General features: G+C 42.6%; 4 protein-coding genes across 12 annotated transcripts in view; 3 read left to right on the plus strand and 1 right to left on the minus strand.

The window, feature by feature from the left end:
- The window catches only part of vkorc1 (vitamin K epoxide reductase complex, subunit 1), a 5,254-nt gene extending 4,306 nt beyond the window's left edge, over nucleotides 1–948 (minus strand). Inside the window, exon 1 of the mRNA XM_055902495.1 lies at nucleotides 640–948. Within this exon, the coding sequence (XP_055758470.1) occupies nucleotides 640–827 (188 nt within the window). The 5' untranslated portion in view covers nucleotides 828–948. The remainder of the gene's footprint in view (nucleotides 1–639) is intronic.
- A 2,609-nt stretch (nucleotides 949–3,557) lies between these two features.
- On the plus strand, nucleotides 3,558–37,300 carry LOC129836398 (pleckstrin homology domain-containing family A member 1-like). Of its 7 annotated transcripts, none has more exons than XM_055902496.1 (14): nucleotides 3,558–3,662; nucleotides 16,919–17,129; nucleotides 21,096–21,152; nucleotides 21,257–21,302; nucleotides 24,416–24,513; nucleotides 25,110–25,241; nucleotides 25,382–25,522; nucleotides 25,644–25,712; nucleotides 29,941–30,005; nucleotides 30,108–30,171; nucleotides 30,317–30,406; nucleotides 30,799–30,869; nucleotides 32,156–32,230; nucleotides 35,281–35,608. In XM_055902496.1, the coding sequence occupies exons 2-14, from the start codon at nucleotides 16,989–16,991 to the stop codon at nucleotides 35,504–35,506; spliced, it is 1,275 nt and encodes a 424-aa protein (XP_055758471.1). In that variant the 5' UTR covers nucleotides 3,558–3,662; nucleotides 16,919–16,988; the 3' UTR covers nucleotides 35,507–35,608. The 7 variants fall into 7 exon arrangements, with proteins under 7 accessions (XP_055758471.1, XP_055758472.1, XP_055758473.1 ...); XM_055902497.1 differs by lacking the exon at nucleotides 3,558–3,662 and adding an exon at nucleotides 16,195–16,281; XM_055902498.1 differs by lacking the exon at nucleotides 3,558–3,662 and having other exon boundaries at nucleotides 16,818–17,129; nucleotides 25,385–25,522.
- A 10,586-nt stretch (nucleotides 37,301–47,886) lies between these two features.
- On the plus strand, nucleotides 47,887–88,844 carry LOC129836399 (serine protease HTRA1A-like). Of its 2 annotated transcripts, none has more exons than XM_055902505.1 (9): nucleotides 47,887–48,174; nucleotides 58,197–58,296; nucleotides 58,968–59,172; nucleotides 78,884–79,078; nucleotides 79,168–79,200; nucleotides 79,434–79,548; nucleotides 79,798–79,855; nucleotides 80,118–80,213; nucleotides 88,205–88,844. In XM_055902505.1, the coding sequence occupies exons 3-9, from the start codon at nucleotides 58,969–58,971 to the stop codon at nucleotides 88,371–88,373; spliced, it is 870 nt and encodes a 289-aa protein (XP_055758480.1). In that variant the 5' UTR covers nucleotides 47,887–48,174; nucleotides 58,197–58,296; nucleotide 58,968; the 3' UTR covers nucleotides 88,374–88,844. The 2 variants fall into 2 exon arrangements, with proteins under 2 accessions (XP_055758480.1, XP_055758479.1); XM_055902504.1 differs by lacking the exon at nucleotides 47,887–48,174 and adding an exon at nucleotides 48,559–49,442.
- A 2,715-nt stretch (nucleotides 88,845–91,559) lies between these two features.
- On the plus strand, nucleotides 91,560–114,865 carry LOC129836400 (wings apart-like protein homolog). 2 transcript variants are annotated; one of them, XM_055902507.1, is made up of 20 exons: nucleotides 91,560–92,660; nucleotides 92,750–93,137; nucleotides 93,785–94,499; nucleotides 95,160–95,464; nucleotides 96,452–96,573; nucleotides 102,250–102,345; nucleotides 102,684–102,848; nucleotides 103,291–103,427; nucleotides 106,295–106,406; nucleotides 106,665–106,898; nucleotides 106,980–107,091; nucleotides 107,442–107,539; nucleotides 107,715–107,791; nucleotides 107,939–108,111; nucleotides 108,313–108,428; nucleotides 108,705–109,436; nucleotides 111,139–111,352; nucleotides 111,461–111,549; nucleotides 112,748–112,843; nucleotides 112,949–114,865. In XM_055902507.1, exons 2-20 carry the CDS (start codon nucleotides 92,774–92,776, stop codon nucleotides 113,012–113,014), a joined length of 4,023 nt encoding a protein of 1,340 aa, XP_055758482.1. In that variant the 5' UTR covers nucleotides 91,560–92,660; nucleotides 92,750–92,773; the 3' UTR covers nucleotides 113,015–114,865. The 2 variants fall into 2 exon arrangements, with proteins under 2 accessions (XP_055758482.1, XP_055758481.1); XM_055902506.1 differs by having other exon boundaries at nucleotides 91,560–91,972.
- Nucleotides 114,866–144,179: the final 29,314 nt, after the last annotated feature.

A 144,179-nucleotide genomic window follows, 5' to 3' on the forward strand; every position in this document is an offset into this window, starting at 1 on the left:
TGCCCAGATAAAAATGTAGGCTGTACGTGGCATTGAGACGTGGCATTGTAGATTCTAAAGGAAGAGGCGAAAGCGAGAGGTTTTACGAAAAATAACCACGAAGTGAGGAATTTTTTTATTTGGTAAACAACAGATGTAATTGCTAATTTGCTACGTGAGGCTTATTTGAGCGAATATAAGGTTCATAATGGTTCGGTTGGTACGAATGCACTGATAAGAAGACGCACGTGGCATTTCAGCAACTTAAAATAAACTACTTTATATCAGAGTTGTGCCCCTTGTTCACTCGCGTATCTGCCCTGTCATTGGCTAGAATGGTTCCACCTGGTCTCTCCCCCCGACTGCCTTCTATCTTTGAGGACATTTATTTCCATTGTTAGAGTGGTCACTCGACTATCTTTGAAATACAGTATAATAGATCATCTTTATCTAGGAATTCTAGGATCAACGTTGTCTATTGGTATGCTACGGAACTGCGATAATTGTGTTTAGCACGCTGGTTGAGTTATAGAAGTGCGTTCATTGCCCAACATCGCACACATATAGGCCTAGGCTACTAATAAATATGAAAACGGCTTCAAAACACACCAATAGACTATAGGCCTATGCACGAAGAAAATACATTCTCCACTATTTTACCTTGAGGTGAAAACTTTAGAGCAGCTCACAGAATCTCCCAGGTCACACATCGCCCGATACTCAGGGTCCCTCTCTCGCGAAATTTCAACGTGCAGAGCATAGAATGACAAAAACAAACCGATGATACAAAGACACAAACGTGTTTTTCTCTCCCATTTGGGAACTTCACTGTAACTATTCGATGCCATGTTCTATTGGCTTTCAATTAAGTTATTATAGCCTACTACGGACAACCTTTTCAATCCCGGCTGGTCGCTAGCAGAGAGTCTGTATGTCGTGAACGACAGTGTGAGCAACATTTTTGGAGTCAACTGTTCGCCTTCAAAATTAAAGTCCCCAATTGAAACTGATGCAAACGGTGAGAAGTTGTGGAATCATGCCACAGTTGGACTAGATAATGCTAAACAATGTTGGAATGTTGTTATATAAATTCAACACAACTGTAAACAATTCAAATTGCTCCAACAAGAGCTAATATTTGTGTAAACTATATACACTGAAAAAAATATAAACGCAACATGTAAAGTGTTGGTCCCATGTTTCATGTTTCATAGGCCCGTCATTGTAATTAATAATTTGTTCTTAACTGACTTGCGTAGTTAAATAAAGGTTAAATAAATAAGATAAATAAAGTATGCCCCCAATGCAAATCTGTGAGATTTCAACAGATTTTTACGTTTCGGGGGTCAAATTAACTAATAATTGTCTTGTTAAATGTATATAACATCTAGTCCAATTGTGGCATGATTCTACTGTTTTTATCCATTTGCATCAGTTTCAGTGGGGACTTTTATTTTGAAGATTTACCATCGATTCCACTATCGTTGCTCACGCTAATGCTGTTCACAACACACTGGTCAATTGGACGCCAATGCAGATGTTACGCCAGAGGTGGTACAGAATTCCACAAAGAAAATAAACATTCGCATGCCATTGCCTCCAGGGTGCGGACTTTGATAGCTGTAGCAGAGATGTGGGCCGTTTACACAGCCTACACTTCGTTTGCTTTTCACATGGGGGGAGTGGACACAGTGCAACCGACTCTTTTTTTTCAGGCACAAAATCATTGATTGGCTCTTTCGATTTACTGATTAAATGATTAGGCTTAGTTGTTTTCATGTGGACGATCACACTATTGAGTAAATACGCTTTACTCTACTTTGCCAATGCGCTGTTTATTGTGAGCCCCAGATAGCCGAGTGCGCATTTTGTGTTAGTGATGATGCTGACTCGGAGGTAGAAAGAGGGCTGTGCCTGTTGTACATGCCATAATACACTGTGTCTGTAGTTGACGCAGTAGCGGTGTATGGGTAAAATCACTGAAAAAGCCAAGCCAGGAATAAAAGCCTTATTACAACCCGTCTTGTGATAATTGCATTGTTTGCTCTATAACCTGTTACTTCATATGCCATGACACCGTGATATATAGGCCTAAGGCCGAGACAATAAGAAGACACACTGGCAGAATAAATTCAACCACAGCTTTGTTTCTTCACTAAACCGGAGAGCAACATCTGTCGGCGAAGTCCACAAAACATATTTAATGTAACAAACAGTTTACATGACCTACAGTGTGGCCAAGCAAGTTAATGTTTCCGAGATTTTCGGCCAACTAAACAACTATTGATTTAGAACCAGGGAGAGTTACTGTAAGTTGCAAAGAACTGGCACTGCCTCGAATATTCCTGCGCCATTTCAACTGCAACATCATCTAATCACCTATGCTTAGTTTAAAACAGTGACAACTAAAAGATACCAACAACTATTTAGTCCAAACAAAGCTAAATATGACGTGGCTGTCCATGGTACTGATTTCTGTATGCACAGGTAGTGTTGACTCACCCTACTTGTAGAGAAACGTCAATGCCATCCTCCTCTTTCATGTTGCCTAAAAGGTCTATGACTATGTCATACAGTACACACTTTTAGTTTTTGTTGTCCTAGGCTACCTGTCTAATATGCCAGGCCAGCTAGTATTTTTTTTATTTGTACCTTTATTTAACTAGGCAAGTCAGTTAAGAACAAATTCTTATTACAATGACTGCCTACCTTGGCCAAACCCTAACGATGCTGGGTCAATTAAGCACCACCCTATGGGACTCACATCCAGTTATGATACAGCCTGGAATCGAACCAGGGTCTGTAGTGACGCCTCTAGCACTGAGATGCAGTGCCTTAGACCGCTGTGCCGCTCGATAGTTAACATTAGCCTACTACATCTAGCTACATGTTGAACTTCAAGCCTTTCAGGCCAGGTGCACAATGTATGTATTTATGGTTGGATCCGAATTGCCATTATAATCATTGGCCAGTACAAATACTGAAGTCCAAATATCTATCTCCATCCACGGTTAATTTAGGAAAGGGACACCAAAAGACAACAACAAAAGGAGATGCAAAAATTCCATTTTTTTCTGTAAATTACTTTGGATTTTGGTGTGATGTGAATGGTGTGAAGCCAAATCCAAACGCTCTTCCCTTGACACTTTTTTTGGTGCTCCAGGACCATTCACAGTTGAGCTCGCTCAGTTTAGCTCAACACTGATTGGTTATTTTATTATTTTTTATCAAGGGAGGCCAAACGCTCACCGGCTTCCCTTTATTCAACGCTATGGGCGCCAGCAATACCATATCATTTTTCACCAGACAGCACCCTTTTAGCCTCTTGCGAATTGAAGGAAAATGATGAAGCACAGAGACGAAATATACATTATTTTGTTATTTTTCTTGGTAATTTGTTGGGGCCAGCCATGAATACACGCCACTTTAGTTGATGTGATGGCAATTAGATCAGGCAAAGGAGCTACGAGCGTACTTTAGCGGGAAATTATGCTGAATATAAAGTTTTCAGCAGTTCTGATTGTGGCCGCTAGATGGGGCATAAAATCCATGTTTAACACACACAGTAGCAGCCTAAAGTTAGTACGCTAGCTACGTTTTATACAGTGAGTGGGGAACTCATACAACCCAGCATAACAAGAGGATAGGCTGAATCAATGAGCTCCTGTGTGAAGACAACTTGAGTAAATTGCACTGGTTGCAAGCCGCCAAATATAAATGTAAACATTCATTCGAGACAAAGTATTGGTAGCTAGCTAGCTATAGTTAAAGCCTTGACGTGAAGCTGGCGAACATTTCAAGGGTGTTTTGAACGTCCCGTGCGTTGTTAGCTAACGTTAAACTTTCGAAAACCCTTCTGATCCGTAGCAGTTAGCGTCTATGAATGGGTTAACTAAAGTTATGCAAATTAGCTAACTAGGGCTAGTTGTCAGAACTCCTTCTGTGCCAGGCCAGTAACGTTAGCTAACTACGTTAGTGAAGGAGAAATAAATCAGTCCGCTGCATTCTGTGTTTAGCTAGTTAGGTAAAGCAGTAGTTTGCAAAGTAGAACTATCACTTAGCTATTTAGGTAAAGCAGTAGTTTGCAAAGTAGAACTATCACTACATGATAAGTGCGTTGTGTTTTTACCTGCTAACTAGCCTTATTCTAACTAAATAAAAGCCACAACAATACGTTATAACGGTTGTTTAGCCAAACGACTACTACTTCTTCGGTGGGATTTATCGGTGGTTGGCATCTAACGTTGTTTTTAATTTACCTTTATTTAACTAGGGAAGTCAGTTAATAACAAATTCTTATTTACAATGACTGCCTACACCGGCCAAACCCGGACGACGCTGGGCCAACTGTGCGCCGCTTATGGGACTCCCAATCACGGCCGGTTGTGATACATTCTGTATTCGAACCAGGGTGTCTGTAGTGACGCCTCAAGCACTGAGATGCAGTGCCTTAGACCGCTGCGCGTACTGGATTGTGGGCCAGAGACTGGGAGATACTAAATCCATCCAGCCAGCCCCATTCCTTTAAAAAATATTATAAATATTTGAAACTGTATCTAATGACATTCTATTTAGTAGGCTCCTTTATACAAGGCGTGGGTCTAATCCTGAATGCTGATTGGTTAAAACCGCATTCCACCTGGTGTCTATTCCACAAGTTACCACCTGCTAAATCTATGACATTAAAATGCCTATTTACTCTGTTCCATCTGACTGCGCAATCCACTGTCTCGTCAGCCCCACCCAGGCACTTTATAAACTTGATCCCCACTATAAAAAGCATCTAGACATTATCTTACATTTCTTTTATGATAACATTTAGTTTTCAACAGCGGAGATTTGTATAAAGCTTATTGGAGATTTGTATAAAGCTTATTGTCTGTCTCCTCGACGTTTGCAACATTGTTTAAATATTCAAATTCGATCTCCAGCTGTCCCATAGTAATGAACATATCAGGACAAGAAAGACGGGCAGCGTTTCTTAGCTAGTCGAAATCATGAATCAGCTGGCATCATTTTTATGGATATATATTCAATGAAATGTAATTTGAAAAAAGGTAAAATGAAACAGTGTAGCTAGTTTGCAGTCTTTCCAGCTTCAGTTTGAAGTGATTGTGTTAGCTGTGTTGTTGGCTAGTCCCTCTGAACAACAGTGTCCTGACGAGTGAGCACATTTTCTATACCAGGCGAAAATGCACCTCATTAGCGCCACACAAATCTCACTAGAAAACAGTTTATGCCAATGCAGCTAATCTGCTGTTATTCTGGCTGCACTTTATGACGTGACTGTAAATTAGCCGTAGTTGCCTAGCTAGAAAGCATGGAATAAGAACGTTGCCAGCCATCATGGGAATGGAACATTTAGAATGAATAACTGGGTCGCGTCTCTAGCAACCGAACCGATAGAACGAACGACCAGCCGGCCTAGGTAAAAACCCTAGATTTGGGTCGGGACTATATCTTGTGGAAGGATGAAATAGTATGAATAAATTCATAAAAATGTTCAATAATTATTTGAATATGTTGGTAAACCGTTGTATAAAAGGGATACTGCCCTCGAAGCCGTTGGTTGGAGGATATTTTGGCACAGTTTGCCGGTCCTACTATAATCACACTTTCCTGTTGGATGCTTTCCTACAGTATAACATTTATACATGCTCCACTGTCTCTGTTTCCTGGCAATAATCACACTTTCCTGTTGGATGTGTTCCTATAACATTTAAAGTCTTATTCAACCGGCTGTGTCCCACCCGTAGTCTTGTAAAAATAGCCTCCTCTCTTCCTGCCGTCCTCCCCTCCCTGACTTATCTCTGTATTTGGAATATATGTTTTCCTTAGTGTCCCTATTCCACTGCTCCTGCCATCTCTGCACCATCACTGTCCATATCAAGCTTTTTGTCTTGCTCATTGAAACTACAACATCCACATCCCCACTACTAAGTGCTTGTTTAGCCAGTACACCAGCTACCTCGTTCCCCTCCACCCCCACATGGGCTGGGACCCAAGAAAACTTGTCTGCATACCTATCTGTCTAACCCTGCCATGGGTTTGTAGTACCTAGCAGGTCTTGTCTGCTACATGAGCTAAAGGACTGCAGACTCATCAACACTGCACATGAGTCCGAGCAAGTAACCACTCTGTCTAGCTTGCCTTCTTCCACCCACTGCAAGGCCAACAGTACATCCATCAGCTCCACCATATATACAGCCAGGTGATCTGTAATAGGTTTCCTGACCGACACCCCACTTTCCTGCACTACAAATGCTGACCCAGTGTGTCCTGTCCTTGGATCTTTTGAACCATCAGTGTAAATGGCCACAAAATCCTGATATACAGTATCCAGACGTCTATTAAACAAATCAGATGGATCAAACCCCTCACCTATCTTTCCATAGTCTCTCCAACACTTCTAGATCAACTACTGGAGGTGGGAGTAGCCATAGTGGGTTCACAGGAATAGCTACCGTGAGGCTAAACTTCCTTCCATACAGTCCCATCTCCCTTCGCCTGAGTATTACCCATTCACCCAAAGCTCGTGTTCTGTCCTCGCTCATGTTCCCAGCATGCCTGTAGAATTCCTTTTGCAGGATGAGACACCCGATGTCCCTGTAGGTTGACCCAATAATTAATTGCCAGCTGCTGTCTCCTATTCTGCAATGGTATATCCCCATCTCCATCTGTAGTCCAGACACTAGCGAGGTCTGAAACGCCCCACTACATATTCTGAGTCCTTGCCCCTGTATGATATCTAGTCTTTCCAGTGAGATCTGGGCTGCTGAATTATACACTATACTGCAGCAATCATCAACTAAATTCAGTAGTATTATTTATTTATCTTCTTGAGTGGATTGTCGGGGGTCCGGATGATAATAATTACAAATAATTTGTATACAGAATAATATAATATACAGAATAAACGGAATAATTTCAAACCTTGCTGACATTTCTATATGATCACACGTTTCTCTTTATTATCCATGGGAATACTTGAACAGATTTCTTAAATTAAAATCACTTGGAGCTGATTTCTTGGTGTTTTTAGTCTGTTATATCCAACAACAAAAAATACAACTACAAAAAAATATAGCTACAATAGTCATTTACAACATTAATAATGTCTACACTGTATTTCTGATCAATTTTATGTTATTTTAATAGACCTTTTTTTTGCTTTTCTTTCAAAAACAAGGACATTTCTAAGTGACTCCTAACTTTTGAATGGTAGTGTGTCTGATACAGTTGAAGTCGAAGTTTACATACATCTTAGCCAAATACATTTAAACTCAGTTTTTCACAATTCCTGACATTTAATCCTAGCAAAAAATCCCTGTCTTAGGTCAGTTAAGATCACCACTTAATTTTAAGAATGTGAAATGTTAGAATAATAGTAGAGAGAATGATTTATTTCAGCTTTTATTTCTTTCATTGCATTCCCAGTGGGTCAGAAGTTTACATTAGAGGTCGACCGATTATGATTTTTCAACGCCGATACCGTTTATTGGAGGACCAAAAAAAGCAGATACCGATTAATCGGCCGATCAAAAAAATAAATAAATAATAATAATAAAAAATAAAAAATTACAACAATACTGAATTAACACTTATTTTAACTTCATATAATATATCAATAAAATCAATTTAGCCTCAAACATATTATGAAACATGTTCAATTTGGTTAAATGCAAAAACAAAGTGTTGGAGAAGAAAGTAAAAGTGCAATATGTGCCATGTAAGAAAGCTAACGCTTAAGTTCCTTGCTCAGAACATGAGAACATATGAAAGCCCCGTGTAGCTCAGTTGGTAGAGCATGGCGCTTGCAACGCCAGGGCTGTGGGTTCAATTCCCACGGGGGGCCAGTACAAAAAAAAAAAAAGTATGAATGTATGTACTTGTAAGTCGCTCTGGATAAGAGCGTCTGCTAAATGACTTAAATGTAATGTAAATGTAAAGCTGGTGGTTCCTTTTAACATGAGTCTTCAATATTTCCAGGTAAGAAGTTTTAGGTTGTAGTTATTATAGGAATTATAGGACAATTTCTCTCTATACGATTTGTATTTCATATACCTTTGACTATTGGATGTTCTTATAGGCACTTTAGTATTGCCAGTGTAACAGTACAGCTTCCATCCCTCTCCTCGCCGCTACCTGGGCTCGAACCAGGAACACATCGACAACAGCCACCCTCAAAGCAGCGTTACCCATGCAGAGCAAGGGGAACAACTACTCCAAGTCTCAGAGCGAGTGACGTTTGAAACGCTATTAGCGCGCACCCCGCTAACTAGCTAGCCATTTCACATCGGTTACACCAGCCTAATCTCGGGAGTTGATAGGCTTGAAGTCATAAACAGCGCAATGCTTGAAGCATTGCGAAGAGCTGCTGGCAAAACGCACGAAAGTGCTGTTTGAATGAATGCTTACGAGCCTGCTGGTGCCTACCATCGCTCAGTCAGACTGCTCTATAAAATCATAGACTTAGTTATACCATAATAACACACAGAAATACGAGCCGTAGTTCATTAATATGGTCGAATCCGGAAACTATAATCTCAAAAACAAAACGTTTATTCTTTCAGTGAAATACGGAACCGTTCTGTATTTTATCTAACGGGTGGCATCCATAAGTCTAAATATTCCTGTTACATTGCACAACCTTCAATATTATGTCATAATTACGTAAAATTCTGTCAAATTAGTTCGCAATGAGCCAGGCGGCCCAAACTGTTGCATATACCCTGACTCTGCGTGCAATGAATGCAAGAGAAGTGACATAATTTCACCTGGTTAATTTTGCCTGCTAACCTGGATTTCTTTTAGCTAAATATGCAGGTTTAAAAATATATACTTCTGTGTATTGATTTTAAGAAAGGCATTGATGTTTATGGTTAGGTACACGTTGGAGCAACGACAGTCCTTTTTCGCAAATGCGCACTGCATCGATTATATGATACGCAGGACATGCTAGATAAACTAGTAATATCATCAACCATGTGTAGTTATAACTAGTGATTATGATTGATTGTTTTTTCAATGCTAGCTAGCAACTTACCTTGCCTTCTTACTGCATTCGCGTAACAGGCGGGCACCTCATGAGGCAGGTGGTTAGAGCGTTGGACTAGTTAACCGTAAGGTTGCAAGATTGAATCCCTGAGCTGACAAGGTAAAAACCGTTCCACCCCTGAACAAGGCAGTTAACCCACCGTTCCTAGGCCGTCATTGAAAATAAGAATGTGTTCTTAACTGACTTGCCTAGTTAAATAAAATTACCGATTTCCAATTGTTATGAAAATTAGGGCCGATTTCAAGTTAATCGTCCATTCCGATTAATCGGTCGACCTCTAGTTTACATACACTCGATTAGTATTTGGTAGCATTGTCTTTAAATTCTTTAACTTGGGTCAAACGTTTCGGGTAGCCTTCCACAAGCTTCCCGCAATAAGCAGGGTGAATTTTGGCCAATTCCTCCTGGCAGAGCTGGTGTAACTGAATCTTGTTTATAGGCCTCCTTGCTCACACATGCTTTTTTCAGTTCTGCCCACAAATGTTCTATAGGATTGAGGTCAGGGCTTTGTGATGGCCACTCCAATACCTTGACTTTGTTGTCCTGAAGCCATTTTGCCACAACTTTGGAAGTATGCTTGGGGTCATTGTCCATCTGGAAGACCCATTTGCGACCAAGCTTTAACTTCCTGACTGATGTCTTGAGACGTTGCATCAATATATCCACATAATTTTCCTGCCTCATGATGCCATCTATTTTGTGAAGTGCACCAGTCCCTCCTGCAGCAAAGCACCCCCACAACATGATGCTGCCACCCCCGTGCTTCACGGTTGGGATGGCGTTCATTGGCTTGCAAGCCTCCCCCTTTTTCTTGGCTACATCCATCCTGGTCCCTCGGCGTCATTCAGGCACACCAGGTCTTTGATTTCTTTCAGATTTTCAGTCACTTGGCCATTTCACCACTAGCACCCCTCCTCTCAGCCACACCACCACCACTACCACATATTCCTGTTCAATACCCTTGCCCTAGCATCCTGTAATGAAGTTCTTGCTTTATGAAGGTGGCACAACCCCCTGCCCCTACGAACCACTGCACACAGTATATTCGCAAAGTATTTAGACCCCTTGACTTTTTCCACATTTTTAAACATTACAGCCTTATTCTAAGATTGATTAAATTGTTTTTGATCCTCATCAATCTGCAAACAATAGATTGAACAAAAACAAAAATGACAACCAATTAATTGCAGCATTACCACAAAAATGGAAGAGGCAAGTAGAAAGGGAAAAAAGTAAGGAACTTGTATGTCGGCCCTATATTAAAGAACATAAATGGTTAAAGAAAAGTGTGATAACTAAAAACATATACCAATTTCATTTAAGGACCAAAAAACTGAGAGCTGTGCCATATAAATTGCTAAATAGTTGGGAAGAGATTTTCGATGTATCCAGTCCATGGCACATGGTTTATGAATTGATACGCAAAACAACGCCGGATTCAAAACTTCACATTTTTCAATTTAAATTACTATATAAAATTCTTGCAACTAATAGAATCTTATATATATGGGGGATACAATCTTCCCAGCTCTGCATATTCTGCTGTGAGGAGGCAGAGTCATTAGATCATTTATTTTGGTATTGTCCATATGTAGCTCGTTTTTAGTCACAGGTCCAGGAATGGCTGAAGAATTGAAACATTTGCCTAGAACTAACGCTACAGATAGCAATACTGGGTGATTTGAAAAGCCATAGTCAATCAATCAATAATATAAATATTATTTTAGCTAAAATGTTTATTTTAAATTTACAATCTGTAGAAGCTATGAGATTAGGAAGGTTCAATTCTTTTGTGAAGCATCACAGCACAGTTGAAAAATATATGGCAAATAGAAATCCGAAATGGATGGTTTTGAGATAGATGGGAGGGGTTGAATGGAGCTGAAGGGTGGGACTAATAACAAGATAAACAAAGTAAAGCATACGGGATCTGTAAAATGTATATAGGTAAAAAAAAAATGTAAATAGCACAGTTACAAAAATAAATCAAACTGGATGCACATCAGAAATAGAGGAAGTACTAAGAACAAACAAGAGAGAACTATTGTAAAGTAGACTGTGTCTGTAAAATGTGTATAAGATGTATAAATGTAAGGTAAAAGCAGAAGTGTTTATTAGTTTACTCCAATTGGGGGATCGGTGGTAGGGTTTGCGGGGAATAATAATAAAGGTATATTATTTAAAAAAGTATGCATGTCTATATAGGTATGTGTATGTATATATGTGTATATGCATGCATACGTGTATGGATATATATATTTACCCAAAAAATATGGGGGATTGGAAATGATGCAGACAATTACATTGGAAGCAACATTCTTTCCGCAACATTAAGCTGATTCTCCCCTTTAAAAAAAAAACTGTACACTTTAACTTGACATTAGGCTTATGCAGTTTTACTACGCAATACATTTTTAAAGCCGCATTAGACAGGATTACCTAGATATACTGACCAGCTCAATCCAAACTCATCTCTCGGCATGTCCAGCCCACTTATCTCAGCCAATCATGGCTAGCGGAAAGTTTTGTCTTTTTCTGTGGCTAAACCAACTAGGCTCGTAATTTAACAATTTTAATCATATTTACAAATGGCATACAAGTTTGTAATTAAGGCACATAAGTTCACATGTTCGAGAAGGCATTTCTGCCAAAATAACACATTTTGATAAAAAATAAATAAACAAGTTTACGTTCAAACGGCTTTCCTGTGATGTAGTGACCCGCGACATGTCCCTACTTTCCTGAAACGGGTCACATTTAGCCAATTCTTTGAAAGCTAGCCAATGTTAGGATTGCTGCATCAGACGACCTGGCCTCCACATTCCCCCGACCTCAACCAAATTGAGATGGGTTGGATGAGTTGGATCGCAGAGTGAAGGAAAAGCAGCCAACAAGTACTCAGCATACGTGGGAAGTCCTTCAAGACGGTTGGAAAAGCATTCCAGTTGAAGCTGGTTGAGAGAATTCCAAGAGTGTGCAAAGCTGTCATCAAGGCAAAGGGTGGCTATTTGAAGAATCTGTATTTGTATGTTTCATACAGGGGTTGGCACCGAAATTATTTTTGATCAGTTCCACTGTTCCGACCAACATAATAAGGTTCTAAACAATTTCGGTTTATAGCGTTCCTTTTTATTTCTGCGTTTAGTTTTTTTACATTTAGCTTGACGTTAAATTACTTCAATCAGTGTGGATAGAGCAGCTTGCTGTGGAGCGAGTAAGCGATTTTTAAAGAAATATAATAATAATTTAAAAAAATATATGTATAGGAAAGTCGTTAACAGCAAATTGTATTTTGCCATAACAGCATGATTTAATCATAATAAAAGAGAAACAGGCAGTTTGCTGCCAGTCACAGTGTAGAGCACGAGATGCAACAAATGTTGAGGGTGAAGAGAGCGATATAAGCTTGCCTTGAAGCGCTGGGCATCTTCTGACATGCATTATCTGAATTATACCTACGGAGGAGAGGCTTCTATGTAGGAACTTTGAATGTCTTTGAACTTCAGAGTTGGTTTAACGTTGGACCAGAGCAAATGTTAGCTAGCTAACAAGCTTGTGTGTTCAGAGTAGGACTAGAATTAAAAACATTTCGTAATTGTAGTAAATAAATCTAAGGCGATGATACAGCCCGACCGGATGATGCTGTTGGTGATACAGCCTGACAGAATGCTCTCAATGGTGCATCTGTCAAAGTTTGTGAGGGTCTTAGGGTCCAAGACTAATTTCTTCAGTCTTCTGAAGTTAGACAGAAGCTGTTGGGCCTTCACTGCACTCTCTGTGTGGGTGGACCATTTCACATTGTCAGTGATGTTTATGCCAGGAACTTGAAGCTTTTCACCTCCACTGTGACCCTGTCCATGTGGATGGGGGCGTGCTCCTTCTGACTGGGCTTTCTAACATCCTATTACACTTGTGTTGTGTTGCCTAGTATTAAAAGAATACAATAGAACTTACGTTGATTTAGTGAGAATACTGCCTTTTCTGTTTCAATAGCTAACACTAACCAACCTGTTAGGCATGTGATGTAGCCTACTCTTGCATCATATGGTCTTGCATCAAGTACTGCCTAGTGTATATGATGGACCACATCATCTAATTTACAGTGAAACTGTGTATCAATTAGTGTGCAAAGCCCAGGCCTTTTGTAAAGCATGGCAAAAATAAAAAAAGCTAGCTGGCAAACAGAATTGAATTGACCTGTACATTTCATTAACACAGTGGAGTGCCAAGCCACGGATATTGCAGATGCAAATTGTCAACTCGGGATGTCAATTTTCCTGCTGACTTACCAACCCTCATTAACTGGTTAACAAACAGTTGAATTTGTTCCAAATAGTACAATTCTGACCAACAGAAAATACTATGCGTGCATACAAGAAACATACTTTTTTCATTTATAGAGCTTAATTGAAGCATGCAATAGCATCAAGCCAATTGTCTCACAGCTGAAAGGCGAAGTTATTGAAAGTACAACTACTGTAATTAAGCAGCCAATGTAAAACATAATTTCAAACATTTGGCAAAATGTAATTCTCTGTTCTACATGGGGCACCTGATGTGAACAATTCCATATGTGACAGAGATGAAAATCTCCTTTTAGAGACTTAAAGAGAGGGAGTAAAGATGCAACAACTAGAATGGGTTGCTAATATGATAAGGATTGTGCTTCTGGACAACTAAAGAAAGATGATATGGAAACCAATTGGAGAGAATAGTGGTTTCTATGGCTGGATTTGGCTAGGCTGGCTATTTTGATGCAATGTAAGACATGCCTCATAATATGAAGTAAAACGTCCAGGTTTCAAACAATGAAGTATCCTGTATGTTTTCAAAATGCATGCTGCCTCCAATTGCAAGGTGGTGGGTGACATGCCTGCCTACCGTATTGCCTATACACTAGAATCGCTAATGGATGACGGACTTCAATTAGGAGTTGAGAAACAAAAATGGTAGCTATATAAAGCTGGGTTCCTCTTGTTAACCATGGCTATGTTTTTAACATGCGATTGCATTTAGAATTGTTGTGCAATGACTCATCTTATCCAGCTGTTCTGTCTGACAGGTGATATTTTTCCACTCAAAGCCTCAGGAATTCACAAGTGCATACTGACACACACGCTATGGCAGTGTATTGCTGTTATAGTTTATTTTGAGACTGGCAGGCTATGGTTTTAACGATGTTTAGTGGGTGGACTGAAGCGCTTGACTTGGTTGTTGGTCGATTCCTGTGTGAAACCCCACCAAACTGCAGATAATGGTGCATGCCAGCAGGAGCTTGACCAGGCTTGTCAGTAGCATTGTCTTAACTGTCTGTTAGTTAATCTGTGGACCTTTGTCCTGACTTCACCAGGCGTGCTGAGACTTGTGAAGGAGCGGGGCAAATAAATATAAAAACATAAATATGGCCTAAAAGGCCTAGTCTGAGCAGACGCAGAGTGAGAGATTGGTTATGGGATCGTTCCATTTGATTTCAATCACTCTTTGACTGCACCCCTTTTGATTTGAATGAAACTTGCCGTACATATTTGCCCATGGTAGAAGTGGTCAGAAAAGGACTTTTTGTACCTGAATGCCAAAACATTCAAGAGCATGCTGTGTCAACTGATGGTGGGCACAACACACAAACACCTCAGATTATGTACATTGGGATCTAAGCTAAAATGTAGAATTCTTCTAGAAATTATCAAATAGTTTGACAACCCTGAATGTAAGCTTTTAAACGATATCAAACTCAACCATTTATCTTTTCCAGTGATGAAGTCATGGATGTCTCATTGTATGGTGGGATATGCAAAATGTGTGAACTTTCAGCACCTCTATCTAATGAATGTTTTGGCATTCAGGTTCAAAATGTCACTTTCAGGCCACTTCTACCATGGGCAAATATGTATGCAAAGTTTTGTTGAAATCAAAGTGGTACGGTCAAAAAGTATTGATATCGACAGTCAAACATTGAATAAGATTACTTCCCAAGCAAAGACCAATTTCTTTAACTCCTTGATTTTAGAAGGTCGTAGCTCATAGAGACAAACCAAAGATATTACAATGTGCATCAGTTGCGTCTTCATAGGGCATTTTATCTCTTGTTTCTAGCCTAAAGCACCATGGATTTATGTATTGTTTTAGGTCAGTATAAACATTTTTATTACATTTTTACCCCTCAAATCAAGGAAAGTCCCCCCCCAGTTGGACTAGTCTCTTCACTGATTGCTCTGCTAGAATGCAGAGTAGGTGCCTGGGACAAGATTCTTTACTCTTAATAAATATTAGGCTTAACTGCCACAATCTTAAACTCAAAGCAGAATCTTTTTGTGAGACTGGAATTCATTTGACCTACTCGAACTAGTGAAGAAGGTTTAGATGAAAGTCGCACAAAATTAACCTTCGCCCTCCCTTACTCACGATGACACAGTAGGTAGCCATTGTTCTTCATCACAAGCCCCATCCCACTTCACTCCCTTACTGTTTCCGTCGTTCTCCTGTCTCACTTCCCCAATGATCTCCTTCTTTTCTGTCACTTTCTCCCTCCCTCTACACCTCTCCTTTTGTTCTGTTTTATTTCCCGGCCTTTTGTTTCCAGTGGTGGACAAAGCCGTTCTCTCGCATTATACGAGGAATGAATGTGGACACTGATGTTTGAGTTGGGACCAAGCCCATAGTCCATGATCTGCTTCACCCCCCCCCCCCTCCTCCTTCTCACCTTCTCTTATTTGACCTTTCTAACATGGTGGTTCTGTAGTCTGTTGCTTGCCCCCCCTCTTCTCTGTTTTTGAGCTCTCTCTCCCTCTCTCCTCACACATGGAAAGCCTACTTTCTATGTTGCCTGACAGTCTAAGTGTCAGTTGGATTTAGAGGCCTCGCATGTTGCAATACTGTAGAAATCTCCCCCTGAAAATCTTATAGCACTCTTGTTTAAGTGTGGACGTACACATGCTCCAGTCACTGTTGACCAAGAAGCATCTCCAGCTAGTCTGAACCTCCCCTTCATACACTCTTTTTAAAATCAATGTTTAGGATCAGCCCTGACAGTGTTTCGTGAAGCGTCTGTGCGTGTGTCTACTGAATGACTCCAGGGGCTGCGGGGGCTAGCCCCGATGTCGTCAGCCCTTTACACAATGCACAACAAGCAGGCCTTTTGTCCCAGCTTTACCCCTATCCTCCCACACAATGCTCATAATGTCCCAGCCTCTTTATCTGAGGCAGAGGTAGGGAGAGAAAGAGGGTCCTTTATCGTGGACTCAAAGGTCTGTTAACTCCAATTCCTTCAATCAGAAATTACAGCAATGTATACAGTATTATGCCCCCACAATTTTTACTTTGAACTGCATGTCTTAATCTTTCCCTAGTCTTTGAGTTGGAGAGCTGATATCTGTAATACAATTTTATCCACCAGGAGATGTCAGTGAGTTAGTTGGCTGGCTGCTTAGTCTTTGGGTTAAATATTGCTCACTCCAGCTCCTCAGAGTATTTGATTGTTGTGTTGATGACTGAGCTCCTGGTCTGTACTGTAAATGAAATTGTGTTCTCAATCCGGTTACCTTCTAGGAAATGAATGAATAACTTAAGTAGACCTGGGCTAATAATTCTCAGCTCTGATTTTTGTGGAGGTAAAATAAGGAAAGGCTTGGGAAGACTGCAAAGGCTTACCAGATGTAAATGAAGAGCCGGAGGGAGGAGAAAAAAGGAGCGAGAGGGGGATGGTAGAATGGGTGACTGAGGGAAACCGATTAGGCTAGATGGAAAGGGATAAAGGAGGCGGGTTGAAGTTTGTCACATGATCCCGAGTGTAGCCAGTACCAGGGGGCAGAGTAGCAGAGAGGCAGACAAGGCTTTCTAGCACTACACTGCAACTCTTCAGTACCCCCTCTCTCCTCCCTCCAGGCTGTCCTTCATCTACCCTCTTCCCCTCCTTTCTCCCGGCCCCTGGGCCAGGGAATGTGCCAGCTGGGAGATGCCTTACGTGGATCGGCAGAACCGGATCTGTGGCTTCCTGGACATCGAGGAAAACGAGAGCAGTGGGAAGTTTCTGCGCCGCTACTTCATCCTAGACACCCAACCGGGCAGCCTGGTGTGGTACATGGACAACCCTCAGGTAACACAGTACGACTGATGGTTAGCATTAGCTGGGTCATTCTCACAAAACTGTCATTTTTCACTACTGAGATTAGCATATGTTCTTATCTATTTCATAATTACGTTTATTGTTCAGATAATATGCATTTGACCACAATTTCCACAACATTGTTATTACTGCAGCAGTCCAAAAAAGTATTCAAATATTTTTCAACATTGCTCCCCTAATGAAAAGGCCTGAGGTAAACATATAACCAAATAAAATAATAACATTATTATAACTTTAAATCAGACTTTTTCCCCAACTTGAGCTTCTTTGCCGTTTCCGTAATAAGAAGGCCAAGTGGGTTAAAGGAGGTGTTTTGAGCATAAGAACCTCATGCTGAAGGCAAATATGCGAATTAAATCACTTCTACTACTCCTCTAGATGATGCATCATAGGTGAATAAAACGTTAATTATTAACTGATTGGAGTTTTTACAGGAACTTGAAAAAGTGTTACATAATGAGAATCATGTCATCAGACAGTGTTTGTACCATTAGCCGGTAATAAAAATGAAAAGCCGATAGATAAAACTGCCACCGATCAATTGTCCGATATAAGGGGGGGGGGGGAAATCCCATTGCAAAATAATGCTTTGTAGCCTATTCATTGATGGAAATACCAGTCAATAGAAATACATTTGACCAGTCATGCTTATCTGTCTATACAGTGGGGCAAAAAGGTATTTAGTCAGCCACCAATTGTGCACGTTCTCCCACTTAAAAAGATGAGAGAGGCCTGTAATTTTCATCATAGGTACACGTCAACTATGACAGACAAAATGAGAGAAAAAAATCCAGAAAATCACATTGTAGGATTTTTAATGAATTTATTTGCAAATTATGGTGGAAAATAAGTATTTGGTCAATAACAAAAGTTTATCTCAATACTTTGTTATATACCCTTTGTTGGCAATGACAGAGGTCAAACGTTTTCTGTAAGTCTTCACAAGGTTTTCACACACTGTTGCTGGTATTTTGGCCCATTCCTCCATGCAGATCTCCTCTAGAGCAGTGATGTTTTGGGGCTGTTGCTGGGCAACACGGACTTTCAACTCCCTCCAAAGATTTTCTATGTGGTTGAGATCTGGAGACTGGCTAGGCCACTCCAGGACCTTGAAATGCTTCTTACGAAGCCACTCCTTCGTGGCCCGGGCGGTGTGTTTGGGATCATTGTCATGCTGAAAGACCCAGCCACGTTTCATCTTCAATGCCCTTGCTGATGGAAGGAGGTTTTCACTCAAAATCTCACGATACATGGCCCCATTCATTCTTTCCTTTACACGGATCAGTCGTCCTGGTCCCTTTGCAGAAAAACAGCCCCAAAGCATGATGTTTCCACCCCCATGCTTCACAGTAGGTATGGTGTTCTTTGGATGCAACTCGGCATTCTTTGTCCTCCAAACACGACGAGTTGAGTTTTTACCAAAAAGTTCTATTTTGGTTTCATCTGACCATATGACATTCTCCCAATCTTCGCCTGGATCATCCAAATGCTCTCTAGCAAACTTCAGACGGGCCTGGACATGTACTGGCTTAAGCAGGGGGACACGTCTGGCACTGCAGGATTTGAGTCCCTGGCGGCGTAGTGTGTTACTGATGGTAGGCTTTGTTACTTTGGTCCCAGCTCTCTGCAGGTCATTCACTAGGTCCCCCTGTGTGATTCTGGGATTTTTGCTCACCGTTCTTGTGATCATTTTGACCCCACGGGGTGAGATCTTGCGTGGAGCCCCAGATTGAGGGAGATTATCAGTGGTCTTGTATGTCTTCCATTTCCTAGTAATTGCTCCCACAGTTGATTTCTTCAAACCAAGCTGCTTACCTATTGCAGATTCAGTCTTCCCAGCCTGGTGCAGGTCTACAATTTTGTTTCTGGTGTCCTTTGACAGCTCTTTGGTCTTGGCCATAGTGGAGTTTGGAGTGTGACTGTTTGAGGTTGTGGACATGTGTCTTTTATACTGATAACAAGTACAAACAGGTGCCATTAATGCAGGTAACGAGTGGAGGACAGAGGAGCCTCTTAAAGGTGAGAGCCAGAAATCTTGCTTGTTTGTAGGTGACCAAATACTTATTTTCCACCATAATTTGCAAATAAATTCATAAAAAATCCTACAATGTGATTTTCTGGATTTTTTTCCTTCTCATTTTGTCTGTCATAGTTGAAGTGTACCTATGATGAAAATTACAGGCCTCATCTTTTTAAGTGTGAGAACTTGCACAATTGGTGTCTGACAAAATACTTTTTTGCCCCACTGTAGGTTAATCTCTGTCACATGAAACCGCTTGTATGTGCAGTGTGGTTTTGACTACAGTGTTTTCCCGCTAATTCATTATGGAATGAACATTCGTGTGTAGTTGCTGCCTTGTGTGCATTGCTGCGCTTATACCGTGAAGAAATAAGTTGATCAACATTTTCAGCAAAACGTTCTGATCGGTTGCATCAGCCTCATCTGCTTTTTAAAGTTTGTTTTTGATGTAGCCAAGGCCTACTGCTTGTATGAATATGGGATCTATTGTCCCAGAGTCTGTTTGGAATAGGCTATTTTCTTGCACAGATCGAGAAGGTACAATGCAATTAGCGGGGAAACACTGTTGTCAAAAGCGCACTGCACATACAAGCGGTTTCATGTGACAGAATAAAATATCTGTTAGAAATGTAGAAAGAGGGGAGCTCTAAACATGCAACAACTAGCATGGGTTGCTAATATAACTAGGATTGAGAAAAATAGGGTACTGGTTTCAACATGAGAATCACCCAGGTCTGTGGATGTTACTTGTAGGGATGGGCATTTGAAAGAATCTCTCTCTCTCAACTCTCTCTACTGAATAAAAATATAAATGCAACAATTTCAAAGATTTTACTGAGTTACAGTGCATATAAGGAAATCAGTGAATTAAAATGAATTCATTAGGCCTTAATCTATGGATTTCACATGACTAGGCAGGGGTGCAGCCATGAGTGGGCCTGGGAGGGCATAGGCCCACCCACTTGAGCCAGGCCCAGCCAATCAGAAATATTTTTTTTCTCCACAAAAGGAGTTTGAGAGAAATAGAGACAGAAATAGTCCTCCATTTAATCAGCTGTCCGGGTGGCTGGTCTCAGAAGATCCCGCAGGTGAAGAAACCGGATGTGGAAGTCCTAGGCTTGCGTGGTTGTGAGGCCGGTTGGATGTACTGCCAAATTCTCTAAAATTACGTTTGTGTTGTGTGAAAAAACTGCACATTTAGAGTGGCCTTTTATTGTCCCCAGGACAAGGTGCACCTGTGTAATGATTATGCTGTTTAATCAACTTCTTGATATGCCACACCTGTCAGGTGGATGGATTATCTTGGCAAAGGAGAAATGCTCACTTTATTTTATTTATTTTACCGTTATTTTACTTTATTTTACGTTATTTCACTAACAGGGATGTAAACAAAATTGGAGAGAAATAAGCTATTTGTGCGTATGGAACATTTCAGGTATCTTTGTTTCAGCTCATGAAACATGGGCCAACCTTTTACATGTTACGTTTTATTTTTGTTCCGTATACATATCATTTGGTTTATGCTTGTTGGTGTGAAACGGGGCTGAAGGCAAAAAAAGTTAGCAGTATGCCATTGTTCCAATTACTGCTGGTTCTGAAATGACTTAATATATTTCCACTGCACTGACAATCCACAAACAATAAACACATCTTAGAGTTTGAAATTCTGTTAGTGCTTATTACTGGCTAAAAAATGTTGTTCTTGTATTAGATTATTAACAAAATGGAATAACCTTGAATTGATTACTCAAGTTCTCACCCCCATCCAGTCCCCCCCAACCACCAAGTCACTCTTCTTTAGAGTGATCCAAATGCATAATATGAGATTACCCCACATATTATAAGGTTAGGGTTTTCTTCAATGGACAGTATTCAATAGTATCTAATAGTTCCTCACCCACATTTTTCCCTTATAGAACCTGCCCATCAGTGCGGACTGTGTTGGCTCACTCAAACTCACCTACATCTCCAAGGTAAGAGATTTGCTGAAGAATTTTCATATAATTGATTTTATAGGTGCTTGTTGAAAAAGGGATATTTAATTAATTGAGGTTTTTGTACTTCTCTTGCCTCGTAGGTCAGCGACGCCACTAAGCAGAGACCAAAGGCAGAGTTTTGCTTCGGTAAGATTGAGGACAACTATTCTCTTTCATCTCAGTTCCTCTGCTCAATTAATAGGGAAGTGGTTGTAACTTGGCTCAACTTTTCATGACCTTCAGTATCTTTAAACTCATACTAAACCACAGCTATAGATATACAGATTTCGGCAAACTTAGTTTCTAGATTTAGAATGTTATTGGACACCAAAAGCTCCGTTATTTATATGGCCATGGGCTCTTTTTTCCATTTGCATGAGTTGAAATGACTAATGATATGGGGGGGGTAGGTGAATCCATGTTTCTGTTCAGCAATAAATCCAGCTTTTTTTCAGGATTGACATGACAGTGACATCTCAAAGAGCCAGAATTTCTCAGTTCAAGGTCTGCCCTGACAGATGCCACCCATGTACACAAGGCTGGGTCGTTTAGATTGACTTGAACCTAAGGGAGGAATGCATCCTTCTTGCCCTTCTCTCACCTCTATCACCTCAGCTTGATTTTGCTGTGGCTTGTCTCCACGCTACGGACAACCCTGCATAGTTTCAGCTGTTTAGCCAAAAGAGACATGCAGGATAGCAGCTGATCAGGATACTGTACATCAGGGGTCATCGACTGGCGGCCCATGGACCAATTACATTTTTTCTGTTCCCAAGTACTCCCACGAACAAAAAAACAGACATAGGCCTATGTGATCATGTCTCAATATAATAAAAGGTTTGAAATTATTATTTTAAAATACAATCTCTTTTTGGCCTGTGTGTGTCAGCAATCCCCCCTTCGCCCTCAATAGAAGGAAACACTAGTGTGTGTGACAGAACTGCCCCCGTCATCACCACACCGTTGTGTGTGTGTGTGTTGGGGTTTTGACAGGATGCTGGCATCCGAATCGGAACCCATTCTCAAAAGTCTGGGGTATTTTTAAACCACTGTTTGCATGCCATGTTTTGTTGATTTCCACATTTATTACCATCGCACCCCTTCCTAACTTCCATGTCTTTTAAAAGTAGCTCTTAATTGGTGTTTTCAGGAAAAGTCATTTGGGAAAGGCTGTCATACTTCCAGATGGGCTTACAGTAAACCAAGGATCAGAGTGGCAAGCAATGATTCATGTCCGTGCGTGTGTGTGGCTCTGATGCTGCGGCCCGGCTGTGTGACTCAACAACACACATGTTTTGTGTGTGATCGCAGCTGTGAGTCAGATCTTAGATATCGCCCTCCCAGCTTATTATTCACTTCCTTTGAGAGCCCCCACCACCCTTGGTCTACACACCCCTTCAGCCAGACTCTTACAGTTTATAGTGGGGTAAATTGTACATGCTAATGTGGCATACACACCCATGTATGCCACATTGGTACGATTTTGGTTTCTTCTTGTTTAAATGCTGTCACTTTTGGATTGATTTATAGCCTCGTCTTTCTTTTTCCATGATCTCGTTGTCAGTATGTTTAACAAAATGCCCATGGCATGCCAGCCTCTTACTAATCATCTCCCACTCATTGAGCCACTCATTCATTCCACGCCATTAATGTTCAGTCAATGGTCATGATGTCTCCTTTCAGTTTCCATCACTGTGGTTTTTGTGTGGTCAGAACAAGTGGCACTTAGGGATGGGCATGGTTATTCAAATATCCAAATGGACGTTGGTATTCGAATAGTTACGAGAAGAAAAAATGGATTGAGTTTGAATAGAGTTGTAGACAAGGACGGGAAGTGCATCAAAATAGCCTCAATTCACCTTGGTAGCAAGCTAGCTAGCTGGCTAACATAGCTGGTAATCTTAGCTAGCTTCATTACAGCAGCATACCACCCTGCATACCACTACTGGCTTGCTTCTGAAGCTAAGCAGGGTTGGTCCTGGTCAGTCCCTGGATGGGAGACCAGATGCTGCTGGAAGTGGTGTTGGAGGGCCAGTAGGAGGCACTCTTTCCTCTGGTCTAAAAAATATCCCAATGCCCCAGGGCAGTGATTGGGGACACTGCCCTGTGTAGGGTGCCGTCTTTCGGATGGGACGTTAAACGGGTGTCCTGACTCTCTGAGGTCATTAAAGATCCCATGGCACTTATCGTAAGAGTAGGGGTGTTAACCCCGGTGTCCTGGCTAAATTCCCAATCTGGCCCTCAAACCATCATGGTCACCTAATAATCCCCAGTTTACAATTGGCTCATTCATCCCCCTCCTCTCCCCTGTAACTATTCCCCAGGTCGTTGCTGCAAATGAGAACGTGTTCTCAGTCAACTTACCTGGTAAAATAACGGTAAAATAAAAATAAATAAACATCGATTTGATGCGGTCAAGACCGGCACGACCAGATGGAATGATAACCTATGGCATGTACAAGTTTGACTAGCTAGTGTGAGTCTGTTTGGTCCCTGCAGTCACTGGCGCAAGCAACACATGTGCACACCCACGCTCATATAGAAATTTAAAAGAATGATGGCCGTTGTGTCACAAAGTTCTAGTGCTTAGAGCTATTCGCTGCACCATCACCCAGGCTATAATGCAATGTAATTTAACCCAATGATCTGAAAGGGAGAGCGGGAAAGTGAAGGGAGGGATGAAAGAATTAAGAGATAATGAAAGATGGCGACAGGATCAGTCTCTGTGCCAGAAGCACTGGTTCAGAGCTAATCAGGCTTCGACCTAAAACCCCCTTGTCATTGGTGTGTGTAATTTGTAATAGTCTTGAGCCCCTTTTGTTAACATATTGGTGGAAGGTCATTAGAATAGGCTGCTGATTGCCTTGATGCAATTCTCCACTCTCAGATAATGGACCCAATGCTTCTGCTATGCCCTGTCCTATTAGGAACAGCAGACAATCGAACCTGGTCAGAGCATTTTCTATTATTTTGCCTTAAGTAACCTGTCTTATGTAACCATACCAAATGGAAAATCTCATACTACTTTTAGTTTAGTCTAAGAGCAGGCTGGACAATCCACTCTATTTCCTCTCAACCAGCTGTAATTAAGCTACAGCCTTTTAACTTCTGTATTGTCACCAGTGACCCAATTTTATTTTTATATGTATATATATATTTGTGCTATTTTTTTTTCTTCTCTTTTGAATGTGTCACTCCCCATTAGGTCTATTTTTGATGTCTTCCATCTCTTTCTTGGTATTTCCCTTCCTCTTTCTCAGTAATCAACGCTGGCATGAGGAAATTCTTCCTCCAGGCCAATGATCAGCAGGACCTGGTGGACTGGGTGAACGCTCTTAACAAGGCCACCAAAATCACTGTGAGTCTCTCACTCTAAATGCTGCACTGTCTTTTATTGCTAAGGACTTGTGTCACACACAAGAAGACATAGCCTAGTCCTCTTTAGATAACTATGACTTCCTGTTAATGACTGAAGTCATTAACTCCTAGTAAAGTGAGTAAAATCTCAAGATTTCCCATGTGTGTGATAGTCAAGAGGGTGACTGGCAGGATAGTTATTGTTAGGAGAGACCTTTCTGGGCGGCAGGTAGCCTAACGGTTAGAACGTTGGGCAAGGAACCGAAAGGTCGCCGGTTCGAATACCCGAGCCGACAAGGTGAAATATCTGTCGCTGTGCCCTTGAGTAAGGCACTTAACCCTAATTTGCTCCAGGGGAAACAGTAAACAACACATTTCACTGCATGTGAAAATGTGGCAACAAAACATCTTATACATTTTTGCCCTTGGTTTAGGGGAGCTGTGAAGTACTCTCACTCAACTCTTGGGATCCCTCCTATCCCACACACTCCAACCTCAGAGCTAGAAACAGGAGTAATCAGTAAAAGTTGTAAAACAGGAGGAATCAAGGTATCCTGTACATGTTAGGAATGTTTTTCACACCATTTTCTCTTGCAGGTGCCAAAGTCCTATGATGGCCAACAGAATGTGGAGACCCAGAAAGCCCTTCTGGACAACCTGGGACCCAAGAAGCAGGTCTCCTACAGGACTGACATCATCGGGGGAGTTCCCATCATAACCCAGATGCAGGTAGGCAAGGCTAGCCCACTATCTATCCCTAACCCTAGCTAGTTAATTTTCAGTAGAGTTGCAGTTGATAGTTTGAGCATCTACAGACCATTTTTAGGGGACTACACAACTCAGGTGTACTCCCCCTCCCTTCCCAAAAGCAGGAAAGGGGAGAGGGCCAGGAGGGTTCCGAGCGAGAGTTGCTGCAGAGATCCCACAACCAGCTGCCATACTTCCTGGGCAGGCCGACCCAAGACAAGACGGTCATCAAGTCTGGCTATTGTGTGAAGCAGGGAGCTGTGGTGAGTGCAGGGGACTATAGTGGGTTACAGTAGGGGGGCTCTTAGTTTGAGGTCTGGAGTGTTACAGTAGGGGGGCAGTAGAATGAAGAAGGAATGTGTGTTTTTATGCTCTTTTCCCCAGATGAGGAATTGGAAAAGGAGATATTTCTTACTGGAGGAGAACTCAATGAGTTACTTCAAATCAGATCTGGTAAGTCCTTTTCATCAACACTGGAAAGCATACTAGAATGACTTATTACTCACATACACACTCGCTTGTCCTGGCATGCTCCACATCATGTTCCTGGAATCTTGTGCCTCTGCTACACATGTCCTAGCATGTCCCTGTCTATGTGCCCTACTACACGCACACTCCACGAAGAACTTCCATGCTTGCCCATATTTTTCTCCAGCATTTGTCTATTTATCATCAACAGTGCCCAAGGACAGTCTTTCTCCCTTGTCGTCTTTGTGTTCCAAATAATACTATCAATAATATCTTGAAAGTTGGTTTTGCTCAACAGAAAGGAGTCCAAAAGACCAGTGCATTAAAAAATTGAACTTTTTTTAATTGTCCAAGGCGCACTTTAAAGTGGCTAGAACAGTCCACATTTACTTTTTCTCTGCAAACAAAACAAGTAATGAATAGAAAAATAAGACAAACCCATTGTAAAATAGTTGATCTATTTACCTAGTCAGCTTGTGTGTTCAATGTGAGAGAAATATTCCTCTCGAGGAGCATTCAAGTTAAGTGCCATAGGGAGGGAATTCCCAGAATCTAATATACGATGCATTCGGAAAGTATTCAGACCCCTTCTCTTTTTCCCCATTTTGTTACGTTAAAACCTTATTCTAAAATGAATTAAATAACACATTTTCCTCATCAATCTACACACAGTGCCCCATAATGACAAAGCGAAAACAGGTTTTTAGAAATGTTTGCAAATGTATATAACAAAAAAAAACTTATTTACATAAGTATTCAGACCCTTTGCTATGTGACTTGAAATTCAGCTCAGGTGCATCCTGTTTCCATTGGTCATCCTTGAGATGTTTCTACAACTTGATTGGAGTCAACCTGTGGTAAATTCAATTGATTGGACATGATTTGGAAGGGCACACACCTGTCAATATAAGGTCCCACAGTAGACAGTGCACGACAGAGCAAAAACCAAGCCATGAGGTCAAAGGAATTGTCTGTAGCGCTCCGAGACAGGATTGTGTCAAGGCACAGATTTGTTATTTTATTTATTTATCTGTTATTTTGCCAGGTAAGTTGACTGAGAACACATTCTCATTTACAGCAACGACCTGGGGAATAGTTACAGGAATGGTACCAAAAAATGTCTGCAGCATTAAATGTCCCCAAGAACACAGTGGCCTCCATCATTCTTAAATGGAAGAAGTTTGGATCCACCAAGACTTCCTAGAGCTGGCCACCTGGCCAAACTGAGCAAATAGGGGAGAAGGGCCTTTGTCAGGGAGGTGCTCAAGAACCCGATGGTCCTCTGTGGAGATGGGAGAACCTTCCTGAAGGACAACCATCTCTGCAGCACTCCACCAATAAGGCCTTTATGGTAGAGTGGCCAGGCGGAAGCCGCTCCTCAGTAAAAAGGCACATGACAGCCTCTTGGAGTTTGCCAAAGGGCACCTAAAGGAATCAGACCATGAGAAACAAGATTCTCTGGTCTGATGAAACCAAGATTGAACTCTTTGGCCCAAGATTGAACTCTTTGGCCTGAATGTCCAGTGTCATGTCTGGAGGAGACCTGGCACCATCCCTATGGTGAAACGTGGTGGCGGCATCCTGCTGTGGGGATGTTTTTCAGCTGCAAGGACTAGGAGACTAGTCAGGATCGAGGCAAAGATGAACGGAGCAAAGTACAGAGGGATCCTTGATTAAAACCTTCTCAGGACCTGACTGGGGTGAGGGTTTAACTTCCAACAGGACAACGACCCTAAGCACACCGTCAAGACAACGGAGTGGCTTCGGGACAAGTCTCTGAATGTACTTCAGTGGCCCAGCCAGAGCCCGGACTTGAACCCGATCGAACATCTCTGGAGAGACCTGAAAATAGCTGTGCAGTGACACTCCCCATTCAACCTGACAGAGCTTGAGAGGATCTGCAGTGAAGAATGGGAGAAACTCCCCAAATACTGGTGTGCCAAGCTTGTAGTGTCATACCCAAGAAGACTCATGGCTGTAATCGCTGCCAATGGTTCTTCAACAAAGTACTGAGTAAAGGGTACTTATGTAAATGTGATATTTCAGATTTTAATTTGTAATACATTTTCAAAAATTTCAAATTAACTGTTTTTGCTTTGTTATTGTGTGTAATTTATTTTAGAATAATGCTTTAACTTAGCAAAATGTTGAAAGAGAAGCTAAATTGGTGTGTGTGGGGGGGGGGGTTGATTTGTCAAATCCATCTCCACGGTAACCCTGTAAATAGCAGGAATGGGCAGATGAGGTTAAAAGCCCAGTGTACTCAAATTCTTTTTTTTGTTTTATATATATATATATATATATATATATATATATATCAAAAATTTATATATTTCCACACTATGAATTTGGTATAATATTGTGAAAATTACAATAATGCCCTTTTAGTGTAAGAGCTGTCTGAAAAGACTGCTCCTGTTTTGGTGGGATGGAGTTTTGGCCTTCTTGGTGACATCACCAGGCAGTAAATGAGTTAATAGACCAAAAAGAAAGAGTTCCATATCTCTCTGCCAATAACAGCTAGTTTTCAGTTTTTCCACTGGACGAAAAGGGTCATTATCAGGGGATATACTAACCCTTAGTAAGGAGCTCAAAACGGGTCTTCAACTTGGAATCCTACGGGGGGAAAGGACAGCGAGGCGGTAAGAAGTCCATCCACTGTAAATCCACACAGAACGGTATGTCTCCCTCCCTGTCGCGAATGAATGTCGTGGTGTTGACCTCAGTGATTTAATAACGTTGCCCAAACGACCAGCCAGCCCACTCCACTCACCTGGCAATTTTGCTATTTTTAATACTCGTTCCCTGAACAACAACCCTGTTTTTTGAATGTAAGATACGGACCCGGTGATCCTCTATAGGAAGATAAAATGTTGCGCCGGTAATATGGGTCAGATCTTTTGACCTGGTTGGACTAGAAGTAGTCCGTTTTTTTTCTGTAGTAACGGTGCAACCATGCTAACAAATCCGTGCTTGTTTCTCTAGCGCACACGGAAGCAGGTCCAGCCTTAACGTTACAACGATTATTATCTGAGAATATTTTGAATAGTCGAACAGTGCGCACAAAATAAAACTCATGGTCGCACTGCAAATAATTTCGTTGCATATTCGGCCAAATTGATCGCATTTTAAAGCCCTGACCGCCGTTGTCCTTCCAAACTGGGTATTTTACTTGCGCAGCCCGTATCAAAATGCAGCCCATATCAAAATGTAACGCACAAATAAGGGACCGTTCTCGGTGTTGTGCCGAAAATCTCCCCCTGCCAAAATCCCCCCTTCCAATTCCCTTACTTTTGTGGCTAATCAAATACTTTCAATAGAACACACGTCACGTCACGATGAATCATTTAATGTATGTGTGTTATATTAAGTATAGAGGAGGGAGTAAAATGTTGGCAATCAATAAACAATTCAGAACAACTATGGCTGAATTATTATCCTTACACTTTCAAAAATACTAGTCGAATAAGACATTGGAGAGATGACGAATGTTGGCAAAGAGACTTATTTATAGACTAATACAAAACGCACGGGGTTTCCCCGGGTGCGGGCGCTGAAGGGGGGGTTCGCCCATACAAGCTAGAACCGCCACATACACTTGAAACAAATAGCCAAACCGAAAACTGCAGACAAAAATGCTTTCTCTACTAATATCAGTGAAATGTAGGCTAAACTGACAACGGGGTGAGGAGCAGGAATCTCAACTGGGGGGGGGGGGGTCGGCGCATTTAAAAAAAAAAATATATATATATATATATATATATATATGTGTGGGTCATTCACGGGAACATGGGTATCCGAACAGATGCAGGACTACTAATGATTAGCCCAATAGTGTAAATGCAGATAGGCAACCCCATGCTTCAGCCTATTTATTTATAGCCACTATGCTGCATTAGTGGGGCTACAGGTGATAATGCTTATTGCTAATAGCATACCTGATAATATTAATTTAAGGTTAGAGGGTAGAGGTTGGTCCACCTCCTATGTTTATAATATTTTTTTTACAAATACTTTAATGATATGTTCTTTAGCTCATTTCTGGAGGTGGACATTATATTTTAGATTGTCAGCATTTCAGTCATTTTGGAGTAGAATGTCCTTTTAAAAAGTCACCAGAACTGAGCTATAGCACACATTAAAACAGTTTATAAATTTGGGGTTCTTAAAATATGTCATTTCTTATCTTCCTCTTGACCCCCCCTCTCTCCAGGAGAAGGACCCTCTGAGAATTATTCCATTGAAGGAGGTCCACAAAGTTCAGGAGTGCAAACAGAGGTACTGCACAACTCAGCATTGTCATGGTTGAAGGAAGCCTCTACATCCACATATATTGCGTGTAACTTTGATTTTGATCACTGTTTATATTTGTATATCCAGTGACATCTTGATGAGGGATAATCTCTTTGAGGTTGTCACCACTTCTAGGACCTTTTACATTCAGGTGAAAAGAGATTAAACATATTTATTTTTTCTATGACATATGTCTAGATTAATATTAAGAAATATCCCACTCAGTATATGTATTTCTCTCACCTCTGACTTTCCCCCTTTTACAATTTGCCCCGTTGTCTCCTCTCTCCCTGCAGGCTGACAGTCCAGAGGAGATGCACAGCTGGATCAAGGCTGTCTCTGGGGCCATCGTAGCCCTGCGGGGACCTGGGAGATCTGCAGCCACCGTACGTAACCACCCATGTCACTGGGATTATAGGGCTACTGCATGCCCTCTGGCTCTTATGTTCAGTCTCCCGTCTGGTCCTTAGTAGAAACACAAATTGATCTGTTATCTATTTGTGTCATGTGTTCATTGCAGCCCAACACACACACACACACACAAACAGTGAGGATGCAGAGAGGAGTGTAAAGTATGTGTCGCTTTCTGTACTCACTACAGAGGGTAGAGGTTGGTCCCCCTCCTACTGTAGGTGTTAGCCCCCCTGGCATAGTATAGGCAGTGCAGTCTCCACGTCTCCTTTTTTCTCTTCCACTCACTCTCTTTTCCCCCTGTACTGTGGGCAAGCCTGGCCCTTCCCAACCTGCTCTAATCCAGCTGTCCACTGTGTTGTTGCAGATGCGGCAAGCCAGACGGCTGTCGAACCCCTGTATACAGAGGTATACGGCCCGAATCGGGGAGTGCAGCACGTATGTCAGCTCCTGTTCCCCAAAGCTCCTTCTCTGTACTGTTGTTTTTCACTAACCTTTGGTCTTTGATGTCATGGAGTCGACTGGAGGGTCAACACTCTGCCTCCCTAAAAACCAAACTGTAAATGACCTCCCTGTGTGGGCTCTAACCTCTCCACCCCGCTGCCCATTCTGTAACTCCAACTCAGACCTTCTCTCCTCTACCTCTGCTTCTTTGCTTTTCCTGTCATCCTGTTCATGCTCTACCTCAGCTCTGGGGTTAGTCCCATAAACTCATTCCCTTGACTAAATGTAGCTTAAAGGGATACTGCGAAACTCTGGAATTTAGAGTCCGATGAACTCGTTGATACATTTTTAGATCTCTGTGTGCTGTGTTAGGGACGTTAGTGGTAGTTTCGCACTGCTACCGTACCTGTAGACTTTGTCATTACACTAATGCTAGTTAGCATTGGCTCACAATACTACCGCTAACTTCCTTCATACAGCACGCAAAGACATAAACATGGTATCCAAGAGTTCATCTGACTCTTGAGTAAGTAGAACCACAATCTCCCAGTATCCCTTTAACTTCCCTGGACCTCTGCAGCTAGTCACTGCCTCCAATTCACTTCCACACCCACTCATCCCGCTCTTAACTGCAGGTAGCCTAGCGGTTAAGAGCATTGGGCCAGTAATCGAAAGGTTGCTAGGAGCCGACTAGGTGAAAAATTTGTCTGTGCTCTTGAGCAAAGCACCTTAACCCTAATTGTTTCTGTAAGTTGCTCTGGATAAGAGCGTCTACTAAATTCATAAAATGTAATTTGCTATTGTGGCTCTATTACCATTTGAAGATGACTAAACTTTTTAAACATCCCTCTGCAACTTTGAAAACCCTTACCACACACACATTTGAAATCTGTACTAACGCATCTCTGGTACAACCACAATTTACAAAAGGTATAAAATCACTGGTTTCCCCTTTTGATGGTCTTCGTATTGATTGTCCAATGGGTGTATAATGGAGCCAGACTGATTTGAATCTTACCTTAGTGTGCACTTGTTCACTTCCCCTGATGGATTTAAAAGTAAAGGACAATATGGTGGAAACACCAGATTATTTTTAAATGCGTCGTAGGGAGGGAGTGTATGAATGCACACTTCAGGAGAATTGGGACGCTACCTCTCTAAGATGTGCTGCAGTGTTGTGTAAAACAATGTTGTACAGACATGTTTCCTGTTTCTGTCTATATCACTTCATATGTGCTCTCACACTCCTTGTCTCTCTTTCTCTCTCTGTGTCTCTGCAGTCTCCTGCAGCTGTATACCTGTCTTAGACGTCTCACATCCTGCCTGTCACTAGTTCTACTTCCTGTCCACTGCCTGTATTTCTGTTTACTCTCTCACACCGTCGACTTGCATAACCCAGTTAACTTCAAACTTTATTTAGAAAATTAGAATAAACTTTATCTTTGGGAGCTAAACCACAATCATCTTCACATAAATAACTGTTTAGCTGTTTATGTTTGTGTTGTGTATGATGACTTCCTCTGTATATGTACACTCGGAAGCTCATGAACTAACTGACCTAGCATACCTGAAGAATCACCGTTATGGTGTAGTGTTTCTGTTGAATGGTCTGCTTCAAGTCATGTAACTAAACTGCTCTTTCAGTACCAGTCAAAAATTTGGACACACCTACTCATTCCAGGGGTTTTCTTTATTTTGACTATTTTCTACATTGTAGAATAATAGTGAAGACATCAATACTATGAAATAACACACATGGAATCATGTAGTAACCAACAAAGTGTTAATTAAATCAAAATCAATTTTATTTTTGAGATTCTTCAAAGTAGCAACCCTTTGCCTTGATGACAGCTTTGCACACTCTTGGCATTCTGTCAACCAGCTTCATGAGGTAGTCTCCTCGAGTGCATTTCAATTAACACGTGTGCCTTGTTAATTTATGGAATTTCTTTCCTTCTTAATGCGTTTGAGTCAATCAGTTGTGTTGTGACAAGGTAGGGGTGGTATACAGAAGACAGCACTATTTTGTAAAAGACCAAGTCCATATTATGGCACAAACAGCTCAAATAAGCAAAGAGAAACAACAGTCCATTACTTTTAGACATGAAGTTTAGTCAATCTGGAAAATTTTAAAGTGTAGTCGCAAAAATCATCAAGCACTATGATGAAACTGGCTCTCATGAGGACCACCACAGGAAAGGAAGACACAGAGTTACCTCTGCTGCAGGTAGGTACCTCTAAATGCTTAACAGAGTTCAAGTAACATACACATATCAACATCAACTGTTCAGAGGAGACTGTATGAATCAGTCCTTCATGGTCGAATTGTTGCAAAGAAACCACTACTAAAGGACACCAATAAGAAGAAGAGACTTGCTTGGGCCTAGAAACATGAGCAATGGATGTTAGACCGGTGGAAATCTGTCCTTTGGCGTGACAAGTCCAAATTTTTGGTTCCGACCGCTATCTCTTTGTGAGACACAGAGTAGGTGAACGGATGATCTCAGCATGTGTGGTTCCCACCATGAAGCATGGAGGAGGTGGTGTGATGGTGTCAGTGATTTATTTAGAATTCAAGGCACGCTTAACCGGCATGGTTACTACAGCATTCTGCAGCAATACGCCATCCCATCTGGTTTGGGCATAGTGGGACTATCATTTGTTTTTCAACAGGACAAGGACCCAACACACCTCCAGGCTGTGTAAGGGCTATTTGACCAAGAAGGAGAGTGATGGATTGCTGCATCAGATGACCTGGCCTCCACAATCACCCGACCTCAACCCAATTGAGATGGTTTGGGATGAGTTGGACTGCAGATTGAAGGAAAAGCAGCCAACAAGTGCTCAGCATATGTGGGAAGTCCTTCAAGATGGTTGGAAAAGCATTCCAGGTGAAGAGAGAATTCCAAGTGTGCAAATCTGTCATCAAGGCAAAGGGTAGCTTTGAAGAATATTATATATAAAATATATTTAGATTGTTTAACACTTTTTTTGGTTACTACATGATTCCATATGTGTTGTTTTGATGTCTTCACTATTATTCTACAATGTAGAAAATAGTAAAGGAAAACCCTGGAATGAGTAGGTGTGTCCAAACTTTCGGCTAGTACTGCACGTTTTTACATGTTCTCTGTCCGGCTGCATGTTTGAATTTATGGTACAGCATTATGATGACTTTGATGTTTTACATATCATTTTGAACTGAGTGGGGGGGGGGGGGGGGTACATTTTGAAATGCCAGCATGGGCAATCAGGCGTTCTTTTATTTATGGTCACAAACTGTTTTTACTGGGTGACTGGATTGAGTTAATTGCTCCCTCCTTAACAACTTCTTCGGGATCAGTGTCCCTTCCACGGGACGGTTGAGCTAATGTAGGCTAATGGAATTAGCATGAGGTTGTACATTTCCCAGGACATTGACATTTTATTTATTTATTTCACCTTTATTTAACCAGGTAGGCTAGTTGAGAACAAGTTCTCATTTGCAACTGCGACCTGGCCAAGATAAAGCATACCTATTTGGCACATACAACAATATGTGACATACCTGATATTGGCAGAAAGCTTAAATTCTTGTTAATCTAACTGCACTGTCCAATTTACAGTAGCTATTGCAGTGAAATAATACTATGCTATTGTTTGAGGAGAGTGCACAATTTTGAACATAAAGTTATTAATAAACAAATTAGGCACATTTGGGCAGTCTTGATACAACATTTTGAACAGAACAGAAATGGTTCATTGGATCAGTCTAGAATTTTTCACATACACTGCTGCCATCTAGTGGCCAAAATCTACATTGCACCCGGTCTGGAATAATACATTATGGCCTTTCTCTTGCATTTCAAAGATGATTATACAAAATGTTTTTTTTTTCCTTTGTTTTATCTTTTACCAGTTCTATTGTTATTCTCCTACATTCCTTTCATATTTCCACAAACTTCAGTGTTTCCTTTCAAATGGTACCAAGAATATGCATATCCCTGCTTCATGGCCTGACCTACAGGCAGTTAGATTTGGGTATGTCATTTTAGGTGAATTTTTATTTTTAAAAGGGGGCGGATCCGTAACAACACCACCAACTGGTCACTGACATGTTCTTTCTTACTTTCTTTATTCCTCGCCCCCTCTTGTTTTTACAGATAGTAAAATGACAGTGAAATACTAACTTTTAAAAAACAAGCACTACTGCTACTACTACTGCTGCTTGCACTACCACAGTCACAGCTTTACCAGCACTTCTACTGTCTGCTGCTACTACTACCACTGCTGCTGCATCAGCCGCTACACCACAAGTCTGCCACTGACTCTATTCACAACTGTTTTCCAAATTAGATTTTTGTCACCGCCCTTGGTCCCTGTCTGACTGTGATTCTGTGGGACACACCCCTCTGTCCTCTCTCAGCAGGAACACTGTGGCTGTTCCTCCCAATCCACATTCTACCGCAGCCACCCGGGGCCCCCCGTCCCTCGCTCGCCCTTATCTGCAGTGCCACCCTACCCAGGGTGCCCTGCTATCGCGGGCGGCGCACGCCCGGAGCCTGGCGTGGGACAGCGAACATTTCATGAGCCTCCTGCCACGACCCAGCCACGCCCGACTGTCACTACAGGAGACACGCCTGTCCAAGTGACCGCTGCCACCACCCTCGAGTCACCATGGAGACAGTGCAGCACCTTTGAGGGCTACCCACCAGAACCCCCCCTTGACTTGGACCCTACTGACCTGCCAGTCAGTGAAGTCTCACCCCTACCCACAAACTAGGAGATGATGTGTGGCAACAGTGATAATGGAGGAAATAAGAGGAGTGCTTTTGAATAACCGAGAGAAGCAGAACCAGGGGGCTGGTGTTCTCCTCCACCAAACTGACCGGAAGTCATCTGGATAGAAATGGCAGAAAGCAGGAACTGGACTCCATGCCAAAGTGAATGACTGTATAATATGTCTGACCTCTATCCATCTCATGTTACCTAACCCAACTAGTCAACTCTGGTCAGATATTAGAGTTGAAAGTCACTCAGGGACAGAGGGGTTGCGTTCTCTCCTGGTGTTTCATTGTTAGTCATCTGCTCAGTTGAAGTCGAGGCCTGTGGACACATACTTAAAGTCATGCAATCAGCTGTGTGCCTGTGTGTGTAGGGAGGGTGGGATTCATACTGAGCTCTACGCCAAAGATACACCATTTGTCATTTTCTCCCACCTTAGATCAAACGTTAATGTTTGCCTTCACATTTAGATTTAAAATGTAATGAAGCGTTTTACCTGCAACTCATGACTAGGCACAAAGATTAATTCAACAATTTGTGAGCTAGGGAGTGTATATTTTAAGGGAGCAAGCTATATTCTCTGAGGGAATAGGTGTCAAGCTACAGAAATAATCATGCCTGGTCATTTCATACATTCACTGTTGTTCTTATTGAACGTTGTCTTTATTTTTAATTTTAATGTATAGTGTATGACCCAAATGATTCTAACAGACATTTTCTTTATCTGATTTTAAAACCTACATACAATCCCACTCAAGATCCACAACAGAGTATTACAGGTAGAACGTTGTTGGCACACACTGTGGACTGGTACGAGAGGACTGTGCAGCTCCAAAGCAAGCCATGTGGGTCGTTCCACCAATTCGCTGCCTTTTTGAGAAATATAAATTGGTAGAAAAAACAAATTGATTTCACCTAATTTAGCATTCTGTCATAAAGAGCACATTTTCAACTTTAGCAAGTCTTTATTCAGATGCAAAAAAATCTGATTTATTGAATTCTTTGTGTGGTCTATATTAAAGGTTACTTAATTTAATTTAACAGACTTAAATGTGATGTTGGTGCACAATTTTTACTTAACATATCAAAGGGAAGCAAAAGGCACTCATTTCGTGCAACGATCCATGGATGTTTGCCTAATCCTGCAGTGTACTGTTTTGGGGTTATCTTTGGACTTGTACCAATAGGAGTTTAGTGGGGGAGTGAGGTGGCTTCAGTACAGGACCAAAGTCAACAGCAGTCACTACTAAGGAAGGGATGGCCAGAGTGTCTTGCAGAGATGATGTTGAAATAAATACTGTTCACCAAAGCTGCCTGACCTCTTCAGACCCGTATACTGTACAGTGGCTTCAACCATTTTAATGACTGCTGCCCTATCTGTTGAGTTATGACAATGACAGCTGCTGTTTTGTGTGTGTGAAAACATTGGTTTTCTTCAACAGTTTGTATGGGATGGTTTTATTTTGTTGTAAAATTATGTGGGAAGATGTATATTTCCGTTTGAACTTCCCTGTGCCTGTATTGCCAGGTAGTGGAGGTTAACCCAACAATACTACTCAAAGGTCTTATTTCAATAGCTCTCAGTAGTGGTTTTGCAAAACCATATAGCTGCTAAAGTGCCATAAATTCTATAAAAATAAATAAATGTTATTCTAACCCTTTTTGTCTTGTGTGCTAGATTTTAATTGTGTCGCTATTTATTACGTGGATGACTTGAACATTTTCAAAGTATTTCTTTCATGTGTTGATTTAATTATTACAAATCAGTTCAATCAAGATTAGCAGCTGCTCATACAACTCCCACTAGTCATTAATTAACACATTTTGAAATAAAATCAAGGACTAAATCCAGATAAAGCAGACTTCTTTGAATGCGTAAAAAACTGGAATAAACTGCGAAATACTAAGCAATGGTTCAACCGCTCTTACGTAGCCTCACACTTAATTGTATGACTACTCTGCCCCCTGGTGGTGAAATTTAAATGGTTAACTTTCTTCCCAGGTTAGAAATGCCACTACATTTGACTCACTAATTTACAGCCTGAACTTTGGTAATGATGGTCAGTCAGCATTATTTGTGTGTCCAATCATTGACCTGTCAAGTCTGAACAGGGTGTGGTGGTATGAATTGTGTTTAGTCAAATGGAGGCCCACAGTGACCAATGATGATGCCATACGGTTGCTTGTGGAAAACAAAAATGACTACATCTGGATTGACTCGGGGCCAGTAAGAAGTGGGTGAGGTAGCCCAGTCTGTCTATGCTTTTATTGGCCTGCAAGAGTGGCTTTTGTTGGGCTTCTGAGAGACTCCAATCGGAGTCCATGCTTCAACATTGTTTTGATCACATGGACTGGGATATGTTCCGGGTATCCTCAGAGAATAACATTGACGTTTACACGGACACGGTGACTTGGGTTCGTCAGGAAGTGTATAGGGGATGTTATTCCCACAGTGTCTATTAAAACCCACCCAAACCAGAAATGGTGGATAGGTGGCAGCATTTGCGCAAAACTGAAAGCGCGAACCACCACATTTAACCATGGCAAGATGACTGGGAATATGGTCGAATACAAACAGTGTAGTTATTCCCTCCGTAAGGCAATCAAACAGGCAAAACTTCAGTACAGAGATAAAGTGGAGTCGCAATTCAACGCCTCAGACAGGAGACGTATCTGGCAGGCAGTGGCGACCCGTCATTCAGGGCAGGTGGGGCTCCCCACTTTTTTTTTTTTATTATAAAAAAAATTGGGGGGCTTGCCTGTTTTTCATGTTATTTTGGCATTCATATGTGTCACATATCAGTTTGCAAATAATGTTTTTTTTTAAACCTTGAGTTAATAAATCTGCATACAGTAAACATGGTCTCTTTTTTTCGTTCTTGAGTAAGGCAGCTCCAAAATGCAGGTTTTTCAGCCTAGCCCAGTGCTTTCTGTGGTGGTGGGGCACCCAGTGGAAAATACGGAGCGTAGGGGTTGGTAATGTCTACTTGCGCCGTGATTGGCTCAGTGTTCTGTCACTCATGGGGACACTACGTCACCGCCGTGTCTAAGGGTAGAGCAAAAGAATTCAAGCCCCTTGGGTGCTGCCGAAGAGTTACATTAGAAGTGTCCATCCTAGAAGGCTCAAGGTAAGGTCATTGGCCACAGATAAAATTACGTAAAATCACGTTATATCTACTGTAGCTTTAATTGGACTGATCATGTCAACATAATACTTTCAAAATCTTAGCTAGCTGTCATCATCATGAATCAAGTCGACAATCTACTGGCAAATCCTTTTTAATCCTTGTCATATGAAGAGAAATTATAGATAAAACTTATCGGTGCTCATCAACCATTGGACATAAATATTACACAAGTTGGAAATCGCAAATTTGACACGAAGTGGTTTGGAAGGAATCAGTGTCTAACTGCAAGCATTGCAAAGCAATCAAATCAAATCAGACTATTTGTCACATGCGCCAAATACAACAAGTGTAGACTTCACTGTGAAATGCTTACTTACAAGCCCTTAACCAACAGTTCAGTTCAAGTAGAGCCTGCTATTCAGTGGAGTGGCTGTGTGGTCCAAGTCTGGGATTAAGGGTCTCTTTTCCAAGTTTAAAATGATAAACATTCAACATTGGCCATGCTGTCAATGAAGCATGATATGTACTGCGCTCAAAACAACTGTAAATTCGGAACTGGGAAATCTCAGACTTCAGTGAGTCAAAACAACTGGGAACTCGGGGGGAAAACTAGCTCAGACTGGGAAAATATGTTTTGAACAGTCATCCAACTCGGAATTGTAAATCGGGAACTCGGGCATCTTTCTACAGCTACGACCTGAAGATCAATGATGTCATCATGATTCAACCTTTTTTCAGTTCCCAGTTGTCTTGAAAGCACCATAAATCCATAGAATGCCAGACGTTGATGATAAAATGTACCCAGGATGGACCGCCACGCAGCCTTCCTGTTCAAGTGAGCACAGCACAACAAGGTGAGTCCAAAAATGTATTGTATGCTGCTGCATAAGCGATGTAATATGCCAGGGAGATAGTATTACTTTCTTAGCTACAGTATACATAAGTGTATGTTGTGTAGTAAGCTGTTATTAGCCCATGTGCTTCACCCTAATAACTTGGTCTATTTTCCCCTCTTAATTCCAAATCAAATCAAAGTTTATTTGTCACGTGCGTGAAATGGTTACTTACAGGCTCTAACCAATAGTGCGGAGAAAAAAAAGTGAATGTGTGTAGGTAAGTAAAGAAATAAAACAACAGTAAAAAGACATTTGAAAATAAGAGTAGCAAGGCTACATACAGACACCGGTTAGTCAGGCTTATTGAGGTAGTATGTACATGTGGGTATGGTTAAAGTGACTATGCATATATGATGAACAGAAAGTAGCAGTAGCGTAAAAAGAGGGGTTGGCGGCTGGTGGGACACAATGCAGATAGCCCGGTTAGCCAATGTGCAGGAGCACTGGTTGGTCGGGCCAATTGAGGTAGTATGTACATGAATGTATAGTTAAAGTGACTATGCATATAAGATAAACAGAGAGTAGCAGCAGCGTAAAAGAGGGGTTGGGGGGGGCACACAATGCAAATAGTCCGAGTAACCATTTGGTTACCTGTTCAGGAGTCTTATGGCTTGGGGGTAAAAACTGTTGAGAAGCCTTTTTGTCCTAGACTTGGCACTCCATTACCGCTTGCCATGTGGTAGTAGAGAGAACAGTCTGACTGGGGTGGCTGGGGTCTTTGACAATTTTCAGGGCCTTCCTCTGACACCGCCTGGTGTAGAGGTCCTGGATGGCAGGCAGCTTTGCCCCAGTGATGTACTGGGCCATACGCACTACCCTCTGAAGTGCCTTGCGGTCGGAGGCCGAGCAATTGCCGTACCAGGCAGTGATGCAACCGGTCAGGATGCTCGCGATGTTGCAGCTGTCGAACCTTTTGAGGATCTCAGGACCCATGCCAAATCTTTTTAGTTTCCTGAGGGGGAATAGGCTTTGTTGTGCCCTCTTCGCGACTGTCTTGGCGTGTTTGGACCATTCTAGTTTGTTGTTGATGTGGACACCAAGGAATTTGAAGCTCTCAACCTGCTCCACTACAGCCCCGTCAATGAGAATGGGGGCATGTTCGTTGCTCCTTTTCCTGTAATCCACAATCATCTCCTTAGTCTTGGTTACGTTGAGGGATAGGTTGTTATTCTGGCACCACCCGGCCAGGTCTCTGACCTCCTCCCTATAGGCTGTCTCGTTGTTGTCGGTGAGCTCCAGTGTTGAGGATCAGCGTGGCAGATGTGTTGCTACCTACCCTCACCACCTGGGGGCGGCCCGTCAGGAAGTCCAGGATCCAGTTGCAGAGGGAGGTGTTTAGTCCCAGGTTCCTTAGCTTAGTGATCAGCTTTGAGGGTACTATGGTGTTGAACGCTGAGCTGTAGTCAATGAATAGCATTCTCACATAGGTGTTCCTTTTGTCCAGGTGGGAAAGGGCAGTGTGGAGTGCAATAGAGATTGCATCATCTGTGGATCTGTTTGAGCGGTATGCAAATGTTTAAAGGTCTTACTCACGTCGGCTACGGAGAGCGTGATCACACAGTCGTCCGGAACAGCTGATGCTCTCATGCATGCCTCAGTGTTGCTCGCCTCGAAGCGAGCATAGAAGTGATTTAGCTCGTCTGGTAGGCTCGTGTCACTGGGCAGCTCGCGGCTGTGCTGCCCTTTGTAGTCTGTAATAGTTTGCAATCCCTGCCACATCCGACGAGCGTCGGAGCCGGTGTAGTATGATTCAATCTTAGCCCTGTATTGACGCTTTGCCTGTTTGATGGTTTGTCGCAGGGCATAGCAGGATTTCTTGTAAGCTTCCAGGTTAGAGTCCCGCACCTTGAAAGCGGCAGCTCTACCCTTTAGCTCAGTGCGAATGTTGCCTGTAATCCATGGCTTCTGGTTTGGGTATGTACGTACAGTCACTGTGGGGACGACGTCCTCAATGCACTTATTGATAAAGCCAGTGACTGATGTGGTGTATTCCTCAATGCCATCGGAGGAATCTCAGAACATGTTCCAGTCTGTGATAGTAAAACAGTCCTGTAGTTTAGCATCTGCTTCATCTGACCATTTCTTTTATAGACCGAGTCACTGGTGCTTCCTGCTTTAATTTTTGCTTGTAAGCAGGAATCAGGAGGATAGAGTTGTGGTCGGATTTACCAAATTGAGGGCGAGGGAGAGCTCTGTATGCATCTCTGTGTGTGGAGTACAGGTGATCTAGAATTTTTTTCCCTCTGGTTGCACATTTAACATGTTTATAGAGATTTGGTAGAACTGATTTAAGTTTCCCTGCATTAAAGGCTAATTTTGCCTGCTGTTCTGACTTGGTGGTGTACATGTAGCCTGTAACCTGTTTTAGAGAAATGTATTCATCAAATATTGTAAGAGCTTTCGTTGTCTGCTTATATGCCCCCTTTATTTATCCTATGGTTCTGACTTGGTGTACAGGGAGAACACCCATGTTCTGAATTCTGTCTCTGTGCATTTCAAAAGTGCTGAACAAATAGTTATATTGACTACGTCTGTCCTAACTTGCTCATTAATGTCTTAATCGAAATTACCGATTGCCTCTTATCCGCTTGTTGTCCCCGTATGCCATAGTTTGTACCTCTCAATTGTCAGTAGAAACCACATTTGTTTAAGCAAGTCAGCCAAATCAGCTATGTTTTTTTAAAAGGCAATAAATGAGGATGAATGAACTGTTTCGCTGCCAGACAAGACTCTGCTGAGAGCCAGGTGTAGCAGTGGTAAGGTGTTGGGACTGCTGTTGGGACAGCTTTACAGTTTGTGTGCACTGTTTGCCACCATTATAGTGCAATAATGTATTGTTTAGTGTTGTGTTGTGGCCTTGCATGCCACATATTTTATTTTTTCCCCCACCAAGATTTACATACTAAAATCGCCACTGTTGGCAGGGACAACAATTCACGGATAACAAAGGGGAAAAAACACCAACATCTTGCTCCCAGACAAGCTAAACGCCTTCACCCGCTTTGAAGATAACACAGTGCCACCGATGTGGCCCGCTCCCAAGGACTGTGGGCTCTCGTTCTCCGTGGCTGACGTGAGTAAGACATTTAAGCGTGTTAACCCTCGCAAGTTTGACGGCCCAGACAGCATCTCTAGCCGCGTCCTCAGAGCATGCGCAGACTAGCTGGCTGGAGTGTTTATGGACATTTTCAATCTCTCCGTATCCCATTCTGGTGTCCCCACTTGCTTCAAGATGTCCACCATTGTTCCGGTACCCAAGAAAGCAAAGGTAACGGAACTAAATGACTATCGCCCCATAGCACTCACTTCTGTCATCATGAAGTGCTTTGAGAGGGTAGTTAAGGATCATATCACCTCTACCTTACCTGACACCCATGACCCACTTCAATTTGCTTACCGCGCCAATAGATCCACAGACGATGCAATCGACATTGCACTGCACACTATCCCATCTGGACAAAAGGAATACCTATGTAAGAATGCTGTTCATTGACTATAGCTCAGTCTTCAACACTATAGTACCCTCCAAGCTCATTAAACTTGGGGCCCTTGGTCTGAACCCCGCCCTGTGCAACTGGGTCCTGTACTTCCTGACATGCCGCCCTCAAGTGGTGAAGTTAGGAAACAACACCTCCACTTCGCTGATCCTCAACACAGAGGCCCCACAAAGGTGTTTGCTCAGCCCCGTCCTGTACTCCCTGTTCACCCATGACTGCGTGGCCACGCACACCTCCAACTCAAGTTTGCAGACGACACAACAGTAGTATGCCTGATTACCAACAATGACGAGAAAGCCTACAGGGAAGAGGTAATGGCCCTGGAGGAGTGGTGCCAGGAAAATAACCTCAACCTCAACAAAACGAAGGAGCTGATCGTGGACTTCAGGTAACAGCAGAGGGAGCCTGCCCCTATCCACATCGACGACCGCAGTAGAGAAGGTAGAAAGCTTCAAGTTCCTCGGCGTACACATCACTAACGATCTGAAATGGTCCACCCACACAGACAGTGTGGTGAAGGCGCAACAGCGTCTCTTCAACTTCAGGAGGCTGAATAAATGTGGCTTGGCCCCTAAGACCCTCAGAAACTTTTACAGATGCACAATTGAGAGCATCCTGTCGAGCTGTATCACTGCCTGGTACGGCAACTGCACCGCCCGTAAACACAGGGCTCTCCAGAGGGTGGTACGGTCTGCCCAAAGCATCACCGTGGGCACACTGCCTGCCCTCCAGGACACCCACAGCACCCGATGTCACAGGAAGGCCAAAAAGATTATCAAGGACATCAACCACCCGAGCCACGGCCTGTTCACCCCGCTATCATCCAGAAGGTGAGGTCAGTACAAGTGCATCAAAGCGGGGCCTGAGAGACTGAAAAACAGCTTCTATCTCAAGGCCATCAGACTATGAAATAGCCATCACTAGCCGGCTCCCACCCGGTTACGCAACCCTGCACCTTAGAGGCTACTGCTCTATATACATAGACTTGGAATCACTGACCACTTTAATAATGGAACACTAGTCACTTAAATAATGTTTACATACTGCTTTACTCATCTCATATATATACACTATTCTATTCTACTGTATTTTAGTCAATGCACCTCCGACATTACTCGTCCTAATATTTATATATTTATTTTACTTTTAGATTATAACATCTGCTAAATATGTGCATGTGAACAATAAAATTGGATTTGACTAATATAGTGGCAGTTTGGCCCTAGAGAGACCTCTGCATTTGCTCATTCGGAATCATACAGCTCACATCAACAAGACAGATCTCGTGTTCTTTAACTTATCAGGGTGTAACCTAATGCATGTTGTTTTCATCTGAATATGTTTTAATGGGTTGATGTTGACCTTAAAGGTTGCCATGTCATTTTCACAACATGCCATTGTCCTCCAAAGCTACACATTCAAATGGGAAGAGTGTTAATAACACCAAACCTCATGAACTTTTGTCACTGTCACTTTTGTTCCACATACCCCCACCCTTTCAATGCAAGACAAAGTGAAAACCATTATGAAAACAGGACCCTCTCCATCCCTGTGCTTTCCTCACTAAGTACCCCTTTGGTTATGGGAGGAGCATGTTAGACAAACCCCATAGCACCACAAGGGGCCTTAGGCAACCTCCATCTCAATGCCTGGGCCCTGAGTATTGGTCCAACCACCTCATTAAACCATAGTCATTAAAATATCCCTGGCCCATAACCAATCATAGTTTATGGCAATGAGTCATTGGTCCACTGTTTACTGGATCTTTTACAGCCCACCACAGGCATCCAACTTGACAGAGATTTGTTGTTCGCTACACTACAATATATAAGCCACTAGCTATAACTTGCATGCTTTTCATGCTAGAAATTGGCCTATATTTCTTCTAATAAGAGCAATTTGTTTAGTCTTTAATTTGTACAACTTCAGAAAACAGTTTAAGCTTTCTGTTAGAATACCACAAAAAGAAGTTTGCTAATGATCTTATGAACAATGTTGGTTGAATGAAAAAGCTTTGAATGTTAGCTTTGCTTACAAAATTGGTAATGATTCATCATCACCCAAGTTCCCTCAAATATTGTTTTCTGTTGATTGATTCGTTTCTGACCGCACATGAAATTATTAATGAATGGGCAAACTGTGTACTTTTAAAAATAAGATTGAGTTAACTAATTATTTTATAAATGGCTTATAACCCACAGCAATCCTAGAACGCCTCACACCCTCCCTCTCTGTTATTTTTCTGAGTTGAGTAAGTTGCCAAGAGTGACTAAGTCATATAGGGAACAGTAAAAAACAGCATGTTTTGGGCTGTAAATCCAGAATCCAGAATTATACATGCTTCATGACCTCTCCTGTGATTTCTTTAAATGCAGGCAGTCTATATGTATAGCTTCCTATTGATTGGGGAATTATCATATTAGTTCATCATGAGCAATGTTATGATGGCACACACATACGTGAATGGATTATCTAAACAGCTACATTTAAATGTTTAGAGATATAATATAAAGGGAAATGTTTTAGGGACCACATTTGTAGTTGTTATTTTTTGTTGGGGGGGGGGGGGGGGGGGGTTACAGGTACATTATCCACTTCAAATGATAAGTTTATAAAACATGGACCTGTAGGCTGCCACTTTAAAATAAAAAATGTAAGAAATACATACAGAGTCTAACAGTTGACATCAATAAGGGATCATAGCTTTCACCTGATGAGTCTATGCCATGAAAAGAGCAGGTGTTCATAACGTTTTGTACACTCAGTGTATACTGTATATTTTTTTGGTATGTGATGTATGTGTTGGGCTTTAGCTGAGATTATTCTTTACAGAGTCAAGTATATTCGTCCAGGCCTCAATTGTTCCTTCACTAGCACCATTCATTCTCGCTGTCGATAATTCTAACGTTATAACTTCTAACAGTACCTGTATTCACTGGCGAATTGGGAGAGAGTGAGGTGATTGCCCTCTAAGAGCCAACATCATTTTTGTGGCTGTGCTGCATGCCAGCAGTAATCATCTCTGATTGTTTGAGATATTTAAAGAGCTAAAGTATCATTGTTAAGTAACATAATATATGCAAAGCATTGAATATTTATTTTGTAATTTGTCACCAGCCGCATTTAACTGCAGGGCACTCCCGCATCATATGGAGGAATGTGCCTACCTGATTTAGGAGACGCGGTGAATAGTTGGACGTTGGGGCCAATTTCATCGTAAAACATGTCCTTCGTATAAATAGAGTCTGTGAACAAACTTTAAATGTTTATGTTGATGGTTCGGACTACGGGATGCCAAGGTCATATTATTCCATATTCTGATCAAGTACTTTTTTCATGGCTTGCTCAGAATATCAACTTTCCAAAAGTATAAACGCAACATGCAACATGTGGAGGTCCTGGACTGGCGTGGTTACACGTAGTCTGTGGTTGTAAGGCCAACTGGACGTATTGCCAAATTCTATAAAACGACATTGGAGGCAGCTTATGGTAGAGAAATTAACATTCAATTATCTGGCAACAGCTCTGGTGGACATTCCTGCAGTCAGAATGCCAATGGCACACTCCCTCAAAACTTGAGACATCTGTGGCATTGTGTTGTGTGACAAAACTAAACATTTTAGAGTGGCCTTTATTTGTCTCCTGCACATGGTGTATCTGTGTAATGATCATGCTGTTTAATCAGCTTCTTGATATGCCACACCTGTCAGGTGCATAGATTATCTTGGTAAAGGATGAATGCTCACTAAACAGGGATGTAAACAAATTTGAGCACAAAATATGAGAGGAAAAACAAGCTTTTTGTGCATATGGAACATTTCTGGGATCTTTTATTTCATCTCATGAAACATGGGACCAACACTTTAAATGTTGTGTTTATATTTTTGTTCAGTGTATTATAGAGATCAGTCCTTTCGGGAGCCCAGATAATTTATTTCTAAATCCCATCATTGGATGGTTCGGTAGTTGGATTTCCCAAGGTGCTCTATTGGCCAGCATAGCTGACCTAAGTTGTAAATAAGTGTAAGTGTCTTTCAAATCTTGGAATGTTCTCAAACCATTACTGTCCATGATATTGGCAAGAGAAGGATTCAACATTTCGACCTTTGGGTTGATGCAAAAGGTCGCCCCCCAGATCTCAAGGCGTTATAGTGACATTTTGGAGTATGGGCATGCCATTTTGATTCCAAATTACCTGTACATTGCTTTTCAATTTTGCGCCAAATAGAAATTGTGTGAGCAATAATAGGATCAAAGCGTAGTTACATTGTTTAAGGTATATCAGCGAAGACCACCTCTTCCAGGGCAATAGGAGACACCATATGTATCTCTATACTCAGCCAGGGGGTGGACTAAATGCTAGTGCCTGGAAATACAATTTTAAGTTTGGTATGGATAGTCCTACGTCTTTCCCTCTTTGCAAGTTTGTTCATTTTATCTGGAATCACTTACCTTGTCATATACATTTTAAAACGGCACTATGGTTTTTATCCCAATAGCCAGAAGGGGGAGACAAGGGAAGCATTGAGCTACAGAAATTCAACCGTGGCAGTATATTCATTTTTACAATAGATATTCTGCCAGTTAAAGCAACTGGGATATTGAATTGATTTGAGTGTTCTGTTAAAGTTTCTGCCAATGATTTTAGGAAGGAAGGAAATACTGTATATCTATTTCCAGATATGTCAAATGGGAAACGATTGGGATTTCATAAGTAGAGATGGAGTCCTCATCCGGGTCTTGAGAGGCAGTAGGGCAGATTTGGTTAGATTTATTTTACAACTTGAAATGGAGTTGAATTTGTCCATGATCTTTAAAGATTTAAGGAGGGATTGCAGTACATTGTCTAGATAAAGTAAGATATTGTCGGTGTATAATGAGTTGACGTCATCCGTATAATTGAGAGATATTGGTCTAATTTCTTTTGATTTGTGCCATCGACAATAAAAGTAGCGAAGGTGAGATGAGATCACGTTACCTGCTACTTCGAAGGATTCTCAAAGGAACAGAGCAGGTATTGCCTGTTATTACTATGGCGAGGTATTGGTATATAGTATTTTAATAATCTGAATGAAATTGGAGTCAAGTCCCATATGTCCCATAGGTTGCAAATTCGAGTCTAATTCGTAACATATAATACGAAATGGGTGATGGACATCCTCAAATTAATGCATATCATATCATTCTAAATGAAGGGTCACGGATTTACGTACAGAATAATACGAAATGCTCTCAGACTAGGTTGAAAAGAGTAGTCACTACCTGGTCTGAAGAAAGTGTTTGCTTTTTGTGTCATTAACAACTTTTTCAATTCAGAGATATTTTTTAATTGTGATTTATTCAGCTTAAGATGCAAATGCAGTTGCATTGTTTTTTATAAAACATGTAATGGCTTCCCATAAAATCACATTTTGATCCATGATAGGCCTATTCCAAATGTGTAGCATATTCTAAGTTTCTTCTATTTCAAAATAGAATTCATTCAAATAGGCCTAATGAAAAAATGTATGAATACATACCAAAGCGCTTCCCTTTAGCACGTGACACACACACCAACCATAGACATGCGTATTGTTATTGCATAGAAAGTGTGCCGGGCCATGTGGAATTGAGTAGGCTTTTATATAAATGCAGTGCCAGCTAAAAAACTCAGTTGCTTATTGGTGCACAGTGGAAGTGGAGCTTCTCTTAATCCCTTACATCAACTGCTCTGCTTTACACTCCTCAGCTCACATGTACCAAAGTACTGCAAGTTTAGAGAAGCCCGGACACTTTTTGTTTACTTTCCCATATTTTGAAACTGTGTTTCACAGTAAACCACCATGTTTTGGTCAATATTGTGCGTAACGGTTTGCTTGGCATCCCTACTTGCTGAAGCACAGATCTCCAATAGGTACGTTATCAGCTGTCCCAGTCGTTGTCACAAGGCGATGTGTCCCCGTATGCCAGCGGAGTGCTTAGCAGGACAAGTCCTGGACCACTGCAACTGTTGCCCCGTGTGTGCCTCTGGAGACGGCGAAGCGTGCGGCGGCAATGGAAAGCTTGGAGACCCGGTGTGCGGAGAGGGGTTGGAGTGTTCGGTGTCCGGCGGAGTGGGGTACTCTGCCACCGTCAGAAGAAGAGGGAAGAGCGGCGTTTGCGCCTGCAAAACTACGGACCCTGTATGTGGTAGCGACGGTGTATCCTACCGTAACATCTGCGAGCTTAAGAGAGTCAGCAACCGGGCACTGAAACTTCAGCAGCCACCTGTTCTGTTCATTCAACGGGGAGCTTGTGGGAAAGGTAAAGGCTTTGAAGAATATTATACATACAATTCCCATTTCACCGTCTTGAATGTGCTGTTTGTGTGTATTTCATATTCATTATTTCTGGTGGTTTCCTAACTTTAAATCAGTGAGCATAACTCGATTATGCATAATTTTTCCATTCAATGGAAGATTTACGCGAAAATCCAATCTATATCAAATCAGATTTAGCCTTGATGATGCTTAGAGTCATGAATTCTCACCAGAAAGGAATCAGTGTGTGACAGTCTGGTGGGCAACAACATCCAGATATGGCGGCTGATTATGTATCCCACGCGCACAAACATCGTGTCCTTTGACAGTAAAACAAAGGCTACCATTGAAATGCGTTGGTTTTTGGTTTTCTTCATTCACTCATGAAAAGCAGTAATCCTTGCTTAGTTTTGCTTGTTTGAACTAAGTCACTAATTCTATTAACTTGTTATTAACGTATGGATTAGCTCTGGTATGCGTACAGTCACATGGGAATAACCCTCCAAATTAATTTATCTAAAGTAGCATAATTAATGCAATAGGTCATTGTTGCTGACTTCACCATGGATAATGTATTATTTAATTGTTTGGACTCAGTTTCAGCCAGTGCAGCTGACCTGCAAACGGAGACACTTGTTATCAGAGTCAGTGGGGCACAACATAAACCAGACCATCTATCCATCCCAGACATTTTTTTTCCTTATGAAATATCATAACATTAATAGATTTGTGGCAGCCTTTTAAGCGGTTTCTATTTCCCTCAACTTTCTAAATGCAAGTGCATTGTGTCATAGCATAGTGAATTCTGTTCTGAAATGTGAATGACACTGAGGATGGTACAAAGACAACCTTCACACTCACAACTCACCTACAGGTGGTAGAGAGATGAGCCATTGATCTTTAACTGTGTTTGTGTGTTTTATGTGCTCCAAGGGCCCGATTCTGACCCGAAATGGAATGGAATTCCCTTTCTAGTGTGCTATTCACCTGCTATTCATTGTGGGTAGAGATACTTTTATATATTTAATGTATGTGGACACCCCTTCAAATTAGTGGATTTGGCTATTTCAGCCACACCCATTGCTGACAGGTGTATAAAATCGAGCACACAGCCATGCGATCTCCATAGACAAACATTGACAGAAGAATGGCCTTACTGAAGAGCTCAGTGATTTTCAACATTGCACCGTCACAGGATCCCACCTTTCCAACAAGTCAGTTCGTCAAATTTCTGGCCTTCTAGAACTGCCCCGGTCAACTGTAAGTGCTGTTATTGTGAAGTGGAAACATCTAGGAGCATCAACGGCTCAGCTGCGAATTGGCAGGCCACACAAGCTCACAGAACGGGACAGCCGAGTGCTGAAGCGTGTGGCGTGAAATAATTGTCTGTCCTCGGTTGCAACACTCACTACCGAGTTCCAAAGTGTCTCTGGAAGCAACATCAGCACAATAACTGTTCGTCAGGACCTTCATGAAATGGGTTTCCTTGGCCGAGCAGCCGCACACAAGCCTAAGATCACCATGCGCAATGCCAAGTGTCGGCTGGAGTGGTGTAAAGCTCACCGCCATTGGACTCTATAGCAGTGGAAACGTATTCTCTGGAGTGATGAATCATACTTCACTATCTGGCAGTCCAACAGACAAATCTGGGTTTGGCGGATGCAAGGTGAACGTTACCTGCCCCAATGCATAGTGCCAACTGTAAAGTTTGGTGGAGGAGGAATAATGGTCTGGGGCTGTTTTTTATGGTTCGGGCTAGGCTCCTTAGTGCCAGTGAAGGGAAATCTTAATGCTACATCATACAATGACATTCTAGACGATGCTGTGCTTCCAACTTTGTGACAACAGTTTTTGGAAGGTCCTTTCCTGTTTCAACATGACAATGCCCCCGTGCAGGAAGCGAGGTCCATACAGAAATGGTTTGTCGAGATCGGTGTGGAAGAACTTGACTGGCCTGCACAGAGCCCTGACCTCAACCACATAGAACACATTTGGGATGAATTGGAACACCAACTACGAGCCAGCCCTAATTGCCTAACATCACTAATATTCTTTTGGCTGAATGGAAGCAAGTCCCTGCAGCAATGTTCCAACATCTAGTGGAAGGCCACAGAAGAGTGGAGGCTGTTATAGAGGCAAAGGGGGGGACCAACTCCATATTAATGCCCATGATTTTGGAATGATATGTTTGACGAGCAGGTGTCCACATACTCCTGGTCATGTAGTTTAGACTAAATGAAGGTGAGGCGGAGGTATGTCTACAAATATGCTGTATTCTGACCTCGACTTAATTCCACCACCTTTACACTCGAGGAAACCATGAATAAGGTCTAGCGAACCTACCGGTTCCAAGTGGAAAAAGCATCTACTTTCTTTTTTTCCTGATATAAATAATAACATTCTCCATGCAACTTGATAAGAACTTGATAAGAGCTAGGTCAATGACTAATCTGATTGACACTTGTTTCAGATAAATTTGAACTTAGAATTGCTGGAGTCAAATGTCAAATCAAATCAAATCTAAGTTTATTTGTCATGCGCGTCGAATACGACAGGTGTAGACCTTACAGTGAAATGCTTACTTACAGGCTCTAACCAATAGTGCGGAAAAAAAGGTGTGTGTGTGTGTGTGTGTGTGTGTGTGTGTGTGTGTGTGTGTGTGTGTGTGTGTGTGTGTGTGTGTGTGTGTGTGTGTGTGTGTGTGTGTGTGTGTGTGTGTGTGTGTGTAGGTAAGCAAAGAAATAAAACAACAGTAAAATTACATTTGAAAATAACAGTAGCAAGGCTATATACAGACACCGGTTAGTCAGGCTTATTGGGGTAGTATGTACATGTAGGTATGGTTAAATGACTATGCATATATGATGAACAGAGAGTAGCAGTAGTATAAAAAGAGGGGTTGGCGGCTGGTGGGACACAATGCAGATAGCCCGGTTAGCCAATGTGCAAGAGCACTGATTGGTCGGGCCAATTGAGGTAGTATGTACATGAATGTATAGTTAAAGTGACTATGCATATATGATAAACAGAGAGTAGCAGCAGTGTAAAAGAGGGGTTGGGGGGGGCACACAATGCAAATAGTCCGGGTAACCATTTGGTTACCTGTTCAGGAGTCTTATGGCTTGGGGGTAAAAACTGTTGAGAAGCCTTTTTGTCCTAGACTTGGTACTCCAGTACCACTTGCCATGCGGTAGTAGAGAGAACAGTCTATGATTGCAGTGGCTGGGGTCTTTGACAAATTTTAGGGCCTTCCTCTGACACCGCCTGGTGTAGAGGTCCTGGATGGCAGGCAGCTTTGCCCCAGTGATGTACTTGGCCGTACGCACTACCCTCTGAATTGCCTTGCGGTCAGAGGCCGAACAATTGTCGTACCAGGCAGTGATGCAACTGGTCAGGATGCTCTCGATGTTGCAGCCGTAGAACCTTTTGAGGATTTTAGGACCCATGCCAAATCTTTTTAGTTTACTGAGGGGGAATAGGCTTTGTCATGCCCTTGTATGTTGACCTGTTTAAAGGTCTTACGTCGGCTATGGAGAGTGTGTTCACACAGTCGTCCGGAACAGCTGATGCTCTCATGCATGCCTCAGTGTTGCTTGCCTCGAAGCGAGCATAGAAGTGATTTAGCTCGCCTGGTAGGCTCGTGTCACTGAGCAGCTCGCTGCTTCTCGTTGTATTCTGTAATAGTTTGCAAGCCCTGCCACATCCGACGAGTGTCGAAGCCGGTGTAGTATGATTCAATCTTAGTGTGAAACCAGTCATATGAGAGCAAACTGAAGCATATTCACATATCAACTTTCCCACAGTAAAGTTTATGAAATGCTCTGCCATTATGCAGAATTTAAATTGTACAACCTTTTAACTTGCAGGGATGGGCACTCTCAAATCTTTTAATAATGAGTTACTCCGACTTTCTCTATTTCCTATTTCTATCATGTTAAATATTAGCCTCTATCAGTATCGTCCGTCAGTAGGCTTAATATCAACACATATTCAACTGCCAATGTACTTTTAGTTCCCTTCAGTTGGTTTAGCCTACATTATCATTCCATATAATTCCATTGTTTAGTTTACCTTAATTTGCTTCCTCTGTTCTCCCTATTATAATTCTATGTACACTAATCTTCCAACATTACTGTGGGTTAAAGAACTGAATGTGTCACGCCCTGACCTTAGAGAGCCTTTTTATTCTCTATTTGGTTAGGTCAGGGTGTGACTAGGGTGGGCAATCTAGTTTTCCTATTTCTTTGTTTGGCCTGGTATGGTTCCCAATCAGAGGCAGCTGTCTATCGTTGTCTCTGATTGGGGATCATACTTAGGCAGCCTTTTTCCCACCTTAGTTTGTGGGATCTTGTTTTTGTATAGTTGCTGTGTTAGCGCTACAAAACTTTACGTGTCGTTTATCTTTCTTGTTTTTTGGTGTTAATAAATCTTTGATGTACGCCTACCACGCTGCACCTTGGTCCGATATTTTCAGAATGGATCAAAACAATGTTTTTTTTCTTTCATGCTAAAGGCTCTCCAAACCTGTTTTTTATGATTCATAAATACTTTCCTAACCCCATCTACAAGATCAGAGTATTTTTAAAGCTACCAATTGGTGCTGAAACAAAGACATATGCATATACTGTAGATGGCTTTCTTTCATTGATTGCTAATATTCTGAACCTGTTCTCTCTATATATTCTATTAAATCTGTCGACAAAATTCCAATTAAAAAGGTACACTGTATTTAAAGGGATGACTTAAGATAAATGTAGTGAAAACCGTATTGAATGAAAATCTGTTGTCCAGCGAGTGGGAGGGTTTTCAGCGATTGAATTACATTTATTCAGCGAGCGGAATGGAATCACGCCTGCAAAGCCCTTTACACATCTTCATGTTAGTCTGAATTCCAACTACTGAGAAGTAAGTAGGAAAGGAGTGCGTAGGAAAGGCGTAATTTCCTAAGTCGGAATTGGGCCCCATGTGTTTAGTTCTTAGTTGGACCACAAGGGTTCAAAAGGGTTCTTCGGCTGTCCCCATAGGAGAACCCTTTTTGGTTTCAGATAGAACCCTTTTTGGTTCAAAGTAGAACCCTCCGTGGAAAAGGTTCTACTTGGAACCCAAAAGGGTTATTCAAAGGGTTCTCCTATGGGGACAGCTGAAGAACCCTTTTGGGTTCTAGATTATTCATTGTCAGACAGTTAATGTACGTGTGCAGGCACATAATGTACAGTATGTGTATGACAGTAGACTATTTATTTTTAATGTCTCCATATGTTTACCTTTTCCAACACAAGGACACACAAGGCATGCCAAAGTTATGTCAGAGAGTGTCTCCTCAGTGATTTTGCAAACATTTGGGATGCAAACACTTGATCCAGCTCCTCTCCAGCTCCAGACAGCCTAAGAAAACAGAGTGCAGCTCTGAGCCAAGCTACATGAAGGCCCCTGGCCAAGTAAAGAGAGACTCCGGACCACTGGCCTCAATGGCCTCTCTTAAAGCAAACACATTAAATTACATTGGTGCATGATGTCATTTGAATCTGTTTTCTGAAGTTGTCGATTATGTAAGTTGTTTGAGCTGGCACACGATTTAGGTCAAATGTTGCTGTCCAGTGGGCCCGTTGTGTGTTTTCTTAAATAACTCATTTAGTCACAGAATGGCATATATGGCCTGCAGAAACACGTTTGAGATGTATTGATATTTTACAAGAGGTAAGAGAATAAACATGTTGACTTTAGGATGCTGAGAACAACCTTTTCATGCATTTAATTTCAATTCACACCCAAAGGAACAGCAACATAATGCATAGCTCTGGTGAGTGATTGGGGCTTGCTAGCTTTACATTGGCAAGCTGTGTTGGTGTACAGTTAGAGAATGAAAATTGTCTGTGATTATGCTTGGTGGATCATGTACAGTATGCTGATCGTACACGTATTTTCTCCCAGCCTTCTCGTCTCTGCCTCTCACTTGCCACTCTTCCTTTCAGCGCTCGGTTTTCTTTCTTTCCTTTTTTCTTTCTTTCTCTCTCCCTCTCTACCTCTCCCCTTCACACTTTCTCTCTTGGCACTTTAAATTCACCAGCAGGGTTATCACGAAACAATGGTCTAGGGATTGAATTGGGATTGGGCTTTTCTGTGTATGTTCGCACAGCTCACGGAATATGTTTCATGTGACTTAGGGACCCTTTCAAAGACTTAGTGAGTGTGTATTCAGTGGAGCCAATGCATTTGCTGCACCACAGCCTTGCAGCAAGGGACCTGGACTACAGTGATACCGCAGAGGGAATACAACCCCACTGACACTGCAACCCAATCCCTTTGCCTGTAGGATGGGGGAAAGGAAGAGCAGCTTCCTTATGGAAAAACTCATAAAGCAGCAACAGTGTGGACAGGCAGGCAGACCGGTGTGTGTTGGAGAGTGCTTGATACAAGAATCAGGTTTCTTTTCCTGGAGAGGTCAGTGAGTTTGTATAGCAGACATATGGGAATTATAGGGAGATGGACACAGTGTGTCTAATAGAGGGATGGAATGTCAGGGGTGGAATGTCTCTTTGACAGGAGGTTACTGAGCTGGCCCATGGACAGCATGACAAGCACATTGTTTCATTATATTTTTACATTTGAGTCATTTAGTAGATGCCCTTATCCAGAGTGACATACAGGAGCAATTAGGGTTACGTGCCTTGCTCAAGGGCACATCGCCAGATTTTTCACCTAGTCAGCTCGGGGAGTCGAACCAGCAACCTTACAGTTAGCCTACAGTCCCAACGCTCTTAACCGCTGAGCTACCTGCCGTATGAGCTTATGAGTGGTTTTGTGTGTTGCTACATGTTGCATAGACGTAACGAGACAAGTCGAGAGAAAATGTGGCACTACAGAACTCCTCCACTCCACCATCCTCCTCCACTCTTTCGTCTGGTTCCCCCACCTCTGAGGAGGTGAAGTTGAGGGCTACAGGAGCACAGCCAGACAGCCAGGCCAGAAGAAGGTAACTGATAGGACAACAAGGACTACCTTTCAGGGAGCCACAATAGACAGGCTACATCTACACCCTGATAGGATAGGCTTTGCTTTGCCTCTGTAGAATTGGAGTTTTGATTTATTTCATCAATATGACATTGTTCAATTCAAAATGAGACCTGAAGCCTGATTCTTGAACACCCTAACCTATGTATAGCTTGTATAGCTGTTTAAGAGCGTCTCCCCTGGTCCCCCTCTCTCTCCTCTCTCTCAGTCTGTAGTGAAGCATGCCTGCATGGGGTCAGAACACTTCAATCAAAAAGCCATTATCTCGGTTTAACTGTGTGTGTGTGTGTGTGCACACGCGAGTGCGTGCGTGCATGCGTAGGATTTCTGTAAGTATTTTTTATTTTACTCTGTCAATTTATGGCAGACAGTAAATGCGGGTCGACTCAACATACTGTATGTATATACTTCTGTAAGGCTTATGCATATGTCCTCCATCATTTCAGAACAGTAAAAACTGATAGTTATTAAAACTCCTTTTCAAAGGCATTCCAATGATATTCAGGATTTTGGAGGGAGTTGAGGTTCAAGTAGATGCTCTCATCCTTGGTCCATATGCTTTTCTATTTGTCTAGCGGTCGACTTCATTCCAGCAGTCGTTGACCTGATCTGAGCCCCAGCTCCTCAGATAGAGTGTCTCATTAAGAAATATCCTGTCACGGTCTACAGAAAAGGCAACACTGGCAACATTAACCTGCACTGCTATGGAAGGAGCACACACTGACTACATCTGGTTTGTGATTTTCCCAAATCAGCAAGAAAGATTTCGTCATCAACTGGCCAAAACCCATTCTCCTTCATTTCCAATGCAATGATGTGTCTGTGGAAACAAATCAGTCTGTCTGTGTCAAGAGGACGGGCCAAGTATCATCATAACATTAAACAATGAAGAGGTCAAGTGGTAAAGATGACCTCTTAGGTACTTCAGATTGATCTCAGGTCTAGATACCAGAGCAGGCCCGCGGACCGATGCACTCATATCTTAAACATTTGAACCGGGGACTTACGCCATCATACTATCCCTATATCTTGGGGCAAATTACAGCTATCCTGAGGATATGGATGCCATCATGGAATTTCCCTTCTTACACAGGAAAGAAATGGGGTATTCTCAACATATAATTAAGTAGGATACAGTACGCCAAGACTGTGCTCATTCTACTCTTGTGTTGGTTTAACTGTGCCTCAAGCAGGAAGTCTTTTTTTCACAACTCATCTTCTAGGCTTATGGGCGCCTCTTTGCCACGTAATATAATTGAAATAAACAACCTTTACAAACTACAGCAAGGTTTAGGATTGTATGACAAAACCGCTATGGTGCTTTCTTTATTTTAAACATAATTACTTGAGGGGTGTGGAAAGATAAAGGAGATGAAACATGATTATCTTGTCTTTAAAAAGCAAAATGTCTATGATAATCTTCAGAGAAGACTTACAGTAATTCACAGCCTGGAAAAATACTTGTATGCCTTCTCAGTATGATGTAATTACATGGTCAGTCATCAAAATTTTCTGACTTATCTTCTTACGGAAGAATCAAAGGCACTTACAGACAGAGACAGAAGCACGGGGAAGACTCTGTCTATGCCACAAACGGACTGTCATCTTTTCCAGTTCTCTTTGAGACCAGTTTCATATACTGGGCTTATTCTTGCATTGCTGTTACATCATTTCGTTGTATTTGTGTTTGTGCTTGTTTTTGAGTTCATTTTTTATCCCAACGTCCTGTCTCTTGATGTTTTTCTAGCCCAGGACAACCCAAACAGTCTGAGACACAAATACAACTTTATCGCTGACGTGGTGGAGAGGATCGCCCCAGCCGTGGTTCACATTGAACTCTATCGCAAGTAAGAGCGGCACCTGTGTGTGTGTGTGTGTGTGTGTGTGTGTGTGTGTGTGTGTGTGTGTGTGTGTGTGTGTGTGTGTGTGTGTGTGTGTGTGTGTGTGTGTGTGTGTGTGTGTGTGTGTGTGTGTGTGTGTGTGTGTGTACTTGTTTTCCTACATTATCAGGACCCCAATGTCCTAACATTTCACCTTAATGTCCTGAAAAGGTAGGAAAACAAGAACTTTTTTCAGGTCCTGAATTTGTTCAAATGCTATTTTAATTTGAAGGGTTAGGTTTAAGGTTTTGGGGTTAGGTTTAGGGTAAGAGTTTTTTGGGGTTAGGTTTAGGGTTAGGGAAAATATTTTTAATGGTGAAACATTTTACACTCCAAAAAGTCCATAAATTTCACGTAAACACAGCTGTGTGTGTATGTGTATGTGTTCGTCCTTGAATATCTGTAGACACATACCAGAGTTTACTTTTACAACCCACCTGGATGTGAGACCACACTAGTTGGTAAAACATTTAAGTTAAAACCCTCCCTTTTAACGTACTTCTCCTTCTGTCTTGCATCCTCTTTCCCTGTCTTTATGTCTCCATCCCCCTTCTCCCATCCCTTTATCTCTATAAATGTATCTCTCTCTCTTTCTCTCCCTTTCTGCATATCTATCTCCCTCTCTCCCGCTCTCTCAGGATGACGTATTCCAAGCGGGAGGTGGCAGTATCCAGTGGCTCAGGGTTCGTGGTGTCGGAGGATGGACAGATTGTGACCAACGCCCATGTTGTGGCCAATAAACATCGAGTAAAGGTGGAGCTGAAGAGTGGCGCCACCTACGACGCCAATATCAAAGACATGGACGAGAAGTCCGACATCGCACTCCTCAAGATCGACTCACCGGTAAGAGGGGACACCAGAGGTCACAGACATAGCTCAACAGTTCAGAATTTAGTACAAATGACTTTATTCAAACAACTTAACCCATGAATAACTGACATAGGAGACAAACGGACACATAGGGAAGAAGTTTACACTTAGAAACAGTTGCAAAATTGTGGTAGTTCGCTTGTGTTGTGTGCTACGCATTCCGTTACAAAGATCAAGTTTCAGGTTTTATTATTTATTGTCGATGTAAATTGTCTGGTGGCGATTTTTATGAATTGTTCAGCAGTCTAATGGCTTGGGGGTAGAAGCTGTTGTGGAGTCTTTTAGTCATAGACTTGATGCTTCGGTACCGCTTACCGTGCGGTAGCAGAGAAAACAGTCTATTACTTGGGTGACTTGAGAGTCTGACAATTTTATGGGCTTTCCTCTGACACCGCTTATTATATAGGTCCTGGATGGCAGGAAGCTTGGCCCCAGTGATGTACTGGACTGTTTGCACTAATCTTTGTAGCGCTTTACGGTCAGATGCCGAGCTGTTGCCATACCAGGCGGTGATGCAACCGGTCAGGATGCTCTCGGTAGTGCAGCTGTAGAACCTTTTGAGGATCTGGTGGCCCATGCCAAATCTTTTCAGTCTCCTGAGGGGGAAAAGGTTTTGTTGTGCCCTCTTCATGACTGTCTTGGTATGTTTGGACCATGATAGTTCGTTGGTGATGTGGACACCAAGGAACTTGAAACTCTCGACCAGCTCTACTACAGCCCCGTCGATGTTAATGGGGGCCTGTTCGGCCTGCCTTTTCCTGTAGTCCTCGATCAGCTCCTTTGTCTTACTCACATTGATGGAGAAGTTGTTGTCCTGGCACCACACTGCCAGTTCTCTGACCTCCTCCCTATAGGCCGTCTCATCATTGCCGGTGATCAGGCCTACCACTGTTGTGTCGTCACCAAACTTAATAATGGTGTTGGAGTTGTGTTTGGCCACGCAGTCGTGGGTGAACAGAGAATGCAGGAGGGGACTAAGTACACACCCCTGAGGGGCCCCAGTGTTAAGGATCAGCGTAGCAGATGTGTTGTTGCCTACTCTTACCACCTGGGGGCGGCCCGTCAGGAAGGCCAGGATCCCGATGCAGAGGGAGGTGTTTAGTCCCAGAGTCCTTAGCTTAGTGATGAGCTTCGTGGGCACTATGGTGTTGAACGCTGAGCTGTAGTCGATGAACAGCATTCTCACATAGGTGTTCCTTTTGTACAGGTGAGAAAGGGCAGTGTGGAGTGCGATTGAGATTGTGTCATCTGTGGATCTGTTGGGGCAGTATGCGAATTGGAGTGGGTCTAGGGCGTCCGGGAGGATGCTGTTGATGTGAGCCATGACCAGCCTTTCAAAGCACTTCATGGCTACCGACGTGTGTGCCACGGGGCAGTAATTATTTAGGCAGGTTACCTTCGCTTCCGTGGGCACAGGGACTATGGTGGTCTGATTGAAACATGTAGGTATTTCAGACTCGGCCAGGGAGAGGTGGAAAATGTCAGTGAAGACACTTGACAGTTGGTTCACGCATGCTTTGAGTACACGTCCTTGTAATCCGTCTGGCCCAGCAGCTTTGTGAATGTTGAACTGTTTAAAAGATTTGTTCACATTGGCTACCGAGAGCGTTATCACACAGTCATCCAGAATAACTGGTGCTTCAGTGTTGCTTGCCTCGAAGCGAGCATAAAAGGCATTTAGCTCGTCTGGTAGGCTCACGTCACTGGGCAGCTCGCGTCTGGGTTTCCATTTGTAGTCCGTAATAGTTGTCAAGCCCTGCCACATCCGACGAGCGTCATAGCCGGTGTAGTAGGATTCAATCTTAATCCTGTATTGACGCTTTGCTTGTTTGATAGTTCGTCTGAGGGCATAGCGGAATTTCTTATAATCGTCTGGATTTATCTCCCACTCCTTGAAAGCAGCAGCTCTAGCCTTTAGCTCAATGTGGATGTTGCCTGTAATGGCTTCTGGTTGGGATATGTACATACAGTCACTGTGGGGGGGGGGCGTCATGGATGCACTTATTGATGAAGCCGATGACTGAGGTGGTGTATTCCTCAATTTTTTTATTGTAAACCTTTATTTAACCAGTTAGGCCAGTTGAGAACAAGTTCTCATTTACAACTGCAACCTGTCCAAGATATAGCAAAGCAGTGCGACAAAAACAACAACACAGAGTTACACATGGGATAAACAAACGTACAGTCAATAACACAATAGAAAAATTTGAATACAGCCTGTGCAAATGAAGTAAGGAGGTAAGGCAATAAATAGGCCAATAGTGGCGAAGCAATTACAAATTAGGAATTTACACTGGAGTGATATATGTGCAGATGAGGATGTGGAAGTAGAAATACTGGTGTGCAAAAGAGCAAAAAAACAAATATGGGGATGAGGTAGGTTGTTGGTTGGATGGGCTATTTACAGATGGGCTGTGTACAGCTGCAGCAATCGGTAAGTTGCTCTGACAGCTAACGCTTAAAGTTAGTGAGGGAGATATAAGTCTCTAACTTCAGTGATTTTTGCAATTCTTTCCATTCATTGGCAGCAGAGAACTGGTAGGAAAGGCGGCCAAAGTAGGTGTTGGCTTTGGGGATGACCAGTGAAACATACCTGCTGGAGTGCGTGCTACGGGTGGGTGTTGCTATTGTGACCAGTGAGCTGAGATAAGGCAGAGCTTTACCTACTAAAGACTTATAGATGACATGGAGTCAGTGGGTTTGGCGACGAATATGTAGCGAGGACCAATCAACGAGAGCGTACAGGTTGCAGTGGTGGGTAGTATATGGGGCTTTGGTGACAAAACGGATGGCACTGTGATAGACTGCATCCAATTTGCTGAGTAGAGTGTTGGAGGCTATTTTGTAAATGACATCGCCGAAGTCAAGGATCGGTAAGATAGTCAGTTTTACGAGGGTATGTTTGGCAGCATGCATGAAGGAGGCTTTGTTGCGAAATAGGAAGCCGATTCTAGATTTAACTTTGGATTGGAGATGCTTAATGTGAGTCTGGAAGGAGAGTTTACAGTCTAGCCAGACACCGAGGTACAGTTGAAGTCGAAAGTTTACATACACTGAGGTTGGAGTCAAAATTAGGGGGCGCCATTTTCACTTTTGGATAAAATGGTGCCCAAATTAAACGGCCTCGTACTCTGTCCTAGATCATATGATATGCATATTATTATTACTATTGGATAGAAAACACTCTGAAGTTTCTAAAACTGTTTGAATTATATCTGTGAGTAAAACAGAACTCATTTGGCAGGCAAACTTCCAAACAGGAAGTGAAAATTCTGAAATGGGTCGCTGTGAAAGGCATCGCCTATTCAATTGCCTAATATTTATGGATATGTATGCACTTCATACGCCTTCCACTAGATGTCAACAGGCAGTAGAACGTGGAATGAAGTGTCTAGCCTTATGTGGGACCGAATGAGAGCCTTTGGAGTGACAGGTCAATCATATTGCTAGTTTTTGGCCACGCATTTGGGTATGTCATATCTTTGTCTGCAAATCGTTAGATAGACACGAAGAAATGCACCGTCTGGGACGTTATTGGATATATATGAGAAAAAAATCCTGAAGATTGATTCTCAACTGAGTTTGACCAGTTTATTCGACTTTTATTATCACATTTAGAAGTTTTCGTTCATTGCGTCAAATCTTCATGGACACGTGAGCTACACATGCTAGCCAAAGTTGCTACAACTTGTTCTTCTTCGACAGAAGAAATGGACATTCTAAAACAAAACAACGATTTTTTGTGGAACTAGGATTCCTGGCACTGCGTTCTGATGAAAGTTCAAAGGTAGGGGAATATTTATGATGTTATTTCGTATTTTTGTTGACTCTGTTGACTCCAACATGGCGGAGAATGGCTGAGCGCTGTCTCAGATTATTGCATGCTGTGCTTTTTACTAAAGTAATTTTTTTTAATTTAACACAGCGGTTGCATTAAGAACCAGTGTATCTTTAATTATATGTACAACATGTATTTTTCATCAAAGTTTATGATGAGTATTTCTGTATTTCACGTTGCTCTCTGTAATTATTCTGGCTGTTTTGGAGCCATTTCTGAACATGGCGCCAATGTAAAACCACGATTTCTGGCTATAAATATGCACATTTTCGAAGAAAAAAAAATTCATCTATTATATAACATGATGTCATAAGACTGTCATCAGAGGAAGTTGTTCAAAGGTTAGTGATTAATTTTATCTCTATTTGTGGGTTTTGTGAAAGCTATCTTTGCGGTGAAAAAATGGCATTGTGTTTTGGGATATGGTAGTGAGCTAACATAAATATATGTTGTGTTTCCGCTGTAAAATATTTTAAAAATCGGACATGTTGGCTGGATTCACAAGATGTTTATCTTTCATTTGCTGTATTGGACTTGTGATTTCATGTACAGTATTTATAATATATGATATTCCCTGTTGCGCTAGGCTAGGCTATTCTAGTCAGCGTTTCTGAAGAGAATGATCCCGGATCCGGGATGGGTATTGAGTAGAAGTTTTAACTCGTTTTTCAACCATTCCTCAAATTTCTTGTTAACAAACTATAGTTTTGGCAAGTCGGTTAGGACATCTACTGTGTGCATGACACAAGTAATTTTTCCAACAATTGTTTACAGACAGATTATTTCACTTAAAATTCACTATATCACAATTGCAGTGGGTCAGAAGTTTACATACACTAAGTTGACTGTGCTGTTAAACAGCTTGGAAAATTCCAGAAAATTAGAAGCTTCTGATAGGCTAATTGACATAATTTGAGACAATTGGAGGTGTACCTGTGGATGTGTTTCAAGGCCTACCTTCAAACTCAGTGCCTCTGCTTGACGTCATTGGAAAATCAAAAGAAATCAGCCAAGACCTCAGAAAAGAAAATGTAGACCTCCACAAGTCTGGTTCATCCTTGGGAGCAATTTCCAAACGCCTGAAGGTACCACGTTCATCAGTACAAACAATTGTACGCAAGTATAAACGCCATGGGACCACGCAGTCGTCATACTGCTCAGGAGATGTGTTCTGTCTCCTAGAGATGAACATACTTTAGTGCAAATCAATCCTAGAACAATAGCAAAGGACCTTGTGAAGATGCTGGAGGAAACGGATACAAAAATATCTATATCCACAGTAAAACGAGTCCTATATCAACATAACCTGAAAAGCCGCTCAGCAAGGAAGAAGCCACTGCTCCAAAACCGCCATAAAAAAAGCCAGACTACGGTTTGCAACTACACATGGGGACAAAGATCGTAAATTTTTGCGAAATGTCCTATGGTCTGATGAAACAAAAATATAACTGTTTGAGCACAATGACCATCGTTAAGTTTGGAGGAAAAGGGGGGAGGGTTGCAAGCTGAAGAACACCATCACAACCATGAAACACGGGGGTGGCAGCATCATGTTGTGGGGGTGCTTTGCTGCAGGAGGGACTGGTGCACTTCACAAAATAGATGGCATCATGTGGAAGGCAAATTATGTGGATATATTGAAGCAACATCTCAAGACCTCAGTCAGGAAGTTAAAGCTTGGTCGCTAATGGGTCTTCCAAATGGTCAATGACCCCAAGCATACTTCCAAAGTTGTGGCAAAATGGCTTAAGGACAACAAAGTTAAGGTATTGGAGTGGCCATCACAAAGTCCTGACCTCATTCCTGTAGATAATTTGTTTGCAGAACTGAAAAACTGTGTGCGAGCAAGGAGGCCTACAAACCTGACTCACCAGCTCTGTCAGGAGGAATGGGCCAAATTCACCCAACTTATTGTGCGAAACTTGTGGAAGGCTACCCGAAACATTTGACCCAAGTTAAACAATTTAAAAGCAATGCTACTAAATGCTAATTGAGTGTATATCAACTTCTGACCCACTGGGAATGTGATGAAAGAAATAAAGCTGAAATAAATCATTATCTCTACTATTATTCTGACATTTCACATTCTTAACATAAAGGGTTGATGCTAACTGACTTAAGACAATGAATTTTTACTTGGATTAAATGTCAGGAATTGTGAAAAAGGTGTATGTAAAAGGTGTATGTAAACTTCAGAGTTCAACTGTATTTATAGTTGTCCACATATTCTAAGTCAGAACCGTCCAGATTAGTGATGCTAGGCGAGCGGGCAGCGATCGGTTGAAAAGCATGCATTTCGTTTTACCAGCATTTAAGAGCAGTTGGAGGCCACGGAAGGAGTGTTGTATGGCATTGAAGCTTATTTGGATGTTTGTTAACACAGTATCCAAAGAAGGGACAGATGTATACAGAATGGTGTCGTCTGTGTAGAGGTGGGTCAAATAATCACCCGCAGCAAGAGCGACATGATTGAAAAATACAGAGAAAAGAGTCGGCCTGAGAAATTAACTCTGTGGTACCCCCATAGAGACTGCCAGAGGTCTGGACAACAGGCCCTCCGATGTGACACACTGAACTCTATCTGAGAAGTAGTTAGTGAACCAGGCGAGACAGTCGTTAGAGAAACCAAGGCTGTTGAGTCTGCTGATAAGAATACAGTGATTGACAGAGTCGAAAGCCTTGACCAGGTCAATAAAGACAGCTGCACAGTACTGTCTTTTATCGATGGAGGTTATGATATCGTTTAGGACCTTGAGCGTGGCTGAGGTGCACCCGTGACCTGCTCGGAAACCAGATTGCATAGCGGAGAAGGTATGGTGGGATTCAAAATGGTCAGTGATCTGTTTGTTAACTTTGCTTTCGAAGACTTTAGAAAGGCAGGGCAGGGTGGATATAGGTCTGTAACAGTTTTGGTCTAGAGTGTCGCCCCCTTTGCAGAGGGGGATGACCAAGCTTTCCAATCTTTAGGAATCTTAGACGATATGAAAGAGCGGTTGAACAGACTAGGAATAGGGATTGCAACAATGGTGGCGGATAATTTTAGGAAGAGAGGGTCCAGATTGTCTAGCCCAGCTGATTTGTAGGGATCCAGATTTTGCAGCTCTTTCGGAACATCAGCTGTCTGGATTTGGGTGAAGGAGAAGCGAGGGGGTTTGGGCCAGTTGCTGCGGGGGGTGCAGAGCTGTTGGCCGGGGTTGGGGTAGCCAGGTGGAAAGCTTGGCCAGCCGTAGAAAAATGCTTATTGAAATTCTTGATTATTGTGGATTTATCAGTGGTGACAGTTTCCCAGTCTAAGTGCAGTGGGCAGCTGGGAGGAGGTACTCTTATTCTCCATGGACTTTACAGTGTCCCAAAACCTTTTGAAATTAGTGCTGCAGGATGTAAATTTCTGTTTGAAAAAGCTAAGCTTTGCTTTCCTACCTGACTGTGTGTATTGGTTCCTGATTTCCCTGAAAAGTTGCATATCGCGGGGACTATTGAAAGCTAGTGCAGTACGCCACAGGGTGTATGCAACTACAATGCCATTGGATGAATCCCGGATCATATTCCAGTCTGTGCTAGCAAAAATCCTGTAGTGTAGCATCCGTGTCATCTGACCACTTCCGTATTAAGCGAGTCACTGGTACTTCCTGCTTTAGTTTTTGCTTGTAAGCAGAAATCAGGAGGATAGAATTATGGTCAGATTTGCCAAAAGGAGGGCGGGGAAGAGCTTTGTATGCATTTCTGTGTGTGGAGTAAAGGTGGTCTAGGATTTTTTCCCTCCTGGTTGCACATGTGATATGCTGGTAAAAAAATTGGTAAAACTGATTTAAGTTTGCCTGCATTAAAGTCCCCGGGCCGCTAGGAGCGCCACTTCTGGGTGAGCATTTTCGTCTTTGGTTATGGCTTTATAGAGTTGGTTGAGAGCGGTCTTAGTGCCAGCTCCGCTTTGTGGTGGTAAATAGACGGCTACGAATAATACAGATGAGAACTCTCTTGGTAGATAGTGTGGTCGACAGCTTATCATAAGGTACTCTACCTCAGGCGAGCAATACCTCGAGACTTCTTTAATATTAGACATCGCGCACCAGCTGTTATTGACAAAAAGACACACACCTCCACCCCTCGTCTTACCAGAGGTAGCGTCTCTATTCTGCCGGTGCATGGAAAATCCCACCAGCTCTATATTGTCAATTTCTTCGTTCAGCCACGTCTTGGTGAGACATAAGATGTTACAGTTTTTAATGTACCGTTGGTAGGATAATCTTAATAGTAGGTCATCATTTTTATTTTCTAACGATTGCGCGTTAGCAAGGAGAATGGAAGGCATTGGAAGTTTATTCGCTCGCCTCTGGCTTCTCTGAACGATCCCCAATCTGCGTCACCTTTTCGGGCGTCTTTTTTTCACACAAAAGGCGTGGATCTGGGCCTGTTCCAGTGAAAGCAGGATATCCTTCTCGTCGGACTTGTTAAAGGAAAACGTTTCTTCCAGTCTGCAGTGAGTAATCGATATTCTGATGTCCAGAAGTTATTTTCGGTCATAAGAGATGGTAGCAGCAACATTATGTACACAATAAGATTTTTTTTAAATGACACAAAACGCCCGGAAAAATAACACAATTGCGCAATTGGTTGGGAGAATGTAAAACGTCAGCCATGTTCTTCGGCACCATCTTTATATGAAACAGTGGGTCAGTGCCAATACCATATTAACAATGTGCAGGTATACTGGAGTGGTAGGGGTAGATATAGGGGTAAGGTGGCTAGCCATCAGGGTATATGATAAACAGTTGCAGCAGTGTATACTATGATTATATGTGAGTGTGTGTGCTTGTGTAGAGTCAGTATGAATGTGTGTGCATGTTATGTGTGTGTGAGCAAATTAAGTGTGTGAGTGTCAGTATGATTGTGTGTGAGTGAGTGAGTATAAAAATGAAAAATAAATGAAAGGGTCAATGCAGATAGTCCTTGTTGCCATTTTGTTAGCTATTTAGCAGTCTTATGGCTTGGGGATAGAAGCTATTCAGGAGCCTGTTGGTGTCAGACGTATTGCTCCGGTACAGTTTGTTAAGCGCTAGCTCGTTGTATTTCTTGTCCTGAGGTGGAATATATACAGCAGTCATGCTAACAGCTGAAAAATCTCTCAGGAGGCAGAAGGGTCAGCATTTGACCATCAGGTATTCCAAGACAGGTGAACAATGGGTCGAAACTTCAGCATACCATTTGCTGTTGATGAAGAGGCATAACCCTCTCCCTCTGGATTTCCCTGAATTCATTGTCATGTCCACTCGGTGAATGGAGAATCCATTGAGTTGGATAGCCATGGGGTTATCTTGTCCGAACACCATGTTTCAGAAAAGCAGAGAATATTGCAGTTACGAGATTCACATTGATAGCAAAATCACAATCAGAGGTCCATCTTATTACCAAGTCATTGGCCAATAGAATGGAGAGAAGAGGTGGCCGGTTTTCCCTTTGTCTTAACCTCGCCTGGACTCCCCCTCTCCTGCCTGTTTTGTTGCTGCCGTTTTCTCATGGGCAGCCCGGAATTGAAGAAAGAGCCCCGGGCAGATGAGTCAAAGTTAAAGCTGGAATTAAGGTTAGTAACTGCCAATCTTCACAATATTCCTTCAAATTTAAACTTTATGGAATATTATAAGTGGCATAAATAAGAGGGTTTGAGGAGTGTGACTTTACACAGTAGCTCCCATGCTATTTAATCCCTGCCTATGAGCATGAGTGGGAATGACATTGAGAGTTTCAACTCCCAGGAGACAGATTGGATTTTAAGTACATCCTTCCAGGCCAACAGCAGCCATCTTGGTGCAGTACTTTCCTATATCTTACAACTGCAAATCTAGACACCACTAGCAAATGTGAGCAACAATTGAACAATAACAATTACTTAATATTATTCCCTATTGCTAGAAAGTTGTTATTGGTAGAAAGTTGTTGTTCAGCTTGATAACACAGCTGATTGTTTGAGAGGTGCAACATGTGCAATGAAGTGGTCCTTGTAAACGCTGGCATTCAACACATAGTTAATGTTGGCAATGGCATTCAGATAAAAATACTTCAGAGACAACAGTCGTTAGGAAACGATTCTCTGAAAGAAACTTGGAATACATTCTGCAAAGACTCATTACCAGCAGATAAATACCCATGTCATGCTCCAATGAGCAAATAGTTTTGCTCATAAATGGCATGCAGGTAGGCCATGCAAGGTTTTTGCCGAGGCAGCGTACAGTAACTTAGAGAGATTGTTGCTTTGTGGACTAGTGGGATACACATCCCACATGAATCATATTCGACAGCCATATGAAGGAATGTCTGGCACCCATTCAAAGCCACATGCTAGGAGTAACAGCACCGCAGAATGCCTCGCAGAGCATTCCCTCGCTTCAATGCACAGCTGAAAAGACACTCACGACAAGGACAGGGCTGCACACAGCATCGGCCAAAACGCCAAGACAAGCACAAGGTTATGTTTTCTTTTATGCGGCCTACACTGGTTCCCCAAACTGGCCCTGGAAGACCACTGTGCTATACACTCTGGTCTACATTCAATACACATACTAGACAACTGGAAGGTGATATCAGACCCAAAGCAGTGATCCATGGACGTCTGAAGAAAAGATTATGGATGGAAAATACAGCATCATTACTTCTCAAAAACCAGTTTCAAGACACTGAAAAGTCTAATGGTTTGTGCCCTGTGGTAAGACACCATCCAACTACTGGTTGACCATGACAGCCCAGTACCTGACTGTGGATTGACCATATACCCTGTGCCCCACTCTGGCTACATAGCTAAGACAGCTGTTGAACTCTTTGCCCCAGTTTTCTCTTCTGTGTGAGAAAGTGTCTACCCAGTCTGCCCAGTGGGCACAGTCCCAGTTCCATGACTAACCCCCACAGTGGGACAGGACAGAGGCTATGGGCTAGGGGGAGAGGGGAGGGGGTCTGACTCATGACACCCCAGCTAATGAGACAGTGGGTACGGGCAGGGGAGAGTGGATAGTAGGGAAAGAGTCGACTAGAGATGGAAAGTGTCAGTAAGAGAGAAATTAGAGGATGAGAGAGAGAGGGAGATAATTAGAGGCCAAAATAAAGGAAAAGTTGGAATTTCCTAATTTGTATGAAAAATACAGTAAGTTGTCACAGTTCTGTCCTCAGGGCTTCAGGTCTGTACTCTTTTAACTATGTATTTATTTCCCTCTTTTCCTCGCTCTCCCTCCATCTGTCCCTCTCTTGCCTCAAATGTGCGTCATGAGTATGGGTGACTTCTATCAAACTTTGTAATTCATATCAGCACACTGAGAGAGAATCGATCACACATGTTTATGACTTTGAGCTTTGAAAGTTGACTCTTTGAATGTAGAATACCCTCTCTTCTCCCTCGGTGCTTCATGAGAAGCAGAGTTTATTGGCGGCTGGGTCGGTCCGTTCTTGTGTGGTGTACCCTCGTCTCTGGGGAAGACATTACACGTCTGCAGCTACATTAGTCTGTCTGCAGAAGTTGGGACTTCAGAGGATGGGAAGGAGAAAGGGAAAAAGTGCTACATTCATTTCTGACAGAGAGAGAATGGGATGGAGAGGCAGACAAAGACAGAGGAGATGTGGCCTGGAAAACGGATCCAAATGTCTGCAAAGCTAAGTGATCTAATAGGCTAATGAGATGGCTGTGTGATGTGACGCTGGGAAGATAAAGCTAGAAGTCATCATGCGGGGGAAAGAGCAGCTTGCTAACCCTATCCACTCCCTCACTCACTTCCTCAACTGTCGGTGGTGCAAGGTAGCGCACTGTCGGTGTCCTCAGTTTAGAATATTTGAGATGATTTTGCTCATGGAAGTCATGTCAACAGACATGACTTCCATGAAACAGGCAGTTAAACACACCCAACCAAATGAGGACACCACATCCTCATCAATAAATACAGTGAGTATATGTGTCTCAGTACTCAACCACAATGTTAGTCTGTATGCTCCCCAGGTCGTCCACCTCCTAAAGGGTGGTAGGATGACTGGCGCTGGCTAGACCGACCAGGGCTCTTATTGGTCCCCGTTCAGGAGACATCCAGGACATGCTCTGTTTCTCAGTGGAAAGAGTGGCGTCCTTCAGAAAGAAGCAGAGGGAAAATGAATCACATCCTCGTCTCATCCTCCATTTCACTCGCTCTCCCACAATCGCTCCCATCCTTACGGAAGCAGCGTGTCGGGACGAGGGCCAAGGGAAGCAGACTGGCCTTGCTCTTTTATTCCATGCTCCAGACAAGGCCTAGTTTGTAGGTGGTTGTTTCCCAGGCCAGCGATGCAGTGGAAGAGAGACCCATACATCCTAACCGCATCTCATCAGATCTGCATGGCCCACAGATTAAAGGCGTGTGGTGTCTAGCCGCCCGTTGGTGAGATGCCATCCAGTCTTCCAGGGTGTCTGTAAATCATGCTGGAAACACAGAGAAAGCTTTCGACCATGTGTTTGCTGTTGTGTTGGCTGTGGCATTTACAACAACATGTGCACCATATTGATCCCCAGAGCTGATGGTTCTGCAGGTATTATCATGTTGGATCAAGCCCCTCTTTATCCACTGAGGCACAACCCTTGGGACAAAGTTCATGTGTAGCCATATTAGCGTTCACCCACACACGGTCACACCATTTGCTAGTAGCCCCATGATATGTATGCATGGTAGCATAGGACTACAAAGTTAACATAATACCTACAGATACGCTGTCTTAATTTGACCCTGCTTCTCACAGCAGGAAAATAATCATGCAGTAACAGGAAATGTGAATTATTATGTGGATTATAATACATTTTGTAGGGGTTGATACATAATTAGATAAATGTTTTGTTACCGCAAATCAAGTCTGACATTAAGCGGAAATTAGTTTAGAAGCATTTTAAATTTTTTGCGACCTTTTGACTGGGCAGTGCGACACACATTTTTAATTGGTCGCAAGAGGGCCAGTGAAACAAATTTATCTGGTCACGTACATTTTTGGTTCACGGGTTGCTTTTTTATCATCATGATTTATTCAAACTGTAATGTGCAATTGACAAAAAATGAACCAACTTAAAGAGGCAACAATGGCACGGTGTAACGGCTTTCGTTGGTGGAAGGAGAGGAGGACCAAAATGCAGCGTGGTACGTATCCATAATAACTTTAAATGACAATGAATACAAAAGAACAAGAGAATCAAAATGAAAACCGAAACAGTCCCGAATGGTGAAAACACTCAAACGGAAAACGACTACCCACAACCCATAGTGGGAAAACAGGCTACCTAAGTATGATTCTCAATCAGAGACAACGATCGACACCTGCCTCTGATTGAGAACCATACTAGGCCAAACAAATAGAAATATAACATATAGAACAAAACATAGAAAAAGACCCTAGAATGCCCACCCCAACTCACGCCCTGACCAAACTAAAATAAAGACATAAAAAAGGAACTAAGGTCAGAACGTGACACACGCGACTGCCCCTGTCTGTGTGTGTCAGGGCTCCACATGCATGGGAGGTTGTGGAAATCCTCCAGACCAGTCAATCATCCCTGTTGTGGCCAGCTTGTGCCAGTGAAGAGATTAGGCCATTATAAGAATGCTATTTTTAATCTTGGCTATGTAAATGATTAAAAAGATGGATTCCTGAAGCTGTTTGTTTTTGTGTCGTGGGAGGATGGACTCTACAAGGTGTCGAAAGCGTTCCACACGGATGCTGGCCCATGTTGACTCCAGTGCTTCTCACAGGTGCCCCTGCCACCTACTGCTATACCCCTTTCAAAGGCACATTCATATTTTGTCTTGCCCATTCGCCCTCTGAATGGCACACACACACACAATCCATGTCTCAATTGTCTCAAGGCAAAATTCTTCTTTAACCTGTCTCCTCCCCTTCATCAACACGGATTTCAGTGGATTTAACAAGTGACATCAATAAGGGATCATAGCTTTTACCTGGATTCACCTGGTCAGTCTATGTCATGGAAATAGCAAGTGTATTGTTTTGTACACTCAGTGTATTTTAGAATTTTAAAAAAATTATGTGAATGTCAATGCCATTGGGTAGGCTTATTAAAAAAGGCATTATTCTTAAAGTGGTAATGCATACTTACTTTATATATATTTTTTAAATCTTTTTTCTATAGGCTTTTTTTGTATGAAAGATCAAATGACCTATTGAAATTATGCACGCATCATTCAGTTTCCTGTCAAGTCTTGACCTGGGCCAGTATTTTTGTTCCTTTGAGGCAGTAGCTTTCAGTTGCAGGGCACTGGCCCTATGTACTACTGGCAAATGTAACTGAATGTCGAGCCCTGCTGTGTGCGGTGCGTGTAGCCATGTGGCCTATATGTCTACCACTGTTTGTAGCCATTAGCGATGCTAATGATAGCCTAATTGTTTTTGGATAGATGGAAAAGCAATTAAAACTTCAAAGTAGCCTATGCCTACCTGGCAGAATCATAATTATTTGCATCAATCCAGTGGCCATTTGTTTTGAAAACTCCATCACAAGTATGCTACAAAAACACTGCTAGCCAAATACAACTGTCTGGCTGGTGTCCACCTGAATTAAAGGGGTACTACACTGAAAAATCTACATTTCTCAGATTTTATCCAGACCTCAAAAAAAGGTTCCCTATTTTGGTTTAAGCATTGTTGTTGACATATAACATCCAATTAGGTTGTTTTTCTATTAAAATGGGTGCTTATGAGAGCAAACAAGTTTATTGCTGTTGTATCAAGTATACTTTTTTCATATTCTACCCTCGGGAAGGTTGCGTAGAAAATAACACATGGGACTTTGAACTTTGCACTTTGCACTTTATTTTAACAGTCTCTTATTTCAACAGTCTCTTATCTCAACAGTCTCTTATTTCAACAGTCTCTTTTCTTTGCTGTTAGAGTTAATCTACCCAACTCAAGGAACACAAGCTAATTTGAAAGATGGCTAGTCATTATTAGCCTGGTTTTGTATGGAATGCAGGAACATTATGGGACACAGGCCAGGTCATTTCTCATTGTTTGTAATAACAAAAATTGTGCAACCAAATCATGTGCTGGTGCCACAAACTGAAAAAGTTTGGTGCAACAGTGTCACCATTGGAAAAAGTAAGTATAGAACCCTGGATGAGTGTTAATGCATTAAGGCCCATGGTCCAAAACAACCTGGTGAGTCACTTATGGTCAAGAGAATGTCAGAAGCACTGAAATTACATTTACAGTATTCGACTCGGTATCCACAAGGACAAAAAGCAGCTGAGTACAAGTGGTCAGTAGGTGATAGCTAGACTAACAGTCCTCACACATGAATAGCTATTTGATGTTTGCTTTATTCCTATTCACACCTAGACACTCCCACCCTCGAGGGCTCATATCAGCTAGCCTTGGCATCCACAGTGTATGAGTTAATGTGTGTACGCATGACTGTACCGCCCACAAGTCAGTGGCAGCATTGTGTGGAAGCAGATGGATATGTGCAGGTGTTTGTCAAGTTGTGTTTTTCATTATTCACTGGGCTGAGACAATTCAATAAGCGACAGGTCAATGTTATATTGATCACGCTGTTATTACCAGTATCACCACAGCAAGCGGTTGGTAGACCGTCTCAGTGTTAGGGATTCAGATCGGGCTGACTTCTCTCACTTCCTCCCTCCATCTGCTTATCCCTTTAACTCGGTGGGGTCAAGGTACGGGATGGTGTGTGTGTGTGAGGGTGTGTGTGTGAGGGCGTGAGGGTGGGGAGTCACAGACTGGATAGCAGTTCACAGACTGCTATACCGGTGTCAAGTCTGGATGAAAGAAATTAGAGGGAGTGGTGGTGGGGTTACGCACTCTCATCTTCTAACTGTCATCTTCTATTAATACCTAGGCTACACCTCAGGGGTCAAGTTCGCACTGAGTTCCCGCAACCCAAAAAGCTCAAATGGCGTCTTTGAGTGTTAGATGGATTTTATACTGTATAAAGACCTATTCAGCTATTGTTGGCAACGGTCAGTGTAACGGATGTGAAATGGCTAGCTAGTTAGCGGGTGCGCGCTAGTAGCATTTCAATCAGTTACGTCACTTGCTCTGAGACTTAAGTAGTGTTGCCCCTTGCTTTGCAAGAGCCTCGGCCTTTGTGGAGCGATGGGTAACGACCGTGCTTCGTGGGCAACCGTTGTTGATGTGTGCAGAGGGTCCCTGGTTCGCGCCCGGGTCGGGGCGAGGGGACGGTTTAAAGTTATACTGTTACATTGATGCTGTTGACCCGGATCACTGGTTGCTGCGGAAAAGGAGGAGGTTGAAAGGGGGGTGAGTGTAACGGATGTGAAATGGCTAGCTAGTTAGCGGGTGCGCGCTAGTAGCATTTCAATCAGTTACGTCACTTGCTCTGAGACTTAAGTAGTGTTGCCCCTTGCTTTGCAAGGGCCGTGGCTTTTGTGGAGCGATGGGTAACGCTGCTTCGTGGGTGACTGTTGTCGATGTGTGCAGAGGGTCCCTGGTTCGCGCCCGTGTCGGGGCGAGGGGACGGTTTAAAGTTATACTGTTACATCAGCACTCAAAAGTGGCCCTTATGTTGTGTCGTCACTCCGCAGAGATGACAATCACCATGTAATAACCTAGTGTGTACACTATATTGGAAAGGAAAATGTAGTGTTATCATATTTTATGATGGCACTGCACTATGAATATCCCTGGGTAGTTGATTACAGGACGTGTTTCTGTGTTTGGATACAGAGACTTTTGTCTGTGTGTATCTTTGGCTTGTTGGCCAGTCAGTCTCAGTTACCTTAGCTTCCACACTGTGACTCTATTTATAACCCAGGGTAAACAAAATGGATACAGGGGAACAACCGGGAAAGGTCTCTCAAGATTGTGCTGTTGTCAGGGAGTTTGTTGGGTGGTGTGTTGGGAACTACACACTCAACGTGATGTGGCGATGCGTGGGCTATGACCATACACTCATTGGCTATGACTGAACAGAAGGGAGATGATTTCATGCAGACAGGGAAACTGTGGATGGATAAATATACCCTCTGTCTGTCTGTCTAGGCACTGTTTCTGGCTCATGGTTTCCTTACCATGGAGTCTCAGTTGTTCAAGAGTTTAACATAAGTGGATTTGTACTGTTTTATGAGGTACTGGCCAGTGGCCACTATTAAAAGAGATGCACTGTGATAGGAGAAAAATGAGGATGGATAAAAAAAACATTGTAGTTACTCCACAATACTAACCAAATTGACAGAATGAAAATAAGGACGCCTGTACAGAATAAAAATATTCAAAAGCATGCATCCCATCCTGTTTACAACAAAGCACGAAAGTAATGCTGTGTAAAATGTGGCAAAGCCACTAATCTTTTGTCCTTTTTTTGCCCCAAAGTGTTATCTTTGGGGCAAATCCAATACAACACATTACTGAGTACAGCACTATATTTTCAAGCATAGTGGTGGCTGCATCATGTTATGGGTATGCTATTAATTATTAACAACTGGGGAGTTTTTATTAAGGATAAAAAATAAACGGAATTGAGTTAAGCTCAGCCAAAAATCCTAGAGGAAAACCTGGTTCAGGCTGCTTTCCACCAGACACTGGGAGATTAATTCACTTTTCAGCAGGACAATAACATAAGACACAAGGCCAAATCTACACTGGAGTTGCTTCCCAAGAAGACAGTGAATGTTCCTGAGTGGCCGAGTTACAAGTTTGACTTGGTTTGACTTGGATATGTGGTGGTGTGATAGTGTTAAACGATATACTGTTCTATCTTTTGTTTTATGTGTAATGTAAGTGCCTTAATGTGTTTGGACCTCAGGAAGAGTAAGCTCCTGCCTTGGTAATGGGGATCCATAATAAATACAAATACTTAAATCTGCTTGAAAATCTATGGCAAGACATGAAAATGGTTGTCTAGCAATGACCAACAGCTAATTTGACAGAGCTTGAAGAATTTAGAAAATAATAATGGCCAAATGTTGCACAATCCAGGCGTGTAAAGCTCTTAGAGACTTACCCAGAAAGACTTACAGCTGTAATCGCTGCCAAAGGTGATTCTAATATGTGTTTACTCAGGGTGTTTTATTTATTTTTCATTTATTTATTTATTTTTTTTACAAATGTTCACATTTCGACATCACAGAGTATTTTGGGTAGATCGTTGACAAAACAGGCCAATTTAATCCATTTTAATTCCACAAAATGTGGAAAACGATAAGGGTTGTGAATACTTTCTGAAGGCATCCTTATATCACTGGCGGTCAGTGCTGTTTATTTTTCATGAGTATGGCCTTATTTCTATTACAGTATATTGGATGAATCTCATTCATATTCCATTCACCTAGTTCAATGTAACAACGATAGGTTTAGGCTACTACATGATACTCAAAATGTCCCTATATCCATCATGAGGTGGCTACAACCTAGCCTATGAGTGAATGTTTTCAATGTAGGTGCACACAGGTTGAGAGAAAAATTTGAGATGATGGACAGTGACACATGGACAAACAGTGACACATTCAATACCGCCTTGCACACTCTTGCCTGCATCTAGCTTATCTTGGATGTAATCATTAGTCGAACAGTTGCAAACAAGAGTTTCTATTGGACAAATTCAGGTATTTTTATCCCTGTTTCGTTTGCTTCCGTTTAAGAAACGCTTTTCAACAGAATCGGCAGAATGAATACACCCCTGATCATGCATAAACACAGTTCACTTTCATAGCAGTCACATTGTATTCCTTCTCGCCTCTATGCACTCTCCTCCTCTCACCCTTTCCCTTCGTTTGTGGACTTCAATGAACAACACATCAGATGTATGTGACCAGGCAAAAAAAAAACTTTCCAAGCCAAACCATGTCATAACCGCTACACACAGCCTTCATCGTTGTCACCATATTAGCTAAAGTAACGTCCTAGTCAACATAGCCAATGAAACTAATGCTTTAGTAAACTCACTACATACAGTTTTTGTTGAAAACTGTTCAACTACTGTCTTTCTCTCTCTTTGAGTCAAATACTCACCATATGTAATGCACTGCAGTGCTAGCTAGCTGTAGCTTATTCTTTCAGTACTAGATTCATTCTCTGATCCTTTGATTGTCAGTTCATGCTGCAAGACCCCTGATAGGTTGGAGGACATCCTCTGGAAGTTGTCATAATAATTACTGTGTAAGTCTATGGAAGGGGGAGAGAAACAAGATCCTCCTAGGTTTTGTCAATGTACCAAGAACCTCCTAGGTTTTGTCAATGTACCAAGAGGAGGACGGAAGCTAGCTGTCCTCCGGCTATACCATGGTGCTACCCTATAGAGTGCTTGTCATGTATACTACCTCTCCGGCCTCTAGGTCATCAGGCTGCTGATTATCCCGTACACCTGTCACCATCGTCAAGCGCACCAGCGCCTCATGACACTCACCTGGACTCCATCACCTCCTTGATTATCTTCCCTATATCTGTCACTCCCCTTGGTTCTTTCCTCTGGTGTTATTGACTCTGTTTCATGTCAGTGCGTTGTTTGTGTTTCGTGTTTATTGTTTTGTTAATTTATTAAAACACTCACTCCCTGTACTTGCTTCCCGACTCTCAGCGCACTCGTTACAGTGCTATTGAGGCTACTGTAGACTATTTGGTGACATTAATATATTTAGTACAGTTTTATCTAAAACCTTTTCAATGTTTTACTATTTTTATTTTTATGAAATTCACTGAGGAGGATGGTCCTCCCCTTCCTCCTCTGAGGAGCCTCCAATGGTATGTATGTGGGGAAGGATAGTTTTACGGCCCACAGTTTCTAGTGCTGCTGCTTAGATATAACTCAATGTTACTGAGGGATGTGTACCTATTAAATACCTCCCCCCTAACCTGTCCCCCCTACAGATCAAGCTTCCTGTGCTGATGTTGGGGCGTTCGTCAGACCTGAGGCCTGGGGAGTTTGTGGTGGCCATCGGAAGCCCCTTCTCCCTCCAGAACACAGTTACCACAGGAATAGTCAGCACAACCCAACGAGGGGGCAAGGAGCTGGGCCTACGCAACTCTGAAATGGAATACATTCAGACAGACGCTATTATCAACGTGAGTCTGTGAACACATGCACGCACATACACACACATCATAAAGGATTGTGAACTGAGAACTGAAGTAATGTTATTTTCTGTTTACAGTATGGTAATTCAGGAGGCCCTCTGGTGAATCTGGTGAGAATACTGTTTGTTTATTGACAGCTATACAGTTTTTGTACATGTCTAATAGACAGCAGATAATGTGTCTGAATGATGGCACATAATATTTTGAGGCTGTATGCAACTGTGTGATTGCGTGTAGGAGTGTTACAGTGTTATTAGTGTGTTACTTTGTTTATGAGTGATTCTGGTCAGTCTGGTTGTCAGACACTACTTGAATGACTTTGTTATTGATTGTGTTATTGAAGGATGGTGAGGTGATCGGGATCAACACTCTGAAAGTGACGGCTGGTATCTCATTCGCCATCCCCTCCGACAAGATCCAAGAGTTCCTGACTGAATCCTACGACAGACAGTCCCGAGGTAGGATGCTAAATCCCTACGGTCATCCTGTGTGTAACATCTTAATATGTCCCATTAGTGTAAGGTCCTGTCTACACTCTTATCCACATGTTTTGAGGATAACCATAAACACTTAGACATTTTGATTCAAGCCCCTTTATAACTAATCTTAACCCATGGCCTAGCTTCAGAATCACTCAACTATCCTCCAAGTCGAAAGGTATACCCCATTGCAAACCTGGTGGTTTTCTTGTTGTTGTGTTTCCTTAGGAAGAGCTGTGACAAAGAAGAGATACATTGGTGTGAGGATGATGACACTCACCCCAGCGTAAGTAGATCCTTAGTCACTGGTTATACTTGTAATGAAAAGGATAAAGATGGTACTTTTCTTTTTTAGGACCGTCAACTCCCGATACATGCAAAGACAGATTTGAGACTGTGAATGTGTACACTAAACTGGAAAATGCAGTTATTCAAAGCTGTCAAAAAGAATGTATTTGAACTGGACCTGGTGAACTGCATTTCAGTTTGATACGGAAAACAGAGGACTTCTTCTTAAAACGGAGCACCTCTTCCCCTTCACTCTGTAGGTTAACCAAGGAGCTGAAGGTGCGACACAAAGACTTCCCTGATGTTACCTCTGGAGCGTACGTCATGGAGGTGATATCTAAAACGCCGGCCGCGGCGTAAGTACAAACTAACAGGGATAGTAGAAACTCACTCCATCTCACCAACAGTGGAGGTTTCTTATGAGTGTGAGGACAAGTTGTCTGACTTTTTCTGTGCTAAGGGATATTGTCTTTGGCTCCTTCCGCTGACTGTACACATGTTTCAAATTTATATAGACCCTCAACGCCCAACTCTCCCCACACAAACTCACTCACATTCACACTCTCTCTCCAGTTTTCACGTGCAAATGCACACACACACACACACAAACACCCTTACTAAAACATTGCTGAGACTCACTTTAAAATTCTTGTTCACCCACTCAAGAATCCCCTCCCGACCACAGTTCTACCAGAGAGGGGTTGGGGGACACTGAGGTCAGCCATCCCCTTCCTCCCTCAAGCAGCAAGGGGTATGCTGTGGTTTTCCTGGGACCACTCACCCAACCCTAGTACACTCTCTGTGTTTCATTGGAGATATAAGTGTTAGTCGTATTTTCCTGAGTAGTATGAGGGGAATGTGGAAGTGTGGCTGTATTATAAGTGGTGGTGGCGGCCTCTGTTCACGTGTGTGATTAGAGAGTAGTTGTGTGCAAATTGGAGGCCTTGATATCACTTCTGGTAACCGCTCCAGTCTTTGTGCAATTTCGTTTTACTAGAGTTCTATTCTGGGTGTGTTTGGTCTATGGGAGTTGTAACGATTGTCTACTTCTTCCTCCTCCTCGGACGAGGAGAGGCGAGAAGGATCAGTGGACCAATATGCAGCGTGGTAATTTGACATAATGATATTTATTTAAAGACGAAGACGAACACGAAAAAACACTTGAAATGAATTACAAAATAACAAAACGAAAACGTAGACAGACCTGAACAATGCGAACTTACATAAAACGAAGAACTCACGAACAGGAAAAATGACTACACAAAAGAACAAACTGACAAACAAACCGAAACAGTCCCGTATGGCGCGACAAACACAGACACAGGAGACAACCACCCACCACAATCAATGTGAAAACACCTACCTTAATATGGCTCTCAATCAGAGGAAACGAAAACCACCTGCCTCTAATTGAGAACCATATCAGGTCATCCTTTAACAAACATAGAAACACATAACATAGACTACCCACCCAAACTCACGCCCTGACCGTCAAACACATACAAAATAACAGAAAACGGGTCAGGAACGTGACAGGAGTGTGTTGCACAAAGCAGTCTCCACCTGACTTACTGTAATTATTGTGGTCTTAATGAAGGATAATTGAAAGGGGTCAATTTGTTTTCATTTCAGTTCATTGTAGCACTAAGGCATCATAGAATGTGTGAAAGGCAACAAGGCCGATGGAATCCATTCTTAGCTGATTGTCAGTGCAATAAAGACCAATATTGAGTCTATACCTTAAAAGTACCTTAAAATGATCTTATAGCTAGGACTGGGCGGTATATTGTATTTTACTATATATAGGGTGTCCACCAACTCTGCCCTGAGTTGTTGAATATGTGCTTTGGTGATGACATTTTCCTTCCTTATGTTATAAAATAAATTTTACCAAGACAAATATGTTTGGAATTGTTCAGTCGGATCTTCCTCTAACATACATTACAATTATATCCAAAAAGTCGGATTTCATAACCTAATACATCCCATAATAAGCACCTAGCTCTGTTGACAGAGCGACACCTAGCTCTTGCCAAAACTTTTGAGGATTTTACATTTTGTGGTCGCCATCTTCCAAGTTCTTTCCGCAGGTCGCAAATAGCAAGATTAGCATGACACAAGCTGAAATAAATGTAAAAGGCTTTGAAAAGAAAAAGCTTGCGGTACGCTCAGTGCTCTTAATACATTTCACAGAGATGTGCTTGTTTTGTGACAAGTCTTTGAAAAAGAACAGGAACTTCAAATGAATATGAACAGTGTGTACTAAAATATGTCTCAAATTCGACATCAATATTGTTTTAATGGTGCTTTCAAGACAACTGGGAACTCGGAAAAGAATGAGGTCAAATCAAGACATCAGTGGTCTTCAGGTCAGAAAGTCAGAAAGTCAGAGCTCTAGAAAGATGGCAGATTTTCCGAGTTGGATGACAGTTCAAACAATTTTTCCCCTTCAGAGCTAGTTTGTCCAGTTGTTCCCCATTATCTTGAAAGCACTGAAGTTGGAAGTCAGAGATTTCCGAGTTCTCAGTTGTCCCCAGTTGTTTTGAACGTGGCATATGTCCTTCGGATTTGAGAAGAAATATGACGAGTTCAATGGTAAACCTGTCAGGTAGCCTTATGCCACGTTCAATACAACTGGGAACTCAGAAATAAACAAGCTCCGACTGGGAAAAATAGTTATGAACGGTCATCCAGTTCGGATTTCCAAGTTGGAAACTCTGGCTCAGACTTTCCGATCTGAAGATCACTGACATCATGATTTCAGCTAGTTCCCAGTTGTCTTGAAAGCACCATATATTCACACAGCATCCAAGCCTAGCCTAGATGCTAGTTTCCTGAATTTTTTAAATAAAAAATGTACTACTTTTTTTCTCTGGCCCCCATTTAGTCACCTTAATTTTGACAATCCAACAAGGGTAAAAATGCCAATAAATCTTGAACTGATTATGATAGAGACATGAGGTTTGAACCATTGGTTTTCTTAAAGGATTATCCACAATTAACATATTTTTCCAATTTGTCAAAAGATTCGATTTTGATTGGACAGCCGGTATTGATGCATGGACTAGTTTGGGTTTTTATTTAACCTTCTATAACAGTATTTCAATGTTTGGTTTGTGCCCCCTGTCACTCAAGGAGAGGGCAGTTGCTCAACCATGGAGTCACGAGCACTTTCTTGCTGTTCACTCTGAAGTCTGCATGGTCAGATAGATGCAACAAGATATTGGCGACGTGCTGCTTTCTACAAGCATTCTATAATTACACTATTATTTTATGTATCTTACTGTCTACCAACTAGTTTGTCTTTTCTTAGCAAGTTGTGGCTGAAATAAAGCTTGTTAGCCGCTAATGCCAATTGCTAGTTTGCTGTCTAGCTAGGTTGCTAAATGTACAGTACTGAGAGCAGTGTTGTAGTGAATGGTGTACGCAGGTATGCGTACACTCACTTCTTAATTACCACTATGCGTATCAACGTAGTGTAGTAGAGGTATACGCCATATGAATTAATAAGTCTGATGGAACATTTCAGAATATTTAGCTTAAAATGTTGATAAACTATTATTTCTACATATTTTCACTGCAGCAAGGTTCACAGTGGTAGGCCAATCCGCAAATGTTCCAAAATACAAATAGCAGGAAAACAGTGTTCTAAAATGCACGCCGCACATGGAAGTGGTTTCATGGACAGAGATGTAAATATGATATCCATTAGAACTATCATGGGTTGCTAACATGACTAGGATAATGCCCTTGGCTGCTGGACAATGAAAGAAAGATGAAAGAAAACCAATAGAACGCATATAAGTCATATAAAATAATTGCCTCCACGTTTCTATGGTGCACATTTTGTCTATAGGTGTAACGTTCGTTGTCGGAATGAGAAGGATCTATTTATATTATTTATTAAAACTGAACACTGAGACAAAATAACAAAATGGAACAACACAAAACAGTTCTGTCTGGTACAGACACAAAACAGAAAACTACCCACAAAACACAGGTGGGAAAAAGCTGCCTAAGTATGGTTCTCAGAGACAACGATAGACAGCTGCCTCTGATTGAGAACCACACCCGGCCAAACACAAAGAAATACAAAACATAGAAAATGAACATAGAATGCCCATCCAAATCACACCCTGACCAAACCAAAATAGAGACATAAAAAGCTCTCTACGGTCAGGGCGTGACAATAGGCTAACGTTACTTTGAAGATAGGTAAGACATTCCTCATAATATGAAGTTAAACAATGAAGGAACCGGAAAAATATAGCAGTGCTAATGATAGACCTAACCGTCTTCTGGGAGATGGAAAGGCTTTCCCCAAAACCTTATTAAATGTTAACTAGCTACAAAGTAGCCTATCCCTACCGGACAGAATGATAACATGATCATATGCATCAATCAAGTAGCCATTTGTTTTGCAAACTCCATCTCATGTGCTACAGACACACTGAAAACCAAATAAGTGCTAGGTACCTGCACACTTGAATTAAAGGGTAACTACACTGTCACGATCGTCTATAGGAGAGAGAGATGACCAAGGCGCAGCGTGTGCAAAATACATCTTCTTTTATTAGAAGAGAGGAAAAAACACAAAAAAGAACACTATACACAAAACAACAAACGACCGTGAAGCTAATGACGTAAGTGCATGGACAAGCAACAAACGTACAACATAGACACAGACAGACAATTCCCCACAAACAGCTAAAGCCTATGGTTGCCTTAAATATGGCTCCCAATCAGAGACAACAATAACCAGCTGTCTCTAATTGAGACCCAATTCAGGCAACCATAGACTTTCCTAGAACCTACACTCAACCATAGACACAGCTAGACACCTTCACTCAACACAAACCCATACACTACACCCAACACCCCCTTTACCATATAACCACCCAAAACACAAACATTCCCCATGTCACACCCTGACCTAACTAAAATAATAAAGAAAACAAAGAATACTAAGGCCAGGGCGTGACATAACCCCCCCCTTAAGGTGCGAACTCCGGGCGCACCAGCACAAAGTCTAGGGGAGGGTCTGGGTGGGCTTCCTTCCAGGGCGGCGGCTCCGGCACTGGTCGTGATCCCCACCCCACCACAGTCACTACCCGCCTCCGTAGCCTCCTCCAAATGGCCACCCTCCACCTTAACCCCACCGGACTAAGGGGCAGCACCGGACTAAGGGGCAGCACCAGGGTAAGGGGCAGCACCAGGGTAAGGGGCAGCACCAGGGTAAGGGGCAGCACCAGGGTAAGTGGCAGCACCGGGATAAGGTAGCTCAGGACAGAGATATAGCTAAGGACAGAGAGGTAGGTCAGGATAGAGGGGCAACTCCGGACTGAAAGGCAGCTCCGGACAGAGAGACAGCTCTGGACTGAGGGGCAGTTCTGGATTAATGGCCGCTCTGGGCTGAGGGGCAGCTCATGACTGGCTGACGGCTCTGGACGCTCATGGCTGGCTGACGGCTCTGGACGCTCATGGCTGGCTGGCGGCTCTGGACGCTCATGGCTGCCTGGCGGCTCTGGACGCTCATGGCTGCCTGGCGGCTCTGGACGCTCATGGCTGCCTGGCGGCTCTGGACGCTCATGGCTGCCTGGCGGCTCTGGACGCTCATGGCTGGCTGGCGGCTCTGGACGCTCATGGCTGGCTGGCGGCTCTGGACGCTCATGGCTGGCTGGCGGCTCTGGACGCTCATGGCTGGCTGGCGGCTCTGGACGCTCATGGCTGGCTGGCGGCTCTGGACGCTCATGGCTGGTTGGCGGCTCTGGCAGATCCTGGCTGGTTGGCGGCTCTGGCAGATCCTGTCTGGTTGGCGGCTCTGGCAGATCCTGTCTGGTTGGCGGCTCTGGCAGATCCTGTCTGGTTGGCGGCTCAGGCAGATCCTGACTGACGAATGGCTCTAGCGGCTCGGGACAGACGGGCGGCTCTGACGGCTCGGGACAGACGGATGGCTCAGACGGCGCTGGGCAGACGGATGGCTCAGACGGCGCTGGGGAGACGGATGGCTCAGACGGCGCTGGGGAGACGGATGGCTCAGACGGCGCTGGGGAGACGGATGGCTCAGACGGCGCTGGGGAGACGGATGGCTCAGACGGCGCTGGGGAGACGGATGGCTCAGACGGCGCTGGGGAGACGGATGGCTCAGACGGCGCTGGGGAGACGGATGGCTCAGATGGCGCTGGGGAGACGGATGGCTCAGATGGCGCTGGGGAGACGGATGGCTCAGATGGCGCTGGGGAGACGGATGGCTCAGATGGCGCTGGGGAGACGGATGGCTCAGATGGCGCTGGGGAGACGGATGGCTCAGATGGCGCTGGGGAGACGGATGGCTCTGGCCTGAATAGGCGCACTGTAGGCCTGAACTGGAGGCACCGGGCTAAGGACACGCACCTTCAGGCTAGTGCGGGGAGAAGGAACAGGGCATACTGGACCCTGGGGACGCACATTAGGCCTAGTGCGTGGTGCCGGAACTGGTGGCACCGGGCTGGGGACACGCATCTCAGGGCTAATGCGCGGAGCAGCAACAGGGCACACTGAGTTCTGAAGGTGCACTATAGGACTGGTGCGTGGTACCGGAACTGGTGGTACCGGGCTGAGGGCACGCACCTCAGGACGAGTGCGGGGAGAAGGATCAGTGCATACAGGGCTCTGGAGACGCACAGGAGGCTTGGTGCGTGGTGCCGGGACTGGAGGCACTGGGCTGGAGACACACACCACAGGGAGAGTGCGTGAAGGAGGAACAGGGCTCTGGAGACGCACAGGAGGCTTAGTGCGTGGTGTCAGCACTGGTGGTACTGGGCTGGGGACACGCACCACAGGACTAGTGCAAGGAGCAGTGACAGGACGCACAGGACTCTGGAGACGCACAGGAGGCTTTGTGCCTCTTAACCAGACGGCTAGCACGCACCTCAGGATGAGTATGGAGAGCTGTTCCCGGTGACATTAAATCACCAACACGTTCATTCGGACGGATGCCGTGCCTCATGCACCAAACCAATACATCCCTCATAACTCTCTCCTCCAATTTCTCCATTAACTCCTTTACTGTCTCTGCGTCACTCTCCTCCAAATCCGCCCTCACCGGCTCCTTACGGTAAACAGGAGGAGTTGGCTCACGTCTCCCGACTGACCCAACTAAACTACCCGAGAGCCCCCCCCCCCCAAGAAATTTTTGGGTTTGACTTACGGGCTTCCAGCCTTGTTTCCGTGCTGCCTCCTCATATCTCCGCCTCTCTGCTTTCACTGCCTCCAGCTCAGCTTTGGGGCGGTTATATTCTCCTGGTACTTCGCGGTACAGAATTTCCTCCCAATTCCAATAGTCCTGTGTAGGTGGGTCCTGTTGTTGTTTCACACGCTGCTTGATCCGATTCTGGTGGGGAATTCTGTCACGATCGTCTATAGGAGAGAGAGATGACCAAGGCGCAGCGTGTGCAAAATACATCTTCTTTTATTAGAAGAGAGGAAAAAACACAAAAAAGAACACTATACACAAAACAAACCAAAACAACAAACGACCGTGAAGCTAATGACGTAAGTGCATGGACAAGCAACAACCGTACAACATAGACACAGACATAGACAATTCCCCACAAACAGCTAAAGCCTATGGTTGCCTTAAATATGGCTCCCAATCAGAGACAACAATAACCAGCTGTCTCTAATTGAGACCCAATTCAGGCAACCATAGACCTTCCTAGAACCTACACTCAACCATAGACACAGCTAGACACCTTCACTCAACACAAACCCATACACTACACCCAACACCCCCTTTACCATATAACCACCCAAAACACAAACATTCCCCATGTCACACCCTGACCTAACTAAAATAATAAAGAAAACAAAGAATACTAAGGCCAGGGCGTGACATACACTCAAAAATCAAACATGTTTCTCATGTTTTTTCCAACTTTAAAAGTGGTCTCCTGATGTGGTTTAAACATTGTTGTCGACTTAGAACATTACATTTAGTTGTTTTTCTATTTTAAAAAAAGTGTTGCACAGTGTGGAAGTGACAACAAAAGTGCAAAACAATGGATTAAACTGCTGAAAATATTTTTGGGGTTTGAAGTTGGATTGAACAGTATGAAACAATTAGAATGGAGAAAGCCCCATTGAAATCACATATAATTTATGTGTTGCCACTCTTGGGTCTTGGGTAATGAACTACTAATAAAGCATATTTAGAACTTTTATTATTCAAAAACATAAAATACTGTAAAAAATGTGAAAAATATTGTGATTTGATATTTTGTCCATATTGCCCAGCACTATACCTAACTGTTCCATCCAGCATGTTTCTTTCTGTAGTTCTCATTCTGATGTGTCCTTCTCTTCTTAGTGGGGGTCTGAAAGAGCATGATGTGATCATCTCCATCAACGGCCAGCAGATCACCTCTGCAACCGACGTCAGCACCATCATCAAGAAGGACACCATGCTGCAGGTGGTGGTTCGCCGTGGTAACGAGGACACCATCATCACCATCACTCCCATGGAGATCGACCCATGACCCCCCCAGCCCCACCAATGAGTTGGTGCTCATTACCATCACCAATAGACCTTATATGGACGTGTGTTTTTAATCACGCCCCATGGAGTATCTGTGGCCTTTAGGGTTTTGTGGCACCATGCGTCCGGCCAGGTTAAGACCGCCTTGGAAAGAAACGGTTGTACAGAGCATCTCAGCAGAGTTGTAATTCCTCATCCATGTGTATTATTACACTTTTATTATTATACGCTTCTACTACTGTTTACTGTTAAACACAAGCCAGTTGACCTGTTGTGATCTGCTTGTTTTGTTGTTTTATACTGACTGATTGTTCAGATGGAGGCCCACCATGGCAATCTAAAACAATGTGGAGAGCAGCTCTGGGCGAGTTGTGCAATTATTGTTTTCTTAATTCCTTACCTAAGTACTGTAGTTTTATGGTTTGTTTGTCGATGACATTTACGAAGAAGAGAATAAAGACTTGTAACAGCGTTTTATGATTGTAATTTTAATGTTGGAAATGTAAGGATCAACATGCAGTGCTCACGTCTCTCACTCACAATCTTTTTCAAGCACTCTCTCTCTTTTTCTCCGTATCTCCCTCACTTACACACACACTGTGATGGACTGCATCCTGACTGAGATTAGGTTTACAATATTTTATTTGAGTGAGTATGAGCTTTGCCATGACACACACACTCACGAGGAAGACACAGTTGATGTGGGGCTGTTTTTTTTATTAAGTTGTACTGCCTTCATAATGGTTTGATAGGCTGACCTCACAGGGAGGAGAATGGTCAACAAATGTGATCCAGATGAGGTCCTACGGATGATGAGACACTCACATGAAGACACTCTACCCAAGTCCTTTCCCAAATACATCACGATGCAGTCATACTATTAAAACTCCCTGCCATCACTTCATAGGCATAGCCTACAGGCATAACATAATCATGTAAGAGGACTGGTACACATTCTAGACATCATGGCAAGCAGGTTATGGGCAGGACATGATTACAGTAAACTGGCCACTGTATGCACTTGTGTGTGTGTTATCATAAATACAATAGTATTTTGGGTATAGGGAACAACATGTTATATTATCCCCAAAAGTGATCGTTTTCAGTTGATATAGGCCTAGAATATACCTGATTTCAGTGAATGAATACCATTAAAAGGATATATCCTTGGGCATAAATGACAGAGACCACTTGAGCCAACCTAGTGCAGTACAGATGTTGTGGCTCAGGATTGTAATCTTCCCAATGCAGTATTCACAAGTTACACATCAGAGTAAAATATATAGGAGAGCTGATCTACCATGGTACGTTAGATGTGTATAAAGAGTGTGGTAGCGAATTTCAATAACAGTAAAAAGGAAATGCAAGTTAAGCAACTGCTGCCATCTAACGGTTCTATGAAGCATTACATCCTTGTACACAATGAAAACACTTAATGGTGGATTCAACTTTACTTTTTTTCTCCATCACACAGATGTTTGAAAGTGTTCCATTGATAGCCTTCACATCACTCTGCAAAAATATTGTTCCAGTGGGGTTGCTAACTGACCCAGAGACAGTGAAAACATCAAGCACATGTGACTCCCTAAGTCTAGTGGAGTATTCAGCTGTGAAGGGCAGGGTGTGCCTATGTCAGAAGCCAGGGGTTGTGTCAAAACATTCAGTCATACGGGCCATGACGGCATTAGCTCATGCCTCTTGTGTATTAGCCCTGCTGTGTCAATATGTGTTAATTGGCTTAGATTGGTTACATGTGTAATCAAACTCAGAGATGGATTAAGATAGAAACATTTGGCTAGACCTAGTGTAAAATGTTGTATTTTAAATGTATCTACCTAGACTAAGCATTGTCCATGTCTAACCCAGAAATCATTTTAGTTTGATCATATAGTCCTCAGACTTGTTAGCCTGATGTAGTATCTATAGGTCAGAGGAACTTATGCAAATACTTTTCTTTGGAGTCCGAAATCACTTTCTTTCAACTATCATCATCGCCATGTGATGTCATGCACATAGCTGAGCTAAACTGACTTCTAGGGGTTATGATACCTGTGTTTTAGATTCGTCCCCTGGGAATCTCTACCAGTCGCTATGAGTCATGTTCCTCACACAGGTGGCTGGTGTCATCTTAATTGGGGAGGTAGTAACGCCTGGAATGGAATAATGGGGCGGCAGGGTAGACTAGTGGTTAGAGTGTTGGACTAGTAACCGGAAGGTTGCAAGTTCAAATCCCCGAGCTAACAAGGTACAAATCTGTCGTTCTGCCCCTGAACAAGGCAGTTAACCCACTGTTCCTAGGCTGTCATTGAAAATAAGAATTGGTTCTTAACTGACTTGCCTAGTTAAATAAAGGTATAAAAATATATATATACTGTATGTAACTAGTATTGAAATATGATGTAACTACTCTGAAATATGTAAGAAAGTGAAAAGCTGTGAAAATCTCAATGCTATCCAATTTGTAGGTCGCTCTGGATAAGAGCGTCTGCTAAATGACTTAAATGTAAATGGAATGGAATGGCATCAAACACGTGGTTGATACCATTCCATTTACTCCATTCCAGGAATTATTAAGAGCCACCCTCCCCTCAGCAGCCTCCTGTGGTTCTACATGAGCTTTCCTCTTCTGTTTCTGTGATTGTACACCAATCATTACAAAAAAGCTGTCTTCTCCTTGCTCAGACGTAGGCCTACAGGCCATACAATTGTTCCATGTACTTCAAGTCTGAGTAATAGCCCGTGATTTCAGCATTGACCACTTGCCCCAGAGCTGTTCATGAAGCAGTGTTCACTTAAATACATCTTGATCCCAGTTAAGTGCCAAACGCTTATTTGTATTTTAAAATGCTTTTACACATGCTACAACTTTGTTTTGAATTTGTACTTAGTACACAACTATTGGGTAGGTTATAGGCTAGTGGAGGCACGCACCGCTACTGCTTGTCAACCAACTTACCAAGCTCGTTAAGCTTGACCAAGCTGGTCAACCAGCTAAACTGGATTTTCCAGAAAGGGCGCATTTTTATTTTATCGTCAAGGAAGGACTTTATGATTTACAAACACTGATCTAAAATATCAGATTTTATGACGTTACAGTAGCTATGAGCTCATTCCACACTGGGGGCAGTATACTTCTGCAGAACTATGCAGAAATGTATTCGCACACCCTCTCTTTGCCCTCCGTCGAAAACACTTTTCTTTAATTTTTTATCCAATCACACACACGTTTACTGACACAACTCGTCAAAGTCGCTTGGGTACTACAAAACATTATATTCGATGATTGGTCAACGGCTATCTTGTGGAGAAGTGACGCAATTTTCTTGACCGCATCCGAAGGCAGAGGGAGGGTAAATTTTAATGGCAGTCACTGGTGCTATAAAATAAATTAAGTCCGGAATCTGGGAAGGATTCATGACAATTTCGGTTATCAATGTAGCTCTTTAAACGCGTTTTTTCCGGGTACATCTGCGTCGTATTTGTAAACTGTAGCTATCGTTGTTGCACGAAGTTAAGGCTTGTTTTGTGCGATTACAGTACGCCAGAGTCAGACTAGGCCCAGCCGGGTGCAGAAGAAGCGGTCCCACTGAGTTAAGAGAGGTGTGTTTTCGGTGTTTTAAAACGCATTTCGGACCATATCTTGTTTTAATATGTAACTAGCTAGCTAATTTTGAGAGATGCATTTCGACACCTTTTTGTTACAGAAAATAACATCTTTAACTTTGCATTTGCTGGCTAACAATCGTTAACGCGTTAGAAATGTAAACATAGCTAGCTACAGTTAGCAGTAACGTTAGCTAACTACTATACATGGCTAATGCTGGTTCTTAGCAGATGTCCGGCCTTTTTCTTACATTTGCCCAGTCAGCGGTGTCATGAGTTGAGCGTTACTAGTTGGCCAGTGAGCTGCCTACGCAACATCGCGCTTATGTTTAATTTCAATGTGTAACTAGTTAGCTGGTTAGCTAGCTGTTAACGTTACTAGTGCTGAAAATACAATAGATTGAGATCAGTGTTGAAAGGGAAAGGTTAGTTAACTAGAGCAGGATAGCTAACTAGCCGAATAAACTACAATTGATTGAACTTAGTCGGCTAATTAGATGCTTTAGGTAGCTACTGTGGTTTTAGTGAATCCATCATTGCAATGACCCCATCACACCTAATTTATTAGCAACGTAATCTCGAACCTCAGTGCCAGAGCTAAAGCTGATAACTAGTCGTTTGATTTAATCAGCTACTCCATTATAAACTGTATTCAGGGAAAAACAACATCCAATCTATTTTGCAGGTAGGCCTTCACACCATCCACCAGCTTTGCATGAGATAAATATTGTTCTAGTTAACTAAAGTTATTGTTTTCTCGTGTTACACCCACAGAGAATATGTAACATATCAATCAACATGACATCCAGATTTGGTAAAACCTACAGCCGTAAGGGAGGGGAGGCCAACTCCAAATTTGACGAGGTCTTCTCCAACAAGAAGGCCACACTGAGCACCAAATGGGGAGAAACCACTTACAAGGCCCAGCTGGGCTCCAAGCGGCCCCTTCAGAAGCCTGAGGTAGTTGAGTTACTCAAGAGGCCCCGCATTGAGGATGACGACAGCTCAGAGGATCCTTTTGGTTTTGACAGCGACGATGAGTCCAATCCTGTCACCTCCCACTGTGTGCCCCAGTCTGAACCAGCTGAAGGTGAGGCCAGTAATACGCCGCCTGCTACAACCACAGTCCCAGTGGATAACAGTAGGAACAGCACAGCTACAGGTAAGAACTGGATGCCAGAAAACTGATGACTTACTGTTGGCTTTAAACATGTTGGACATGTTGTCATGGGAGGAGTTGCTCGAAACTCTAGCATGAGCCTGTGTCTGTCTTAAAGTGGTAGTGTTTTGCAGCACCAACCACCTTCAGTAGAGCTGCTGTGTGTCTGGTGGGAACATGTTTCCACAGGTGCTTGTAGAACAATTGTATTTATACAGTAGCTAAAGAACACCATGCATGTCTCTTGTATTTCATTTTTTGTTGCATTTTTTATTATGGAAGGACAACTGCTTCACATGATCCTTGTGATAATGGTTATGATGAGAGCGGTGGTGTGGATATTTCTGGAGCAGATAAAGTGAAAGGCTCCCTTGTGAGCTTGTTTCACTCTGCTGGCAGCTTCTGTGTCAGCTTATCTCGTCTTTGTCTGTCCCTGATAGCTCTCTAAAGAGAGATCAGGCTTTACTGTAACACTAGTCTCAGCAGGTCTGTACCCATTTCATTTAGAATAACTGATTTAGAAATTATACAAACCAAACAACCGTGTTGAACAAAGTCTGAAACTGTATTATTTTACAATATAATGCTTGTGTAGAATGTATATTGCTTCCTTCTGTTAACTTGCTCTTTCATCTGCTTTGTGCTCACAGGCAAGCAAACATTGTCCAATGAGGGTGCAGAAAAGAGTAGCCAGTCCTTGTACAGAAGTAAATCGGACAGTAACCAGAAGCCTATTGCTCAGTCCTCTGTTACAGAGACTGTGCCCAAGGACCCTTATGTGGAATGGAGCTTAATAGGGACCCAAAGGTCTTCTACCTCCACTAGCATGGACCCTCTCCAGGAAAAAGACTCAGCTGAGGCACCAGAGTTTAGCAGAGACTCACAGTCCTCTTCTTCCCAGGATGGGCTCTCAGCTGGGATGAAAAGTGCTCAACAGGAGGCCCAGGCCGAGCCTGTTGACAACCTTCCCCCCTCCCCGTTCCTCCTCAGGCCCTCCAACACTAGGAAATACATCCGTCCCAAACCCAACAAGGCCTCTGACGTTCCAGATGCTTCTGCTGCTTGCGACGTCAAACTGCCTGTAGCCGCCAGCGTTCCGGCTGCACTGAAGCCCAACAGTGTGTCTGCTGCCAGCGGTAGCGGCGGTGCTAATGCTAGCACGACGGCGGCCAAACCTGCTGGCAGGGGTCGGGTACGGGACTATACGGTGCTGCATCCATCCTGCCTGTCGGTGTGTAACGTCACCATCCAGGACTCCATAGAGCGCAGCATGGACGAGCTCATCACCAGCACACCCCCTACTGACCTGCGGGCGGTGGGACGGCTGAGGAAGAAGGCAGACGTACCTCCAACCAAACCCAACAGGTAAACGACTCCACTGGCTGTGGCCCAGACAGTACACTCTAACTCCTCCCTCCCACTGGTCCTTCATGACATGCTTGATACTACTTTCTTGATATTGTACAAATGTACACTACCGTTCAAAAGTTTAGGGTCACTTAGAAATGTCCATATTTTTTAAAGAAAAGCATTTTATTTTTTGTCCATTAAAATAACATCAAATTGATCAGAAATACAGTGTTAAAATAATTGCAAACGGGTTTTCTAATGATCAATTAGCCTTTCAAAATGATAAACTTGGATTAGCAAACACAACGTGTCATTGGAACACAGGAGTGATGTATTAATGATCAATTTAATGTTATTTTAATGGACAAAAAATGTGCTTTTCTTTCAAGAACCAGGGCATTTAAGTGAACCAAAACTTGTGAACGGTAGTATACAATTACCGTTGAGCACGTAATGTCTCTTCTTATACCCACTTACTTTAGCTTGCCCCTATAATTGTTTTCTATATGTGGTTTACCAAATGTTTCTACTACATTGAGACCTAGGTGATTCTGTTCTCTCGATTTAAGCACCTCTTTTGTTTTTAGAAGACATTTGAATCCTTCGACTATGTTTTTGTGTGTTCCATGTCAGCTGCTGATTTGAAATTAAATGATTCTCCTCTTGTAACATCAGGTTCCGCACCACCCAGAGTAAATCCAAGAAGGAGACCAAGCTGGAGTTTTTTGGCTTTGAGGACAAGGGTGACCAGGAGGGGGAGGATGGTGCGGACCCCACGGCCGGCGGCAGCAGCTACAAGATAAAGTACTTTGGCTTTGACGACCTCAGCGAGAGCGACAGTGACGAAGAGGATGGCACCCGTGTCAAAGAGAAGAGGAAGGCCAAGAAGGCTGCAGCAGCGGCGGTAGCAGCCATGGCTGTTAGTGTGGATAGCCCTCAGCCCAGCGACTCTCAGGACAGCCAGAGCAGCAGCAATACAGGTGATGTATACTGTTGATGTTTGTGTTTGTCTATGGGTAATAGAGGCTTTAGCTGTATGAAAAACAGGTGAGATAGGCTATGTCATACTGTCAAAATATATCAAATATTATTTGTTGCATGCTTCATAAACAACAGGTGTAGACCAACAGTGAAATGCTTACTTACAGCCCTTCCCAACACAAAGAGAAAAAAATGAAAAAAAAATTAATAAATTCTAACACAAGGAATAGATGCATAATGAGTAATGTTAACTTGGCTATATACACAGAGTACCAGTACAGAGTCTATGTGCAGGTGTACGAGGTAGATATGTACATATAAGTAGGGATAAAGTGACAAGGAAACTGGATAGATAATAAACAGTAACAGCAGCGTATGTGATGAGTTAAAAGTTTGTGCAAAGATGGTCAATGCAGATAGTTAGCCAATAGCTACCTGGACTAATAATTTAGCAGGCTTGTGGGTAGAAGATGTTCAGGGTCCTGTTGGTTCCAGACTTGTTGCATTGGCACCACCTGCTGTGTGGTAGCAGAGAGAGCAGTCTATAGCTTTGGTGGCTGGAGTCCTTGACAATTTTTAGGGCCTTCCTCTGACATCGCCTGGTATAGAGGTCCTGAATGACAGGGAGCTCGGCCACATTGATGTACTGGGCCATACGCACTACCCATTGTAGCGCCTTGCTGTTGGATGCCAAGCAGTTACCATACCAAGATGCTATCAATGGTGCAGCTTTAGAACCTCTTGAGTATCTGAGTGCCTATGCCAAATCCTTTCAGCCTCCTGAGGGTGAAGAGGCATTATCGTGCCCTCTTCATGACTGTGTTGTGGTGACTGTGTCGTGTGTGTGTGAATAATGATAATTTGTTAGGCTCATGCTTTGCTTACTGTCAGTTTGCCTTCACCATGTAACTGGATTTCTGTTGTAGATGTATTTCCATCATGTTGATCCCACTGTTAACCTCATTGTGCTGCTCCCCCACTCTCAGATATTCTGGAGTTTTCTGATGACTCTAATCTTGGTGGGTCTGAAGAGCAGAAGGGTCGTTCAGGAAAACAAGCGGACACATCCAAGGAAATTGGCAGGAAGATCTTCAGTGGACCAAAAAAGGTGAGGGAGTAGGGATGCACATTTCCGTCTGTTTTGCTGCCAGCTAACCTAACCTCGTTAACCGGTCAACAAACAGTTCCATTTTTTCCAAACAGTAAAATTAGGTGACCAACGGAAAATAGCCTACTATTCATGCATACAAGGAATGGACAATAGCAAGCCTATCGTCTTAGTCAAAAGGCTATAGCCTATTATTGAACGTGCAACTCTTGTAATAAAACGGCATTAAATATTTGCCAAAATGCAATTAGCTGGAAAATACAGTTCTAAACTGTGCAGCTAATGCTAGCTTTAGAAACTTAGAAAGATGGGGAATCTAATAGCAACCACTAGGATGGGTTGCTAATATGACTAGGATGGTGCTTCTGGATTAACGAAAGAAAGTTGATATAAAAACCAACAGAACAGGAGAGAAATGATGTCTTATTTCAAATAATAATAATTGCCTCCAAGTTTCTCTAGTTGGATTTCGCTAGGCTACTTTGAAGCAAGGTAAGAAAGACATGCCTCATTATTTGAAGTAAAATAAACTATTCAGGTTTCAAACAATTATACTGCCTCAAGCTCACGTTGCAAAGTGGTGGGTGACTCGCTGATAGTCTGCCTACCATTTATTAAAGCCTATGCACTCGAATGAGAGGCGCGCTTGAATTACGTTGAGATGAGAAATAAATACAGCTATTTTTAATCGTGGCCATCTGTTTTTAACACTATTGCATTTAGAATTGTTGGTATTGGCACATTGCGCAATGACTGCATGTTTTACTCCAGTGGCAGCTTTTTAAGGAGGTGCTCTGGCGCTGTCTGACAGGTGCTGTTCCTCTCCTCAAACTAGGTTCTGTATGCTGTGCGCGTGTGACAACTAAGATACATGGCGACTAATGAAAATACACACGCACCAACTTAATTATGCAAATTAACCTATAGACAGATAACGTGTCAAATGCATCTTTGGCGGCTAACCGATTTAACGGTTAACCATTAACATCCCTATGAGGAAGTTACGAAGTCTGATGTGTGTGTGTGTGTGTGTGAGTGAGATGGAGATTGTGTATGGAAAGAGTTTTGTTTGTGTGTAGCTGTGCTCATGAGGAAACACTGATACGAGCTACAATTTCTGTCACTAAGGGGAGTAGATGTTCAATATGTCTCAAGCACTCATGGGTGAGTGATCAGCCAGAGAACATTCTCTTTTGAAGGGATAATTGTGCTGGAATCAATGACAGGATCACGTCTGCTTTGCTTCACTGGATATATAAAAGCGTTTTTGCAAGGCAGATGAATGGGACAGGCCTAATTACATGACTCTTCAGAAACGTCACAAGAACCTCTCTCCTCCACTCAAACATTTTACCAAATCGAGCGGAAAGTCGCACCATTTTCATAATTGAAATGCCTAGATTGACCATCAAAATTTGTGATTTAAGCCAGTTAAGAGGACCAACAGATTGTTTTAATTCCAATAATAAGTAGTAACTGTACCAGCCACAGTAGCTGAGTCATACAGCAACAGTTGAACAGTCAATTCAGCAACAGTTCCTCAACAGTACTCTGCACTGTAAGAATTTCACAGTACCGTTTACACCTGCTGTATCCAGTGCATGTCAAATCAAATGTTATTTGTCGTATGCGCCGAATACAACAGGTGTAGACCTTACAGTGAAATGCCTATTTACAAGTCCTTAACCAACACTGCAGTTAAGAAAAAATGCAGAAAAGAAGAAAAACAGTTACAAATAATTAAAGAGCAGCAGTAAAATAACAATAGCGAGGGGTACCGGTACAGAGTCAATGTGCGGGGACACCGGTTAGTCGAGGTAATATGTACGTTACCGTTCAAAAGTCTGGGGTCACTTCAAAATGTCCTTGTTTTTGAAAGAAAAGCACATCATTTTTTTGGTCCATTTTAAAATAACATCAAATTGATCAGATAGTGGAGACATTGTATCTGGATGCGGCTGATTTTTTTTTTAAATTATTTTTAAATATATCTGCATAGGCGTACAGAGGCCCATTATCAGCAACCGTTACTCCTGTGTTCCAATGGTATGTTGTGTTAGATAATCCAAGTTTATCGTTTTAAAAGGCTAATTGATAATTAGAAAACCCTTTTGCAATTATGTTAGCACAGCTGAAAACTGTTGTGCTGATTTAAAGAAGCAATAAAACTGGCCTTCTTTAGACTAGTTGAGTATCTGGAGCATCAGCATTTGTGGGTTCAATTACAGGCTCAAAATGGTCTAACTCGTCAGTCTATTCTTGTTCTGAGAAATGAAGGCTATTCCATGCAAGAAATTGCCAAGAAACTGAAGATCTGGTACTACTCCCTTCACAGAACAGCGTAAACTGGCTCTAACCAGAATAGAAAAAGGAGTGAGTGCCAGGTCTCCAGAAGTGACACTTGGCATTGAAGCCAAAAAGTTCCTTCTTGGTTTCATCAGACCAGAGAATCTTGTTTCTCCTGGTCTGAGAGTCTTTAGGTGCCTTTGGCAAACTCCAAGCAGGCTGACATGTACGTTTTACTGAGGAGTGGCTTCCGCCTGGCCACTCTACCATAAAGGCCTGATTGGTGGAGTGGTGCAGAGCTTGTCCTTCTGGAATGTTCTCTCATCCCTACAGAGGAACTCTGAAGCTCTGTCAGTGACATCGCGTTCTTGGTTACCTCCTTGAAGGTCACTTCCAAGGCCCCCCGTTTGGTCGGGCGGCCAGCTGTAGGCAGAGTCTTGGTGGTTCCAACCTTCTTCCATTTAAGAATGATGGAGGTCACTGTTCTTGGGAACCTTCAATGCTGCCGTCATTTTCTGGTACCCTTCCCCAGATCTGTGCCTTGGCACAATCCTGTCTCGGAGCTCTACGGACAATTCCTTCAACCTCATGGCTTGGCTTTTGCTCTGACTTGCACTGTCAACTGTGGAACTGTATATAAACAGGTGTGTGCCTTTTCCAAATCATGTCCAATCAATTGGATTAACCACAGGTTTGTCATTATGGGGTATTGTTTGTAGATTGCTGAGGATTTAAAAAACATATATAGATATTTATTTATATTAATTTATTATTATTAAGGCTGTAACGTAATAAAGTGAAAAGGCAAGGGGTCTGAGTAATTTACCTAGACATTAGTTATTCTATCAACAATTCTTTCTGCTGCCATTTGTCACATGATCTATTTCACAGACGACAAATTATCCACCCGTATCTAGCGTATTTTGTTTTGTCGACATTTGAAAGGTTTACAGACATTTGCTCTTTCCATCAGCTTCGTCATTCTTTTTTTGTGTCTGACATACTTTACTCACATACTTGTTGGATGGAACATGCAAAAATATAAACAGCTCATTGTAGCTCTGCCACAAAAATGGAAGAGGCAATTACTCAAAAGAGAAAGAAATTAATTAGATTGTCTGCCGCCAATCAAAAACCATGCATGGCTTAAAATTACTAGTGTGAATCATAAAATAAATCAGTTTCACTTCAGGTTGAGAGGTTTGACAACATGCAGCCTAAAATTCAAGACAGTTAGTTCATATTGTGACATCAAATATGTTCCGACTCAAAACATTTGACGCATCAATCCATTCTTTTCAATTTAAACAAACATTCTCGCTACACACAAATAATGTGCAATGTATTGGGCATTGAACAGTCAGCTCTGTGAAAAGACTGCAATGAAGAAACCAAATCAATAGATCAGCTCTTTTGGTACTGTCCTTCAGTGGCTCGCATTTGCAGTCAGGTCTAGCAGTGGTTGTTAATGTCTGTGTTCAGATGGACTTACAAATAGTACTGTTAGATCTGAAAAGCCACAATCTATTAATGTAAAATATGATTATACTCTTAGGTAAAATATTTATTTGTAGGGCAATATCTGTAGAAATGGTACAAATAGTGTTTCAAGACCCTTGTGACATCACAGTAAAACAAGATGTAGCACAATTGTAATAGACTGGGAAAGATGGATTAGTCTGTGGACTTGAGGGATTGGTTGATTTGCCGATTCACTTGGAGTCCAGTACAAATAGGAGAACTTTACACTGCGTGTACAAAACATTACAATCCTGCTCTTTCCATGACATACTGACCAGGTGCAACTCAATATTAGGAGGGTTCTTAATGTTTTATAGTGTGTGTGTGTGATATATCTCACACACAGTACCAGTCAGAAGTTTGGATGTGTACTCATTCAAGGATTTCTCTTTTATTTGGACTATTTTCTTTGAATAATAGTGTGAATACATAAACTATGAAACATATTTTGATTTGTTACTACATGATTCCATATGTGTTATTTCATACTTGTGATGTCTTCTATTATTTTACAATGTAGAAAATTGTAAAAATAAAGAAACCCTTGAATGAGTAGGTATGTCCAAAATGTGTTGACAGGTACTGTGTGTTTCCACAAGGTCCTCCAACCATGGGGGAGGGGGGAAGCAGAATCAGAAATTATGCAAGTAATGTTGTTTGATACCAATCGGTCTGCTGGTTTCATAGCTAAAAAAACCCACATGGTTTGTGTTAATCACAACATCCTCTCAATATAGGCCAGTCGTATTCAGGACATGCACTAGACCAGGGTTTCCCAAACCTGGCCCTGGGGCCCACCTGGGTCCATGTTTATTTGCCCGAGCACTACAAAGCTGATTCAAAGCTTGATGATGAGTTGGTTATTTGAATCAGCTGTGTAGTGCTAGGGCAAAACCCAAAACATGCACCTAGGGGGGGACCCCAGGACCGAGTTTGCTAAACCCTGCACTAGACGACTTCAAAAATTGATAGGTTTCCATTATAATGCAGTGTCTGAACATACCCATTTCCTAGGTAGACCTATTCAGTATCATTAAAACATAAAGCAGGTCTGATGTTTTTATTCCTTCCATCACAAACTCACCACTTTTATTGCCGATCTAATGGTTTAATAATTACCGTTGTTTTTCAAATGGATAGAATTTTTATTAAAGTGAGCTTCCTGAGTCATGGAGATGATAGGATAATAGTATAAGAAGAACTTAAATGTTCCCAACGTGCTATTTAGGGGACTAATGTATTTATTTCGGAAGTCGGTTTTGGTCAAAGTTAAAAGAAGTGACTGTTTTTGTCCAGGAGTCTTCAGAAAGCAACTTCATGAAACCGGATCTCCCGGGTGGCGTAGTGGTCTAGGGCACTGCATCGCAGTGCTAGCTGCGCCACCAGGGTCTCTGGGTTCGCGCCCAGGCTCTGTCGCAGCCGGCCGCAACCGGGAGGTCCGTGGGGCGACGCACAATTGGCATAGCGTCGTCCGGGTTAGGGGGGGTTTGGCCGGTAGGGATATCCTTGTCTCAGTATGTAAAAAATGTAATAAAAATGTATGCACTCTACTGTAAGTCGCTCTGGATAAGAGCATCTGCTAAATGACTAAAATGTAAATGTAAATGAAACGATCCATGTAGCTTCATAAGTCTATACGTTATGAAGTTGTTTATTATACAATTCTCCACTATTAGCTCCTATGTTATTGTGATTATGAGGCTAATAATAAGTCAGATTTATCTAGTACCTACTGTTCCCAAAACTGAGGAAGTCGAGGTTTGTTTTGCTAGTTCATCATGAATCCTTTCTACTACTACTGAAAGCTGTACTGTAATCATTCCCAGTGCTCCTGTACTTACCCTGTACCTGTGGTTGTGTGTTGTGCAGTCCCCTGCTAAAGCTGTGTACAATGCTCGCCACTGGAACCAGCCTGAGCCTGAGGAGATTCCTCTGCCACCCCTTGCCTGCGCGCACACTGCTCCGGTGAGAACTAATCTAGGACGCTGCCAGGGCTCTGCCTTACACTGGTCACACACAGATGCACACACGCACACCATGTATTGAATTTACGATCTGTAGTAAGCCGATAACAATGCTTTGTCTAACAATGCGTTGTCCTAGAAATAATGCATTGACCAAATAGCAGCCTCACCTACTTGAGATTTCAGAGGGGGAAATTTAAATCAATATTAGCTGTGTTCTGCTTAGTCAAGACTTTGAAAATGTCCCAATAGGAGACATTTTAGATTGTCCAAGGGCACCTGGAACTAGGTTTTGTTTGTCTCGTCTAACTTTGATTTTTGATTTATTCCCCTCTCCAGGCCAGCATATCGAGCGGAAGCAGCAAGGACACCAATTCTCACAAAGACGACGGTCTGTTCAAAGCGCCTCCTCCACCGCCCAAAGTCATCAAGTCTGTGACCATCCCCACTCAGCCTTACCAGGACATCGTCACGGCTCTCAAATGCAGGAAGGAACACAAGGAGGTGAGCCAGGCATGCTGGGTGACGCGTCACTCCCTCAAGACAGTCGGCATGATCTTTGCACTGTTAATATCACCCGACCGCTTATCTGCCATTTTCACAATTTGCGTTTGCGTGCTTGTATGGATAAAAAAAATTCTCCCGCAGGCCACTGTCGTTATTCATTTCAAACACAGTTTAGACTGTTGATGTCCATTTAGAGCGCAGTGTAAGCTTGTCTTTGTTAATTTATAACACAGTATGCGCAGGAGGGTTCCTGAGGAGCATGCTGTTTCATTAAGGCCTAGCCACAGCTAGCAGATTTGCTTTTTTTTCTTCTTTGGACAGACACATGCACACAGACACTTGCATTAGATAACAACAATTTTAAATCATGGTTATTTTGCTCAATGTTCAGTGCCATTTTCTTGTGTAAATGTCAGTCATTATCTCTCCCCCCTTGCAGCTGTACACGGTTGTGCATAATGTGAAGCACTTCAACGATGTGGTAGAGTTTGGTGAAAACCAGGAGTTCACTGATGACTTTGAGTACCTGGAGACAGGCCTAAAGAGTAGCCAGCCACTCAACACCCGATGCCTTAGGTAAGATAAACCCACTCAACATTGTCCACCTTGGCAAAAAGAGCTCTTCTTATTTAACATTTCCATACACACACACACACACACACACACACACACACACACACACACACACACACACACACACACACACAGTGCCTTCGGAAAGAATTCCGACCCTTTGACTTTTTCCAAATGTTATTGTATTAGTCTTATTCTAAAACGCATTGATGAGGAATTTTCTTAATTTAGTCTACGCACAATACCCCATAATGACGAAGTGAAAACAGGTTTTTATATTTTTTTGCAAATGTATTAAAAATAAAAAAACGTATTCAGTTCCTCAGATCCTATTCTAGGAGACTTGAAATTGAGCTCCGGTTCATCCTGTTTCCAATGATCATCCTTGATGTTTATAAAACTTTTATTGGAGTCTACCTGTAGTAAATTCAATTGATTGGACACGATTTGGAAAGGCACCTGTCAATCTAAGGTCCCACAGTTGACAGTGCATGTCAGAGTAAAAACCAAGCCATGAGGTTGAAGGAATTGTACATATAGATCCGAGACAGGATTTTGTCGAGGCACAGACCTGGGGAAGGTTAACAAAACATTTCTGCGGCAATGAAGATCCCCCAAGAACACGTGGCCTCCATCATTCTTAAATGGAAGAAGTTCGGAAGACTCTAACTAGAGCTGGCCGCCCAGCCAAACTGAGCAATTGTGGGAGAAGGGTCTTGGTAAGGGAGGGGACCACGAACCCGACAGGACAACAACCCTAAGCACACAGCCACCGGACTTGAACCCGATCGAGTATCTCTGGAGCTACCTGAAAATAGCTGTGCTGCAACGCTCCCCATCCAGCCTGACCGAGCTTGAGAGGATCTGCAGAGCAGAATGTGAGATTTTTCCCAAATACAGGTGTGCCAAGCTTGTGGCGTCATACCCAAGAAGAATCGAGGTTGTAGTCGCTGCCAAAGGTACTTCAACAAAGTCCTGACTAAAGGGTCTGAATACTTATGTGAAGTCGGAAGTTTACGTACACTTAGTTTGGAGTCTTTAACTCGTTTTTCAACCACCACAAATTTCTTGTTAACAAACTATAGTTTTGGCAAGTCGTTCAGGACATCTACTTTGTGCATGACACAAGTAATTTTTCCAACAATTGTTTACAGACAGATTATTTCACTTATAATTCACTGTATCACAATTCCAGTGGGTCAGAAGTTTACATACACTAAGTTGACTGTGCCTTTTTAAAAAGCTTGGAAAACTCCAGAAAATGATGTCATGGCTTTAGAAGCTTCTGATAGGCTAATTGATATAATCTGAGTCAATTGGAGGTGTACTTGTAGATGTATTTCAAGGCCTACCTTCAAACTCAGCACCTCTTTGCTTGACATCATGGGGAAATTAAAAGAAATTGGCCAAGACTTCAGAAAAAGAAATTGTAGACCTCCACAAGTCTGGTTCATCTTTGGGAGCAATTTCCAAACGCCTGAAGGTACCATGTTCATCTGTACAAACAATAGTACGCAAGTATAAAAACCATGGGACCACGCAGCCGTCATACCGCTCAGGAGGAGACGCGTTCTGTCTCCTGGAGATGAACGTACTTTGGTGCGAAAAGTGCAAATCAATCCCAGAACAACAGCAAAGGACCTTGTGAAGATGCTGGAGGAAAGGTACAAAAGTATCTATATCCACAGTAAAACGAGTCCTATATCGACACAACCTGAAAAGCCGTTCAGCAAGGAAGAACAAAGATCCTACTTTTTGGAGAAATGTCCTCTGGTCTGAAACAAAAATAGAACTGTTTGGCCATAATGACCATTGTTATGTTTGGAGGAAAAAGGGGGATGCTTGCAAGCTGAAGAACACCATCCCAACCGTGAAGCATGGGGGCGGCAGCATCATGTTGTGGGGGTGCTTTGCTGCAGGAGGGACTGATGCACTTCACAAAATAGATGGCATCATGAGGCAGGAAAATGATGTGGATATATTGAAGCAACATCTCAAGGCATCAGTCAGGAAGTAAAAGCTTGGTCACAAATGGGTCTTCCAAATGGACAATGACCCCAAGCATACTTCCAAAGTTGTGGCAAAATGGCTGAAGGACAAAAGTCAAGGTATTGGAGTGGCCATCACAAAGCCCTGACCTCAATCCTATAGAAAATGTGTGGGCAGAACTGAAAAACCGTGTGCGAGCAATGAGGCCTACAAACCCGACTCAGTTACACCAGCTCTGTCAGGAGGAATTGGCCAAATTCACCCAACTTATTGTGGGAAGCTTGTGGATGGCTACATGAAACGTTTGACCCAAGTTAAACAATTTAAAGACAATGCTATCAAATACTAATTGAGTGTATGTAAAATTCTGACCCACTGGGAATGTGATGAAAGAAATAAAAGCTGAAATAAATAATTCTCTCTAGTATTATTCTGCCATTTCAGATTCTTAAAATAGTGGTGATCCTATCTGACTTAAGACAGTGAATTTTTACTAGGATTGAATTGTGAAACTGAGTTTAAATGTTTTTGGATATGGTGTATGTAAACTTCAGACTTCAACTGTAATATATATGATAAATATTTTTAAGCCTGTTTTTGCTTTGTCATTATGGGGTATTGTGTGTAGATTGAGGGGGGGGGGGGGGGATTTAATACATTTTTAGAATAAGGCTGTAAGGTTTAAAAAAAATGTGGAAAAGGTCAAGGGGTCTGAATACTTTCCGAAGGCACTGTGTGCTCAATCCAAGAGGACAACATGGAGTGATTATTTATATATTTTTTAAGAATCTTTAATTATTTTTACTTGTCCACTCAATCCTTTTATGTGCTCTTCTCCTCTGAACTTCTTCCAACACTCTCCCCCTCTTGCGCCTCTCTAGTATAATCAGTTTAGCCGCAAGGTGTGCAATGCCCAGTTTCCGGATGCACCTACGGGCCAGAGGGAAGGTGGCTCAGGTCTTCAAGATGTTGAATGATGCCCCGCTGCATCCGGTAGGAATCTGACGTCTACAACCACAATTGACTCAAACTGTAGTAACTGACCCAAACTAAATGTAACAAAACCAGTGGGTTTGAATAAATCTACCTCAGCTTATTTGTGGCGATGACCTATTTGTCCTGTAGATGCTTCACATTTTGCTATTGAACCTGAATTTGAATAAACAAGGGAATATTTAAGGTCTTCCCCTGCAACCAAATGCTTTTGAACTGATTGTTGCCCCTCGCTGCTCTCCCTTCACTCTTCTCCAGAACCTGGCCCTGTGTACTGCCTCTCTGATGTACATCCTAAGCAGAGACAGGTTAAACATGGACCTGGACCGGGCCAGTCTGGAGCTGATGATCAGACTGTTGGAGCTGGAGCACGACCACTCGGGCCACCACCAGGACCAGCTCACTGCCAAGGAAATGACCAAAGTCAAGGAGAAGATCCGCAAGCTGTGTGAGACGGTTCACAACAAGCACCTGGACCTGGAGAACATCACGGTACGCGGGGTCATTTAGAATAATGATCTTTGTATTGATGGTGGTGAGGTGGATTTCTATAGCACTTTGTTTGTTTTGCAGTCGTGTCACCTGGCCATGGAGACCCTGTTGTCTCTGACCTCGAAGAGGGCCGGGGACTGGTTCAAAGAAGAGCTGCGCTTACTGGGAGGCCTGGACCACATTGTAGATAAAGGTGTGTGTTGTAACAGTTTTGACTTGAGGTTATTCTTTTGTTAAGGGTGCCAGGTAGGTTATGAAATGTTTGATTTGTCCTTTTTACTTTGAGTTGGTCTCATCTGGCAGTCAAATCTACAGCAATACAAACTGGTAAAAGTCAGTACTGGGAAATACGCTTTTCATAAACTGTTAAACATTGCAACTATTTTAATATTTTGCATTTGTTGTATTATTCAACATCAATGATCATACAAATACAAGTCACTACGCAATAATAATATGTTCACTTAAGATGCAACTTATGAGACTTCCTATCTAGGACATCTTACTTTGTTAGGCATACATGTGAATTATTGTCTTCTGCAGTGAAAGAATGTGTTCAGAACCTGAGCCAAGAGGATGACAAGGAGAAGCTGGTGTCATCGCTATGGGGGGCAGAGAGGTGTCTAAGAGTACTGGACAGTGTAAGTACAACATCAAGGAGCGTTGGCAGGCTCAGATGTTTGAAATCCAATAATTGAATACAAGAGGGGAAAGTACATTGACTCTGCACTCTGCCTCATCTGACCAGCTTTGATTTGACAATTGAAAAGGCATTTCAATATCAGTCTAGTGTGTCTTTCTGTCCTTCCATTGCAGGTGACTGTCCAGAACCCAGAGAACCAGGGCTACCTGATCGCCTACAAGGACTCTCAGCTCATAGTGTCCTCTGCCAGGTGAGAGAGACTGAAACGCATGCTAATCTTTTGACACCCACGCTCGCTTGCTCCATCGCTCGCTCGCTCCATCTTGCGTTCTCTCTGTTGTTCGCGCCATCTCGCTCTCTCTCTTGCTTCATTTCTCTCTCTTGCTTCATCTCTCAGAGGTTTGCGGTACTGTGAGGACATGATTCAGCGCTACAGCCGGGAGGTGAAGAGCTCTCTGTGTTCGTCAGGGACGGCGCTGCCCCACTGCAGCTTCAGCAACGTGGGCAAGGCCGTTGAGGACTGCATGAGGGCAGTCATAGGGGTGCTACTCAATCTCACCCACGACAATGGTAATATCACTGCATCAACATGACCTCTACATCGAGCAACATTGTAGCTAGCGCAATGCGTTCCCAATCCTAGTGCCTTGTTTCTCTGCTCCTCGTCTCTTTTGATCGCATCCCAGCTGTGCTAGAGTCCTCATAACACACCACAGCTAGCTGCAGGGTGGCGGCAGAGTGGTAACTTTGGACTGTACTGTGTTTTTTTAGAGTGGGGAAGCACTAAGACTGGAGAGCAGGACCGGCTCATCATCACAGCACTCAACTGTGTCCTACGGGTCCCACGCTACATACCTCAGGAACAACGCTTTGACATTAGAGTCCTGGTGAGAGGCGCTGTGTGTGTTGTAGGCCTGCATGGAAATGATTACACAAATCCAGTTACTTGTACCCATCTTTGAAACATGTGGGTCCTGTGTACCCACTTCATTGAAGTGCCACTTAATGAATGCCTAGGTAGTAATTAAAACCGACGCTTCAATGTAGTAATTGCAGGTTGTTTGTGCTCAATGTTTTATTATGGGTCTTAATGAAGTGTATGTCCTTGAGCCTTTTTAACAGCATCGCTCCTCTCCTGTCTGTATGTGTGCACGCTGGTATAGGGCTTGGGGCTGCTGATTAACCTGGTGGAGTACAGTGCCAGAAACCGCCACTGTCTGGTGGACATGGAGTTCACCAGTTCAACCAGCCATGAAGGCATCCAGGGAGAGGCAGGGGGAGAAGAGACCCAGACCCCTGAATGCATCCAGGGAGAGGCAGGGGGAGAAGAGACCCAGACCCCTGAAGGCATCCAGGGAGAGGCAGGGGGAGAAGAGACTCAGACCCCTGAAGGCATCCAGGGAGAGGCAGGGGGAGAAGAGACCCAGACCCCTGAAGGCATCCAGGGAGAGGCAGGGGGAGAAGAGACCCAGACCCCTGAAGGCATCCAGGGAGAGGCAGGGGGAGATCAGACCCCTGAAGGCATCCAGGGAGAGGCAGGGGGAGAAGAGACTCAGACCCCTGAAGGCATCCAGGGAGAGGCAGGGGGAGAAGAGACCCAGACCCCTGAAGGCATCCAGGGAGAGGCAGGGGGAGAAGAGACTCAGACCCCTGAAGGCATCCAGGGAGAGGCAGGGGGAGAAGAGACTCAGACCCCTGAAGGCATCCAGGGAGAGGCAGGGGGAGAAGAGACTCAGACCCCTGAAGGCATCCAGGGAGAGGCAGGGGGAGATGAGACCCAGAACCCTGAACAATTCCTAGCCTCCACAGATCCAGCTACAGCAGCCCTTACAGAGGGTGAGGCTGAGAAGAAGACCAAGGGCTCCTCTTCAAGTGCCCTGGCTGCTCTGGTGCAGGTAATAGTTCTGTTATCACCACTTCAGAATAATTTTGAAGGGAATTTGTAGTTAGAAGATCGAAAAACACAGGTAATTGAGTTACTTTTGTGCATTTGTCTGCGTCTTCCACAAGTACATAGAGTAGCCCCCGGCTGAATTCCTTTTTGCCGAATGAGCTCTATTTTGGTGTCCTCTGGTACATTCTAATGCCTTGATTCCATCAGAAATACACAGCCACATTATTGACTTTACCTCCCAGATTGGAAAATGTTGTGAATTGTCAAAAGACATTACTTTTTACAATTTAAATTACTGAAAAATGTATGAATTCCATGTATTGTTAGTTATTTTGGATATCGTCTAGGCCTATATGATCAGGAATATTTAGTAAAGTGTTATATCGTTCTGATTTTACGTAGCCTAAATTCTTTTCAATAGATCATTAGGTAGGGCTCAATAAAATCCGTTTATTTGTTTTCTGATCCCGTTTTAGTTTTATGTCAAATTAGTTTTTTTCTTTTTCCAGTTTCCCATTTTTCTAGATATTCAGGTTTTTGCTCTCAGATCACTTATTTTTTATAAATCCTCCAATTTAGTTGGTTGTCTAAGTCGACAACAATGCTTAAGCCACATGAGACCACTTTTAAGGTCTGGGAAAAATCAGAGAAGTAGATTTTTCACTGTCAAAATCATCGCTAACGGCTACATAAAGTGGTAGACGCGTGCACAGCACACACACAGACGGCATTCTCGTTGGCTCTTAGAAAGTTGCAGGAAATGCGATTCACTCTATTCATGTCGTATGATTATCTTGGGAAAGGAATGCCTTTTCAATACATTAGTTTATTCCCTACTAAGGTCAATACATTTTTGAATATTGTTGAATTCTGTTTTAATGCCTGGATTCCATGAGGGCCCTAATGAGCCAGAATGACCAGAATGAGGCTCTCCTCTACCTATTGTTCCTGCAGAGATGATTCACCATCTTCAGTGAATGTTTTCATCATTTATCTGCAGATAATCACCAAAAAGCCTCGGCACATCAGGAGCCTATGCAACGTAGTGAACCAAATAAGTCTCTCTCCGACGCGATCGTTAGGCCACACTGACTGACTAGACAAGTCACTCACTTTTAGCATCACTGTCTGGCAAAACCCGACCTCCTAGGAAATCCTTTGGTTTACTTGCCCCAATGCGATAACTTGGACATATAACTACGTTGCATGATTTAACAATGGTAAAGGGATATAGGAGATCGACTTTATTCAGCCAGTTGTTGACCTTTTTATAAACTAGTCAACACTTGCTGTTCAGTTGTCAAAGCACAGTAAATAGACTGTGAAACACTCTAAAGGAAATAAATGAATGTGCCAGAAAACAATAATTAGGCTGTCGTGGATTTCAACCTATTGTTACCACTGACATGCAGATTCACAAGCATCATGTTATCTTCCTCTGTAAAGTAATTTGACTGCAACCAACCACAAGCACACACATTGTACTGGGAGGCCGAATGTGTTTCCCTGTCATCGCTTGCTTTGTGACTGACAGGAGCCTATCCTATCAATAGATTGCTAGAAAGATTCATATTGTTCATCGTAGTTAATATGAAGTGGAAAAAGTAGCCGGCTGAAAATGAGTCTGTAACCGGATGATTAGCCAATGGCCAGAGCTAATGTCTGTCTGGCAGGAGTTTGACTGTCTTTTCCTCCGTCCACAGTTCTTCCTGGAGCGGGAGCGAGCAGCCATATTGGCTGAGGCGCAGACTGATGACCTCATCAGCGAACCGCCCAAGCCCCAGGACCAGAGTGGGGAGTGGCAGGAGACGTCGGGCGAGATTCAGTGGGTCGCTGCAGAAACCAACGACAGCGAGAATGACAAGGAAAAGGACATAAAGAAAGACGAGGAAGACGAGGAGCTAGATCTCAACAAAGGTAAAGATGTGGGTCTGTGTAAAATATTTTTTTTGTAACTGTTTCCAATAGTATCATTACTCCATGTTGAGTGTTGTTCTCCCTCTCTCTCTCTCTGTTGTGGTGTAGCTCTGCAGCATGCTGGGAAGCACATGGAGGACAGCATTGTGGCTTCCTACACAGCTCTGCTTTTGGGTTGTCTGTGTCAGGGCAGTCAGGTAAGCTTCCGGCAAACTAGCGACAACCCTGTTCCTCAATCCTCGCACTGGGGGTGCAGGCTATTGTTCCATCTCAGCACTAACATGCCTGATTCAACTAATCAATAAAGGGCTTGATTGAGTTTGCAGGTTTGAAGTACAGATGTAGGATCTTAATTTGAACCAGTTTGCTACAGCAGGAAAATAATCCTGCAGCAACAGGAAATGTGAATTATACTTGGACATTAGTGGTTGATTTGATTTTCAATTACAGAAAATGTCTTGAATTCCAAAGTGGAAATTATAAACTTCTGAAGCCTTTTTAAACCTCAAATAGCCTACAATTTTTTAATTACAGGAATGTTGTCCTGCAACGGGCTGATCAAATTAAGATCCTACATCTGTATAGGCTACTGCAAACCAGTGCCATTCTTCTGTCTTGATGGTACGTCTCTTAGTGGCATTTTCCTTTAGAGCCTTTTGCTAATAGTGTTATCTGTGCAGTGCTAGTATTTTCCCCTTGCAAAATATCAGGAAGAGAAATTGAATCTTGTCAAAGACAATGGCAATAATTTATGTATGTATACTTATAAGAAGTAAGTGAAAAGTAAAGGCAACTGCAGTGCTCTACTTTGTCCATGGTGAATAGAAGAACCAGATCGTGGCCTATAGTGGTCTAAACCACTGCCTCTAGAACTCCTATACCACTGCAGCATGCGATTGAATCCAGAACACTTATTCAGCAACTCTCTCTTTCCCCTTTACCTCTGTCCTAGCTGATAAACAAATAACAATATGAGAGGAAGCAGAAAAAATAACCTGATTGCAGTTCAGTTGCATAATGCTGCATCAGAACTCACTTGTGAGAGCTTGAGTCTGTCAGAAAGTAGGCTATTAAACTTAACATGACAAAATACATAAAAGCACAAATGCTTTTTTTGGATAAATATAAAGAATAGGTAACATAAAAGCCTAGTTGTAGCCCATCGATAAATGGAAATCTGTGGGAAAGCTAGTAGCCTTCTCCCCTAAACACCTCATCATGAGTCATTTTCTGCTCAACCTACATCGGTGCAGAGTTGACCAAGATCTGTGCAGATTCACCGAAAGGTCAGCTGAAAATAACTTGTCATTGCTTAGTTATTTTAGCTGGTTGCGTATTTTTGCGAGAGGGAAATTTTGCCCCTTAATGTGTATTTGCTTCATTCTCTCTCCTCAGGTTAATGTGACTACTGTGCGGGAAAACCTTCCCAAGGGAGATTTCTCAATCATGACAGAAATGCTGAAGAAGTTCTTAAATTTCATGAACCTTACTGTAAGTAGGCAACGTCTTTTGATAATGACCTAGCATCTCTTTCTCCTTTTACATACGTGCACAATACAAGCTAACTTACTTTCTCTCCGATCTCTTTTTCAACAGTGTGCATTTGGCACCACAGGGCATAAGTCCATCTCTCGTGTCATAGACTACCTGGACCACTGTTAGTGAACCCTTCTTTGCACTCTGAGTGCAGATAAGGGGACATCTTTTCAGATCTGGCAACTCAACAAGGGTCCCACCAGATCTGGCAACCTTAGCAAGGTTATGTCAGATGTGGCATCCCCAGCAGAACGGGCTGTACAGAGAATCCACCAGAGATCATCGGTGTCCCCCAGCATTGCTTCAACATGCGTTCTCATTCTGAAGAACAAGACACACCACACACACAATGGCCTGTGATGGTTGTAGAAAAGGGAAGGTAACTGTAGAAAGCCCCTCTCTAAATTTCAGTTCTGGTTATGTCCATTTGCATAAGCTCGCAGTCAAGTTGAAATCTTCTGGCGTTTTCTTCAGTGCATCATGCTTGTTTAAGTTCTTCTCACAAGGTCATGTAATGTAACATCATTCTACATTTAAGAAATCATCAATTCAGGATGACTGTTAATGTTATTTAAGTCTTTGTTTTTAAATAATGGCACTTGAATGCTTTTAAAAAATTGTTTTACTCATTGCCCTTCTAAATTTGACTTTACAGTAAAAAAACTGAGTTTTGTGTTTGTTTTAAATTTGCAATTGGTTGTTTTTATGCTGTGTGAGATGCTTCAAGTCTCTACCGTTCCTTACCTTTTACATGTTCCACCTAACACATCACTTGAAGTGTTTGGATATAATAACTACTGTATGTACGGTTTTCATTACACTCCCAGAAACCCTGGTAAACCGGACTGACCTTAATAATAACCAAACCTCGGCCAACTGGCATAATCCTCATTGAACATAATTGTTGTTTGCCCATACTGTGGGTGTCAGTGGTGGCTGGTGGCACTTTAAATGAAGAAGACTGTCTCTTAGTAATGGTTGGAATGGCAACATGTTTGATACCATTCCATTCACTCCATCCATTACTAAGAGCCGTTCTCCCCTCACCAGCCTCCTCTGGTGGGCATTATATCGCACCACTTCAAGTAGCGCTGATCCAGAACCAAGCCCAGGGTTCACCACCTGGTTCTGGGCAGGTGCAGGTTGCATCCAGCCCTGCAGTAATTATCAAAAGTCTGCACACCTAGTACCCTGCGTTGGTGATCCCTGTCCTAACCCCAACCCCCTAGGCACCTCCAGCTCTGAGCACTGGGTAGTAAAATGGTGACAATTATACCTAGTTTATCGGAGGGAAAGTGAAGTAACTACCATACTGCTTTTACCTATCCTTTCCGATCTGCTTGTTGTGGTAGCCTCTGGACAGGGCTGTAGTGTTTCTTTACTGCCCCTTGTGTCTTAAGGCGTCATGTTGGACATGACCTTCCTACTCTGAGCGGTGAACCAGAACCCCTAAACCTCCTTTCAGCTACTCTATAACTAGTCCTGTGCTCCAATAAGATACTGATTGAATGACTGCCATACAGATTTAATTTCCCTCTGATTTGTAGAGCTGCAATTGAACAGACATGTTACCTGCAAGTTGAGTTGCAAATCTAGGATGTATTCATTATGACGATTCTGTTGCAAAACGTTTTTACAAACAAAACAAGGGTTTCTATTGGACAAATTCAGTTAGGTCCGTTTCGTTCCGTTTTTCTGTTTGCTTCCGTTTGGTTGTTAAACGGTTTCTGTAATGAAAGGAAATTCCGAATGTAAACACCTGTAAATAATGGTTAGTGGATGTTAGAATGCTAGACTACTTTTCTGAAGCTGATATTTTTTATTTTCTACAATATTTCTGAGTTGTCATTTTGAAGTAAAAACAAAAAAATACAAAGACAGCTGCAGGACGAAAAAAGTTTGTACCAGTTTTGAGGACGTTGTCTTTGATTACATGTAAATAATTGTAACTCAAATAAAAAGTTGCTACTTTTGGTACACCACTGTATCTTTCTTATGTCTGGTATTGTGTGAGAAATACGTGTGTATTCATTCTGCTATTAACATACTGACTGGCTTAGCCTCAGGAGGCAAACATTTATACATAGAACTTGAGGTATTCGTGTAAAGAGACTGTATGCATGACTGTATTCTGTTTATCCCCTATGAGGCCATGAGTGCTTTCTGGGAGTGTGTGTTGCTTCTCCCTCTCCCCCCACCCCCTTCTTTGTTCATTCACCCTGACAGACTCAGACTGAGTTGCACAATAGAAACAAGCATTTTATACTTAAAGCACCACATTGACAGTTTAGACAGCTGTTCCTGCTTGACAGACAGCTGTTTTAATAGAGACAAATGTGTGTTAATACCCCAGCCTCTTAAACCAACAAACCACTTTGTAGAATTGTTTGAATATCTGTCAACCTGACATTTATGACAGTGGTGTCAATAGAGGGGAGACATACAGTACACATGTCTGAACCTGACAAGACATGCCAACATAAGCTGTGAAAATGTATGGTTGCAGTGCGATATCAAAATGGACAGTATGTCTATGGAAGGGATTGCCCAGAGTTCCAAGTGTTATTTCTTTTCATAGCTCATTGTGAATATTTTTGAATTTCAGGTAGACATGAGAGTGAGCTCTACTCTGAATTTCGATGTGACTATCAGAAGCGATGGCTGCTGTTTACTTTAAGTGTGTAAAATGTGAATAAATATGAATGGAGTAAAGGGGAGGTGGTGTATTTCCCAGAGGCTAATTGAATTGTTAATTCCCCCAATGAACATGGAGATCCTACTGGGAGAAAGAAGGATGGAGAGAATAAAGGAATATAATCCTCCCTCCGGTCGGTCTAAATGTAATTCTCACTGTAATTTCTCTATACTATGCATCAGTCTCCCAATCTGCCTGTCTTCCTGTGTTCATGTCTCTGCCACCTCTCTCTCTCTGGTTTTCATTTGGCCAGAATGACCACCAGGTGGCATGAGCACTGAAGTACTGACCATCTGTGCCTCAATATGGTGGTGAACAGGTGGAGACACTCCATTGTTGACACTGGAATAATTGCTCAGTGTATTTCTCGTACGCGCCTGTGCACACGCATGCAGGAGTCTCCTCGTCAGTGGTGCTGCCTGCCATTTCTCCCACAGGCTCTTATAATGCTATGCTAGCTTTGGAGTGATTAAAACCACTCCCGAAACGCCAACTTTGGAGTGATTAAAACCACCCCACTCCCGAAACGCCAAATTAAGAAGATATACACCTGCACAGAAGTATAAACTCTGGGAACCAGTGAAAAATATACTGTTTCATCACAACGATCACCACACACACACTTGGGGCTCCTATTTAATCTTGCACCTTAAATAATTGACTGGCACAGCAGAAAGAGCCACTAGCCCATCTGTATTCCTAAGTGTGTGTGACCTGCATTGTTATGGGTGGCTTTAATGTCTTCAGACCAGCCAGATGACTAATAGAGGGCTAGGTAGCTATCTGAGCCAGGCTGGGGTTGTTTCATGTCTTCAGACCAGCCAGATGACTAATAGAGGGCTAGGTAACTATCTGAGCCAGGCTGGGGTTGTTTCATGTCTTCGGACCAGCCAGATGACTAATAGAGGGCTAGGTAACTATCTGAGCCAGGCTGGGGTTGTTTCATGTCTTCGGACCAGCCAGATGACTAATAGAGGGCTAGGTAACTATCTGAGCCAGGCTGGGGTTGTTTCATGTCTTCGGACCAGCCAGATGACTAATAGAGGGCTAGGTAACTATCTGAGCCAGGCTGGGGTTGTTTCATGTCTTCGGACCAGCCAGATGACTAATAGAGGGCTAGGTAACTATCTGAGCCAGGCTGGGGTTGTTTCTATTTTTCTATGTTCCACCTCGGAGGTGAGTCTGTCTTAATTCAGAGGAGAAGAAGAGGGATGTTAGGGTGTGTGTGCGCTCGAGCGTACGCGCGCATGATAGTGTTGATATGAGATGGACGACCCATGCTCTGTCACCCATGCTCTAACTCAGGGGTCGGGAACCTTTTTGACTAAGAGAGCCATGAAATCAAATAATTTGGAAATGTATTTCAGTGAGAGCCATATAATATATTTTAAAAGTGAATTCAACTAAATGTCAGTATAATAAGCCTCTGAATTTGTCGAAGTGCCGCTTTACATTCGACCGTTTCATCGATGTCATTTTGTCATTGCAAATTAGACACACCGCAGAACCTGCTCTCTCCACAAAGGCGAATTCTTCGGTCCATTCGTCCTGAAATGTACGATACTCGTCATCTTTTTTTATTTTCGCCATCTTCTTCGTCGAAGGGTTAGCTTTGAGCTAATGACCGAGCAGACTGATTCAAAAGGAGTCGTTTACCTGTTTTACCTAGCAACGGCCAACGTAGGCCAGTATCATTTAATTAAAATAATGGACAATTGCTCCTGCAGCCCTGAACAGGACATGAGCAGTGAAAAATCGATGGATGGATTAAAACAAGTGAGAATAGGCCTCCCGGGTGGCGCAGTGGTCTAGAGTACTGCATCGCAGTGCTAGCTGCGCCAGCCACCAGAGTCTCTGGGTTCGCGCCCAGGCTCTGTCGCAGCCGGCCGCGTGGGGCGATGCACAATTGGCTTAGCGTTGTCTGGGTTAGGGAGGGTTTGGCCGGTAGGGATATCCTTGTCTCATCGTGCTCCAGCGACTCCTGTGGTGGGCCAGGCGCAGTGCGCGCTAACCGAGGGGGGCGGGTGCACGGTGTTTCCTCCGACACATTGGTGCGGCTGGCTTCCGGGTTGGAGGCGTGCTGTGTTAAGAAGCAGTGCGGCTTGGTTGGGTTGTGCTTCGGAGGACGCATGGCTTTCGACCTTCGTCTCTCCCGAGCCCGTACGGGAGTTGTAGCGATGAGACAAGATAGTAATTACTAGCGATTGGATACCACGAAAATTGGGGAGAAAAGGGGAGAGAAGAAAAAAAGAAGAAAAAAAATCTCACTTTTTTTTTTTTTTTTTTTTTTTAAATCTGCGAGCCAGATGCAATCATCAAAAGAGCCACACCTGGCTCGGGAGCCATAGGTTCCCGACCCCTGCTCTAACTGATCCCAATGGAGTGTCTTGGTTCAGCCACAGCAGATTACCTGTGGGATTGAAAACACGTACAGTTTCAATGCATAGTAAAACAGGGAAAGCTTACAAACCTGTACATTCAGACTACTACATACAGACTTTATATTCAGTACGGTGGATAACCTAAATCCTATTCCTCTCCGATATAATCCCAGTAGGATTGTAAATGTTTTTACACAGTTGACCCTGACGCTAACAGTGTGGATAGGGACTTAAAGGGAGAGGTGAGAGACGTTGTCATTTTTAAAGTTAGAGTGTAAGGTGTGAACATGAATGCAATCCCCTAGATGTAACTTCAGGGCGAGTTCATGTACTGAACAATAACACACAGGACCAGAGAGTGCACACTACAATCTAAGTAGTCTCACTCTTGTTCTCCCTCTCTCTGAGTATTATTTTCCTCTCCTTTGCTTATGATATTTGTTTCCCTCCATCTCCATTTCTCAATCAATGTCTGTCTCTCTGTAAGCGTTCTCTCTCTCTTGATCCCTTCTCAAGGGGTCTCTCTCCTCTCTTCTCCATGTTCCGCTGTCTGTTTAATTTACCCTGCCATGTTCTGGAGAATTTTCTGATTGACTGCCAGCAGACCACATCTGAAGACCCAGTTACTAGCATGACAGTATAAAATAGCTGAGGTTTTATTGACTTCAGAGAGGCTGACAGTCAGAAACATACCTTGGGGCACTCTTGAGTGTCAGAAGTTTCTGTGATACCCAGGGAACTGGACTGATCTGATCTGGACATTCAGTAGGACGCGCCTTGATGATGACAGCGCTGGAATGTTTGATATTGTGCTGGGTTAGAGGCCAGAGCCAGATATTAGTTGTATTATTTTGCATTAGCACTGGTATTACCCCTAAGATGCTAGCCCACCTTTAGTGAGTGTTGTGTCATTGACTATCATTAAATGTGAAGACTGTATGTTATCAAATCAATTCTCTATGTGTAATTTAATTACGTGATTAAACTAATCATGTAACTTTAATTAACCAGGAAATCGGGGCACCACGGGAATATGTTGTTTATAGAGTTTCAATTTCCGAATATAACTCTTCAGATATTTTCATATCTTATCGAGTACACTCTTGTATTAATGTATTATTATTACCACATCAGTCATATTCTTGAATGTCGCAAACTCTTGTTTATCTGCACGAACCCTAGCCTAAATCATGAGTCAGCGATATACAAATTGGTTACTAACTAACTTAATCAATCACAGAATTACATAATCACACACACAAGTAGTTATACATTGGGTGCTACATGATACAAAGAAAAAGTCCCTGGCGTTCTCTGGTCTTCTCCTTTGGTAGAGTTGTAGTTCTTAACCATTTCAACATGTAGCGTCAGCTCTATATTTTCTGGTCTTCTTAACCTGTTTGGCGTGCAAGCCCGACGTCGGTACACTTATGACAACAGCCAGCTCAAAGTGCAGGGCGCGAAATTCAAAAGATATATTTTTTTAAATATTTAACTTTCACACATTAACAAGTCCAAGACACCAGATGAAAGGTACACATCTTGTGAATCAAGCCAACATGTCCGATTTTTTAAATGTTTTACAGGGAAGACACAATATGTAAATCTATTAGCTAACCACGTTAGCAAAAGACACCACTATTTTTACTCCATCCGTTTTTTACTACATCAGTAGCTATCACAAATTCGACCAAATAAAGATATAAATAGCCACTAACCAAGAAACAACCTCATCAGATGACAGTCTGATAACATATTTATTGTATAGCATATGTTTTGATAGAAAAATGTGCATATTTCAGGTATAAATCATAGTTTACATTGCAGCTACAGTCAGAAATTGCACCGAAAGCAGACAGAAAAATTACAGACACCAACGCCAAAACTAAATACTCATCATAAAACATTTCTGAAAAATACATAGTGTACAGCAATTGAAAGACAGGCATCTTGTGATTCCAGACAATATTTCCGATTTATCAAGTGTTTTACAGCGAAAACACAATATAGCGTTATATTAGCTGAGCACAATAGCAAACATAACAACAGCATTGATTCAAGGCAAAAATAGCTATAACGTATAAACCACCAAAATATATTAATTGTTTCACTAACCTTCTCAGAATTCTTCAGATGACAGTCCTGTAACATCATATTACACAATGCATATAGAGTTTGTTCGAAAATGTGCATATTTAGCGGCACAAATTGTGCTTATACAATGAGAATAGTGTCCATAACGTCAAGCAATCTGTCCGGCGCCATCTTGAAAAGCCACCTACTCTTATCGAAAACTATTCATAAACTTGACTAAAAAAATACAGGTTGGACAGCAATTGAAAGACAAATTAGTTCTTAATGCAATCGCCGAATTACATTTTTAAAATTAACCTTACTGCGCAATACAGGCTGCGATAACACAATGCTACACTGCAAGCAATGGCATTTCATGCATTTGACATTTTTCAACAGAACAATGAATTATCAGCATAAAGACTGCTTACTATTAGCTGAGCTTCCATCAGAATCTTGGGCAAGGTGTCCTTTCTTCAAAACAATCGTCTTTGGGTTGAAAGATGTCCTCTTGTCCGGTCGAATTAGCCGCTAAACGTTAGCCGCCAACTGGAGTGGTGTCCAATTCGTGAAAGTGCATGGCAAAGAAATCCCAGAAAATCGCAATAAACTGCTATAAGTCAGTTTAAATTAACTACCTTATGATGTCTTTAACACCTATAACGAATAAAAACATGACCGGAGATATAGAAATACTAAAACGAAAGCGTTTGCAGGACGCCATTCTGATGTCTTCATGCGTCAAGCGCACTGTTGAAAAGAACGGTACTTCCTGTTCCACGGTCTAATATAAGGTCCCAGATTGCGCAATCGACTCCATTCAAAGTCTCACCGCTTGCTGACATCTAGAGGAAGGCGTATGCAGTGCATGTACCCTCATAGCTTGCATGTGGACTTATAAACTGATCTCAGAACAGGGACCTGGATTTCTGAAATCTCACTCCCTGACAGGAAAAGTGCTGCAGAATGAGTTCTGTTTTACTCAGAGAAATAATTCAAACGGTTTTAGAAACTAGAGAGTGTTTTCTATCCAATAGTAATAATAATATGCATATTGTACGAGCAAGAATTGAATACGAGGCCTTTTTGAAATGGGCACCTTTTATCTGGCCACTTAATACTGCCCCTTGAGCCCAAAGAGGTTAACCATTCGAGACATCCGGTTTACCGTGGGTCTTTTTAGCATAGAGTATTACTTCTTCTCTGTTGAAAGTTTCAGAGTTCCAGCCATTTCAATGTGGGAACTCCCTATCTTGACTAAATGTAAATGTTGTCACGAGTCCTTTTATTCTGGAGTAGAAAAAGGCGGTTCCATGATGCTTGATATAATGTCTGGCTCACGGGGGTGTGGCCACTGACTAGTTAAACTTTATATGAAAATCCATACTCTTATTTAGAAGGCTAACATCACATTTCATCTTTTCACAAATAGTTTCATATGTAATCACATACGTTTCACAACATTTAGATGTAAACCTGATAATTGAGAAGTGTACACAAACAGAGATACAGTAATGTGGGTTTCCTGTCCTTCATGAGAAGTGTCCACGGACCACTCCCACTCCCACATTCTCAAAAATAGAAATATTGTTTAATTATTCAAACTTTTGACATCCAAATGTCTCTCTGTGTTCCACAATTTACATTCCAATCTCAAACACTGCAGAACATCGAGGCAGCGAATTTTACGACCGCCATAAAACAGCCGACTGCCCGCTCTCCCCCCTCTACGAGAGAGAGCACACTGTAGAGCGGACCCACTGTAACCTGATCCTTCAGATCGTTACAGGAGAGTTATGACACAAGACATATCACAGAAAGGCCCATTCGGCCCCATGTCACACAGGAAGTAGAAAGAGAACTGCGTGACTGAAGGAGACACAGATGTGTCAGTGTTATACAGGGGGATGCTATTTAAAGAGGTGGATTTCTGAGAAGAAAAACAGACCTGAAAGACCTTGTATTTGCATTATCTTGCATAAATGAATCTTTGAGTTATTCAAAGGTAATTAATATTAATCCTCGCCTCTGGCTGGGTGCCCTGTGAAGTTGCTGTGCCTAGGGGCAGAGGAAACAACCACACCACAAGAGGCTTGAGAGGGGAGGACATGGCTCATAATAATGTCTGGAATGGAGTGAATGGAATGGTATCAAACACACAGAAACTATATGTTTGATACTGTTCCATTCATTTCGTTCCAACCATTACTATGAGCCTGTCCTCCCCAATGAAGGTGCTACCAGCCACCTGTGAACCACACAGGAGTGAGACAACCACACAGAGGGAGGCCACGCAGAGGGAGCTTCCTGTCCTGCTAAACTAGCAGGGGTTAGACAACCTTCCTCCAACCTTCCTCCTGGAGAGCTACTGGCGTGCAGGTATTTTATTAGGATCCCTGTTAGCTGTTGCGAAAACAGCAGTGACTCTTCCTGGGGTCCACACAAAAGTTGAAACATGGCGTAATACAGAACATTAATAGACAAGATCAGTTCAAGGACAGAACTAAAAAAAAAATTTTTTAAGGCACACGTAGCCTACATATCAATACATACACACAAACTATCTAGGTCAAATTGGGGAGATGCGTTGTGCCGTGAGGTGTTGCTTTATCTGTTTTTTGAATCCAGGTTTGCTGTTCATTTGACAATATGAGAAGGAATGGAGTTCCATGCAATAATGGCTCTATATAATACTGTTCTGGATTTGGGGACTGTGAAAAGACCCCTGGTGGAATGTCTGGTGAGGTAAGTGTGTATGAGCTGTGTGTAAGTTGACTATGCAAACAATTTGGGCTTTTCAACACGTTAATGTTTCTAATAAATGTAAGTGATGCAGTCAGTCTCTCCTCAACTCTTAGCCAAGAGAGACTGGCATGCATAGTATTTATATTAGCCCTCTGATTACAATGAAGAGCAAGACGTGCCGCTCTGTTCTGGGCAAGCTGCAGCTTATCTAGGTCTTTCCTTGCAGCACACGACTGAACAATAATCAAGATAAGACAAAACTAGAGCCTGCAGAACTTGCTTTTTGGACTGTGGTGTCAAAAAAGCAGAGCATCATTTTATTTCAGACAGACCTCTCCCCATCTTTACAACCATTGAATCTTTATGTTTTGACCATGACAGTTTACAATCTAAGGTAACACCAAGTAATTTAGTCACCTCAACTTGTTCAACAGCAACTCAATTCATTACCAGATTCAGCTGAGGTCTAGGACATAGGGAATGATTTGTACCAAACACAATGCTCTTAGTGTTAGAGATGTCAGGACAAGTTTATTACTGGTCACCCATTCCAGAGCAGACTGCAACTCTTTGTTAATGTTTTCAGTGACTTCATTAGCTGTGGTTGCTGATGCATTTATGGATGAATTATCAGCACATATGGACACAAATGCTTTATTTAATGCCAGTGGCAGGTCATTGTTAAGAATAGAAAAGAGTAGAGTGCCTAGAGAGCTGCCCTGGGGTACACCACCCTTTACATGTTTAAAATTAGAGAAGCTTCCATTATATTAGATAGATAGCTCTGAATCCACGATATGGCAGAGGTTGAAAAGCTATAACACAAAAGTTTACTCAACAACAGGTTATGGTCAATAATATCAAAAGCTGCACTGAAATCTAACTGTACAGCTCCCACAATCTTCTTACTATCAATTTCTTTCAACCAATCATCAATCATTTGTCTCAGTGCAGTACATGTTGAGTAACCTTCTCTATAAGCATGCTGAAGTCTGTAGTTAATTTGTTTACAGAGAAATAGCATTGTGTTTGGTCAGGCTTTTGCTCCAGCCCTGCTCTAACACACATTATACTGTGCAAGGCTTGGAGCAAAAGCCTTCATACCCAGAGGCTCTCCAGAGCAGGGTCAGCCACCCCCTGTGTGGTAGGTAGTACTGTAGTTAGTATGGAAGTCACGTAGGGGGAGTGAGGCATCCATATGAGTAAGATCTTTAAAGCTGCAATATGTAACGTTTTGGGCATCCCAACCAAATTCACATAGAAATGTGAGTTATAGATACTTTTGCATATATAGTGTAGGTGGACATCACTTTAAATTAGTGGATTCGGCTATTTCAGCCACACCTGTTGCTGACAGGTGTATACAATTGAGCACACAGCCATGCAATCTCCATAGACAAACATTGGCAGTAGAATGGCCTCACTGAAGAGCTCAGTGACTTTGAACGTGGCACTGGCCTAGGATGCCACCTTTCCAACAAGTCAGTTCATCAAATTTCTACCCTGCTAGAGCTGGCTCTATCAACTGTAAAAGCTGTTATTGTGAAGTGGAAACGTCTAGGAGCAACAACGGCTGAGCCGCGAAGTGATATGCCACACAAGCTCACAGAACGGGACCGCCAAGTGCTGAAGCGCGTAAGAATTGTCTGTCCTGGGTTGCAACACTCACTACAAACTGGCTCTGGAAGCAACGTCAGGACACAAGAACTGTTCATCGGGAGCTTCAGGAAATGGGTTTCCATGGCCGAGCAGCCGCACACAAGCCTAAGATCACCATGCGCAATTACAAGCGTCAGCTGGAGTGGTGTAAAGCTTGCCACCATTGGACTCTGAAGCAGTGGAAACGCGTTCTCTGGAGTGATGAATCACGCTTTACCATCTGACAGTCCGACGGACGAATCTGGGTTTGGCTGATGCCAGGAAAGTGCTACCTGCCCCAATGCATAGTGCCACTGTAAAGTTTGGTGGAGGAAGAATAATGGTCTGCGGTTGTTTTTCATGGTTCGGGCTAGGCCCCTTAGTTCCAGTGAATGGAAATCTTAATATTACAGCATACAATGACATTCTAGACGATTCTGTGGTTCCAAATTAGTTTGGGGAAGGCCTTTTCCTGTTTCAGCATGACAATGCCCCCGTGCACAAAGCGAGGTGCATACAGAAATAGTTTGTCAAGATCGGTGTGGAAGAACTTGACTGGCCTGCACAGAGCCCTGACCTCAACCCCATCGAACATCTTTTGGATGAATTGGAATGCCCTCAACCCCATCGAACACCTTTGGGATGAATTGGAATGCCAACTGCAAGCCAGGCCTAATCACCCAACATCAGTGCCCGACCTCACTAATGCTCTTGTGGTTGAATGGAAGCAAGTCCCTCTAGCAATGTTCCAACATCTAGTGGAAAGCCTTCCCAAAAGAGTGGATGCTGTTAAAGCAGCAAAACTCCATATTCATTCCCATGATTTTGGAATGAGATGTTAGTGTGTGTCATTCATGTAGTGTGTGTCATTAGTGTGTGTCATTCTCATTGAAAGCAAATCTAAGAAGTGGTAGAGCTGTTCTATGTGCACTATTTCTATGCTTCTCGTTCTGAAGTTACATTTTTGCATTTTTTTTGCTTTCGGTTTTGTACACCAGCTTCAAAAAGCTGAAAATACAATATTTTTGCTTATTGAGAAGATATTTCACAGTGATTTAGATGGTGCAATGATTCTCTACACTACACATGGCTTGTTTTGCCACATAAACTGAAATTTGGTCAACTATTCAAATTTTTGCAACCAGGAAATGGCAGAGCGATTTCTGCATATTGCACATTTAATGTTGCCCATTGTGGAGCCTTTCTCTCTGCTCTTAATGCAGTAAAGGGAAGATAGAAGTGAAGATTTGACAGCATTCATGAACCTTAAAGAATATTATGAAGTGAGGTGTTTAGGCATAACGGGATCTTGTAGCACAGGTCAACAATGTTAAATTCCTTTGCTCCTGGAGTCATGCGTGACTAAAACCTTTGCTTGGAAATCCGAAAACAACAATGCGTGACTCTCTCTTTCTTGCTAAGCTTTTGGTTCCATTAAGTCTGCTTCATAGAGTATGAAAAGTTCACTTAGAGTTTCTTAATTCTGACTAGCCCAATTTAACACCCCCTTCAGGCACAACTACACCTGAACCACAAAAAAAGTATTTCACATGGAACAAATTAACCATCAGGAGGAACAGATAACTCTGCTTCTCTCATGCTGTCTATCTATTCCCCCTTTACACCTGCTCACATATGCAATTCCTCTCATTCTCTCCATCTCAGACAAACAAAACATAGATATAGAAATTAGGGAAAAAAGGATTGCTTGTTTATCTGCTTTATTCATTGGAAAATCGGGAGAATGTTAATCAAGGTGTGTGTTTGTGTGCATGCATGTGTGTTTTGTCTATGAGGAACAACAAACCTGGCTTTGTGTGTGTGGGTGTGTTTGTATACAGCCTGACCCCCACTGTCTGGTCCCCTGAGTGTGTGTCCATAGTCGGCTGGGGACGACAGAGGGAATGATGCTTAACACTGGGGATTCAGATTCACATCAAGTTTACATCCTCTTTCTCTCTTCTTCCTCCCTCATACAGTATTAATGAAGCTCTCTCCACTTTTAATTACCCTTTCCATTATAGCAGCACCAGCCCAGCCTGAACCACGTGGTCCTGGGACTCTTCCGCCATCCTGAGTGGATGTGGCGTCTAATTTTTGGTCCGCTGCACTATGGGGGCATCACAACAGTGATAGTATGATAGTCGTTCTGGGCTGTATTTGTGACGATTTTATTGGCCATTCGATGTTGCTATGATCCCTGTTGTGTTTCAGCAGGATGAGAGTGGTGTGGACCTCCCACTGAGCTGATTCAGACAAGAGTAAACCTTCAGAGATGCACTAAATTTAACACCTGTTTTGATCCAAGATGGGAAACATGTTGATATGGATCAAGGTTATGAATATAAAGCATCTGTTTACTTTCCTTGCTTGTTAACTTCCTGTTTACTATCCCAACCACCTCATCCTGAGGATTTCCCTAAAACCTGCTGTAAACAATTTAAGGAATCATTGACTGGAGCCAGTGAAGATGACCAGAGCGCTATATGATGGAAAACCTCTCCTCTCTGGTTCCATGGTGGCTGAATCACTGAGTGAAATGTAAAACCCTGTGCGATGTATGCTGATTGCTCAGTACCATTTCTGTACAGTTGAAGTCGGAAGTTTACATACACCTTAGCCAAATATATTTAAACTCAGTTTTTCACAATTCCTGACATTTAATCCAAGTACAAATTCATTAAATAGTACCCTCAAAACATCCGTCTCGACGTCAACACTGAAGAGGCTACTCCGGGATGCTGGCCTTCTAGGCAGAGTTCCTCTGTCCAGTAAATGTGTTATTTTGCCCATCTTAATCTTTTATTTTTATTGGCCAGTCTGAGATATGGCTTTTTCTTTGCAACTCTGCCAACCCTGTCTTAGGTCAGTTAGGATCACCAATTTATTTTAAGAATGTGAAATGTCAGAATAATAGTAGAGAGAATGATTTATTTCAGCTTTTATTTTCTTTCATCACATTCCCAGTGGGTCAGAAGTTTACATACACTCAATTCGTATTTGGGAGCATTGCCTTTAAATTGTTTAACTTGGGTCAAAGGTTTTGGCTAGCCTTCCACAAGGTTCCCACAATAAGTTGGGTGAATTTGGCCCATTCCTTCTGACAGAGCTGGTGTAACTGAGTCAGGTTTGCAGGCCTCCTTGCTCCCCCACGGATTTGCAGTTCTGCCCACACATTTTCTATAAGATTGAGGTCAGGGCTTTGTGATGGCCACTCCAATACCTTGACTTTTGTCCTTCAGCCATTTTGCCACAACTTTGGAAGTATGCTTGGGGTCATTCTCCATTTGGAAGACCCATTTGCGACTAAGCTTTTACTTCCTGACTGATGTCTTGAGATGTTGCTTCAATATATCCACATCATTTTCCTGCCTCATGATGCCATCTATTTTGTGAAGTGCATCAGTCCCTCCCGCAGCAAAGCACCCCCACAACATGATGCTGCCACCCCCGTGCTTCACGGTTGGGATGGTGTTCTTCGGCTTGCAAGCCTCCCCCTTTTCCCTCCAAACATAACAATGGTCATTATGGCCAAACAGTTCTATTTTTGTTTCATCAGACCAGAGAACATTTCTCCAAAAAGTACGATCTTTGTCCCCATGGGCAGTTGCAAACCGTAGTCTGGCTTTTTTATAGCAGTTTTGGAGCAGTGGCTTCTTCCTTGTTGAGCGGCCTTTCAGGTTACGTTGATATTGGACTCGTTTGACTGTGGATATAGATACCTTTGTACCTGTTTTCTCCAGCATCTTCACAAGGTCCTTTGCTGTTGTTCTGGGATTGATTTGCACTTCTCGCACCAAAGTACGTTCATCTCTAGGAGACAGAACACGTATTCTTCCTGAGCGGTATGACGGCTGCGTGGTCCCATGGTGTTTACACTTGTTTTTACAGATGAACGTGGTACCTTCAGGCGTTTGGAGGTCTTGGCTGATTTTTTAAAATTTTCCCATGATGTCAAGCACAGAGGCACTGAGTTTGAAAGTAGGCCTTGAAATACATCCACAGGTACACCTCCAATTGACTCAAATGATGTCAATTAGCCTTTCAGAAGCTTCTAAAGCCATGACATCATTTTCTGGAATTTTCCAACCTGTTTAAAGGCACAGCCACCTTAGTGTATGTAAACTTCTGACCCACTGGAATTGTGATACAGTAAATTATAAGTGAAGTAATCTGTCTGTAAACAATTGTTGGAAAAATTACTTGTGTCATGCGCAAAGTAGATGTCCTAACCGACTTGCCAAAACTATAGTTTGTTAACAAATGATTTGTGAAAACGAGTTAATGACTGCAACCTAAGTGTATGTAAACTTCCGACTTCAACTGTATACCTTCATCTCTCGCTCTCACGCTCTCTCTCTCATAACACTCACACTGTAGGTGTGTTGTCTGTACCTGAAGCCATTCCAGAGAATAACCAAAATAGTCCTCCACCAGGCAGATCCTTTGAAATGCATTGTGCTTGCAAAATCCAATAGGCATCAAAGATGAGAATATATCTTTCATGTTGTTGCTTCAGAGGCAATGATACTTTTCAGCCTCCAGTGAACTGGGGTTTGAGTGAAAATCCCCTCTGATTTGCTCTGTGTGAGTTGTAGGGCATAGAATCAGGTTCAAGGGCTTTAGAATGTTCAAGAAGCTTTGGCCCATGTCTGAGGTGAAGGCTGTTCATTTCAAATGTGTGTAATGCGCTCCAAAATGTGGTGTGGTTTGACAGTAACAGGGCCATTTTTTCAATAGTGTGCATCTGTAGACCACAATTAGATTCCTACATGAATTAGATTCCTACATGATCCCCCCCACACCCTACCCTTGAGCACTCCATAGATTCTTCACCATCGCCTACCAGAGTCCTGCTAGCTAGCGGGACACTGATAGACAGTATCCTTTGCTCCCACCTGCCGAATAACTGCCCTTACCGTCGTCAACAGAACTGCGAGAAAACAGTGCCCGACAAGCAATGGCAAAGGACACGGTCTACCAGTTTCCCCGCCTCCTGCTAGTACAGCAAGAGGGAGGTTGTGACACTGTGTGCTAGCATGCTAGTTAGGGACACCATTTTTAACTAGCTTTCTAGTTAGCTAGCACACGGTGTCGCCTCCCTCCTGTTGAGTACTGGAGTCCTCATTGGGACTAGCTGGCTAAGCTAGCACAGTGTCTTTCATTCCCGCCTGCCGAACACCGGCCCCCGCCATCATTAAAAATGCGAGAAAACAGTGCCAGGCGGGTGCCAGGCAGGGGGGCGAATTACACTATCTACCGGTATACGGCTCGCTAGCTACCATTATCGCCCCCCCACCCCTTCTTCTGTGGGGTTTATTGGCAAGTGTAAGTAGTCAGGTTTAGAGGAGCCATGATTGTATTTTACAAACAAATTACAATCAAAAGAAAACATGTTAATGAAACATTAAAAGGTAATACAATTTCAAAGTTAAATGACAAATCTTTACTATTAGGACCACAGAGATTGTATTACATTAATAGGGATTCTGTATGTTATGTTTAGGCCCCCACATGTTTTTGGTGCACATAGAAGGTAGCCTACCATACCAGGAAGAAATTAAATCTACTTATAACTCTAGGAATAGAGTACCACAGTATGAGTCATAATACCCATTAAACCTAGCGGTCAAACGTTTTTCCACCATTCATTTTTCCCATAGGGGATTTTAGAAACAGTTACAGTAAGGGCTGTGTTTTATGCAGGCTTAACCTGGCGTGACATTTTGATAACCGTGTAAATCTCTAGGACAAGATGACATTTATCCAGTGGTTGAAAAGTACTCAATTGTCATACTTGTGTAAAAGTAAAGATACCCTAATAAAACATTACTCAATTAAAAGTGAAAGTCACCCAGTAAAATACTACTTGAGTAAAAGTATTTGGTTTTAAATATACCAAAGTATCAAAAGTAAATGGAATTGGTTAAATGTATTTAAGTACTTTACACTCCTGCATTTAACAATATATTCACCTGTATTTACCCCCCCCCCCCCCCATTAGATACTAATGTGGCTCTCATAAAGAACTACAAATGCCATGACGAGACTGTCGAATTGAGGAAAAGGTAAGGTTCTCTCTGAATTAACTTCTACGGGATCGGTGTCCCCCCCACAGGATGGTTGAGCTATCGTGCGCTAATGTAATTAGCATGACGTTGTAAGTAACAAGAACATTTCCCAGGACATAGACATGACTTATATGGGCAAAAAGCTTAACTGCTTGGTAATCTAACTGCACTGTCTAATTTACAGTAGCTATTACAGTGAACAAATACCATGCTATTGTTTGAGAGTGCACAAAACTTTTTTCACGGTGTTACAAATCCCTTTGGCCCGACAGTCTAGGGGGGATGGTAATGGGAACCGTAACAACTCATGCAAATTATAGTAGTGACAAAGTAAGAGTGAGAACAAAATAACCACAACAACTAATATCTACCGTCAAACGCTCAGGGTTTATTTACAAACACACGGTAATGGGGGGAGCAGGACAAGGGGCTGAGTTGGACCCAAAGAAAGAAATAATAAGTATCCACAAACACCCCTAAGCTAGACTAGCCTACTTCACCAACAGCTAACTAACTAACCAAAAATACAGTTGGTGGTCCGCCCAGTTCTAACTAGTGTATTTAACAAAGTTTTCCTACGGGTAGTGTATGCCCATGGGCGAACTGTCTGGTTACCCCCTTTTCCCACCATCAAACAAACACCATAACAAACCAATACTCACAGGTGGGGACAAAGTGACATGTAGATGCTAAACCACACAAGAGGTCTACAGACATATGGCATTTACAGAGAGATTGCTACACAGAGAGATTGAGCTCTAGAGAAAACAACTGATAGGGTTTTTAAACCAAGGGAAAGGGACTGTGATTGGGTAGGAGAAAAGGAGCAGGTGTCTTCTGATTAGCGACTGATTGATGACTGATTGGGGAATGATGATTGTCACCTGTGAGTAGGGGAGAAGGAGAGAAAATAAATACACACAGGATACTTGTATCCGTAACAACAGCAACAGGTTTGATACATTCACCTTTGAAGGTAAATAATGCACTTACATTCAGTAATCTTGCTTTGATTTGTCATCCTGAGGGTCCCAGAGATAAAATGTAGCATAGTTTTGTTTGATAAAATCTATTTTTATTTTCAAATGTAGGAACTGGGTTCTACAGTTTGAACCCCTGCTGTGTCCCCCCCATCTAGATGTGTGAAGGTTAGTGTATTTTCTGTAGGGAAGCTAATTATCCACCATTTATGACATTCCTGGGAGTGTGTAAACATACATTTTTTATTACCATATAATTTTTGTATGTTCTCTATAGTTATGTACTTGAAAATATCAATTGACCAATTCGGCACATTTTGGCAGTAATGCAGTGGTTCATTGGAACAGTCTAAAACGTTGCACATACACTGCAGCCATTTAGGAGTCTAGGCGCAATTTGGATTTTGTCCACTAAGTGATATAATGGCCTTTCTCTTGCATTTCATTTACCAGATCTAATGTGTTATATTCTCCTACATTTATTTCACATTTCCACAAACTTCAAAGTGTTTCCTTTCAAAGGGTATCAAGAATATGCATATATGCTTCAGGTCCTGAGCTACAGGCCGTTAGATTCGGGTATGTCATTTTAGGCGAAAATTACAAAAGGGTCCGATCCTTTGAACTATCTAATGTTAGCTAAATGTAGTAAATGAATAAATTGGCTAAATGTCTTTAATTTACAATTCTGTGAACTATCTTGTTAATAAATTGACATAATACCTGTTAGCAAATGTGTCAGGTAGAGATGACGTGCAGAAGCTTGCAGGGATTTGTCGTCTTGCATGATGTCTAGGTTGATGCCAATTAGTATTTTCGAATTGAGAGTAAATAGAGCCGAATATATTGATTAAAGTCCCGTTGTCTGAGAGATGTTTGCATGGTTATCAAAATGTTATGCCAGGGTAAGCCTACACAGACCTTGTTTTAAGTGTTTCTAAAATCCACTATGGGAAAAATGAATGGTGGAAAAAACGACTGGAACCATTTCCCTGTTTGAACACTAAGGTTTATGGGTATTCTGGCTCCTACATTGTGGGTCTCTATAGGCTTAGGAAAAGAGCACTCTACTCTGCATAAGTGGAAAGTCAAAATTGGAGATCCCTGATTTTATATTCTATGTTATAGATCTATCTAATCCATTGAGGAACCTACTAATCCATTGAGGAACCTATAACTTAATTCTCCACAAAGGGTGGTCTGTCTCTCCCTACACTTCCAAGAACTCGCTCTCTCAAACTCTTCCCGGAATCAGATCATTTGCAAGTAGGCCTACGACTCATGTACCTGTGCAAAATACAAATACACATGGCCGATGCTGAAAACTGTATTCATATTTGTTTTCTGTTTCAGAGTTACCTTGGGGACGAGAGCAGAAAAAATAGAATAATCCGACAGTCGAGATAGGCTCCTTTGTGTTGGTGTGCACGTGCTGAATACACATCAGGAAATAGCAAGCTGTATTCCAACATAAAATGTTCTAGATTTGTCTTTGTTTTTCCTCTCATTCCGAGACTTTAGAGCGTCCCCTCAGATGCTGAGCTGCTAGAGTGAAAGAGGCACAGCAATCTCTGGACTCATTGGCTGTTGGGCCCGTGGGGGTTGTGGTTATAGTCTAGACATGCATTACCTCTGCTGAGTTAGCTGACACAGGCTTGCTGCCTGGCCTCTCTGGATAAACATCAATGGAACACCCAGAGTAGAGCTGGTATGATGACAGGCAGGTACCCAGGCTCTGTGTTGGAACATGGCCAGGCAGTGCTGGCTCTATCCTTTTGGGGGCCCTAAGCGAGATTGGAAAATATTGGCACATTTACAGAAATACATTTTTTTTTGCCATAACTTATGCCATGTTAACATTATATCTGAGTGGGAGTGGATAACAAAATCAATGGGGGCCCCCAGGAGGTCAGGGCCCCTGGGCATGTGCCCTTCATCCCTGTTGGGTCATTTGTCCATGATTAAGTTTAGAAAGCTGGCTAGACTAATTTACCAATCTAAAACATGTTTAGTGAGTGACAATTGAGTGACTGTCAACTACATTTCATAACTGCACCTTGTGTATTCTACTATTGTAACTCAACAGTAATTTGAGACCCAGACTGAGTTCTTAAAAACAAATTGCTTATGCCTGGAGCCTGCCCTGTGGCCAGGCTTCATAACATCATAACATCCATCTATCTATCCCATTTTATTGCATCTTGAGAAGTCTCTGAGGTGGCTTACTCTTCCTCTTCCCTTCCCTTATCCCTCCTTCTACGTTCTCCTTTTATTGCCTCTATCTCCCTTTTTTTCCCTCTCTCAATTATGTTTTTTATCTCAGCCTAATTAGGAAATCCCATAGGTTCTGGTTACTTAGCACAATGTTTACAGTTGGTGGTTCAGCCATGGGTTTCTGGGTCACACCAGGCAAGGGACTGACTGGAGCTCATAACACAAGAGCTTTATCACACCAAAAATACTGTGCTTGTACATTCATATACAAACTTCAATAATCACAGGTGCATCTTGTGTTGAATGATTGAGACGTCAAGCACAAATCACACTCTCATAAAGACTTGCTGTGGTTGAGTTAGAACAGTGTTTCCCAACTCCAGTCCTCAAGTACCCTCAGCAGTAGTCATTTTTATTGTAACCCTGGACATGCACACCTGATTCAAGTTGTCAAGTAATCATCAAGCTCTAAGGCTCGAGGAGTTGGGAAACACAGAGTTAAAACATGGCAAGTTAAAGACGCATGTATATTTACACTGATTATTGAGTCCCCTGTGTTCTTGGAAAAGTAGGCTGCAAGTCAATCCCATACATGTTGGTGAGAATGCATAGACTAATGTATACTACATTACATGTGAATAGAAGAGGAAATAGAACAGGGCTCTCACTTCAACCCCAGTTGGAACTAACCTGATTGTGTTTATTAACCAGTTATTTATTAGAATCAGGTGCGCTAGATTTAGGATTGGAGTTTTCAATGCATAGGACTTAGAAGTTGTCCCTTTTCAGGTTTAGAAAAAGTGACTGCTTACTGCCGTTCTTATAAGCTGGTGGCATAGCTAGCATACAACAATCGGTGGTGGTAGTCAAAGTAGTTTTTTTTACCCCCTTTTTCTCCCAAATTACAATCTTGTCTCATCACTGCAACTCCCCAACATGCTCGGGAGAGGCGAAGGTCGAGTCATGCATCCTCCGAAACATGACCGGCCTAACCGCGCTTCTTAACACACGCCCGCTTAACCCGGAAGCCAGGTGCACCAATGTGTCAGAAGAAAACACTGTTCAACTGACGAACGACGTGAGCCTGCAGGAGCCCGGCCAGCCACAAGGAGTCGCTAGAGCGCGATGAGCCAAGTAAATACCCCCCTGCCAAACCCCCCTTAACCCGGACAACACTGGGACAATTGTGCGGCGCCCTATGGAACTTCCGGTTTACGGCCGTTTGTGACACAGCTTGGGATCGAACCGTGTGGCCTTTGATGGCCACTCGGGAGGCAGTGTAATTTTGCTGGGGGGCAATGGGGAGATTTGGGGTGGAGATGCAGTTGGAAAGACGGTGCAGCCTTTTTACTTCATGCTATCTTGGCTAAACTCCTATGTCAAGCACCAGGAAACGGACTCCAGCATCTCAGAATAGGTAAGGTCTTATCTTTTTGTTTAGCCAGATGCTTGTAATTAGCTGGATGGCTATAGCTATTAGCCCTAAATCATTACGAGTGGTAGAGACCGATTTATTCAATGCGTATGACAGCTCCAACGAAACTCAAGAAGTATGTATGCTCTGACTTCTGCAGAGGCCACATCACAGTAAATACTGTACAGCCACTGTAGACATCGATTGACCATGCAGATCCTTTTATACTCTGGAGGTTCCGTATGGAGGGTGTGACTTAATTGCGGAGCCTCTGGAGGCTTGGGGAAGTCAAACAAGCTCTGTGTAGCGATGCCGTGCTCCTCCTACATTTTTTAACAATCAGCATTGACATAATTGGTTGACGGTAGGTGGGGGCGGTACGTCCTGTATAAACACAAATTCCCTTCCTTGACAACTTCCTTCACAACAGCTCTACTCTGCTTCTCGAAGTGCAAGAAGAATGTTTTTGCAGAGGCTGCATTGCATTAAATGCTATACGGCCGCTGCACATGCCGGATTGACAATGCTGCTATTTCCATAAGAGCTGCAACACAGTGATGGCAAATATCTTACTCACAACTGAAAGCTGAAAGTGGACTGAGACCCAGCAGCGTGTGTTTGTCATGGTAACCACCTGATTTAGAATACTGTGGTCCACATCAGACCAGTACCATGCTAGACACGTGGATGGGTCTCAACCTGTGATCAACTACAGAAGTTAATAGAGGAACAGGATGTAGTGATTTATCTGTTTAATCTTAAGTACTGTATGTATAATACAGTACCTATCATTAGTATTCACCTTTTGGATGTTTTTTTGCATTTTGTTGAGTTAGAAATAGGGATTGAAATTGTTTTTATTGTGAGTTTTTTTTGTCACTGACCTACACAAAATACTCCATAATGTCAAAGTGTCTGTGGTTGGAGAAAACTGAGGATGGATCAACAACATTGTAGTTACTCCACAATACTAACCTTCATGACAGTGAAATTAATGAAGCCTGTACATATTAAAAATATTCCAAAACATGTTTTCAAGCATGGTGGTGGCTACATCATGTTATGTTGGTCAGCGGCAAGGACCTGGTAGTATTTCAGGATAATAAGAAACAGAATGGAACATGTTGTGGAAAATTACGTAATTAGTCATGCTATCCCGTGTTTTACTGCTTAAAGAATAGTCTCTTGTTATATGCTAGTCTTTTTTCTAACCTGATACAAACTTGTCTTTGTGTGACTTAGTCATAAGACTGGGCATATAGCTAAGATCCGTTTAGGTGTGACCGCAGCATGTTAGACATCCCGTAGGTTTACTATCTGCAGGAAGTCAGCTGTGTGGAAACTTGCAGGAAGGAACACATTATAGTGTGAACTGTGACAAAATACAGTTATACGGTTAAGCCCTTGTGCTATCAACCTCAGGCTTTCTTAATCTGCACTTACAAACCAAATCGCCTTTTACACTATGCTCCGCCCGTTTCCACACATCTGCTAACTACCACGTAGATTTTTTATTTTATTTAACCTGTTTGGGCTGCAGGGGCAGTATTGAGTAGCCGGATAAAAGGTGCCCATTTCAAACGGCCTCGTACTCAATTCTTGCTCGTACAATATGCATATTATTATTACTATTGGATAGAAAACACTCTCGTTTCTAAAACCGTTTGAATTATAACTGTGAGTAAAATAGAACTCCTTTTGCAGAAAACTTCCTTATAGGAAGTGGAAAATCTGAAATCGATGCTCTTTTCTAGGGGCTGCCTATTAAAGTCCTTGATATTTATTCGTTTAGATGCACTTCATACGTCTTCCACTAGATGTCGACAAGGAGTGAGAGAAGAAATGGACTGAATAACTTGATCTGGGCTCTGTAACGGCATTCCTCCTCCTCTTCATCTTCGGAAGAGGAGGAGTATTGAGGGAACCAAGGCGCAGCATAGAGAACAGACATATTTTATTTAACAAAACACGAACTTGATTAAACTAACAAAAACAACAAACGGTGTAGACAGACCTAGACGACGTACTTACATAAAACAAGAAAACGCACGAATAGGAACATAGGCTACACAAACCGAACAAACCGTAAACAGTCCAGCGTGGTGTACAGACACAGACACGGAAGACAATCACCCACAACGAACACTGTGACAACGCCTACCTAAATATGACTCTTAATCAGAGGAACGCCAAACACCTGCCTCTAATTAAGAGCCATACCAGGCAACCCAAAACCAACACAGAAACAGAAAACATAGAATGCCCACCCAACCTCACGTCCTGACCAACTAACACACATAACAAACTAACAGAAATAGGTCAGGAACGTGACAGGCTCGTATAATAGCTCTTTGTATGACGTGTCACCAGTTTCCTGTTTTCTGGAGAGCGCGTCAAGGGACCTTGATTTGCCTTCTGATAAGCTGTCGTTATGGACGACTAATATCTCCGGCTTTGATTTTATTTGATACATGTGACAATATCATCGTAAAGTATGTTTTTTCAATATAGTTTAATCAGATTATTGAAAGTTTTTCGGGAGTTTTGCCGTGTTCCGTTCTCTTCCGTTTGTTGACATGGAGAGATTCGCGCCACTTGGCAAGTGTGCTTGCTAAATCGAGAGGGAAAAAGGCCGTTCTAAATCCAAACAACGATTGTTCCAGACAAAGGACCCCTTGTACAACATTCTGATGAAAGATCAGCAAAAGTAGGACCCATTTTATGATGCTATTTCACATATCTGTCGAACATGTTGTGCTAGTCGTTTGCGCCCAGCTTTTGGGTACTCTCTCGCTATACCTAAGCTGGATGTCGTAATGAAGTTATTTTTAGAATTCTAACACGGCGATTGCATTAAGAACTAGTGTATCTATCATTTCCTATACAACATGTATTTTCTAGTTATGTTTATGAATAGCTATTTGGTCAGAATATGTGTGTCAGAAAAAGTGTCAGAAAAATATCTGGACGTTGTGGGAAAAAGATGCTACGTTAGCACAATGTATAACCACTGATTTCAGCTCTAAAATTGCACATTTTCGAACAAAACATAAGTGTATGTATAACCTGATGTTATAGGACTGTCATCTGATGAAGCTTATCAAGGTTAGTCAAAAATTATATATCTTTTGCTGGTTTGTTACGATCGCTAACTTTTGCTACTGGGAAATGGCTTGTGTTTCTGGCTATTGTGGTAAGCTAATATAACGCTATATTGTGTTTTCGCTGTAAAACACTTAAGAAATCGGAAATATTGGCTGGAATCACAAGATGCCTGTCTTTCGTTTGCTGTACACTATGTATTTTTCAGAAATGTTTTATGATGAGTATTTAGGTATTTGACGTTGGTGTCTGTAATTATTCTGTCTGCTTTCGGTGCAATTTCTGATTGTAGCTGCAATGTAAACTATGATTTATACCTGAAATATGCACATTTTTCGAACAAAACATAGATTTATTGAATAACATGTATAAGACTGTCATCTGATGAAGTTGTTTGTTGGTTAGTTTGGTTGGTTCTTGGTTAGTTAGGTTGGCTTTGTGCATGCTACCTGTGCTGTGAAAAATGTCTGTCTTTGTAGTTGGTGGTGAGCTAACATAAATATACGTGCTGTTTCGCTGTAAAACATTTTAAAAATTGGACATGTTGGCTGGATTCACATGATGTGTACCTTTCATTTGCTGTATGTGAAAGTTAACCTTTAATAACTAGGCAAGTCAGTTAAGAACAAATTCTTATTTACAATGACGGCCAGATAAAATAGGTTGTACTTTTTCTATAAAGCTGAGATGCAACTATAATTCGTTGGGCCTTAACTGTGCACTGTTGAAGTGCATGGTTATCTGCTCCAGTTTTGCAAATCCTATAATAAAGTTGTTGTTTGAAGGATCTCTTCCCTTCCTATAGATAAATTCTCCCACAAACATAAGGAAAGAGGTATCCTAGAGGTAAATATGGTTCAGTCTGCTTTCCACCAGGCACTGGGAGACAATAACCCAAAACACAAGGCCAAATCTACACTGTTGTTGCTTACCAAGAAGACAAGTAATGTTCCTGAGTAGCCAAGTTGACTTAATCTGCTTGAAAATCTATGGCAAGACATGAAAATGGCTGTCTAGCAATGATCAACAACCAACTTGACAGAGCTTAAAGAACTTTGAAAAGAATAATGGGCATATGTTGCACAATCCAGGTGTGGATAGCTCTTAGTCTTACTAGCCAGAATAGATTCCAACGCTTGCTTACAGCTGCACTGGGGTTGGACAGGCTTCCTGTTAAGATTAAGACACCGTGGAGCCGCCGCGAAATATGACTTGGACAATATACTTCAATCCAGGAATGAGAAATGCATTGTAATCTGATTTGTCCCATTATCCCAACTGTTACACCGAGAAGATTGAACGACTGCTACAAAATAGCAGTCATTCAATCTTCTTGGTGTAACAGTTGAGATCATCCCTATATTGAGGTACATTTTCATAGCCATATCTTGCGCCGGCTCCGCAGTGTCTTAATTTGAGGAAAAACACTACCAAAGTTTTATCAACACATTAGCTGCACCATTCGTGCTTCAAAAACTCTTGACCAATGCTACTCTCCCTTCCAGGATGGCTACAAGGGCCTCCCCCACCCTCCCATCGGCAAATCAGATCATGCCTCCATTCTGCTCCTCCCTTCATATAGGCAGAAACTCAAACAGGAAGTACTTGTGGTAAGGACCAATGCTGGTCTGACCAATCGGAATCCATGCTTCAAGATTGTTTTGATCACACGGACTGGGATGTTCCAGGTTGCCTCTGAGAATAACATTGATGTATACACTGAAACGATGACTGAGTTAATCAGGAGTGTATAGGGGATGTTGTTCCCACTGTGACGATTAAAACCTATCTAAACCAAAAACCATGGATAGATGGCAGAGAGTACAGAGGGTAGTATAGAGAGTACAAACAGTCCAGTTATGCCCTCCATAAGCCAATCAAACAGGCAAATGTCAGTACAGAGACAAAGTGGAGTCACAATTCAACATATCAGACATGAGGCGTATGTGGCAGGGACTCTAAACAATCACGAATTATAAAGTGAAAACCAGCCATATCGCAGACACCTAGGTCTTGCTCCCAGACAAGCTAAATACCTTCTTCGCACGCTTCGACAAAAACACAATGCCACCAACGCGGGCCACCACTGCTCCCTGTCAGCTCTTGTTCTCCTTGGCCGGCATGAGTAAGTTATTTAAGCATGTTAACCTTTGCCCAGACGGCATCCCTACCCCATCCTCAGAGCATGCTCAGACCAGGTAGCTGGAGTATTTATTCTCTCCCCATTCCAGTCTGTTGTCAAATCAAATCAAATTTCACTTGTCACATGTGCAGAATACAACAGGTGCAGATCTTACCGTAAAAAGGTTACTTACAAGCCCTTAACCAACAATGCAGTTCAATAAATAGAGTTAAGAAAATATTAACTAAATAAACTAAAGTAAGAAATAAAAAAGAACACAATAAAAGTACCTAACAATAACGAGGCTATATACAGGGGGTACCGGTACCCAGTCAATGTGCGGGGGTACAGGTTAGTCGAGGTAATTTGTAAATGTAGGTAGGGGTAAAGTGACTATGCATAGATAATAAACAGTGAGTAGCAGCAGTGTAAAAACAAAGGTGGAGGGTAAATGAAAATAGTCCAGGAGCCATTTGAATAATTGTTCAGCAGTCTAATGGCTTGGGGGTAGAGACTGTTAAGGAGCCTTTTGGACCTAGACCACTTGTCGTGAGGTAACAGAGGGAACAGTCTTTGATTTGTGTGACTGGATTCTGACAATTCTTTGGGCTTTCGTCTGACACCACCTAGTATATAGGTCCTGGATAGCAGGAAGCTTGGCCCCAGTAAGGTATTGGACCGTACGCACTACCCTCTGTAGCGCCTTACAAATGCAGAGCAGTTGCCATACCAGGCGGTGATGCAACCGGTCAGGTTGCTCTCGATGGTGCAGCTGTAGAACTTATTGAGGATCTGGGGACACATGCCAAATATTTTCAGTCTCCTGAGGGGGAAAAGGTGTTGTTGTGCCCTCTTCATGACTGTCTTGGTGTGTTTGAACCATGATAGTTTGTTGGTGATGTGGACACCAAAGAACTTGAAACTCTCGACCCGGTCCACCTCAGCTCCGTTGATGTTAATGGGGGCCTGTTTGACCCTCCTTTTGCTGTAGTCCACAATCATCTCTTTTGTCTTTTTCACATTGAGGGAGAGGTTGTTGTCCTGGCACCACACTGCCAGGTCTCTGACCTCCACCCTATAGGCTGTCTCATTGTTGTCGGTGATCAGGCCTACTGTTGTGTCGTCAGCAAACTTAATGATGGTGTTGGAGTCGTGCTTGGCCACACAGTCGTGTGTGAACAAGGAGTACAGGAGTGAACTAAGCACACACCCCTGAGATACCACGGTGTTGAGGAACATCGAGTCAGATGTGCTGTTGCCTACCCTTACCACCTGGGGGTGGCCCATCAGGAAGTCCAGGATCCAGTTGCAGAGGGAGGTGTTTAGTCCCAGAGTCCTTAGCTTAGTGATGAACTTTGTGGGAAATATGGTGTTGAACGCTGAGCTGTAGTCAATGAACTGCATTCTCACATAGATGTTCCTTTTGTCCAGGTGGGAAAGGGCAGTGTGGAGCGCGATTGAGATTGTGTCATCTGTGGATCTGTTGGGGTGGTAAGCGAATTGGAGGGGTTCTAGGGTTTCCAGGATGATGGTGTTGATGTGAGCCATGACCAGCCTTTCAAAGCACTTCATGGCTACTGACCTGAGTGCTACGAGGCAGTAGTCATTTAGGCTGGTTACCTTTGCATTCTTGGGCACAGGGACTATGGTGGTCTGCTTGAAACATGTAGGTATTACAGACTCGGTCAGGGAGTTGAATATGTCAGTGAAGACAGTTGCCAGTTGGTCCGCTAATGCTCTGAGGACATGCCCTGGTAATCCTTCTGGCCCCGCGGTCTTGTGAATGTTGACCTGTTTAAAGGTCTTGCTCACATTGGCTACGGAGAGCGTGATCACACAGTCGTCCGGAACAGCTGGAGCTCTCATGCATGCTTCAGTGTTGCGAGCATAAAAGGCATTTAGCTTGTCTGGTAGGCTCGCGTCACTGGGCAGTTCACTGCTGGGTTTCCATTTGTAGTCCGTAATAGTTTGCAAGCCCTGCCACATCTGACGAGCGCCAGAGCCGGTGTAGTAGGATTCAATCTTAGTCTTGTATTGAAGCTTTGCCTGTTTGATGGTTTATCTGAGGGCATAGCGTGATTTCTTATAAGCATCTGGATTAGTGTCCTGCTCCTTGAAAGCGGCAGCTCTAGCCTTTAGCAGATGTTGCCTGTAATCCATGGCTTCTGGTTGGGATATGTATGTACGGTCACTGTGGACGTCGTCGTCGATGCACTTATTGATGAAGCTGGTGACTGAGGTGGTATACTCCTCAATGCCTTTGGATGAATCACAGAACATATTCCAGTCTGTGCTAGCAAAACAGTCCTGTAGCGTAGCATCCACGTCATCTGACCACTTCCGTATTGAGCAAGTCACTGGTACTTCCTGTTTTAGGTTTTACCTTTAAGTAGGAATCAGGATGATAGAATTCTGGTCAGATTTGATAAATGGAAGGCGAGGTAGAGCTTTGTATGCATCTCTGTGTGTGGAGTAAAGGTGGTCTAGAGTTTTTTCCCCTCTGGTTGCACATGTGACATGCTCATAGAAATGAGGTAAAACGGATTTAATTTTGTCTGCATTAAAGTCCCGGGCCATTAGGAGCGACGCTTCTGGATGAGCATTTTCTTGTTTCCTTAAGGACTTATATAGCTCGTTGAGTGCGGTCTTAGTGCCAGCATCGGTTTGTGGTGGTAAATAGACGGCTACGAATAATATAAATGAGAACTTTCTTGGTAGATAGGTAGAGTACCTCTGATAAGCTGTAGACCACACTAAGGCGAGCAATACCTCAAGACATCTTTAATATTAAACATTGCGCAGTAGCTGTTATTGACAAATAGACACACCCCTGCCCCTCGTCGTACCAGATGTAGCTGCTCTGTCCTGCCGATGCATGGAAAACCTAGCCAGCTCTATATTATCCTTGTCGTTGTTCAGCCACGACTCTGTGAAACATAAGATATTACAGTTTTTAATGTTCCGTTGGTAGGATAGTCTCAACCGTAGATCATCCTGTTTGTTTTCCAGTGGTTGCACGTTGGTCAATAGAACCGATTGTAGTGGCGATTTAATCACTTTACTACGAATCCTCACAAGGCACCCCAACCTTCACCCCTTGCCATCTTTTCTTCACACAAATGATGGGGATTTGGCCCTAGTCTCCGGGAAGCAGTATATCCTTCGCATCAGACTCCTTAAAGAAAAGATCTTCGTCCAGTTCGAGGTGAGTAATCGCTGTTCTGATGTCCAGAAGCTATTTTAGCTATTAGCAACTTAATGTACATAATAAGTTACAAACAATGAAAATATATATATTTTTTAATAGCAGAGTTGGTTAGGAGCCCATGAAATGGCAGCCATCCCCTCTGGCGCCATTATTGTCATTATTGGCGCCCTCTTCCTTCAAGATGTCCACCATTGTTCCTGTACCCAAGAAAGTGAATATAACTGAACTAAATGACTATCACCCTGTAGCATTTACTTATGTCACCATGAAGTGCTCTGAAGTGCTTTGAGAGGCTAGTTAAGGATCATATCACCTCCACCTTGCCCGACAACCTAGACCCATTGCACACCGCCCTAATAGTTCTACAGATGACGCAACATCCTGCGGCGTACTGCATTAGCATCGAATAGCCCCCGCAATATGCAACTTTTCAGGAAAGTTAGGAACCAATATACACAGGCAGTTTGAAAAAGCTAGCCCTTGCTTTCCTAACAGAAAATTGCATCCTGTAGCACCAACTCTAGTTGGTTCTGGGACACTGTAAAGTCCATGGAGAATAAGAGCACCTCCTCCCAGCTGCCCACTGTACTGAGGCTAGGAAACACTGTCACCACCGATAAATCCACGATAATTGATAATTTCAATAAG

This window comes from Salvelinus fontinalis, chromosome 37 (genome assembly GCF_029448725.1).
Source record: "Salvelinus fontinalis isolate EN_2023a chromosome 37, ASM2944872v1, whole genome shotgun sequence".
NCBI classification, from domain to species: domain Eukaryota; kingdom Metazoa; phylum Chordata; class Actinopteri; order Salmoniformes; family Salmonidae; genus Salvelinus; species Salvelinus fontinalis.

Excerpts from the sequence above, each read along its gene's own strand:
- LOC129836398 (XM_055902496.1), top strand. The coding sequence starts at position 16,989 with ATGCCTTACGTGGATCGGCAGAACCGGATCTGTGGCTTCCTGGACATC. Across the intron at positions 25,523-25,643 it reads GTGTGAAGCAGGGAGCTGTG|ATGAGGAATTGGAAAAGGAG; the intron begins GTGAGTGCAGGG and ends TCTTTTCCCCAG. Across the intron at positions 25,713-29,940 it reads GTTACTTCAAATCAGATCTG|GAGAAGGACCCTCTGAGAAT; the intron begins GTAAGTCCTTTT and ends CCCTCTCTCCAG.
- LOC129836399 (XM_055902504.1), top strand. The coding sequence starts at position 48,983 with ATGTTTTGGTCAATATTGTGCGTAACGGTTTGCTTGGCATCCCTACTT. Across the intron at positions 79,079-79,167 it reads AGACAGACGCTATTATCAAC|TATGGTAATTCAGGAGGCCC; the intron begins GTGAGTCTGTGA and ends TTCTGTTTACAG. Across the intron at positions 79,856-80,117 it reads ATGATGACACTCACCCCAGC|GTTAACCAAGGAGCTGAAGG; the intron begins GTAAGTAGATCC and ends TTCACTCTGTAG.
- LOC129836400 (XM_055902507.1), top strand. The coding sequence starts at position 92,774 with ATGACATCCAGATTTGGTAAAACCTACAGCCGTAAGGGAGGGGAGGCC. Across the intron at positions 96,574-102,249 it reads TCTTCAGTGGACCAAAAAAG|TCCCCTGCTAAAGCTGTGTA; the intron begins GTGAGGGAGTAG and ends TGTGTTGTGCAG. Across the intron at positions 112,844-112,948 it reads TAAATTTCATGAACCTTACT|TGTGCATTTGGCACCACAGG; the intron begins GTAAGTAGGCAA and ends CTTTTTCAACAG.